The following is a 144,179-nucleotide window of genomic DNA, read 5'->3' on the forward strand; positions in this document are numbered from 1 at the left end:
TGCAAGATGCAAAAGACAATGGGGTTGATTTACTAAAGGCAAATAGACTATGCACTTTGCAAAGTGCAGTCGTACTTTGCAGGTGCAGTTGCTCCAAAGCTTAGTACATGGGGTAAAACTTCACTTTGCAAAGAATATCCAATCACGTGCAAGGAAAAATGCATTTTTGCCTGCACATAGTCATAGTTGGTAAGGTTGAACAAAGACAACAGTCCATCCTGCATACACCTGTAAGGATAAGCGCGCCTGCTGCACCCGCACGACCACCGTCAGATTGGACCCGCCTGTTCGTGAGGATCCACCTGAACCCGGCTCCTTACCACAGACTGGACCCCGCATACCAGCTAGTTTCTTGCTTGAACTTGGAATCCTACCCAACCTTTAACATTGAGTTTAGGTGGAAATAAGGGTGAGTGCGATACCTAGTGGGCACTTTATATCATCACTGTTTATTTATTTCCACACTGTCAATCAGAGCATCTGATACACATTTCCACAAATGGATTAATTATTGTCAGCACTTCCCAAAAAAATTGTTTTGTTTGCACTTGGTTGTACCAGTTTTGAAATCTCTGTCAGCACTTCAAGCACTTTAGGGCTTTACATCTCAGCCCTGTCCTTGTTTATGCTATTTGCATTAGCACTTGCACTTATCTTGCACCAGTGGCGGCTGGTGCTCAAAATTTTTTGGGGGGGGGGCACAAAAAGAAAAATGTAATAGGTATTGCTTCGCGGCAAAAAACGCGGTAAAAAATTGCGTGACTTTGAGGTCACACAAGTGTGAAAGGGGCCTTCAGTAATCAAGGAACAGTGCCTTGAAAAAGTATTCATAGTCACCCCTTGAAATAATCCACATTTTGTCATGTTATTTACAACCAAAAACGTAAATGTATTTTATGTGATAGACCAGCACAAAATTGTGAAGTGGAGGGAAAATGGAAGAAGAATGACAATGCAGATCTCTAGAGGGGGGTCAGTGATTAGATAATCTGTAGACCATAAATCTAGATGGGACAGAGCAATGTTCTGCAGATCTTTAGAGGGGTAAGTGATGGGGATAATCTGCCGAACATATAAATAGATAGAAGAGAACTATATTGTGTCTATTTATATGTTCGGCAGATTATCCCCATCACTTACCCCTCTACAGATCTGCAGAACATTGCTCTGTCCCATCTAGATTTATGGTCTGCAGATTATCTAATCACACAGACCCTTCTACAGATAGAAGAGAACTATATTGTGCCTATCTGTAGAAGGGTCTGTGTGATTAGATAATCTGCTGACCATAAATCTAGATGGGACAGAGCAATGTTCTGCAGATCTGTAGAGGGGATATTCTGCCAAAAATATAAATGGAAGAATTATATTCTGCAGATCTCTAGAGGAGTAATTTGATGGGTACTCTGCAGAACAGAGATATAGATTGGTCTGAGCAATGTTCTGCAGATTTAAAAAATGGGTCAGTTATGGTATAGGCTGCAGAACATATATTTAGGTGGGACAGAGCAATGCTCATGCAGGGGTCATTGATGAAGAAATAATCAGATTCTGACTTCCTCTGGTTCCAGATCAATGACTCGGAACATATTGAAGCAGAGAGTCAGATTGAGAGCCTTGGCATGGTGTCACTGTGAACTTCAAACACACACACATCATATGGCTGCAGCATTGGTAGTTTTCAGCGATGGATGGGGGGAGCCGAATAATGGCCAACCCTTCTATATGTGGGAGAGAATTGGTCTGCAGCAGCCCTAACAGGGGGGATATATACATCTTCTCTGTGCATCTTCCCAAACAAACACACTGCCTAGCTCATTTTTTTTATAGTGGCCGACGGCAGAGGAGACAGTCACACGAGGCTTCACTTACCTGCTCCTGGCTCAGAGACGTCTTGACTCGACCACGCTGCTCCTAGCTCTGACGGCGGGCGGGAACCGGGAATAGGGAAGGTGACTGATGCACGCACCGGTGCACCGCCCCCACGAGTCACGATGTCAGACGTCCTGAATGTGATTGGTCCAGGCTGGAGTCTGGACCAATCACAGGACTTCACGTGTAGCATCGGGGAGTGTCGGAGCGCATTGCTCTGCTCGCGGATGACACCCAGAAGGCCGCCAGTCGGCGCCACTGCTCTGAGCACGTGGGATGCCAAACCCCCCCCCCATAGCCAGCAATAAGTCAGGCGTCCCTAGCTGGCTTTAAAAGGTAATTTTTTTTGAAGATGCTGATTGGGAAGATGCTGATCGGGGGGGGGGGGGGGGCGGCGCCATTGACCGACCGCCACTGTCTTGCACCATATATATTATTTATCTGTTTACACTTGTACATATATTATTATATATATGGTTTTGTATTAAGACCACCACAGGATTTTGGTCTCTACATTTATTCTACCAGGTAGTGCCGGTTCCAACCTTTTATTTCCTTTTACCCTTTATGACCCTTATTTTTAAGGGTTGGTTGGTGGCAGCTTTTATACCTGTGTATATTTATATTTGTATCATGCCATAGCGCTGGTCAACCCTCCACTTGTTTTAACAGTCCATCCAGTTCAATCTGTGTTGGTGCGTGTGTGTGTGTGTGTGTGCGTGTAGAAAATAATTTCCCCTATCCCCGCATATTGTTTTCACTAAGATGCACGTCCAAGAGTCTTTTAAACCATCCATACTTCCTGCAGACACCACTGGTTGTGGAAGAGAGTTCCACATCTCAGTGAACAATGAAAACCCCCCTACACAGCTTAAGGTTAAACCGCTTCTCTTCCAGCCTCACCATGTGGCCCCCGTGTCCTTTAACACTCCCTGAGACTGAAAAGTTTCATATTTACACTGGGATCACGTTGAGATATTTGTATATGGCTACCATATCTCCTCCCAAGCATCTCTTCTCCAGGGAGAATACATTTAGTGCTAGTAGTAATTCCCCATAATTGTGGTCCTCCAGTCCCCATATTAATTTAGTGGCCCTTCTCCGGACTGTCTCCAGCTCCAGCACATCCTTTCTGAGGATTGGTGACCAGAACTGGGCGGAATATTCCAGATGCGGCTGTACCAGAATTTTATTAAAGTGGCAGGGTTATCGTTTTATCTCTGGAGTAATTCCCTTTTTAAAGCGGAGTTCCACCCAAAAGTGGAACTTCTGCTTATCTGATTCCTCCCCCCCTGCGGTGCCACATTTGGCAATTTGCAGGGGGAGGGGGGGGGGAGCGGGAACCTGATATGACAGGTACCTGGTCTTACTTCCGGTGGACTTGGCTGCAACAAAGTACATCACAAGCCAAGCCCCCTACTCCTTTGTCCTCTGCTGCACCAATTAGAATGCGCAGCTTGCTTCCCGCATGCACTGTAGGGAACCGGCTTTGAAAACCGCAAGGCTTCACAGCTGGGTTCCCTTCCCAGCAATGGCGGCAGGAGCACCCAACAGCCAATGAAAACATTGGCTGGGGTGCCGACATTGCTGGATTCAAGGACAGGTAAGTGTCCTAATATTTAAAGTCAGCAGCTACAGTATGTGTCTTTAATGTATGCTAATTTTCTGCTGGCTTTGGTAGCTGCAGTTTGACACTGCATGCTATTGCTCAGTCTGTCTTCTATTAGGACCCCCATATCCTTTTTCATCCTGGAATCCCCTAGGGCAGTGGTGGCAAATCTTGGCACCTCACATGTTTTGGAACTATATTTCCCATGATGCTCAAATACACTGCAGAGTGCATAAGCATTAATGGAAATGTAGTTCCAAAATATCTGGGGTGCCAAGGTTTGCCAGCACTGCCCTAGGGGTTCTCCCCCTAATGAGTAACTTGCATTTATATTTTTACCCCCCAAGTGCATTACTTTACATTTACCAATGTTAATCTTCATTTGCCATCTAGTAGCCCACTCCATTAACCACTTGAGGACCGCAGATATACTATGGCATGGCGGTCTTCCTGCGCGAATCAATGTACCTGTACGTCGGCTCGTGCTCTGGGTCTGGGGTGCATGTGTGCGCTACTGGCTACCTGCTCCCGCTGACCCGCTCATTGTTTGGAGGAGAGTCAGAACGGCGGTCTGCCTATGTAAACAAGGCAGACTGCTGTTCTGTCACAGAGGAAAATGGAGATCTTGTGTTTCATTTAACCAGAAACATGGATCTCTGTCTTCCTCCAGTTAGGCCACCCCCCACAGAGTTAGAAAGTACTCCCTAGAAGCACACTTAACCCTTTGATCACCCCTGATGTTAAGCCCTTCCCTGCTAGTGTCATTTATACAATGACTGTATTGGTGTCACTGGTTTCCAAAAAGTGTCACCCAGTGTCAGATTTGTCCACCGCAATGTCGCAGTCCGGTTAAAAATCGCTGATCGCAGCAATTACTAGTAGAAAAAAAAATCTGCATATCTATCGCAAAGTTTGTAGACGCTATAACTTTTGTGCAAACCAATCAATATACACCTATTGGGATTTTTTTTCACCAAAAATATGTAGCAGAATACATATTGGCCTAAATTGATGAATACATTTGATTTTTTAAATTTCTTTAATTGGGTAAGTTTTTTAGCATGAAGTAAAAAAATATTGTTTTTTTCTTTTAAAACTGTCAGTCTTTTTTTGTTTATAGCACAAAAAATAAAAACCACAGACATGATCAAATACCACCTAAAGAAAGCTATATTTATGAGAAAAAAGGGACATACATTTGATTGGGGTACAGTTTTGCATGTCCGTGCAATTGTCAGTTAAAGTTACCCAGTGCTGTATAACTGTCAGGGTCCGGACTGGCGGCAGGTGACTGCACTGGAGGTGGATCCTCTGTGTCAGTGAGGGATTGGCGTGGACCGTACCAGGGGACCGGTTCTAAGTTACTACTGGTTTTCACCAGAGCCCGCCGCAAGGCGAGATGGACTTGCTGCGGCGGTAGCAACCAGGTCGTATCCTCCGGTAACGGCTCAACCTCAAAGACAGCTGATTCAGGCGCGGTACAGAAGGACAAGGCAAAGGCAGGGTCAGACGGAGCAAAAGGTCAAGGCAGGCGGCAACGGTTCGTAGTCAGGGGCAACAGCAGAAGGTCTGATACACAGGCAGGGAAAAATACACCAAACGCTTTCTCAAGGCACAAAAGGCAACAAGATCCGGCAAGGACAGGAAGGGGAAGTGGGTTTTTATACATTTTGGACTGATTGGACCAGGCACCAATTAGTGGTGCACTGGCCCTTTAAATTTCAATGCAGCGGCGCGCGCGCGCCCTAGGGAGCGGGGCCGCGCACGCCGGGAGGAAGACATGCAGGAACCCGGTGTGCGCCGGGAGACAGAGCTGAGGGAACCCGGCGGGTGAGTGACAGAGGATGCGGGGGAGCAGCGCTCACGGTCGGGGACAATGACCAGAGTGCTGCAGCCCGCGGGACGCCTCGAGTGCTCCGGGGAAGCCACGGGACCCGGAGCACTCAGCATTACAGTACCCCCCCCCCCTAGGTCTCCCCCTCTTTTTGGAGCCCAGGTACTTGTGGATGAGCTCCTTGTCGAGAATATTGGACTCGGGCTCCCATGACCTCTCCTCAGGACCACAATTCTCCCAGTCAACCAAAAATAATTTTTTACCTCTGACGACCTTGGAGGCGAGGATCTCCTTCACTGAGAAGACGTCAGAGGACCCAGAGACAGGAGCAGGAACGGTGACCTTGGGGGAAAATCGGTTAAGAATGAGGGGTTTGAGAAGGGATACATGAAAGGAGTTAGGAATATGGAGAGAGGAAGGAAGATGGAGTTTGTAAGAGACAGCATTAATTTGGCTTTTGATTTTAAAAGGCCCGAGATAACGCGGACCCAGTTTGTAGCTGGGGACCCGAAACCGGATGTATTTGGCAGAGAGCCACACTCTGTCCCCAGGGGCAAAGATAGGAGGAGTTCTTCTTTTTTTATCTGCATGTCTCTTCATGCGAGAAGCGGCCAGGGTGAGCGACTTTTGAGTTTCTTTCCAGATGGAGGAGAAGTCCAGGGTCAGATCATCAACGGCAGGAACTCCAGAAGAGGTGGGAATGGGGAGAGGGGGCAGTGGGTGGCGGCCGTACACTACAAAAAACGGAGATTTGGTGGACGACTCAGAGTCTCTAAAGTTATAAGAAAATTCGGCCCAGGGCAACAGGTCGAACCAATCATCCTGACGGGAGGAGACGAAGTGTCGCAAATAGTCACCAAGGATCTGGTTAACCCTCTCCACTTGTCCATTGGACTGAGGGTGGTAGGCAGAAGAAAAGTTCAATTTGATTTTTAATTGGGTGCAGAGAGCTCTCCAAAACCTTGAGATAAACTGGACGCCTCTATCGGAGACGATATGTGTCGGAAGACCATGGAAACGGAAAATGTGCAAAAAGAATTGCTTCGCCAGCTGTGGCGCAGAAGGAAGACCAGGAAGCAGAATAAAATGTGCCATTTTTGAAAACCTGTCAACAACCACCCATATGACTGTGTTGCCATGGGATACGGGAAGATCAGTGACGAAGTCCATTGCTATGTGGGACCAAGGCTGTTCAGGCACAGGCAGGGGGAGGAGAAGACCTGCAGGCTTCTGGCGGGGAGTTTTATCACGTGCGCAGACAGTACAGGCTCGAACGAACTCCGTTACATCTTTTTCAAAGGAAGGCCACCAATAGTGTCTGGCAATTAGCTGAGTTGTCTTTTTAATTCCAGCGTGACCCGCCAGGTGAGAGGAGTGACCCCATTTGAGAGTCCGTAGGCGAAGACGTGGAGGAACAAATGTTTTCCCTGGAGGAACTGGTGCCAGTGAAGCAGGGGCAGTTGAAATTAGACACTCAGGAGGAATGATGTGTTGAGGAACGGTTTCATCCTCGGAGGCATCGGTGGAACGTTATGTTCTTATCAGCCGGACGAAAAGTGATTTGGAAAGCGAATCGGGCAAAGAACAATGACAACCTGGCCTGGCGCGGATTAAGGCGCTGGGCAGACTGTAGGTACGAGAGATTTTTGTGGTCAGTGTAGATGGTGATCAGATGAAGGGACCCTTCCAGAAGATGTCTCCATTCTTTTAGTGCCAACTTAATGGCTAGTAATTCACGATCTCCGATGGCATAGTTTTTTTCAGGAGGGGAAAAAGTTTTTGAGAAGAAGCCGCAGGTGATGTTTTTTCCTTTAGCAGACTTTTGAAGAAGAACCGCTCCGGCTCCAACAGAGGAGGCATCTACTTCCAGGAAGAATGGTTTCAGAGGATCGGGCCTATTCAAGACAGGAGCGGAGGCGAAGGCGGCTTTAAGGTGAGTAAAGGCTTCTTCAGCCTGGGGAGGCCAGGATTTCGGATTCGCTTCTTTCTTGGTTAGAGCCACAATAGACGCCACGATAGTGGAGAAGTGGGGAATAAACTGGCGGTAATAGTTGGCGAATCCAAGGAAACGCTGAATAGAACGAAGTCCTGAGGGGCGTGGCCAATCCAAGACTGCAGAGAGTTTGTCGGGGTCCATTTGGAGACCTTGTCCAGAAACTAGGTATCCCAGAAACGGAAGACAGTTACGTTCAAAAAGACATTTTTCCATTTTGGCGTAAAGATGGTTGATACGAAGGCGCTGGAGTAATTGACAAACATGGCGACGGTGTTCCTCCAGGGTGGAGGAAAAGATTAGAATGTCGTCAAGATAGACCACTACACAGGTGTACAACATGTCCCGGAAGATCTCGTTGACAAAGTCTTGAAAGACTGTAGGAGCGTTGCACAGGCCGAAAGGCATGACGAGATACTCAAAGTGGCCATCTCTGGTATTAAAAGCGGTTTTCCACTCGTCTCCTTCACGGATTCTGATGAGATTATAAGCGCCCAGGAGGTCAAGCTTAGTAAAGACCTTTGCTCCGCGCAGACGGTCAAAGAGCTCCGAGATGAGAGGCAAAGGGTAGCGATTCTTTACCGTGATTTTGTTAAGACCGCGGTAGTCGATACATGGGCGAAGTGACCCATCTTTTTTGGCGACAAAGAAAAATCCTGCTCCGGCAGGAGAAAAAGACTTCCTGATGAAACCTTTCTTGAGGTTCTCCTGAACGTATTCCGACATGGCCTTGGTTTCAGGAATGGAGAGAGGGTAAATCCTGCCACGGGGTGGTGTGGTACCGGGAAGCAAATCAATGGGACAGTCATAGGGTCTATGTGGTGGTAAGACCTCCGCCTGTTTCTTGTAAAAGACGTCGGTAAAGTCCTGATAGGCCTTAGGAAGGCCGAGCAAGGGTGAGGAGACGATAACTTGTCTAGTAGGTACCGACTTGAGGCAATGAGTGAGGCAGGTAGGCCCCCATGATTTAATGTCCCCAGAGGTCCAGTCGAGGGTAGGAGAGTGGCGCTGGAGCCAGGGCAAGCCAAGAAGGACGTCAAAAGTGCAATTTGGTAGAACAAAAAATTCAGTGGTCTCTTGGTGGAGGACCCCTATGGTCATGAGCACAGGTTCTGTGCGATAACGCACGGTACAGTTCAGATTTTCTCCGTTAACTGTAGTAATGAAGAAGGGCTTGACGAGACGGATCACAGGAATGCTAAAGTGGTTGATGAAGGAGGCTTTAATGAAGTTTCCTGCAGAACCAGAGTCCAAGAAGGCCTCTGCAGGGAAGGAGACTTTAGCGGCAGAAGAAATCCGTACCGGAACAATCAAGCGTGGAGAGGAAGACTTTACACCCAGTGACGCCTCTCCTACGTTCACTAGGTGCGAGCGTTTCCCTGACGCTGTGGACGAACTGGACAGTCCTTTAAAAAGTGTTCGGAACTTGCACAGTATAGGCATAAATTCTCGTTCCTCCGGCGAGACCTTTCTTGCTGGGTCAGGCGAGCCGGATCCACTTGCATGGCCTCCTCAGCGGAAGGCACAGTAAGCGGCTGCAAAGGTTGTTGAAAGAGAGGTGCCAGGCGTGGATATCGCCTGTTGCGAACAAGATTCTTTTCTTGGCGAAGTTCCTGACGTCTTTCAAGGAAGCGCATATCTATGCGAGTAGCCAACAAGATGAGTTCCGTCAGGGAGTCAGGTATCTCTCGTGGGGCCAGAGCATCCTTGATATGGCTGGATAAACCCTTTTTAAAGGTCGCGCAGAGGGCGTCGTTGTTCCAGGTCAGTTCGGAGACCAGGGTGCGAAAACTGTATAGCATACTTCCCTACTGTAGCGTCTCCTTGGAAGAGGTTTAGCAAGGCTGTTTCGGCTGAGGAGGCACGGGCAGGTTCCACTGCGGACTTCAGAAACGAAGGACTGGACAGAGGCAGTGTCAGGATCGTTGCGGTCCCAGAGCGGCGTGGCCCAGGCCAGGGCCTTTCCAGACAGTAAACTGACCATGAAGGCCACCTTAGAGCGTTCCGTAGGAAACTGGTCAGCCAACATCTCCAGGTGCAGGGAACATTGGGACAAGAAACCCCGGCACATCTTAGAATCCCCATCAAACTTGTCCGGGAGAGACAAACGGATTCTAGCGGAGGTGACGGCCACCGGCTGCGGAGGTGGAGCGGAAGCAGAAGCAGAAGCAGGCGGCTGCTGCCGTGCGGGAAGAAGCTGTTGCAGCATGGCGGTCAACTGTGCCAACTGTTGACCTTGCTGAGCAATCTGCTGGGACTGCTGGGCAACCAAGGTAGAGATGTCAGCGAGACTAGGCAGGGGCACATCAGCGGGATCCATGGCCGGATCTACTGTCAGGGTCCAGACTGGCGGCAGGTGACTGCACTGGAGGTGGATCCTCTGTGTCAGTGAGGGATTGGCGTGGACCGTACCAGGGGACCGGTTCTAAGTTACTACCGGTTTTCACCAGAGCCCGCCGCAAGGCGAGATGGACTTGCTGCGGCGGTAGCAACCAGGTCGTATCCTCCGGTAATGGCTCAACCTCAAAGACAGCTGATTCAGGCATGGTACAGAAGGACAAGGCAAAGGCAGGGTCAGACGGAGCAAAAGGTCAAGGCAGGCGGCAACGGTTCGTAGTCAGGGGCAACAGCAGAAGGTCTGATACACAAGCAGGGAAAAAATACACCAAACGCTTTCTCAAGGCACAAAAGGCAACAAGATCCAGCAAAGGACAAGAAGGGGAAGTGGGTTTTTATACATTTTGGACTGATTGGACCAGGCACCAATTAGTGGTGCACTGGCCCTTTAAATTCCAATGCAGCGGCGCGCGCGCGCCCTAGGGAGCGGGGCCGCGCATGCCGGGAGGAAGACATGCAGGAACCCGGCGTGCGCCGGGAGACAGAGCTGAGGGAACCCGGCGGGTGAGTGACAGAGGATGCGGGGGAGCAGCGCTCACAGTCGGGGACAATGACCGGAGCGCTGCAGCCCGCGGGACGCCTCGAGTGCTCCGGGGAAGCCACGGGACCCGGAGCACTCGGCGTTACAATAACAAAAAATGGCCTGATCATTGAGGGGGGTAATACCTGAAGTGGTGTATTTCTCTTGAGAATTTTCTATATCCTGCTGTAATGTTATTGCCCTACATGTTTTTGTGTCATCAGAAAACACTAAGATTGAGCTATTTATACCATCCTCTATTTTATTTATAAATAAATTAAACATAATTGGTCGAAGGACAGAGCCTTGAAGTACCCCACTAACCACTATAGACCATTCTCAGAACATGTTTAGGGTTGAGCAAACCTGGACTGTATTGTTCGGGATCGTACCGGACTTTTGGGTATTCGGTACCCGGACACGGACCCGAACATTTCACTGTATGTTCAGGTACTGTCCGTTGTTCGGTAATGTTATTTGATGTTTTGCCGCAGTTTTAATGGCACGGTTTCAACAGGTGCAAGGCAGCCAATCAGCAAGCGTTTAACTAGTGTGCCCTTAGAAGCCATCACAGCCATGCCTACTAATGGCATGGCTGTGAATGGCCAGTGCAGCACGTGGTCAGGCTGGAGATTGCTTTGGGGGAAAGAATAGGAAGAATCTTCTTTAATAAGACAGCGATCTACATTGACTGTATTGTGTGGGGGTGCAGGGAGAAAAAAAAATGTTAGTCTGTTAGGTGGACGGCGTGCGGTGTGTAGCGGCCATTTAATGCAAGCTCAGTGCATATGTGTCTGCTTAATCTGCATTTAAAAAAGAAAAAAACTTTTTTCTTTCTTATTTTACTTTGACATACAGTGTTTAGACAGACACTGCTTTTTCTAATCTGCTCTTCAAAAAGCACCAATGTAAGGGGAAAATAATTATTTTTCAGTATTTAGGGGAAAAAAATATTTTTCAGTTTTTCATCCAAATGGGTTTTTTATTCAATAGTGGAATAGAACAGCATCCAACTTGTTAGGCGTGCGGTGTGTAGTGGCCATTTCACGCAAGCTCAGTGCATATGTGTCTGCTTAATCTGCATTTAAAAAAGAAAAAAACATTTTTCCTTCATATTTTACTGTGACTTACAGCGTTTAGACACTGCATTTCAAATCTGCTATTCAACCAGCACCACATGGTGGAGCAGTATGTGTGCACACGCCTAGATGTACTGAATGACGGGTCTGCCCCCTTCAACTTCTGGGTCTTCAAATTTGGCACATGGCCTGAGCTTGCCCTTTACGCCTTGGAGGTGCAGCCAGTGTATTATCTGAACGTGTATTTAGCACGGCTGGGGGCGTTATAACAGACAAGCGCAGCCACCTGTCCAGAGCCAATGTGGACAAGCTCACAATCATTAAAATGAACCAGGCATGGATCCCACAGGACTTGCCCGTACCTTGTGCAGAATAAACATGTATACCGGCCTTACCCACCCATTGTTGTATTTGATCTTTCTAACTCTTTTGGGGTGTGCCCTAATTTAAAAAGAAATAAAATTAAAAACAAAAACCTGTGTTGGCTACCTCGTCCTCCTCCACCGCCGCTTCCACCACCATCTCAACCTCCTACTCCATATGGGCCTCATCCTCCTCCTCCACAGCTGCCGCCGCTTCCACCTACACTGCCATATCCACCGCCACCTCAACCTCCTACTCCATGTGGGCCTCGTCCTCCTCCTACATCATTCAAGATTATTATTTTTCATTTTTATGTTTTTTATGTTATTTTAAGTTATTTCCCTATCCACATTTGTTTGCAGAGCACTTGCCATGCTCTTAAGCATGTGCAGCCCTCTAGCCCTTTCCATGTTTGTTTTAGAGCCATTTTAGTGCTCAAAAGTTCGGGTCACCATTGACTTCAATGGGGTTCGGGATCGGGTTAAAGTTCGGGTTAAGTCCGGGTCACGAACCCGGACTTTTTTTTCAAGTTCGGCCAGACCCGCCGAACCCGGACATTCAGGTGTTCGCTCAACTCTAAACATGTTATTTATTACCACCCTTTGAACTCACCCCCGCAGCCAAGAACAAACCCTATGGTATATACCCACTGACCTCAGTTTGTAGATTAAGCGTTTGTAGGGGACAGTATCAAATTCTTTAGCAAAATCCAGATACACCACATCCACCGGCCTACCCCTGTCCAGATCGCAGCTCACTTCCACATGGAATGGTAATAGTTTGGTTGGCAAGAGCGACCTTTTTGTAAACCCATGCTGATTACTGCTAATGATACTGTTTTTATTTAGGAAATTCTTCGATATGGTTCCTTTTCATACCCTCAAATTGTTTACATTCTACGAATGTTAGACTAACAGGGCTTTAGTTTCCAGCAATATATCGCTACCCTTTTTTGAATATTGGTACCACTTGGGCTTTTCTCCAGTCAGCTGGTACCAATCTTGTCAGTAGGCTGTCCATAAAGATTAGGAATAGCTATCTGGCTATAACCCGACTGAGTTCTTTAGGACTCTCGGGTGTATGCCATACGGTCCTGGAGATTTTTTTATGTTAAGCTTCTCTAATCCTTTCCAGCCTCTGTTAGCCACAAGGGTAGATAATGTGTATATTTCTAACAATACCGTCGTGGTTGTTATACCCCTACTTTTCCTGTGTGAAGAAAGCATTTAGTACGGCTGCTTTCTCCTTGTCATCTGTAACCATCTTCCCTTCTTCATCCTTTAGGGGGCCTATGTGTTCCAACCTTACCTTTTTACTGTTAATGTATTTAAAAAAATGTTTTGGGAATATTGGATGATGGAAGTCAGCAGAACTTCTGCTCATTTCCTAAGCTCTGGAGCAACTGCTCTTGCAGAGTGTAACTGCACTTTGCAAAGAGCAAAGTTTATTTGCCATTAGTAAATCAATCAATCAATATGTCATAAGAAACAAAAAAGCTCTCTATTCATTTTGAAGTGACATTTTTATTTATCTTACCATATGCGTTTGTAATTAGGTTCATAGGTCTACAAATGATTTTACTTTCAACAGGCATGTCCTTTTTTTCTTTATACATTTCCCTACTCTTTCACTACATTTTGTAGCATACAGTAGGATGTCACTTTAAAAATTTAAATCGACCTTGCTCCCTATTACTAAATTCCCTGAAAGCTACTAAATGAAATAGGATTTCAAATATAGTATGTTACATTTTTTTTTTAAATGAAGTATTTTCCATGTGCATTTGTGTGCTTCAAAATCCTTTTCCCTTTTAGAAAATCTTTTCTTAGACTGGTAAGCCAAATCATATATTATTTTATATAATGGGGGTCTAGATAAAGAAAATAAATATTTTAACTAGAAGAAAAAATAAATAAACTATTATGTGGAAATGACAGAACATTTAACAGTAATATGCTTTAGGAAGAACATTGCTGTAATTACATCTCTATCTATAAATTCCAGGAAAACCCACTAATTACTAGACTTGGTTTACTGTATATTTTCTATATGTATTTTTGCAGACCTTCTTGGAAAAAAAAAAAAAAAGAGTACAGTGCTTAAAAATTACTTTGTATAATTTGGATACGATGTACCTATAATTACCTAGGTATTTGCCTTATTGTACTTGTTTTTTTTGTAGACTAGTCTTGGTTGCTGATTGCAGCCAATATAGGTATGTAATATTGTAAGGCAGATTAATCGCCTGTGGCATTATTTATAGTCCCGTTTAATTTATGTTGTCATTATTTGTATATTTGTCGATTTTTATGTATAATAAAATATGTTTTATGTTATCTAAATTTAATATTGATGATGCAGGGGTGCTCACTTGCTTGGCGACCAAACACTGGAAGCCCAAGGTGTCACCTGTCTACATGGGAGTAGCCAAATCCTATTTTGGTTATTTTGGACAATAGTTGGGAGTTTTCTGCTTGTGCTTGTCACAGACTGACAGCGAAGAGATGCAGTGATGCAGACAGTATGAAAAAACCTGTGACCCTTTTAGGAAATGTAGAAGGTCTCATCCAAGTGCAAGGAACAAGACAGCAAAGAGAGGATCTAAATAATTGAAGCTGCTGTCACATAAAGAGAGCCATGACTGGCTGTGGTAGCCACAAGTACTAGGTACCTACTTGGTATATGTAAATATTAACAATCGATAGAACGCCATAAATAATAACACATATTATAAATTCACAATGCTATCAGTACACAAATGCATAAAAGTAGTTCAAAACTAAGCATAATTTACATATACATTGAATAGTTCTGGTTAGTGCTGCCCTATATGTGTAGATGCACCTGATGCCTTTTGATCCACTTTTGTGTATTGATAACATTGTGAAACAATGAGAAATATCCCTATTTTTGGTAAACTATTGATTGTTAATATTTACATATGATATACCTAGTACCTAGTACTTGTGGAGACTGTTAGGCTGATAAATGCATTTAAATAAAGAATTATTACTGCAGTGATTCTGTAATGCCATGTACGTTTTCTGCAAAAATAGTATTTTGGAGCTTTAAGATTATACCTATTGGTAGAATAAAAAAAGCATATACAACACTTTTGGTGGCAAGGTTCCTTTAAAATGGCCTATGGCTAGTTCAGAAAAGCCTTTTTGGAGTTTGGTTAGAAGATCTGAAATGTGCCTCAGATTCAAGTAGTTCATGTTTATGCTAATATGGAAATCTGTTGCTATGTTTGCATCAGATTCCAAAGTAATTACCACTAATTCACACATAAGCAAAATGGTGGATTAACACCAACTCAAACTTGAGGTACAGAAAGATGCCAGTGGTCAGAGTGGACCATTTTGTGCTGGGAAGCTTTCCTGAAGGTGACAGCTTCATGCACGATGCTCCCTGGTTGCTATAAAGCCAATGGTCACCAGTGTCATAACAACCAGTGACTCATCCCTGGTCCTATTAAGATGGTAACAGGTGAAAGTAAACAAATGGGCATGAATGCTGGCTAACTTCCTTGCCTAAATATGGCAAGCAACTGAATAGGAATGAGTCACTATTTGTTCATGTCAGCTGTATGTTGGATAGTGTCCTAGCTAGAAAGGGACTGAAAATAAACTGAGGATCAAGTGGCTGTGGCATTGACACTCCAGCCTCTATACCAACCCCCTCCATGCAACAGCTTCATATAACAATTCCAGTAATTCCAAGGATTGAGTTTTGAGCACTCCTATATAGTTTTGGAGATTGCAAATATGTATACCAATATGGATTAGGTGTGCAAACTTTATGGTGGTATTGATAGCATGTCAGGTCTGTGCAGTCATAAGTAAGAGAAAGAAGCAGAGATTGCAGTGTTGTGAATTTTGAGGGTGAATTTCTCCTCAAAGCCTACAGCTACAGAAATCTGTAGAGGCTTGTTTTTTAAAAACTATTTTACTCCTGGTTAGGAATATGTGAATACATTAATACTGACCAGTACTCCAGGTGGGTGTCTTTTTTTTAATGATTGTTAGACTAACATGTTGCTGCGTTAATAAATCTAGTCAAACTCTGTAAACAATATCCTTTGCCACAGAAATTGGTGAAGGACTAAAAAACTGACATTGAAGGCAATTAAATCAAGTAATCTGCAAAAGATAAATTCATTTTTTGAAAACTCATCTTTAGCCATACATTTTTTAAAATGATTTCCAACTCCCTTAACCACTTTAGCCCCGGAAGATTTGGCTGCTCAATGACCAGGCCCTATTTTGCAATTCGGCACTGTGTGAATTCAACGGACAATTGTGCGGTCCTGCGACACTGTACCCAAATTAAATTAACGTCCTTTTTTCCCCACAAACAGAGCTTTCTTTTGGTGGTATTTGATCACCTGTGCGATTTTTATTTTTTGCGCTATAAACAAAAAAAGAGCGACAATTTTGAAAAAAAATAACAATATTTTTTCACATTTTTTTATATGAAATTCTAAAAAAATTCTAAAAAAAAATGTAAAAATCAAATTTTTTTAACATATTAGGCCAATTTGTTTTCTGCTACATATTTTTGCGCAAAAGTTATTGCGTTTACTAACTACGGGAGAGATTTATGTCATTTTATTGTTTTTATTGTTTTTTTTCTTTACTAGTAATGGTGGCGATCTGCGTTTTTTTTTGCGGGACTGCGACATTGCGACAGACATATCGAACCCCTGACTGACATTTTTTACACTTTTGGGGGTACCAGTGACATTACTACAGTAATCAGTGCTATATATATGCACTGTTACTGTAAAAATGACACTGGCAGGGAAGGGATTAACTTAACTGGCAAGGGGCGTGGCTAGTGACGTAACCACAGAGACATGCGATCCTATATAGCAAGATAGCATAGCCTCTGTGCTTACTTCAGGGAGAATGACAGACGGCTGTGTTTACATCAGCCGTCTGTCTTTCTCCCTCTCCTGTGGGAGATCATGAGTGGCCGGTGGCCATCGGAGCCACAGGTCACACGTGCTGGCTCCCCAGGGAATGAGTGGGGGTGGGAGTGCACTCACCCCCTACAGGCTCGTGGGCGAGCGACGTAGGGCTATGTAACTTTGCCTATAAGCGGTTGAGTGCCGTAGTAAATAGATGTTAGGCGGTCGGCAAGTGGTTAACTCCCTTTCTGTTACCAAAATTTGGCTTCAGGAATTCGACTTTGTCTCTCCAGTTGCCCTTTTTATGTTGGCCTCTACTGTACCCATTCACCAAGACCCAGTGGAATCCTCCTATCCCCACATTACACCTTTCAGGTTCTTCCTACATTTCCCTCTTTGTCTCAATTCTCTTTTGAAATTCACACTATTTGTTTTTCTTCCTCAGTTTCTCTTAGAGTTGCTGTGATTTATCATCCCCTTTTCTTGTTGCCATCTCTATTCTCTATCACTCTTGGTGACTTTACATCCCTGTTAATTCTAATGCCCTGGCTACCTCTCATCTTCTGAACTCAGCCTTTGACCTGATGCAATGGACACACTCCTACTTAGTCTGATGGTAACACCCTTGACCTTGTGTTGCCCCATCTCTGCGCTCCCTGCAATTTCTCCAACATCTCTTCTCCCTGATCACAACCTTATCAGTTTTAGGCTTACCCTGTCCTCAACCTCAAATCACTTCAACCAGCAATTACCTGCAGAAACCTTCACTACTTTAACCCTCCTCTTCTTCATTCTGCTACTGGTGATGACCTCTGCAACCAAATCGCATTCATGTTCTGCCTTGAACAGTATACAACTGCTCACTCTCTTCATTCCTGGACACAGTTGCTCTTCCCACTATACACAGATTTAGGCCTTGACCCCTACAACCCTGGCAAACAGATGACACCAGAAATTTCAAACAAACTAGCTGCACTCCTAAATGAATGTGGCACAAGCTGTCCTCCTAAAATACAGTATATAAACTATTTTCTCCTTTTAAAACTCTACTGCGTCACCCATAGCCTTCTTTCAATCTTTCAATTCATCCACAACACCACCCTTCTAAGATTCACTAATGACTTATTACTTGCTAAATCCAATTGCGACTGCTCAGTACAGGTATTTCTGCCTCCTTTGACACAGTTAACCACCTGCTTCTTCCTAAAAAACTCCACTCCCTTGGCCACCATGACTCTACCCCTTCCTGGTTCTCTTCCTGCATGTCTAAACACTCCTTTAGTGTCTCCTACAATATGGACAGTATGGATGTCACACTGCTTCATAAAACTCAATCTTTCTTAAACTAATATTTCCTCCCCCGACTTTTCCATCAAGATTAGAGTTGAGTGAACACCTAGATGTTCGGGTTCGGCGGGTTCGACCGAACTTGAAAAAAAAGTCTGGGTTCGTGACCCGGACTTAACCCGAACTTTGTCCCGATCCTGAACCCCATTGAAGTCAATGGAGACCCAAACTTTTGAGCACTAAAATGGCTCTAAAACAAACATGGAAAGGGCTAGAGGGCTGCAAATGACATCAAAATCATCTTAAGAGCATGGCAAGTGCTCTGCAAACAAATGTGGATAGGGAAATAACTTAAAAGAACATAAAAAAACCTGAAAAAAAAATAATCAAAAAAATAATCATCCTAAATGATGTAGGAGGAGGACAAGGCCCTGACCTGAGTGGTTTGGAGGAAGAGGCAGTGGTCGCACAGAGCCACCAGCACACTAGAAGAGGGAGCAGGGTTCAAAAGCGGAGCGGCCCTAGACACTACACCTGCTACTGCCCAACGCAGCAAGGGACTGAGCACACCAAAGCCAGCACAAACAAGTTCCCTAGCATAGCAGTTCTTCAGACAATGTGCTGATGACAGGACATGAGTGGTTTGCACGCTGTGCAATCAGAGCCTGAAGCGAGGCATAAACCTTCTCAACCTGAGCACAACCTGCATGACCAGGCATCTAAGTGCAAAGCACGAGCTGCAGTGGAGTAGACACCTCAAAAACCAAGAAAGGTCTCTGGCTCCTCCTGCTTCCTCTTCTGCTGCTGCAGTCTCGGCCTCTTCATCCACCTCTGTAGTGAGACCGTCACCTGCCACCCAGCAAACAGAGGATCTGCCAGAAACACCACCACCTGGGTCACCAACAACTATCTCCAAAATGTGCCATGGAAGCGTTCAGCTTTCTATCTCCCAAACACTGGAGCAGAAGAGGAAGTAACCCCCCCCACCCGCCCACCCACGATCCCTGGCCCTGAATGCCAGCATTTCAAAATGCCTGGCCTTTGAAATGCTGTCATTCCGTCTGGTGGAGACGCAGAGTTTTAAAAGCCTTATAGCGGTGGCTGTCCCACAGTAGGTCGTGCCCAGCCGCCACTACTTTTCCAGGCAAGCCATCCCTTCCCTGCACAACCAAGTGGGTGACAAAATCAGGTATGCACTGTGAGACGCCATCTGTGGCAAGGTCCACCTTACTACGGATACGTGGACCAGTAAGCACGGTCAGGGACATTATTTCTCCCTAACAGCACACTGGGTAAATGCAGTGGCGGCTGGGCCTGAGGCGGATAGCAGTTTGGAGCATGTCCTTCCACCACCGAGGATTGCAGTGCGCTTCAGTTTGCTTCCTGTTTCTAACTCCTCCTACTCTGCTTCCTCATCCTCTACCGCCTCCTCATCCGGTCAGCGTAACACCTTCACCACCAACTTCAGCACAGCCAGGGGTGAACTACAGCAGGCAGTTTTAAAACTTGCCTGTTTGGGGGAAAAACCACACACCGTGCAGGGGTTGTGGAGGGGCATTGAACAGCAGACCGATGAGTGGTTGGCCTCAAGCCTGGCCTGGTGGTGTGCGATAATGGGCGAAATCTCGTAGCAACTCTGGGCCTAGCTGGTTTGACACACATCCCTAGCCTGGCGCATGTGCTGAATTTGGTGGTGCAGAGGTTCCTTAGAAATTACCCCGATATGTCAGAGCTGCTGCAGAAAGTGCGGGCTGTCTGTGTGCACTTTCGGCGTTCTCACCCTGCTGCTGCTCGCCTGTCAGCGCTGCAGCGTAACTTCGGCCTTTCCGCTCACCGCCTCATATGTGACATGCCCACACACCTTGTACATGCTGGCCAGACTGTGCGAGTAGCAGCAGGCCATAGTGGAGTTTCAGCTGCAGCACGCACGCATGAGTCGCTATGCGGAACAGCACCACTTCACCATCAGTAACTGGGCCTCCATGCGAGACCTGTGTGCCTTGTTGCACTGTAACATATGCAGACTAGGCCACAATGTAATCTTTTTTACCTAAATGGGTGTTTATTGAATAGCAGAATAGAACAACAGTATCCAACGAGTGTATCTCCCAGTAAAATATGCAGACTAAGCCGCAATGTATTATTTTTTCCCTAAATAGGTGTTTATTAAATAGTGGACTAGAACAACAGTATACAACGGGTGTATCTCACACGTACAGATACAGACTAGGCCGCAATTTAATATTTTTTCCCTAAATGGGTGTTTATTGAATAGCGGAATAGAACAACAGTATCCAACGGGTGTATCTCACACGTACAGATACAGACTAAGCCGCAATTTAATATCTTTCTGTCCCCTAAATGTTTTTTTTTTATCGCATTGGGCAATACAACAGTATGCAATGGGTGTATCTCACTGTAACATATACTGACAGGGCCGCAATCAACTTTTTTTGCCCCTAAATGTTTTTTTTTATTGCAAGGCGCAATACAACAGTATGCAATGTGTGTATCTCACTGTAACATATGCGGACAGGGTCGCAATCAAATTTTTGCCCCTAAATGTTTTTTTTTTTATTGCAAGGCGCAATACAACAGTATGCAATGGGTGTATCTCACTGTAACATATGCAGACAGGGCCGCAATCAACTTTTCTTGCCCCTAAATGTTTTTTTTTATTGCATGGCGCAATACAACAGTATGCAATGGGTGTATCTCACTGTACCATACGCGGACAGGGCTGCAATCAACTTTTTTTGCCCCTAAATGTTTTTTTATTGCAAGGCGCAATACAACAGTATGCAATGGGTGTATCTCACTGTAACATATGCGGACAGGGCCGCAATCAACTTTTTTGCCCCTAAATGTTTTTTTTATTGCAAGGCGCAATACAACAGTATGCAATGGGTGTATCTCACTGTAACATATGCGGACAGGGCCACAATCAACTTTTTTTGCCCCTAAATGTTTTTTTTATTGCAAGGCGCAATACAATAGTATGCAATGGGTGTATCTCACTGTAACATACGCGGACAAAGCCGCAATCAACTTTTTTTGCCCCTAAATGTTTTTTTTTTATTGCAAGGCGCAATACAACAGTATGCAATGGGTGTATCTCACTGTAACTAATGCGGGCAGGGCCGCAATCAACTTTTTTGTCCCTAAATGTTTTTTTTTATTGCAAGGTGCAATACAACAGTATGCAATGGGTGTATCTCACTGTAACATATGCGGACAGGGCCGCAATCAACTTTTCTTGCCCCTAAATGTTTTTTTTTATTGCAAGGCGCAATACAACAGTATGCAATGGGTGTATCTCACTGTAACATACGCGGACAGAGCCGCAATCAACTTTTTTGCCCCTAAATGTTTTTTTTTATTGCAAGGCGCAATACAACAGTATGCAATGGGTGTATCTCACTGTAACATATGCGGACAGGGCCGCAATAAACTTTTTTTGCCCCTAAATGTTTTTTTTATTTCAAGGCGCAATACAACAGTATGCAATGGGTGTATCTCACTGTAACATGCGCGGACAGAGCCGCAATCAACTTTTTTTGCCCCTAAATGTTTTTATCTTTTTTTTTTAATTTATATCTTTATTGGTGATTTTTTTATATATACATACATTTCAAACAAACATTGTCATGTTCTGCCCAACCCCCCCCCCCTTACCCCCCCTCCCTCCTCCCCCCAATTAAACCAAGGAACAAAAAAAAAAATTTTATAAGCACATTCCCAACATTTCTCCATATGCAAATGTATCGCATGCTATACTACCATACGCCTAGAGGGGTATGGGAACCGTCCCCCCGCAGTCTGGACCAGGCCCCGCCCAGGGTGACCCTCTCTTATATTCCCTTTAAGAAGAATTGGCTTCCAAGTATTGCACCCAGGGTCTCCATCTCAGCTTAACTTGAACCTCTGAGTTTCCCAATATGGCAGACAGTTCTTCCATCTTAAAAATCTCGTTGACCTTCCCACACCACAACTCGTAAGTGGGAATCACTGCCTGTTTCCAAAAGATAGGTATGCATGCCCTTGCTGCATTCAAAAGACGCAAAGTCAAGGACTTCCTGTAGCTCCCCACTGAGCTTCCTGTTAAATGCAGCAAGCACAACGCGGGGTCCTCTAGTATATCCACATTAGTTATAAGTTTTATGGCCACTGCTATCTTATTCCAAAATGGCCGCACTCTTTTGCATCCCCAAAAAATATGCAACATTTTTCCATCCTCCAATCCACACCGCCAACATTTTCCTGAGACCGCCTCTTTTATTCTGTGTAATAATGATGGGACTCTATACCATCTGGTTAGAATTTTTATACCCGGTTTCTTGGATCTTACTATCTAGTGACGATTGATGGACTAATCTCAGGATCTTATTTATATGCTCTTTTGACCACACGGTATTTAACTCCTGCTCCCATTTTTGGATAAACAGCAATTGTTGGTCCCCTTCGTCCTCTGACAGTTGTGTATAGAACCTTTAGATCAGATGGCCCGTCGCGTTACCTGTTCTACACATATTTTCCAAGTCCGTTAGCTCTCGTGGTGCATACCCTTTCTGCTGAGCTGATCTGATATAATTATACAGCTGATAGAGGCTGAAATAATCTAGCGATTCTCCTGCACCTGTCCTAAGTTCTTCTAGAGAGGGCATAGGACCATTTTGCCATATATCACATAGGCGCCTTCTACCATCCTGAGCCCACCTACGGATTCTGGCATTTATGCACCCCGGGGGAAAATCCGGGTTCCCCAAGATCGGTGTCATCGGAGATAGACTAAGAGACTGAATTCTCTTAGTTTCTTTTATAGTCGCTCCCACTGTAGGATGTTTGAGAATAGCGTCTTTAGATTCGAACACCGACCATGGGGCTGGGGGGGTTAGCTGTCCTGTTTCCCCATTCTCTAACTCCACCCACCGTTTGGTAAGTTTATTGAAGTGCCAGTCTACCACCCTTACTATATGGACCGCCCTGTAATATCTCAAGATATCTGGCAATCCAATCCCACCTCTTGCTTTGGGTAAGGCCAATGTCTGCATCTTAATTCTAGGGGACTTATTTGCCCAAATATAGGCGCGGAGTATGCCCTTGATTGATTGAAAAAATTATTTTGGAACTGCTATCGGAATTGTCTGCATTAAATACAGAATACGGGGTAACACATTTATTTTGATATCACTACAGCGCCCGAACCACGTCACTGCTAAAAGCTGCCTTACTCTAAGATCTGCTTTGATCTTTCCTAAAAGCGGAAGGTAATTCTTTCTATAGAGATCCGCGGGATCTGCCGTTAACTGTATCCCTAAGTATTTCAGCGTATCTGAGGCCCATTGAAATGGAAACGCTGGTCGAAGTGTTCTCTCTTCTTGGTCAGATAACAATAAGTTGAGTGCCGCTGATTTAGTTACATTAATTTTATAGTTAGAGAACCCACTATAAGTTTGCAGGGCGTCTAGAATATTTGGCAGTGAAAGAGAAGGGTTAGTAGCGAAAAACAGCAGGTCATCCGCAAACGCGGCCACCTTATGTTGTTCCCCCCCACTTTGGATTCTTGCTATATCCGGAGAACTCAGAATTCTGCACAATAGGGGTTCCAGACACAACACGAATATAAGCGGGGATAAAGGGCACCTCCATTGACCTCCATTCATTTACCCTGACCGCTGCCGTAGGGACCGTATAGAGTGCCAGTATAAATTGCAGCATTTGCTGTCCCAAGCCTATGTATGACAGGGTGGCCCGGATAAAATCCCACGCCACCCTGTCAAAGGCCTTCTCCGCATCTGCTGCTAAGAGAACCATCTTCTTCCGTGATGTACGTGCCAGATGTATTAAGTCTATGGCTCGGATTGTATTATCCCGGGCCTCCCGGGTAGGAATAAAGCCCACTTGGTCGAAATGGACCAGGTCTGCCATATATGGTAAGAGCCGATTTGCTAATATTCTTGCATATAGTTTCATGTCTACATTTATCAGGGATATCGGGCGGTAGCTGCCACAACACAAGGGGTCTTTCTCTTCTTTAAGTATTAAAGTAATATGCGCCAGTAGAGAATCCAAAGGGAACGCCGCTCTTCTTCCCACTTCATTAAAATGTGACAGTAGGGGGTTCTTTAGACGCTCCTCAAATTTCTGATAATAACTTAAAGTAAAGCCATCTGGGCCAGGGGCCTTATGTGCCTTGGTCTGTGAGATCGCAGCGGATAATTCTTCCCCCGATATCTCACCTTCCAATGTCAGTACTTGGTTTTCTGTAAGTGTACGCATGCCCGAATCTCGTAAATACTTCTCTATCTGCTTCCCCTTATCTGGACTTTTCTTACCCCCTATTTCCGGTAGGTTATAGAGTGACCGATAGAAAGAGCAGAACTCTTCTGCTATGTCAGCTGATGTGTGAACCTCCCCACCTGGTATTTCTGAGATGTAAAATTTGAGTTCGTCTTTTTGGGCCCCTCAGTGCTCGTGCCAGCATCGCACCTGGTTTATTTGCATATTCATACAGATGTCTTTTCCACCACAACATATTTCGTAATGTCTTTTGAAAAAGCATCTGGTTCAATTCCTCTCTTGCCCGCATGAGAGGGATCAAGTGAGCTTCCGCAAGTGTTCTCTTATGCTGTCTACTCAGCTGCTCGATTTTAGTTAGATATTCTTTGATTTTCGCCTCCCGCTCTCTTTTACGCTGTGCGCCCAACTGTATCAGTACCCCTCTTATCACACACTTATGCGCTTCCCAGAACGTTGAAGGTGAAAGCGACTCCGATGTATTTTCTATAAAGTAGTTATGTAGCGCCTCATCTATCGTCCCCTCCGCTTCCGGGGATTGTAACATGGCCTCATTTATGCGCCATGACCTTGGACTACAGTTTTTTGATTCCCATTCTATGCTCACATACACCGGGAAATGGTCAGAGATTGAGAAATCTCCTATATCTGAGTCTGTCACTAACGGCAAGTCTGCCTGGGTAACCAGGATTCTGTCTATCCTACTATATGCCTTGTGGATTGGAGAATAGAAAGTATAGTTTCTCTCTCCTGGGTGCATCAACCTCCATGGATCGATGAGACCCAGGAGGGAAATCTCTTTTTGCATCCTTCATAATTTAGCAAATGACATGCATGAGCTTCTCTTGGAGGTATCTATCAGAGGTTCTGGGGCATAATTAAAGTCGCCTCCCATCACTAAATGCCCTTCCCGGAATTCCAAGACAACTGGAAGCAGTTTCTGCAAAAACATTACATGCTCATGGTTGGGAAAATAGACATTCACGAGGGTTACCTCGACACGTCCTATCCACCCCTTCACCAACACAAACCTACCCATTGGATCAGCCAATTCTTCTTTTAAGGTCCAATTCATAGCACTTGATATTAAGATACTCACCCCCTTTGATTTGGCAATAGGGGATGTAGCGTGGTAAACCCATGGAAAGTCCTTATTATACAGTTTTGGTACTGCATCTTTACGAAAGTAGGTCTCCTGGATGAAAGCTATTTGTGTAGCATCTCGTTTTAGGTCCCCAATAAGTCTCCTACGCTTCTGTGGGGTAGATAGTCCCCTCACATTATAGGTCATAATCTTACAACCTGATGTCCCCCCCTGGGTCGCCCCCCCCCAGCCGCCATTGTGGACGGTCCCCCTCCCCCCCACGGCCCCACAGCCTGTGTCAAAAAAAAAGAAACCCCCCCTCACCCACACACGTATGTATATACTATTTAATACCCACTGCCCCTACCCCCCTCTAGTGGTTAACTAAACCAGCGCGCCCAGGCGCTATCTACTGAGGGGGCCGTGGTTCCCAAAACGCCGCGAGCAAGCCACTGTACCTGGGCACTCTTCTTCAAGAAAAAAAAAAAAAGGAAAAACTAAGCACCAAAAATTGGAGCTAAGAAAATGGGCTCTACTCCTTCTCACCCCTTCCGTGGTAGAAGGATGTAGTCCCGATCTTGTTCACTAACAAAAAATAGGACTATAAGTTTTTAAGTACCCAGTTAGAGGAGCTCTGACTCGGGGGGCGATCGCCTCCCTTCACGTAATGTCAATGTCCTACTCCCCCCCCCCCTCGCCCCAGAAACCCCCTCCTACACCTCCCAATCTAACAAACCCTAACTATGATAATGAACACACTCTAGGTTTACCTTTCCCAGCCCTCCTCCTACAAAAGATGGCGCAGCCCTGTACGGCCGAAACGTCACCCCTCTCCCCTGGGGGAACGGTTCTCTCGAGGCCCAAATGCACCCCTGGGTCGGAGTCAAACCACCCCGAACCAGGTCGCAGATAATGGGAAATTGATTGCTACATAGTCAGACCTCCCACTTAAGCCTTCTACTCCTATCGCTTTATGGATTCCCCTCCCCCTCCCCCATCTCCCTTCTGGGGGGCCCCGGAGCCCCCTCACCCCCCCCTTCTGCATATCTCAAACACTTCCCCTTCCCCCAACTCCATCTTAACCCTTCAGACTTTGAGTTAGGTCCTGGGAAGATCTCTCTTACTAACTTCTAGTTGCTGTTAACCATACCTATTCCCTGAGTCGCTATACCCTCTGTAAACACCCTACTAGTGATTTAAGTTCAGCATTATTATGTCTCACATACCTACTTTCTTATGTCTTAAGCGTGTCCCGCATGGAGTGAGGGAACACTAGCATATTAACTCCACCTCAGTGCCCCCTTCCCTCGTGACCCTTTAGATCGTGCTCCAGCCCCCCCATGGCTGGCGGGAGCACGAACAGAAGCAAAAAAACCTTGTGAAATTATAGTTGATTTCTCCAAATACATAATGTCCGAATTTCCTGTGAAGCATAAATCCAAAAACACACACCACACTTCCCCCATAAGAAAAACAAGAGAAAAAATAAATAAATAAAACAAAACACACAAAAGAAACCCCCCCCCTTCCCCTGCGAGGGTGACTCAGATGATAAAGATATATAAACAATAAAAAAGAAAAAAATGCAGAAAAAACGCCCACAACTAGACAAAATGTTCAAGGCGGGTGTGGGGATACCAGGGACCTCCGCACATCTTGACTTTCCCCCCTCCCAGAAAAAGAGGGAGAGGAGGAAAAAGGGAGAACCCAAAAAAAAACAAGAAAAAACATGAACAAAAACGGGAAGGTAAAAAAAGAAAAAACATGGAATAGGCCGGGAACCTGTGTGCAGCACTTTTAGGTTCGTTGTATTAATGTCTCCTTGTCCTGAGCGTCTATTTTTCTCCCACACCTATCTTCTCCAAATTTCACCCATGTTATATGGCTTAATTCAGGTGATAGTTCACAGAGTTTCCTAGGACATCCAGCCAGTCACTCACATGAATCGGAGCACACCCCAAAAATGTAAAGAGCCCGGGGAGCTGGTCTGGCCATTTCAATAAGAACGTTTCTCTGTCTTTCACCACCTTCAGATGGAAGGGGTGCCCCCAAAAGTAAGTTGCTCCCACTTTTCTTATAACCTCTAGGAGGGGTTTGATTGCGGCTCTCATCTTTAGGGTCCCCCGTGAAAGATCTGGCAACAATTTCAGCTGAAAACCTTAATGCTCAATCTGCCCTTTTGCTCATGCTTGTCTCATTATGTCTTCTTTAAGTGAGAACAGGTGAATCCTAATCAAGACATCTGGGATTAATTCTGTTTCCGTCCTTCGGGGCGCTTTAACCCTGTGCACTCTGTCAATTTCCATTTTTTCCATTTGGGGTCTCTCCAACAAACCATTCAAAATCCCCACTACCGTGGTTCTGAGCTCTGGGCCCTTTACGGATTCCGGCAAGCCCCGCAACCGAATATTATTCCTCCGGCTGCGGTTCTCACCATCATCCTGCTGCAACCGCAACCAGGTGACTTGTTTTTGCAGCTGCGCTCGTGAGCTTTCTAATTCAGAGATTCTGACTTCAAAATCACATTGTACTGTCTCTGTATTCACCAACCTGCCTTCAATTTGATCCACTTTTTGTTTTAAACCACATATTTCCATTTTAATGTCACTCACGATTGCTGCAGCCATATCTTTCTTGGATATCCTGTTTCGTCGGGATCAGCTTTACAAACTCACCCCACTCCACTGTCGTTGGTATTTGCGGCTGTTGCGGCATAATCAGGGACTCTTTGGGCACTTCATTCCTTTGTTCCTGCGATATGTCCATTACTGAAGGCTTCTTCCCACCAGTAGAGACCCCGATAGATTGGGTATTTGTAGCTTTGGGCCCTTTCTGCTGAACTGCCATTCCTGAGTTTGTTTGGCGTTTCTGTGATACCTTGGTCCCAACAGTACTTCGTGATGCCGCTGTGTGTCTCAGAAAGTAAGAGGTAATATCTGTCCTTTTCTCTAGGGCTTGCTTCTGCTCCGGGCTGTCTGTTTGACTCATATATACGGGGGAGACCAGCGACCTCCGCGTCTGCTGTCCCAGCTAGCACTCGTCCCCGGCTCTCCTCCTCCTCAGCCCCACACAGACACGCAAGGTCTATCGCCCTGTGCTGTACCTCTCTCACTCTGAGGCAGGGTCTCGTACTTCCAGAGTGTGTCCGCCTGTTTCCTTGCCACAGCCGCTGCTTTATGGCTCACTGAGCCTGAGCTTCCCCATTGCCGGCCTCCGTGAGCCTCGGGCCCCACTCTGCACCTAGCGGGGGAGGGAGGGGGGAGAGCCGACTCACTCACTGCACGGCGCTCTCATCCACCACGCAGAGCTCCTCACTGCCCGGCCTCTCACGGCGCCATTGACGAACCACGCCCCCAGTGCTCGTACCCTCTTGATGTTTTTATCTTATTGCAAGGCGCAATACAACAGTATGCAATGGGTGTATCTCACTGTAACATATGCGGACAGGGCCGCAATCAACTTTTTTTGCCCCTAAATGTTTTTTTATTGCAAGGCGCAATACAACAGTATGCAATGGGTGTATCTCACTGTAACATATGTGGACAGGGCCGCAATCAACTTTTCTTGCCCCTTAATGTTTTTTTTTATTGCAGACGCAATACAACAGTATGCAATGAGTGCATCTCACTGTAACATACACGGACAGGGCTGCAATAAACTTTTTTTGAACCTAAATGTTTTTTTTTATTGCAAGGCGCAATACAACAGTATGCAACGGGTGTATCTCACTGTACAATATGCGGACAGGGCCGCAATCAACTTTTCTTGCCCCTAAATGTTTTTTTATTGCAAGGCGCAATACAACAGTATGCAATGGGTGTATCTCACTGTAACATACGCAGACAGGGCCGCAATCAACTTTTTTGCCCCTAAATGTTTTTTTTTATTGCAAGGCGCAATACAAAAGTATGCAATGGGTGTATCTCACTGTAACATACGCAGACAGGGCCGCAATCAACTTTTTTGCCCCTAAATGTTTTTTTTTATTGCAAGGCGCAATACAACAGTATGCAATGGGTGTATCTCACTGTAACATACGCAGACAGAGCCGCAATCAACTTTTTTTGCCCCTAAATGTTTTTATCTTATTGCAAGGTGCAATACAACAGTATGCAATGGGTGTATCTCACTGTAACATATGCGGACAGGGCCGCAATCAACTTTTTTTGCCCTTAAATGTTTTTTTTATTGCAAGGCGCAATACAACAGTATGCAATGGGTGTATCTCACTGTAACATACGCGGACAGAGCCCCAATCAACTTTTTTCGCCCCTAAATGTTTTTTTTATTGCAAGGCGCAATACAACAGTATGCAATGGGTGTATCTCACTGTAACATATGCGGACAGGGCCGCAATCAACTTTTTTTGCCCCTAAATGTTTTTTTTTTATTGCAAGGCGCAATACAACAGTATGCAATGGGTGTATCTCACTGTAACATATGCGGACAGGGCCGCAATCAACTTTTTTGCCCCTAAATGTTTTTTTTTTATTGCAAGGCGCAATACAACAGTATGCAATGGGTGTATCACACTGTAATGTATGAATGAAAAACTGAAAAATAATTGTCCCCTTAATTGGTGCTTGTTGAATAGCAGATTTGAAATGCAGTGTCTGTCTAAACGCTGTAAGTCACAGTAAAATATGAAGGAAAAAAGTTTTTTTTCTTCTTAAAATGCAGATTAAGCAGACACATATGCACTGAGGTTGCATGAAATGTGCAGCACCGCACGCCTAACAGGTTGGACACTGTTGTTCTATATACTGTAAAACAGTGGTTCTTAATCTGGGTTTGATCGAACCCCAGGGGTTCGGTGAGTCAGTCTCGCGGGTTTGGCAGAGGTCAAGACACACACCCGACTCCAGTGGTGGGATTCAGCCGGTTCGCACCGGTTCCACAGAACCGGTTACCAAATATTTGGAAGTTCACAGAACCGCCTAGTGAGTTGTGACCATCTGTAGATCATCAGTACCTCCAACAAGGTTAAGAACCACTGCTGTAAAATAATTATTTTCCCCTCACATTGGTGCTTTTTGAAGAGCAGGTTAGAAAAGCAATGTCTGTCTGACATACAGTCTTTAAAGTTAAATATGAAGGAAAAATTTTTTTTTCTTTTTTAAATGCAGATTAACCACTTTACCACCGGAGTATTTTCCTGCTTTACGTCTGGGCCACTTTTTGCAACTTGGCACTGCGTGACTTCAATTGACAATTGCGCGGTCATGCAACGCCGTACCCAAATGAAATTTATGTCCTTTTTTTCACACAAACAGAGCTTTCTTTTGGTGGTATTTGATCACCTCTGCGCTTTTCATTTTTTGCGATATTAATAAAAAAAGAGCGAAAATTGACATTTTCTAATTTGACAGTTAAAAAATATCCAATATATTCAATTTTTGTCATATATTTAGGCCAAAATGTATTTAGATACATGTCTTTGACAAAAAAATCCTCAATGAGCATATTTTTAACTGCTTTAAGACCGGAAGATTTTACCCCATTCCTTTATTCCATTATTTTGCGATTCGGCACTGCATTAATTTAATGGACAATTACGCGGTCATGCGACACTGTACTCAAATTAAATTTAGGTCATTTTTTCCCCACAAATAGAGCTTTCTTTTGGTGGTATTTGATTACCTCTGCGCTTTTTATTTTTTGCGATATTAATAAAAAAATAGCGAGAATTTTGAGAAAAAAAAACAATATTTTTTACATTCTGATATATAACATTCCAAAAAAATTATAAATCAAAATTTTTTAACATTTTAGGCCAATTTGTTTACTGCTACATATTTTTGATAAAAAAAATCACAATAAGCATATTTTGATTGGTTTGCGCAAAAGTTATTGCGTTTACTAACTACGGGAAAGATTTATGTCATTTTTATTGTTTATTTTTTTTACTAGTAATGGCGGCGATCTGCAATTTTTTTTGCGGGACTGCGACATTGCAGCAGACAGATCAGACCCCTAACTGATATTTTTGACACTTTTGGGGGTACCAGTGACATTACTACAGTAATCAGTGCTATAAATATGACATATATATATATGGGCGTCTTTCTATATGGGATCTTCATTTCTTCTGGTTTTTTTGTGCACGCTCATTTTTCCTGTTTTGTAAGCAGTGAAAAAGATTGGTGGAGGTTACACATTTTTTTCACCATTTATAAGCACTTTTTTGTTTCAATCACTGCAAATCACATTGGTGTCAACAGTCACATATTGTACCATATTTGTTGGGTTTTACGCTATTGCGTTTTTTTCTTCATATTTTTTCATGACCCAACGATCACATTTCTATCACGAGTCTTCTGGTTCCTGCCTTCTATCAGGTGGATAGGATTCTGGCTTAAAGAACCTGCATTAATTTTTTACCATGCTGGTAAGCATATATCCATGAGGAGCCTGATTTGAGAATCACAGATTGCACCATTTATATTTATGGACTTCATATGGACTTTATTTGTTTCATTCTTATTGTTTAGCGCGACTTGATTTATATTTTGTTTCACTGGGGTGTGGTCACACTTGAAGTTGCAGCTTTTTATAATTTCCATTAGCGCGGTTATTATTTCCATTCCACACTAGTTAAACGCTTGCTGATTGGCTGCCTTGCACCTGTTGAAAGCGCGCCATTAAAACCATGCCAAAACATCAAATAACGTTACCGAACAACGGACAGTACCCGAACATACAGTGAAATGTCCGGGTTCGGGTCCGGGTACCAAATACCCAAAAGTCCAGTACGAACACGAACAATACAGTCCGGGTTCACTCAACCCTAATCAAGATTAACAGCACAACTATCAGTCCTACTCATCATGCCAGGGTGCTAGTGTAATCCTAGGCTCTGACCTTTCATTTTAGCCCTACATCTAGTCACTGCCACTGTCATTAGTCAATGTACAAATCTTGCTGCTTCAACCTCATGTGTCCTTACTATGTATACTGCCAAGCAATAACCCATTAACCTCTTAATTCTCTCCTTGACTATTCCCCCTTCAACTTCCCCCTGATTGGCCTGCCTCTGCACAGGCAATCCACCTTCAGTCTATCCTGAATGCTGCTGACAGACTCATCCACCTTACCAACTGCTCAGTGTTTACACCCCTCTCTGCAACATCCTTGAATTTTGGCTGACTTGTTCTTCAGAGAATAGAGAAGCCTAAAAAAAAAGAAGTGTGTATGGCGTCACCAATACAACACTGTGAGGTTGCATAAGTAGCATTTTCTGCTTTTTGAGCGGCAACATATGCACAGTAAGTATCCTGAGAAGTTTTTCTAACTACTACCACATGTCTATAGCTTCTTTTGATGAGCTTGAGACTGCAGTTTGAAACCTCTAAAATATCCAACCCATATGAAAAAACAAAATTCACTGTCCCAGCAGCCACTTCTGCTAGGACAGCAGGTAAAGCATTTTCTGTCAGAAAATCGCCACGCATTCACTGTTAGATTACGTATATGCATCATTATTTGCACAGCCCATTAATTTCTATGTAAGCAATATTTTGCATACAGTACAGCACAGTACTTACATAAAATAAGCACCCTGACTAAATTGCAGCATCGCACAATCGAAGGAGATCAGTTGCACAATCACACGACTGTGGATCACTTGTGCAACTCCTTCGAAAAAATTCAATGTACCACAAGAAACTGATTGAGATTTTAGTGCTTTGATATCCTAAATGAAAATTGTCCTTATAGTCCTAACCTTAATCATAAAAGTAAAATGAAGTTCAGAAGCTGAGTATTTTAAACATTTTCTTTCTCCAGACAGGAAAAAGACAAGCATATTGAGAACGTATTTCAGTGACCAGGGGCAATAATCTTCCCTTATGTTACTTCTAGTAATATGAAGCCTGAATGCAAGTTTGATCTTATCTGACTGTAGTAAGGTTCATGTTATGAGGCATATAGCAGGACACAATTTTGCACTGCCAGACTGTATATTTCTCTGTAAAGGGCAAAATGCTAAATACATAAATATTGTAGACAATGTTAAGGAGAACCTGAACTAAGAGAATATAAAGGCTGACATTCCTGACTCCACATATTTGCATTTCTCTGATAGACCTGATAGGCAGCCCAGTAGCCAGCTGAAGCAGAGTGCCCAGCAGGCTGTCAATGTTCCTGCTACTTGCAGTGCAGTAGAGTACAGGACAATGACTATTTACAGGGCTGTGGGCTAATGGCAATGACTATTTGCAGTGCAGTAGAGTACAGGACAATGGCTGTTTGCAGTGCAGTAGAGTACAGGACAATGGCTATTTGCAGTGCTGTGGGGTACTGGCAATGACTGTTTGCAGTGGTGCAGTAGAGTACAGGACAATGGCTATTTACAGTGCTGTGGGGTACTGGCAATGACTATTTGCAGTGCAGTAGAGTACAGGACAATGGCTATTTGCAGTGCTGTGGGGTACTGGCAATGACTATTTGCAGTGCAGTAGAGTACAGAGCAATGGATAATTGCAGCACAGTAAAGTACAGGGCAATGACTAATTGCAGTGCAGTTGAGTACAGAGCAATGACTTATTGCAGTGCAGTGGAGAACAGAGCATTGGATAATTGCAGCATAGTGGAGTACAGGGCAATAGCAAATTGCAGCACAGTGGAATACAGGGCAATGGCCTATAATAGGCACTGACATATTCATGTATGTTCCCTTTTATTGATTGAACTAAATGGACTTGTGTCTTTTTTCAACCAGACTAACTACAGTATGTGACTATGTAACAATAAACATATTTTTAGTAAATCATTCAGAATTTAAACATGTGTGAGGAACAGGAGCTATTATTGCAACTAATTAGGGTGTTACGTCTGGATTAATTAAGGAAAACGGCTTTGTTTTCTTTAAATCCTTTTTACCCTTCCAAAGACAATATATTTCACTAATGTGGATTCAAATATCAGTGATGTTATTTAGCTGCCAATCACAAAAGACCTTTATATAGTGCAGTTGTCTGCAGCATATTCAGAGCAATAATACACCTAAATGAATATAATATTTTCTTGTGTAGAACTTTCAAATATCAATAGCAAACAAATCGATAATTACAAATAATCAACTGTAGTAATCCCAAATATATCACTAACACTATCAAGGATATTGATCGATGTCAGATAAGTTACATTTGATAAATTCTGAATGTTTACATTCTTCTGGGACATCTGTGCATTATATCTATCACTATATGACTTGTGTCTAATACTACCAAATGAAAGAGATTATTTGTTTCTGTAGTGCTTTACTACAGCCTCATGGGAACAATTTACACTTTGTTTATGAGTTTCAAGTGCTTATGCATATTTTTGGGAGTATACAGCGTATACATTTGCAAAAGATCAGCACACAACTTTTAGTAGATGTAAACCTTTAAAGTGGTTGTAAACCCACTTATTCAACTTTCAATAATCCTCTGTGTAGCCTGATTACAAGTGCTCCTGTCTCTGTGTTTTATAAAAAAAATGCTGCCTTTACCATACTTCAGAGTGGCTCCTGGCAACCACGTGACCTGCCCACTCTCTCCTCTCCCCGTCTGATACATGCAGGGGGTGGGGCCAAGATTCCCTTGCTGATGTCAGGCGGGCGAGAGGAGGAGAGGAGAGAGAGAGCTGGCTGTTTACGTGTTTGCCGGGTAGCGCTCTGCAATACAGTAAAGGCGGAATTTTGTTTTTTATAAATCACACAGACAGGAGCACTTGTAATCAGGGTAAATGGAGGATTATATCAGATAAGAAAAGGTTTAAAAGCAGCAGGAGTGTAGGCAACAGGCTCTAACAGAGGAGCAGACAGGCAGGGAGGGAGGGGGGAGGAGCAGAGAGGAGGACAGAGAGCTGCGAATGACGAAGGCATGTAAACTGACCACGGTGTCAGGGCTCAGCAGCCATGATATACCATGGTCAGTTTACAGAGGGGAGGGTGGAAACTGACAGATCAGCCAGGTGTTTTAGGTGATAGAACAGGCCAAATTATACAGCTCAAGCACTGCGCTGCATACCATGCTTTAAAGGAACAGGATCTTTATTGTATTTTTTTTTTTGTTGGGGGGGGGGGGGTAGCAAATACTTTAAGCTGGAAAAAGATGGATAGATTTTAAAGCAAAAATTCTTAGGAAAAGTCTTAGCAACATTTGTGGGAAAATTCCCAGAATGTTCTAAGAACATTTTTTGTTAATCAAAAGATTTTCTTTGCTTTTAACATTTGATTTTGGAATGAATTAACCAAACAAAAGCCACATACAGTACACTGTTGGAAATTAGTTTGTTTAGGAAAAAAACTGCATCCTGCAATCCTGCAAATTTTCTCCTCAATGAAGTCAAAAACAAACGTTAGACTCAATAATGATTAGAAAAATGAACAAACATTCTTAGAACATTCTTTTCTTAAGAATTTTTATTCAAAATTCTACCCATCTATGGCTCCCCTTACTAAATGACATTTAGATTTCTGAAACACTGCGTAACACAATCAACTACTATGTTTTACAAAATACTGTTTTCCCTCATATTTTGTAATCCTTTTTTTGCATTTTAGTGCTGCTGATCTTCTGCATGCTCTTTGCTGCCAGGTTTTGTGCACATATCCCAAAATCTTTTAAAATATGTTAATAGTCAGTGGGGAAGCTGATGCGTGTGTCAGGCGGCTCCGATTGCCGCCTGACACCCGCAATCGCTCCCCGCAGAGAGAGAAGGATGGTTGGCTGTTGTAAACACAGCCGACAGACCTCCCTGAAATGATCACGGAGCTCATGTGATCCTTCTATATAGGATCACATGTCTTTATGGTCATCTCAGAAGCCACACACCCCCACAGTTAGAATCACTCCCCTGGGGTCACATTTAACCTCTTGATCACCTATACTGTTATCTCCTTCCCTGCCAGTGTCATTATTACAGAAACAGTGCATATTTTTAGCACTGATTACGGTAGTAATGTCACTGGTACCCCCAAAACTGTCAAAACTGTCAGTTAGGGGTCCAATCTGTCCATCGCAATGTCACAGTCCTGCAAAAAATCGCAGATCGCCACCATTACTAGTGAAAAAAAAACAATAAAAACCACATAAATCTTTCCCGAAGTTAGTAGACACGATAACTTTTGCGCAAACCAATCAAAATACGCCTATTGCGATTTTTTTTACCAAAAATATGTAACAGAAAAGAAATTGGCCTAAAATTACATTTCTTTTGAGAATGTCATATAGCAGAATATGAAAAATATATATTTTTTTTTTTTTTCAAAATTGTCGCTCTTTTTTTGTTTATAATGCAAAAAATAAAAATTGCACAGGTGATCAAATAATACCAAAAGAAAGCTCTATTTGTAGGAAAAAAAGGACGTAAATTTTTTCTGGGTACAGCGTCGTTCGACCGCACAATTGTTAAAGTAACGCAGTGCCAAATCGGAAATAGGGCCTGGTCATTAAGGGGGCAAATCCTTCCGGTCTTAAAGTGGTTAATGGGGGCATTTTAATAAATCTTTCAAAACGGAGAACACTATGTAGATGCATTTTTGTTTTATGTGGTCTGATTGAGAAAGAACCATTTGTAAGGAGCTCTCTATCTCTATCCCAGGAGGGAAAGGTTACTCTTGGGAGAGCTGCAGGAGATGTTTTGAGAGAGAGCTGTTGGAAAGCTTTGATTGTCTGTCGTAAGGATAGCTCTATCCAAGGAGGGAAAGGAGGAGATCATCCTAAGGAGAGCAACAGGAGAGATATTGAAAAGCTTTGATTATCTGCTGTGAGGTGAGCAGGTATTTCGCCCGATGGTGGTCATGTACTTTTATTTAACAAGTGGAATACTGAAGAGCACTGTGGTGGATCATATATGCAGAAATACTTTATTTTATTATGTTTTTGCAATTTTGGATGTAATATAAACTGTAAAAAAAATACACTGAATATAGGAATGTTTTTGGGCCAGTAGCGCTACACTGCTTTAAGCACATTATATGATCTTTAGTGGGGTGGAATCTCTAATCTAATTTGATCAATATTTTGTTATTCGAAGCACATAATAGGAGGTAGCGCTGATTGTACACATATTATCAGTATTGCACTGAATCACTACAGTGTCAAGTCCACCAAAGTATCACATCTTCAATAATCATATTGCCTTAGCTGCTAATAAAATTAAAATTCCCTGTTCATAGAACAGGCTTCCAAGCATACAACTTACCACTCCCAAACAGTTGTACGTGGGCTGAGGGAGATATTTGAGCACAATGTTGCCCTCACTCAAGGTTCCTTTGCCACTGTTGGTGGATGGGCTCACTCATGCTGCAGTGCTCATGCAAAGATCACAGGATTTAGACCATCAAGGAGAGTAACATTTTGGATTCATGTTAGTAGAAAATGCCAGAGCTCACCCTGCCATCACAGAAGGAGGGGGAAAAAAAAGAGTGGCAAGATTCACTTCCATTACCATGGTGCTTTGAATACTTATAGTGGTGAAAGGAGACGCAGTGGTGGTGGTGGTGGTTGCCAAAGCAAGGTTTTCAGGTTTTTCTTCATGATGCATCATCTAGTCCTGGCTGATGGCAGCAGTCACGGACAGGCCTTAACTCAAATAATTAATGACTATATGGGGTTAAGGAGGATGTGGTCATCCTGAATAACCCATTTGACTGCTGGGAGTTGAGACCATTGACCCGAGCTTGCTTAGCATGCAATCAAGCTGCTGGGCTTGAGTCATTTTAGAACAGGTATTTAGTGCAGTGAATGGTTTTATGATGGAACAAAAATAGTCTGCCTGTCCCCAAACACAGGTGACCAGTTCACTTTTGTAAAAATAAACCAGTGCTAGTTCAGCAATAAGTACCAAAATCCTTCAGCTTATGGTGACAATTAGATTTCTTTATTGGAGAAAAAAAATATTATTATACCTTACAGCATTATCATCTCCCACCACCACTGTGGGCCTGCCACCATTATCATCTCCTGCCAGAGCTGATGACCTGTCATTACTATCATGTCTTGCCAATATAACTATCTTCTGCCACCGCTGCTAGCCTTTCATCCACTGCCATCTCCTGTCATCGTTACCATCTCCTGCCACCACTGCTGGCCTACCATCCTTTAATAAGTGCTCTCAACATTATCATCTCCTGTCACCCCTGCAAGCCTGCCAGCATTACCATCTTGTTCTGCCTCTACAGCTCTAGTCTGGTTCTCCGGCACCATTAGGCTGCCACAGCTAATGTTTTCATATTTACTCTTTAGCTGTCAAATTAGGGAATTTTTTATGCAGTGTCATTCCTGCATAGCTTTTCAATGTTTGTGGTGTATTATGCTGCACTAGCAATGCCAAGGTTTCATGCCTAATGTTTACCCTGTTGATATTCAGTTGCAAAATGTATAGCGCTTGTTGCAGGCTAAAGCCCAGTACACACTATCGGGTTTTTTTTTCGTTCAAAGCGCTGACTGCTCAGTTTGGAGCCACTGTACTAAAGATCTGATGTTAGTACACTGATCTTCCCTGCTGAGCTATTGTATTCTGATCGGGAACCAGTCGGCTGCTGGTTTTGAAGGCATGCTGGTCCGACAGAAGCCGGCCAAATGGCCAGCTTCTGTTGGACTGGCTGTAATACACACGGGCCAAATGTCAGCTATTTTTTATTGAACCTGCCGATGTCACCCGACATTTGGCCCTTGTGTACTAGACTAAACCACTTTGGCTCCAGACCAACTGTTTCTATTTTTCACATACATATAAAAATCTTAATTTTTGGCAGTAAAATTACTTAAATCCCCAAAACATTGTATATTTTCTAAAAGCAGAGGCCCTGTAAAATAAAAAGGTGATAGTTGAAAATTTTTGTTTCACATAATATTTGCACAACTGTTTACTAAACTAATTTTCAGGAAAAATATAATAAAATTAATTTTAGTGCCACATCATATTATACCCATTTTTTAGTTAAAATATAAAAGATAAGGTTGCATCGAGTACATAGATACCAAAAATTCCAGGTTCTTAAAATTGTGTGCACCCACGATATCGCCAAAAATGATGGTGCTCAAAAATCATCATAGGTGATGTTTTTAAAAGCCTTTACAGTTCATCAATTTAGAGTTAACTATGAGCTCTTGTGCTAGAATTATTGTTTTCACTCTGATGTTGGTGGAGATATGTCACACGTGTGCTGCGATGGCGGTTTATTTGCGTGTGCACACCCTTGGCTTGCATTTCCGCAGGTGTGTGGGCCTACGGGAGTTTCAGCGTTTTATTTTTATTTTAATATATTTTAATATAATTTTAATCTTTTTACAACTTTTTTTTTATTTGATTGCTATCACAAGGGGTTAATATACCCCTATGTGATAGCATTGGGCAGGTGACAGATACTTTTTATGGGGACATTAGGGGTATAATAGACTCAAATGTCTCCCTTGCCCTTCACACCATCTAACCAAGCACAGATCGGCTTGGTTAGATGTGTCCCCTGGCTGTACTGGCCAGGAAAGGGTGCACCTGAAACCAGAAGTGACAACAGCTTCAGTTTCATTCTTTGCTTGGGAGATTGAGGCATGGATTGAGTCTCACAGCAATCTCTCTCTCTACAAGCCTCCAAGTTGGTGGTTGTGTTCCTGGGCACTGGTGACCGCGGGAGAGCCCAGAAACCATGGGAGGAGGGGGGCCATGGGTGAGAGGGGGGCAGGCACCGGCTGTGTGAAAGTTATCAGCAGCTATGTAGCTGCCGCATCAGTTTCACTTTGAAGCCAAGAATTGGCTGAACAAATTAGCAATCATCAGCATGTAATTAAAGGGTTACTCTTTGGACGTACATAGTACATCCAAAAATCTGAACTGGTTAAGTCATGATTAGTGTTGAGCGAACACGGACTGTATTATTCGTGTTCGTACCGAATAATTGGATTTTTTTTACCCGAACACGGACACGGACACTTTACTGTATGTTCGGGTAAAAATCCGTGTTCGGTCGTTTTATTTCCGGGTTTTGCATGCTTTGGCGCTCTTTTCATGGCGGGCTTTCAACAGCCAATCAACAATCGTTTAACTGGTGTGCCTTAAGCCATCCCAGCCATGCCTGCAAATGTCTTAGTAGCTGTGATTGGCCGTCTGAAGCATGTGACCAAGTCTTTATAAGTTCGAGGCAGCCGCCGCAGCAGCGTCATTCTGCTGCTTAGCTAAGGGACAGAGCACACATCAATGTGCTGGCTGCTGATTAGGGAAAGATAGGCAGGAAAAAACCATTTGTGTCCGGATAGAATTGAGGGACAGGTCGGAGTGTTTAGGCAGGGCGAGTTGTAGGCATTTTAGGGATAGAGTCTGCTGAATTATAGGGTCAGTGTCTTCTACAAACTACAATCGATATTGCTGTGTGGGGGGTGGGGTGAATCTGCACTCAATCCTGATCTACGATCTCTTCTCAATCCTGTTAGGGACAGAGTCTGCTGAATTTTAGGGAAACTGTGTTCTACAAACTACAATCGATATTGCTGTGTGGTGTGGGATTGGAGATAGGCAGGTGTCAGTGATCCACATCCATTTTTCTGTGTGTGAGCTGCAGTGAACACAATCTTTTTGGGCTGCAGTGAACACAATCCTTTTTGGTGTGCAGTGAACACAATCTTTGTGGGGTGCAGTGAACAAAATCCTTTGTGGGGTGCAGTGAACACAATCTTTTTGGGGTGCAGTGAACAAAATCCTTTTTGGGGTGCAGTGAACAACATCCTTTTTGGGGTGCAGTGAACACAATCTTTTTGGGGTGCAGTGAACAAAATCCTTTGTGGGGTGCAGTGAACACAATCTTTTTGGGGTGCAGTGAACACAATCTTTTTGGGGTGGAGTGAACAACATCCTTTTTGGGGTGCAGTGAACAAAATCCTTTTTGGGGTGCAGTGAACAAAATCATTTTTGGGGTGCAGTGAACACAATCTTTTTGGGGTGCAGTGAACACAATCTTTGTGGGGTGCAGTGAACACAATCTTTTTGGGGTGGAGTGAACAACATCCTTTTTGGGGTGCAGTGAACAACATCCTTTTTGGGGTGCAGTGAACACAATCTTTTTGGGGTGCAGTGAACACAATCTTTGTGGGGTACAGTGAACAGAATCTTTGTGGGGTGCAGTGAACACAATCTTTGGGGGGTACAGTGAACACAATCTTTTTGGGGTGCAGTGAACACAATCTTTGTGGGGTGCAGTGAACACAATCTTTTTGGGGTGGAGTGAACAAAATCATTTTTGGGGTGCAGTGAACAACATCCTTTTTGGGGTGCAGTGATCAAAATCCTTTTTGGGGTGCAGTGAACACAATCTTTTTGGGGTGCAGTGAACAAAATCCTTTGTGGGGTGCAGTGAACAGAATCTTTGTGGGGTGCAGTGAACACAATCTTTGGGGGGGTACAGTGAACACAATCTTTTTGGTGTGCAGTGAACACAATCTTTGTGGGGTACAGTGAACAGAATCTTTGTGGGGTGCAGTGAACACAATCTTTGGGGGGTACAGTGAACACAATCTTTTTGGGGTGCAGTGAACACAATCTTTGGGGGGTACAGTGAACACAATCTTTTTGGGGTGCAGTGAACACAATCTTTGTGGGGTGCAGTGAACACAATCTTTGGGGGGGTACAGTGAACACAATCTTTTTGGGGTGCAGTGAACAACATCCTTTTAGGGTGCAGTGAACACAATCTTTGTGGGGTGCAGTGAACAACATCCTTTTAGGGTGCAGTGAACACAATCTTTGTGGGGTACAGTGAACAGAATCTTTGTGGGGTGCAGTGAACACAATCTTTGGGGGGTACAGTGAACACAATCTTTGTGAGGTGCAGTGAACACAATCTTTGTGGGGTGCAGTGAACACAATCATTGTGGGGTGCAGTGAACTCAATCTTTGTGGGGTACAGTGAACACAATCTCATACTTCTGAAGATTTGAGGGTGCTGCCTGTTCCATACTCCCCCTACTCCTCATCTAGCCTTTTAGGGGTACAAACAATAGTAATTGGGGCCTAGTGTGGTTGTGTACGTGTGATATACATACACTTTTTTTGGATCATATTTTCTATTCCGCTATTTAATCAAAAACCTTTGGGGATCAGTTAAATTGGGGGATAGTCTGTGTTGGTACGTGTGAGAGAGATCCACCTTTCCAAGTTGTTGGGGTTCATCTCATACTTCTGAAGGTTTGAGGGTGCTGCCTGTTCCATACTCCCCCTACTCCTAGCCTTTTAGGGGTACAAACAATAGTAATTGGGGCCTAGTGTGGTTGTGTACGTGTGATATACATACACTTTTTTTGGATCATATTTTCTATTCCGCTATTTAATCAAAAACCTTTGGGGATCAGTTAAATTGGGGGATAGTCTGTGTTGGTACGTGTGAGAGAGATCCACCTTTCCAAGTTTTTGGGGTTCATCTCATACTTCTGAAGATTTGAGGGTGCTGCCTGTTCCATACCCCCCCTACTCCTCATCTAGCCTTTTAGGGGTACAAACAATAGTAATTGGGGCCTAGTGTGGTTGTGTACGTGTGATATACATACACTTTTTTTGGATCATATTTTCTATTCCGCTATTTAATCAAAAACCTTTGGGGATCAGTTAAATTGGGGGATAGTCTGTGTTGGTACGTGTGAGAGAGATCCACCTTTCCAAGTTGTTGGGGTTCATCTCATACTTCTGAAGGTTTGAGGGTGCTGCCTGTTCCATACCCCCCCTACTCCTCATCTAGCCTTTTAGGGGTACAAACAATAGTAATTGGGGCCTAGTGTGGTTGTGTACGTGTGATATACATACACTTTTTTTGGATCATATTTTCTATTCCGCTATTTAATCAAAAACCTTTGGGGATCAGTTAAATTGGGGGATAGTCTGTGTTGGTACGTGTGAGAGAGATCCACCTTTCCAAGTTTTTGGGGTTCATCTCATACTTCTGAAGATTTGAGGGTGCTGCCTGTTCCATACCCCCCCTACTCCTCATCTAGCCTTTTAGGGGTACAAACAATAGTAATTGGGGCCTAGTGTGGTTGTGTACGTGTGATATACATACACTTTTTTTGGATCATATTTTCTATTCCGCTATTTAATCAAAAACCTTTGGGGATCAGTTAAATTGGGGGATAGTCTGTGTTGGTACGTGTGAGAGAGATCCACCTTTCCAAGTTGTTGGGGTTCATCTCATACTTCTGAAGGTTTGAGGGTGCTGCCTGTTCCATACCCCCCCTACTCCTCATCTAGCCTTTTAGGGGTACAAACAATAGTAATTGGGGCCTAGTGTGGTTGTGTACGTGTGATATACATACACTTTTTTTGGATCATATTTTCTATTCCGCTATTTAATCAAAAACCTTTGGGGATCAGTTAAATTGGGGGATAGTCTGTGTTGGTACGTGTGAGAGAGATCCACCTTTCCAAGTTGTTGGGGTTCATCTCATACTTCTGAAGGTTTGAGGGTGCTGCCTGTTCCATACTCCCCCTACTCCTAGCCTTTTAGGGGTACAAACAATAGTAATTGGGGCCTAGTGTGGTTGTGTACGTGTGATATACATACACTTTTTTTGGATCATATTTTCTATTCCGCTATTTAATCAAAAACCTTTGGGGATCAGTTAAATTGGGGGATAGTCTGTGTTGGTACGTGTGAGAGAGATCCACCTTTCCAAGTTGTTGGGGTTCATCTCATACTTCTGAAGGTTTGAGGGTGCTGCCTGTTCCATACTCCCCCTACTCCTCATCTAGCCTTTTAGGGGTACAAACAATAGTAATTGGGGCCCAGTGTGGTTGTGTACGTGTGATATACATACACTTTTTTTGGATCATATTTTCTATTCCGCTATTTAATCAAAAACCTTTGGGGATCAGTTAAATTGGGGGATAGTCTGTGTTGGTACGTGTGAGAGAGATCCATCTTTCCAAGTTGTTGGGGTTCATCTCATACTTCTGAAGGTTTGAGGGTGCTGCCTGTTCCATACCCCCCCTACTCCTCATCTAGCCTTTTAGGGGTACAAACAATAGTAATTGGGGCCTAGTGTGGTTGTGTACGTGTGATATACATACACTTTTTTTGGATCATATTTTCTATTCCGCTATTTAATCAAAAACCTTTGGGGATCAGTTAAATTGGGGGATAGTCTGTGTTGGTACGTGTGAGAGAGATCCACCTTTCCAAGTTGTTGGGGTTCATCTCATACTTCTGAAGGTTTGAGGGTGCTGCCTGTTCCATACTCCCCCTACTCCTAGCCTTTTAGGGGTACAAACAATAGTAATTGGGGCCTAGTGTGGTTGTGTACGTGTGATATACATACACTTTTTTTGGATCATATTTTCTATTCCGCTATTTAATCAAAAACCTTTGGGGATCAGTTAAATTGGGGGATAGTCTGTGTTGGTACGTGTGAGAGAGATCCACCTTTCCAAGTTGTTGGGGTTCATCTCATACTTCTGAAGGTTTGAGGGTGCTGCCTGTTCCATACTCCCCCTACTCCTCATCTAGCCTTTTAGGGGTACAAACAATAGTAATTGGGGCCCAGTGTGGTTGTGTACGTGTGATATACATACACTTTTTTTGGATCATATTTTCTATTCCGCTATTTAATCAAAAACCTTTGGGGATCAGTTAAATTGGGGGATAGTCTGTGTTGGTACGTGTGAGAGAGATCCACCTTTCCAAGTTGTTGGGGTTCATCTCATACTTCTGAAGGTTTGAGGGTGCTGCCTGTTCCATACCCCCCCTACTCCTCATCTAGCCTTTTAGGGGTACAAACAATAGTAATTGGGGCCTAGTGTGGTTGTGTACGTGTGATATACATACACTTTTTTTGGATCATATTTTCTATTCCGCTATTTAATCAAAAACCTTTGGGGATCAGTTAAATTGGGGGATAGTCTGTGTTGGTACGTGTGAGAGAGATCCACCTTTCCAAGTTTTTGGGGTTCATCTCATACTTCTGAAGATTTGAGGGTGCTGCCTGTTCCATACCCCCCCTACTCCTCATCTAGCCTTTTAGGGGTACAAACAATAGTAATTGGGGCCTAGTGTGGTTGTGTACGTGTGATATACATACACTTTTTTTGGATCATATTTTCTATTCCGCTATTTAATCAAAAACCTTTGGGGATCAGTTAAATTGGGGGATAGTCTGTGTTGGTACGTGTGAGAGAGATCCACCTTTCCAAGTTGTTGGGGTTCATCTCATACTTCTGAAGGTTTGAGGGTGCTGCCTGTTCTATACTCCCCCTACTCCTCATCTAGCCTTTTAGGGGTACAAACAATAGTAATTGGGGCCCAGTGTGGTTGTGTACGTGTGATATACATACACTTTTTTTGGATCATATTTTCTATTCCGCTATTTAATCAAAAACCTTTGGGGATCAGTTAAATTGGGGGATAGTCTGTGTTGGTACGTGTGAGAGAGATCCACCTTTCCAAGTTGTTGGGGTTCATCTCATACTTCTGAAGGTTTGAGGGTGCTGCCTGTTCCATACTCCCCCTACTCCTCATCTAGCCTTTTAGGGGTACAAACAATAGTAATTGGGGCCTAGTGTGGTTGTGTACGTGTGATATACATACACTTTTTTTGGATCATATTTTCTATTCCGCTATTTAATCAAAAACCTTTGGGGATCAGTTAAATTGGGGGATAGTCTGTGTTGGTACGTGTGAGAGAGATCCACCTTTCCAAGTTGTTGGGGTTCATCTCATACTTCTGAAGGTTTGAGGGTGCTGCCTGTTCCATACTCCCCCTACTCCTAGCCTTTTAGGGGTACAAACAATAGTAATTGGGGCCTAGTGTGGTTGTGTACGTGTGATATACATACACTTTTTTTGGATCATATTTTCTATTCCGCTATTTAATCAAAAACCTTTGGGGATCAGTTAAATTGGGGGATAGTCTGTGTTGGTACGTGTGAGAGAGATCCACCTTTCCAAGTTGTTGGGGTTCATCTCATACTTCTGAAGGTTTGAGGGTGCTGCCTGTTCCATACCCCCCCTACTCCTCATCTAGCCTTTTAGGGGTACAAACAATAGTAATTGGGGCCTAGTGTGGTTGTGTACGTGTGATATACATACACTTTTTTTGGATCATATTTTCTATTCCGCTATTTAATCAAAAACCTTTGGGGATCAGTTAAATTGGGGGATAGTCTGTGTTGGTACGTGTGAGAGAGATCCACCTTTCCAAGTTGTTGGGGTTCATCTCATACTTCTGAAGGTTTGAGGGTGCTGCCTGTTCCATACCCCCCCTACTCCTCATCTAGCCTTTTAGGGGTACAAACAATAGTAATTGGGGCCTAGTGTGGTTGTGTACGTGTGATATACATACACTTTTTTTGGATCATATTTTCTATTCCGCTATTTAATCAAAAACCTTTGGGGATCAGTTAAATTGGGGGATAGTCTGTGTTGGTACGTGTGAGAGAGATCCACCTTTCCAAGTTGTTGGGGTTCATCTCATACTTCTGAAGGTTTGAGGGTGCTGCCTGTTCCATACTCCCCCTACTCCTAGCCTTTTAGGGGTACAAACAATAGTAATTGGGGCCTAGTGTGGTTGTGTACGTGTGATATACATACACTTTTTTTGGATCATATTTTCTATTCCGCTATTTAATCAAAAACCTTTGGGGATCAGTTAAATTGGGGGATAGTCTGTGTTGGTACGTGTGAGAGAGATCCACCTTTCCAAGTTTTTGGGGTTCATCTCATACTTCTGAAGATTTGAGGGTGCTGCCTGTTCCATACCCCCCCTACTCCTCATCTAGCCTTTTAGGGGTACAAACAATAGTAATTGGGGCCTAGTGTGGTTGTGTACGTGTGATATACATACACTTTTTTTGGATCATATTTTCTATTCCGCTATTTAATCAAAAACCTTTGGGGATCAGTTAAATTGGGGGATAGTCTGTGTTGGTACGTGTGAGAGAGATCCACCTTTCCAAGTTGTTGGGGTTCATCTCATACTTCTGAAGGTTTGAGGGTGCTGCCTGTTCCATACCCCCCCTACTCCTCATCTAGCCTTTTAGGGGTACAAACAATAGTAATTGGGGCCTAGTGTGGTTGTGTACGTGTGATATACATACACTTTTTTGGATCATATTTTCTATTCCGCTATTTAATCAAAAACCTTTGGGGATCAGTTAAATTGGGGGATAGTCTGTGTTGGTACGTGTGAGAGAGATCCACCTTTCCAAGTTGTTGGGGTTCATCTCATACTTCTGAAGGTTTGAGGGTGCTGCCTGTTCCATACTCCCCCTACTCCTAGCCTTTTAGGGGTACAAACAATAGTAATTGGGGCCTAGTGTGGTTGTGTACGTGTGATATACATACACTTTTTTTGGATCATACTTTCTATTCCGCTATTTAATCAAAAACCTTTGGGGATCAGTTAAATTGGGGGATAGTCTGTGTTGGTACGTGTGAGAGAGATCCACCTTTCCAAGTTTTTGGGGTTCATCTCATACTTCTGAAGATTTGAGGGTGCTGCCTGTTCCATACTCCTCCTCCTACTGCTCAACCATCCTTTTAGGGGTACAAACAATAGTAGTTGGGGCCTAGTGTGGTGGTGTACGTGCGAGATACATACACTTTCTTTTTGATCATATTTTCTATTCCGCTATTCAATTAAAACCTTTGGGGATCAATTCAATTGCGAGATAGTCTGTGTCGGTACGTGTGAGATCCACCTTTCCAAGTTGTTGGGGTTCATCTCATACTTCTGAAGATTTGAGGGTGCTGCCTGTTCCATACTCCTCCTCCTACTCCTCATCCATCCTTTTAGGGGTACAAACAATAGTAATTGGGGCCTAGTGTGGTTGTGTACGTGCGAGATACATACACTTTTTTTGATCATATTTCCTATTCCGCTATTCAATAAAAACCTTTGAGGATCAATTGAATTGCGGGATAGTCTGTGTCGGTACGTGTGAGATCCACCTTTCCAAGTTTTTGGGGTTCATCTCATACTTCTGAAGATTTGAGGGTGCTGTCTGTTCCATACTCCTCCTACTCCTCATCCATCCTTTTAGGGGTAGAAACAATAGTAATTGGGGCCTAGTGTGGTTTTGTACGTGCGAGATACATACACTTTTTTGGATCATATTTCCTATTCCGCTATTCAATAAAAACCTTTCTAGGGCAAGATCTTAAATTACAGAAATATGAGGAGACCGTCAAATAAGGGCCGTGGCCTGGGTCGTGGTGCTGCTGGTAGAGCTCCTGTTGCAAGGAGAGGACGTGGTCGATCTGTGCCAGCTACACGCACAAGTGAAACACCTTCCTCAAGTGTGAGTAGGCGACAGAACCTGCATCAGTATTTGGTAGGGCATCAAACGCCCCTAGAAGTGATGAGGCCAGAACAAGTTGAGGCGATAGTAGATTGGTTTGCTGCTGACAGTGCCTCCAGTTCCTTCACATTGTCTCCCACCCAGTCTACTGCAGAAAGGTCAGAGTTGGCACCTGCAGCCAATGTCCAACCGTCTTTCACCTCACCCCCTTGCAAATCAGGCCAGCAGTCTGAGCCCCAAGCCATACAGCAGTCTCTTATTCTTTTTGAGGACTCTGTCAGCAGGGTTTCCCAGGGCCATCCACCTAGCCCTGCCCCAGAAGTGGAAGAGATTGAGTGCAGCGATGCCCAACCACTTATTTCTCAAGATGAGTACATGCAAGGATCATCGCAGCACGTCTCCGATGATGACGAAACGCAGGTGCCAACTGCTGCGGCGTTCAGCATTGTGGAGACCGACAAGGAGGGCAGGGGTGAAGACTGGGTGGAAGATGATGTGGAGGACGATGAGGTCCTCGACCCCACATGGAATGAACGTCATGCAGGTGACCTGAGTAGTTTGGAGGAAGAGGCGGTGGTCGCACAGAGCCACCAGCACAGCAGAAGAGGGAGCAGGGTGCAGAAGCGGAGCGGCCGTGCCCTAGACACTACGCCCGCTACTGCCCAACGCAGCAAGGGAACGAGCGCACCAAAGTCAGCTCAAAGGAGTTCTCTAGCGTGGAAGTTCTTTAGAAAATGTGCTGATGACAGGACACGAGTGGTTTGCACCCTGTGCAATCAGAGCTTGAAGCGAGGCATAAACCTTCTCAACCTGAGCACAACCTGCATGATCAGGCATCTAAGTGCAAAGCACGAGCTGCAGTGGAGTACACACCTTCAAAACCAAGAAACGTCTCTGGCTCATCCTGCTTCCTCTTCTGCTGCAGTCTCGGCCGCTCCAGCCACATCTGTAGTGATACCGGCACCTGCCACCCCGCAAACAGACGATCTGTCAGCAACACCACCACCTGGGTCACCAACAACCATCTCCACAATGTCCCGTGGAAGCGTTCAGCTTTCCATCTCCCAAACACTTGAGAGGAAGAGGAAGTACCCCCCTACCCACCCGCGATCCCTGGCCCTGAATGCCAGCATTTCAAAATTATTGGCCTTTGAAATGCTGTCATTCCGTCTGGTGGAGACGCACAGTTTTAAAAACCTTATGTCGGTGGCTGTCCCACAGTACGTCGTGCCCAGCCGCCACTACTTTTCCAGGCAAGCCATCCCTTCCCTGCACAACCAAGTGGGGGAAAATATCAGGTGTGCACTGCGCAACGCCATCTGTGCCAAGGTCCACCTAACTACGGATACGTGGACCAGTAAGCACAGTCAGGGGCGTTATATCTCCCTAACGGCACACTGGGTAAATGCAGTGGCGGATGGGCCTGAGGCGGATAGCAATTTGGCGCATGTCCTTCCACCACCGAGGATTGCAGGGCGCTTCAGTTTGCCTCCTGTTCCTAACTCCTCCTACTCCGCTTCCTCATCCTCTACCGCCTCCTCATCCGGACAGCGTAACACCTTCACCACCAACTTCAGCACGGCCAGGGGTAAACGACAGCAGGCAGTTTTACAACTTGCCTGTTTGGGGGACAAACCACACACCGCGCAGGAGTTGTGGAGGAGCATGGAACAGCAGACAAATGAGTGGTTGCTGCCAGCGAGCCTCAAGCCCGGCCTGGTGGTGTGCGATAACGGGCGAAATCTCATAGCAGCTCTGGGCCTAGCCGGTTTGACGCACATCCCTTGCCTGGCGCATGTGCTGAATTTGGTGGTGCAGAGGTTCCTTAAAAACTACCCCGATATGTCAGAGCTGCTGCAGAAAGTGCGGGCCGTTTGTGCGCACTTTCGGCGTTCTCACCCTGCTGCTGCTCGCCTGGCAGCGCTGCAGCGTAACTTCGGCCTTCCCGCTCACCGCCTCATATGTGACGTGCCCACAAGGTGGAACTCCACCTTGCACATGCTGGAAAGACTGTGCGAGCAGCAGCAGGCCATAGTGGAGTTTCAGCTGCAGCACGCACGCGTGAGTCGCTCTGCGGAACAGCACCACTTCACCACCAATAACTGGGCCTCCATGCGAGACCTGTGTGCCTTGTTGCGCTGTTTTGAGTACTCCACCAACATGGCCAGTGGCAATGACGCCGTTCTCAGCTTAACTATCCCACTTCTATGCCTCCTTGAAAAAACAATTCGGGCGATGATGGAAGAGGATGTGGCACAGGATGAGGAGGAGGAGGAGGATGAAGAGGTAACATTTCCAAGGCTTTCAGGGCAGTCATTCGCAAGGGGCTCCGAGGGTGGGTTCCTGCACACGCAAACGCCAGGGACGCAATTGTCCAGCAGGGGCACAGTTCTGGAGGATGAGGAGGATGAGGAGGAGGAGGAGCTGGAGGAGGAGATGGAACCATGTTCACAGCAGGGTGGCACCCAGGCCAGCTCATGGCCATCACTGGTGCGTGGCTGGGGGGATACAGAGGACACGGACGATACACCTCCCACAGAGGACAGCCTTTCGTTGCCTCTGGGCAGCCTGGCACACATGAGCGATTACATGCTGCAGTGTCTCCACAACGACCGCCGAGTTGCCCACATTCTAACTTGTGCTGATTACTGGGTGGCCACGCTGCTGGATCCCCGTTACAAGGACAACGTACCGTCCTTAATTCACTCACTGGAGCGCGATCGCAAGATGCGCGAGTACAAGCGCACGCTGGTAGACGCCATGCTGCTGGCATTCCCATCTGACAGCGGGGCCACAGTGGAAGCACAAGGCAGAGGAGGAGGAGGAGGAGGTCGCCAACGCAACCAGGGCACCGCCAGCACCTCAGAAGGCAGGGTTAGCATGGCCGAAATGTGGAAAAGCTTTGTCAGCACGCCACAACAAACAGCAGCACCAGCAGCTCAGATGGAACGTCTTAGCAGGAGGCAGCATTTTACCAACATGGTGGAGCAGTATGTGTGCACACGCCTACATGTAGTGAATGACGGGTCTGCCCCCTTCAACTTCTGGGTCTCCAAATTGGGCACATGGCCTGAGCTTGCCCTTTACGCCTTGGAGGTGCTGGCGTGCCCTGCAGCCAGTGTATTATCTGAACGGGTATTTAGCACGGCTGGGGGCGTTATAACAGACAAGCGCAGCCGCCTGTCCAGAGACAATGTGGACAAGCTCACGTTCATTAAAATGAACCAGGCATGGATCCCACGGGACTTTTCCGTACCTTATGCAGAATAGCAATGGATACCGACCTTACCCACCCATTGTTCCATTTTTGCTCTTTCTCACTCTTTTGGGGTGTACCCTCATTTAAAATTTTTGAAAAGAAGCAGTGTTGGCTACCTCGTCCTCCTCCTCAGGGCCAGATTAATGTAGGGGCTATTGGAGCTGCAGCTCCAGGCCCCTACCTTTTATATAGGCCCCGGGTTGGCCATATTCACTGTTACCGCTCTTCTGTCACTTGTAAACACAGAAGTCTGGCTTCTATGCTCGCTTCCCCAGGCAGCACCCTCAGAACCTCCCCACACAGCGTGAAGGCCGGACAAGGAGGGACAGTTGGCGATGCATGGATGTGTTTATGGGCTTCAGAGACAGCATCCCATGTTGAATTAGGCATGCATGGCTGCACCCTTCCTCCTCTGGGTGCATGGCAAGGCACGGCCCTTAAGGCCCTTCAAAATCCTCAGCACCAAGCCCATGATGCTGTTAATCCGGCCCTGGTCCTCCTCCACCGCCGCTTCCACCTACACCGCCCATAGGTGTGCGCAGCCTATTGCATTAAGGTGTGCACCCCAAAGTTGAAATACACATGCATGTGTTTGCCAGCAGGGAGAGTAATGTATCGGGGCCATGTACCTGTAGGCAAGGAGAAATAGAGCAGAGCAGGTCCCAGGGAGATCTTTCCCATCTCCTCACTGGCAATGCTATGTGCCCTAGGTGATTAGGGTGTGCCCAGGCACACCCAGCACACCCTGTGCGCACGCCTATGTCACCGCCACATCCACCACCACCTCAACCTCCCTCCTACTCCATATGGGCCTCGTCCTTCAGAGATGAAGAAGAACATTGTTTTATTTTTCTGTTTTTTTTTTGTTGTTTTAAGTTATTTCCCTATCCACATTTGTTTGCAGAGCACTTGCCATGCTCTTAATTACGTTTTGCTGCCATTTGCAGCACTCTAGCCCTTTCCTTTGGTGTTTTAGAGCCATTTTAGTGCCTTAAAGTTCGGGTCCCCATTGACTTCAATGGGGTTCGGTGTCCGGGAAAAGTTCGGTAAAAGTCCGGGACACGGACCCGGACTTTTTTTTAAAGTTCGGCCGAACCCGTCGAACACGGACATCTAGGTGTCCGCTCAACCCTAGTCATGATCTTTGTCTACCATTTTTTCAGTGTCTTTCTAAATTGGTTTAGTCCAAACATGATTTTTTTTCTTTAAAACCTTCCATGTCTCTCCACAATAAACTGTGGTCTGATAAAAGTACTTACATACTATATGCATAGTGTTTGAAAATATTTTGCTGAATTTGGGTTAAAACACACACTAACTAAAAATGGACTGTGGTCCCTCCTGTTAAAACTGTAACATAACTAAAGAGCTTAACCACTTCCCGCCCGCCATATAACAAAATGACGGCCGGGAAGTGGTTGCTCTATCCTGACTGGCCATTATATGACGTCCAGCAGGATAGACCGCTCTGCGTGCCCCCGGGGGGGGGGGGGGTGCGTAGAGCGGCGATTGGTGGTGTGTTGTGTCACTCTGACTCACCGCATCTCCAATCCCGGTAAAGAGCCTAATGACGTAGGCTCTTTACCATGTGACCAGCTGTGTCCAATCACAGCTGGTCATATGGTAAATGGGAAGTGCCGTTGATCGCTTTCCTCAGTTCTTGCCTGACAGGCACGAGTAGAGGCAGCTCTCCTGATGGGGGGGGTCTGTGCTGGTAATGAGAGCAATGATTACCAGTGCAGACCCTTAGGGGATGCTACTAGAGCCACCAGGGATTGCCCACCCATGGCCACCAGGGATGCCCACCCATGGCCACCAGGGATGCCCACCCATGACCACCAGGGATGCCAATCAGGGCTCAGGGACCCTTCCAGGGCCCTCCTCACCAGAGCTGCCCTTGATTGCCATCTATCAGTGCCACCAACCAGTGCCCATCATTGCCATCTATCAGTGCCACCCACCAGTGCCTATTATTGCCCATCAGTGCTGCCTATCAGTGCTTCCTATCAGTGCCTATCAGTGCCCATCAGTGCCACCTATCAGTACCCATCAGCCCCGCCTATCAGTGCCCATCAGTGCCTGTCAATGCTGCATATCAGTGCTACCTATCAGTGCCCATCAGTGCTGCATATCAGTGCCCATCAGTGCTGCATGTTAGTGCCTCATTATCAGTGCCACCCCATCAGTGCCTCCTCATCAGTGCCTGTCAGTGCAGCCTCATCAGTGCTCATCAGTGCAGGAAAAAAACATATCTATTTACAAAATTTTATAACAAACAAAAAAAAAAAATTTATTCAAACTTTTCGTTCTTTTTTTATTTGTGTAGCAAAAAAGAAAAAAACCTTGCAGTGATCAAATACCACCAAAAGAAATCTTTATTTGTGGGGGAAAAAATGACATAAATTTGGTTTAGGTACAGTGTTGCATGACCACGTAATTTTCATTCAAAATGCAACAGTGCTAAAAGCTGAAAATTGGCCTGGGCGGGAAGGGGGTGAAAGTGGCCTCTATTGAAGTGGTTAAATGTTGTCTAAAAAGCTATTGTGCTTATCTAATATTTGTGCCACACTTCTCTGATGAGATGCAATGCAGTCTTTTTTATTCTGATAAAAAAGGGATCCTGTCTCTCCTTTTTCAAATGCAGCCTACAAAAAACTAAATTGTTGCAGCCTCTTGTGTCATAGAGCTCATGTCTAGGGATGGGCTGTGTGTTACGTTCGACTCGAGCATCAGCTGTTCATGTGTTTGATGAATAATGTTTGACTTCATTATTATTTGTTTACAAAAGCTTTTATTGGAAAGTAAAAAAAAAAAAAAAAAACATTACATATCCAATACAAGGGTAGTCAAAAATATGGTGTATACAACATCAAGAGATCATTGATATAAAAATACATAACATGTCAAGCAGATAATGTAAAAAACATAACATCATTGGTAAGAGCATAACAACTCTATAAGATCTAAGGTGTGACTCAAGGACATCCTACTTTTCATGGAACACATGTACAGTACTATGAAGGGAATGAAAGACTAATTCTGAAAGTCTGAGGACTTCCATCCTGCATAGCACCTGAGACCATAACACAGTGGGGGATCTCCAGTTCAGAGTAGGTATGATCGAACGGTTCGGGTCGACCATCGGTTAGACCCGAACATTGACTGTTTGAAATTCGGCCGAATTCAGAACTTTTTGCTGAAAAGGTTCAGAATTCGGCAACCAGAACGGACCAAAATGCAATGGGACAGGAACTGGGCTTTAAAAGCCCATGATTGGACCAGAACCATCCGTAAAAGCCAATTGAGGGGGCGGGAGGATGTCAGGAATGTGATTGGAGTGACTAGGGGGTCCAGAGGCCAATCAATAGTGAATACGCCCCCCAGTATATAAGATAGCCCCGCCAAATCTCTAGCACTTTAATACAGGGCTGTGGAAGAGAGTGGAAGCAGTTCTGTTACTTCTGCTTCAAAAGTGTCATTTAGCAATTATTAGTGTGAGGAAAGGGATATCTAGTGTAGTTAGGATACTATTTTCCACTATAGTTATATTCAATAATCTAGTTTCTGTAGGGAAAGTGTTAAGTGTCAGGGGGACCGTAGTGTAGTGTAGGGTGAACTGACTCTGACTGCTATGGCAGAGTGACCAAACCCTTCCATGTCAGGGTGACCGCCATAGAAAAAAGATTGTTTCTATTAGAATTGCAGTAGAGCAGGATAGTGGCCATGCTACTTTTACACCTGGTCGTTTTTGTTGCAGGCGTTTTATTGGGCTTTTTTATGGACGTCTTTGGAGGTAGGCATGACATCTGAACTTCTGTGTAGGGGTATATATACACACACACATATATGTATATATACACATACACACATATAGGTGTGAAAGTAGCAGAACCCTATGCCTGCGCTAATGAAATTATTTGCAGGAATAGGGCTCCGCTCCTATCACACCTATATGTGTGTATGTGTATAAATACATATATGTGTGTGTGTATATATACCCCTATACAGAAGTTCAGATGTTATGCCTGCCTCCAAAGATGCCTAAAAAAATGCCCAAAAAAATGCCTGCAACAACACACTTGGGCGTTTTTGTTGCAAGCGTTTTTTTGGGCATTTTTTGGGTGTCTTTGGAGGCAGGCATAACATCTGAACTTTTGTATAGGGGTATATATACACACACACACATGTATGTATATATACACATACACACATATAGGTGTGAAAGTAGCAGAACCCTATGCCTGCGCTAATGAAATTATTTGCAGGCATAGGGCTCCGCTCCTATCACACCTATATGTGTGTATGTGTATAAGCCTTAAGCCTTAAGTTCAATCAGTAATTGGGGGATAGAAATATGTGGGTCTGATAAAAACAGCAGAACATCATCCGCATACAGGCTCAATTAAAATTCCCCGCCCTCTTTGTGATATCCTCTAATCGTTTTTTTTTTTTTCAAATGGAGCACGCCAAAGGCTCTATTGCCAAGGCGAATAGCAGGGGGGAGAGGGGGCATCCCTGTCTGTTACCTCTTTTGAGATGGAAAAACTCCAAATTGCAGCCAGAGATGCGAATCCTAATTTGGGGAGAGTTATATAGGGCTCTAAAGCCCTGGAGAAATCTGTCGCCCAACCCAAATTTAGGAAGGAGGAGTTCAAGGTAGGACCAACTGACGCTATCAAAAGCCTTGTGAATATCAAGGCTAACAAGGCATGTCGGGTGTTTATGTAAATTGGCATCTTGTATTATATTGGTGACTAATCTGATATTGTCTGTAAGTTGTCTGGAATGTCTGCCTGGGATAAAACCAGTTTGGTCCGGCTTGATTAAGGAAGTAATATCCCTTGCCAGTCTGTTAGCCAAAAAACGCCTAAACAGCTTCAGATCATTATTCATGACCGAAATAGGCATAAAATTTTGGGGGAGGGAATGATCTTTGTTGGGTTTAGGAAGTAGGGACATATTCGCTAGAAGCATTTCTTCAGGGAAGCTATTATTACCTTGAAGAATAAAGTTAAACAACTTGGAGGGACCAGGATGGAGGAGAAGGTTTTATAATAAGAGGCTGGGAATCCATCAGGGCCCAGGGCCATGGAGGACTTCAAGGATTTAATCATCTCCAGGACTTCAGCCTCCATGCATGGAGCATTGAGAGCCTCTCTCTGTTTATGGGAAAGAGATGGAATAGACACCCCCTCTATCCAAGAGTCAAACTGGGCTTTAGTGATATCTGATGGATCCGAGAGAAGAGACTTATAAAAATCAGTGAAAATACCCAGCACATCTTTAGGATGCGATACCAATCTACCATCTGGTCTTCTCAACTTGTATGCATGAGTGGGTTTAACAGCCTGCGTAAGCTTCCTAGCAAACATTGTGGAGGATGAATTACTATGTAATATAAATTAGGCCTTAGACCACCTCAGCGCCTTTTCAGTTTCATTAGACAATAAATCATCCAAGGCCCTCCGTTTGGAGGAGATTTTCTCCAAAAGGGAGGCCGAGGGGGAAACATAATGTGAGTTATAGAGATGATCAAGGTCTCTAGCAAGAGTTCTGATGTCTGCAACTCTGGTCCTATTTCTGGCTGAGGCTAGGCTAATTATACACCCCCTTATAACCGCCTTATGAGCAGTCCAAATGGTCGACGGAGGCAGAATGCCATCGTCATTCAATGTGAAATACTCATCAATTGAGGAGGTAAATTGGGAAACAATGGAAGGATCATTTCACATAGACTCATTGAGTCTCCAACTGTGCCACACCCCCCCCCCCACAGTTAGAATCACGCCCCTAGGGATACATTTAACCCACTGTTTACCAATAAAGTTAACCCCTTCCCTGCCAGTGTCATTTTTACAGTAACAGTGCATATGTATAGCACTGATTACTGTAGTAATGTCACTGGTACCCCCAAAAGTGTCAAAAATGTCAGTCAAGGGTCTGATCTGTCCGCCGCAATGTCTCAGTCCCGCAAAAAAAATTGCAGATCGCCGCCATTACTAGTTAAAAAAAAAACAATAAAAATGACATAAATCTTTCCTGTAGTTTGTAAACGCAATAACTTTTGTGCAAACCAATCAAAATACGCTTATTGTGATTTTTTTTACCAAAAATATGTAGCAGAAAACAAATTGGCTGAAAATGTTAAAAAATTTTGATTTTTACATTTTTTTGGGGGAATTTTAAAAAAAAAAAGGTGAAAAATATTGTTATTTTTTCAAAATTGTCGCTCTTTTTTTGTTTATAGCGCAAAAAGTAAAAATCGCACAGGTTATCAAAATATCACCAAAAGAAAGCTCTGTGGGAAAAAGGACGTCAATTTCATTTGGGTACAGCATCACACAGCAGCTTAATTGTCTGTTAAAGTCCCGCAGTGCCGAATCGTAAAATAGGCCCTGTTCTTTGAGCAGCCAAATCCTCCGGATCTTAAGTGGTTAACAAGGAAGTCCTTGAGGCACAGAACTACATCCCTGGGGGGTTTATCAACAGGTGGTTTGGGGCGCAGGGCCCTATGGATTCTATCACAGGTGAAAGCTGACTGTGATTTATCAGGCAATAGATCCTTGAAAAGCTTAGAAACAGCAGGTGCCAGATCTGTGATGGACTCAGGGAATCCCCTAATACGCAGGTTGGTTCTGCGATTTCTATTGTCCAAATCCTCCACCTGTGTCTGCAGCAAGTTATAATTTTCTGCCAGGAGCTCAAAATCCTTTCTGAGATCATTATGAGCCAGGGAGCGCTCATCATGTTTTGTTTTTAGAATATCAGTGCGGCCTCCCAAAGCTGCTATCTCCTGTGTCAGGGTGTTAGTGGATTTATGCAGTTCAGATTGTATTTTGTCAGCCAATTTTTCATACATTAGTGTTAGGCTGGCATCCAGATCTGCTTTAGTCATTTGGTGGGAGTACTCACGGTCACCATCCAAATTTGCAGGAGTTGAAGCAGGCGTGGTATTTTCTGCATGCTGCAGGGACTGGGCCCCATCTTTAGTCATCCTTGTGGTCTCTTTAGTGCGCAGTAGGTAAGTTTTCAAAGAGTGCTGTGGTGGGCGTCCCCAGTTTTTTTTAGCTGAAGGCATCCACAGGATTGTTCTCCAGGGGTGCAGGGAACAAAGAGCTCAATTTGCGGCAATTTGGCCCTGGGAATCTGGCTTTTCTCTCTCCCCTCCGGCAGAGCTTTCACTAAAAGCAGCCGTCCAGCATCGCGCCGCGCATGCGCCCCGACTTCATTATTTTAGGCATTCTCCCTTATTTCTTTTACTTTTATATCTACTACATTCAGAGTATTCTTTGGATTTAAAATATGTCCCTTGAAAGAGCACTGATTTGAAGGTAAAGGTACTCTAAGGTGGAGATGTTATGCTATCTATCTGTTGAACACTTTCATGTGGCGAGTAAAATGTGCCCTGCTGATAGGAGTATTGACAGCAGCTGGCATGGCAGCTGGAGTGGCGAGCTGACACTGAGGAGAAGTAGAGAGCACTGTGTTGCTTGATGGTGGGAAGGGAGGTAAGAATAGCTGTGTGCAATCCAAGAGTCAAAATATGTATGACAGAAGCAATAGTCTCATATATTAACTCACCCCGCGCACAGACTAAATGATAACGATAGCAACTGTACTGGAACACTTTTTTACAAGACCACAAGTCTTAAAGCAGCTGCTATACAAAAGCATATGATAAAATAGGTGTTGTAGAATATTTGAATCCTATAAAATAAATCTAAAACACTAGCAGCGCTAAAGTAGAACTAATGTGTGGAACCCCAAAAGTTCTTAGAACATCCTATAATGCATAGGCATTACAGTACAGTGATTCAACAAATGAAGTCCATCAACCAGGGTAGGGGAGTGAGGTATCTTGACTATTCACCAAGCTTCCACCACACTTCGGTGCTCCCCCCCTTATATGGAACACTCACCAGAGATCGGTGAAAATAGAGACTTCTATTATATATCCACCATTCATTGGGTAAGACTCACTGCTGGACGTCACCTAGCTCCTTCCTCCTCGGTTCCTCTCCAATAGTTACACTATTGTTGCCCCCACTTTTGTCCAATTACATGTGTTTTGAACGGAGAGGAACTGAGGAGGAAGGAGCTAGGTGACGTCCAGCAGTGAGTCTTACCCGATGAATGGTGGATATATAATAGAAGTCTCTATTTTCACCGATCTCTGGTGAGTGTTCCATATAAGGGGGGGAGCACCGAAGTGTGGTGGAAGCTTGGTGAATAGTCAAGATACCTCACTCCCCTACCCTGGTTGATGGACTTCATTTGTTGAATCACTGTATGGACTTTATGCCTATGCATTATAGGATGTTCTAAGAACTTTTGGGGTTCCACACATTAGTTCTACTTTAGCGCTGCTAGTGTTTTAGATTTATTTTATAGGATTCAAATATTCTACAACACCTATTTTATCAAGAATAGCTGTGTGTATAAGGAAGGAAGGAAGGAGGTATGGGGTAGCCTGAGTAAGATGGGGTGTTAGACTAATTAGACTTTACTTTACTACTCTTTAATATAGAATTTCTAGGTAATTTTTTTTTTTAAATGTCACCAGCAATATGCAAAGTGGCATGATTTTTACAATTGCTGTAACCCTTTCTGCATTCCAGCACCAAGAACTGAAGGAAGCCAGAACTCTCTCCAGAAGAGTGATCTTTATCCAACAGTTCTGGCACAAAAAAAGAAAAAACATGGTTTGGGAGTGTTCAGGGAAGTAGGTACTTAACATTATGGCTGCAGTGGGTATTATTGTTATGAGGCACTGTATTTTGCTAATTGCCATCTGCCTTAATGACAAGTCTGTTCAAGTCTGTTTATTTGTTTGTGAACTAAATCAGCACAGAATATTTTTCTTTCCTATTTTTCCTAGAGCCAGCAAAGCTTATAGATTAGAATATGACCTTGTCTTCTTTCTGCAATAAAATAGTTTTCAATGAGCACTGCTGAGTTGCAAAGTGCAGTAATCTATGGCAATTAATCAGATTTTAGTTTTGGATGGTTGTTGTGCATTTCTACATTTTGCCCAATTAATAATGATGGGTACAGGATCTCTATTTGTTCCTTGTGTGCTGCAGAACGGTTGCCCAAGCAGAGCAATATAGAACGTACACTGTATGCGTACACTAATGCATTCAAACAAGATGACATACTGAAAATGGACACTAGCAATAATGATTATAAAAATTACAATAGGTTAGGTTAGGTTTGTTTAAAGATTTAAGAGCCTATTTGGTGCAAATGTCTTCCTCTGTGGCTCAGTAAAGCTACCTATATTAAGAAGGTTAGCAGCCTTGCTTTGCCCAAGCAAAATAAGCCTAATACTTGGTGAACAGGGGAACAGCTCAGCTATCCTGAGATTTGTCCATGGAAAAACCATAGTGGAGCCAAGTAGCCCATATAATTTACAATTTAGCATGTTGGTCTTTACAGGCTACCATCTAGTTTTGGATATCAGACTCCATAATCTCAGTCACTTTTCTAACCCAGTAATTTATATTGTGAACACTACAATGTTTTCAAAAGAAGGTACTCAAATGCATAGATGCATTCCCCCAGGGATGAAAGAAACCATTATGTGCTTACCTTAACATGGGGTATATAGTCCAAGCACAGAGATTTCCCTCAAAGGTGAACTTAGCCTAAATGGGTCAACTCATTTTAACCCTGTAAAGAAAGGAAGACTTGTTAGAAAGTTATAAGTGTACAGCCACCATATAACAAATATTTCAACAAAACATGCAATGGTCCAAGGCAGAGAAACATATGCATTGCAAACATTAATGGTCTATTTTCCATGACTGAATATTACTAGTCCACCTCTCAGCTTCAAGAAGTGGGGAGGCACAATTGGGGACTCCAGAGTGTCCAGGGTACACTCCTGGACATATTGAAAACATTCTCAATATCTACCAAAACCCTACACTTAGAATCCAGAGCCACCCAAAAAAATGAAAATCCTACCAGATTCATTACACAATTTCACTGTCGATATACATGGATGAAGAAGATTTTCAAAAAGCACTGGGGAATTTTGTTGCAAGACCTCATCTTGTAACACACCTTACCCCTCCCCACCCTTCCCCAACCAAGATTTATATACTGGAGAGCACAGACTATTAAGATCCAGATTGCCTTAAGTAAACTGAAAATTACTGCTGCAACAGTCCACAGGAAAGGGGGTTTCTTTTCTGATCTAATAGGAATGTATAGGTGCTAGAAGAAAAAAATGTTTAACCGGCAGCTTTGTCCCCAACAGACTCAAGTCCTTTGAGTCCAGTGGTAAAAAATACCCCATTCAGAATTATTTTACATGCTCCTCAGTTTATGTTATCTACACCCTCAACTGTCCCTTTCCCTTTGGTCTACTTTATATAGGTAGGACCATCAGGACCCTGAGGACTAGATTCAGCGAGCATAGGAGAGCAATTGAACAAGGGGATGAAGAGAAAAACAAGCAATATAGAATACCCAAACACTTCAGTGCATGCCCTATCCACTGAGGGTTTACAAGTGTAGATCATCAAACAGATTCCAAGTACCTTCCAAAAAGCAGAGCAGTACAAAAAACGATGTAAGCAGGAAACATTCTGGATTTTTTCTTTAAACACTTTACACCCTTATGGGACTCAATGAGGAGATAGAAACCCACACTATTTTATGACATTCCATAGTGTGACAAGCATCCTCACTGATACAGATGTTCTTTCTCAACAAATATTTTGTTATATTTTATTGTTTCTATTTTTTATGTTAATTTGGAGCAAAGCTCCAAATCCGAGGTATACAATATTACTATCATTTCTGATTTTTTTCCCATTTTTTCCTTCTTCTACACCATTTTCCCATGTGTCCATAGGTAATAATGTATCCTTTGCTGAATTTTTAACTTGTTATCATTCATCCACGCTCACTTTTAATATTCATTGTTACCCATCCTCTTTACTTTCTAATAATTAAAACCTAGAGTTCCCTTTTACCTTCAGCAATGTTGTTTGCCTATCTCCCTTCCTTCCAATACCAGAGATTCTTCCATCCCTTTTCCCGTTTCCCTTTTATTTATTTCACTTACTTTTATATTTACGAAAGCCAAGCCCACATTTCCGCCCTTCTCTTTGGTTTGACAAAAGAGCAGAATCGCCCCTTCTGCCCTGATGTCCTTCCGGTTCCTAGCTTCTATGGCGGCTTGCAATCCAGCTTGGTTGTGGGCGGGCCATACCTGCAGTGGTCTCTGCTCATCCATCCACCTACCGAGCTCCTGCCATGTCTCATCCACCACAGATTCCTTCCTTCCACAAGCAGAATTTACAGACACCTCTACCCTCAGTGAGAGCTATAGACCCCCCCCCCACTCTCCACTGGATTTCCCCCAGATGATATTGGCAAGCCAGCTGGTACTGATGATGATTTGCCTGTTTGCTCCTCTTACCATGTCAGTGTAATTCGTTATATTTGTCCATACCCTTTTAATAAACAGATACACTCAGGTGGCTGCTTCTTCTCTCTTTCATGTATGTCCAAGCCATATCCCCTGCTCAATCATGCCCTTTTGTTCTGGCTACACCAACAAGGATAACCTTGCAAAAAAATATAACAGATGGGCAGAATCAGATCCAGTGACTTTGTTTAAATGTCTTTTTAGGTATTTACTCATCTTTTGTTCAAGCAAATAAAGAATTAGGACTTATATGTGAAATGCTACATGACAGATATACTGCTCTATAAAAAAAATTAAAGGAGAGCTTGGAAATTATAAAGGGCAAGAGACTCGGGGCAGGATTTACACAGGGCAAGAGGCTTCTGGTTCTGGCACCATGCAATATATTAGGGGAATACAGTGTCTCCCCCTGAAAAAATCTGCAAACCTAGTCATCCTAGGAGCTCACCTGCCATCGGCCCCTCTGTTGCTAATACCAGACTGTCCAATGGACCTGGTCATGGAGCATTCCCACCTGCACACACAGCCCAACCAGACTACTAACAAGAAGCCGTCTGCCAACACCAACATGACAGGACCCACAGACATAGGGGATCTTCTAGAGGAGACCTCCCTGCTCCCTCTCAGCCCAGACTCACCACCCCTTGGCGGCTTCCTCTGCACTGGCAGTGGCAGATCCTTCCTATGCCCGCATTGCTGAAGCTGTGGCAGCCCTCCTCACTCCCACCATCTCCTCAGCTGTGGAGGCAGCTGTAACACAGGGCAGAGGACATGCTGCAGGCATCTACTTCTACCCACACTCATAATGAGGCTATGCAGGCTAGTCAGTAGAAATTGGAAGACCTGGAAAACCATTCCAGGTAGAACAATCTATGTGTTATTGGAGTCCCTGATTTATTCAAGGCTACCACCTTGGCAACGCTATGCTCCTCTGCAATTCCCTAGGCATTGGAAGTTGATACAGGGTGCACAGTGGAGAGAGCGCATAGTCTGGGTCTTCCTATGAAAAATAGCCAATCCCTGAGGTCGGTCATCGTGCGTTACCTAAATTATGCAGAAAAAACACTATTGCTGCCAAAATTCATATACCAGCGCACCCTGCAAGTTAAAAGTCATACGCTACTATTATTAGCAGACTACTCCGCAGAGGTGTCCTGCAAACGTAAAGCCTTTTCCAAGATCTTCTCTGTTCTGTTTCAACATCATTTCAAGTCGAGTGCCTCACATTTCATTCCCCTTTGGAGGAGGAGCAGTATCTGCATTCCTTGAATCTGCAACCCTTGGAGGAAAAGCCGACAGCCAGGAAGGCAATCCTTTCTCACAAGGATAAATGCAGCCCTTGCAAAATTAAAATCAGGTTTGGGTCCTTTTCTGGCCACAGAGGGATTCCCTTGGGGGGGGGGCTACTGTCAACCCTACATGTTTCTAAGTATGGTCTCCTGACAGATCTGGAAACCCCCTGTAACTCTTCCACTGCCTATCTGTTTATTGTACCTGTTTTGCCGGATTGAATAGACCCCAGTCCTCTCTTTCCGTATTGTTCTGTCTGATGCTATATCTATGTTTTCTTGTTCATGGCACTGACGGGATGCTCTACATGAGGGTGTGGCTCATTTACACCCTTATGCTTTACGCCACTCCTTTTTTGTATCTCCCTTAATTGCCCATGAACAGGGGCTTCAGGGAACTAGATAACTCTGCTGCATCATGTTGAAAAAAAGTGAAGCTAGTTTCTTTAAGGTTTTATGTTTTTGTTGATTATTTTTCCTGGTGGTTATGTTTGAGTTTCCCCCACTCCTTGTCAAACTTACTTGCTTGCCTACTCCTTCTTGCTCACGATAGTGGTCTACTGAAAGCACCCATCTCACTCACTAGAAAGCCATTATCCACTGCAATGACCAATGAAAAAGTAATCTTCGCGAATGTCAAAGATCTTTGAGCCCTTAAAAAAAAAGCATGAAGATGCTACAAAAGGCAAATAGACTGTGCACTTTGCAAGTGCAGTTGTACTATTTTCCCCAGAGCTTAGTAAATATGGTAAAGCTTTGCTGATTTGCATCATCCAAGCATGTGCAAAAAAAAAATGCTATTGTTTTATTTTGCTTGCACCTGATTGGGTATTCCTTACAAAGTGAAGCTTTACCATTTTTAAATTTACTACTGAGAATGAGTGAAACTTTAATTGCATAGTATATTAAAGGGGATAGGGGGGAGGGAGCCAAGGGGGGAGGGAAAATGGGACTTTATATGAGACTCGTGCAATTGAGTCTCCATCCCTGTATGCGATTAAGCAATAGAACACATGGTGTTCAAAAACAATTGGGACTTTTTATGAGGTGTGGCCAGTTTACAAAAAATGATAATACATAAACATATGCTGGTAAGCACAGAAAAGTATGTTATTAACATCACATATTTATTGACATATCCATAGCGGTTAACATCAGTACATTTAGAATACAAAACCAATAAATAGACATACAAAATATATATGTAAACAAATAATTTAATAAAACCATACATAATAAGGGCAATAACAGCATTGTCCAAAAAAGTTAAATTGATATGGGTAGAGAATGGTTGGATGCATGATGGAACTTGCAAATATAAATTGCCTCCTTTGGCTTAATGCGTTTCGTTAAAAGAATTTTCACTTCATCAGGAGCAGGCACAATACTGGTATCTAAAAGGACACATATATATGAATTATGTTGCATACAATGAAGAAGTACGCTTAGGATTTTAAGTAAAAAGTGTAACTTACAATTGGGTATTAACTGTCAATGAGGTTGTGAATCCCCCAGGGATACGTCCAAAATGGGAACTGAGGGAGCATAACCCCCACACAAGGCCGTAGAGCAAGGTCCGTGTTTATAGTAAGGATCTCTACAGTGGGTCTCAAGGGGCTCAGCTTGGTAGTCAAAGAGGGCTCTATAAAAATATATATATCAAAACAGTAGTATGTATATGAAAGCCATAAGGTTGTATGAGTAAGGAAAGTGGACCCAAGACCAAGATACCAGGAGAAAAAGGTAAATGTGTATAGCTGTGCATCAACCAACCCAGGTAGAGTGATGAGTAGAGCATAGGTGAAAAGTAAACTAACAACCAAGTAGGAGACATGGCCATAATAATGAGCCAAAAAGCAGTGCTAGAAAAATCAGAAGACAATAGGGAATGTGACTAACACCAAAAGGTTGTTGAAATGAGAAGCCTTCCGAAATAGAGGTACTAGATAGTGTGACCATGGATACGTGCTCAGGGTGATGTGCATGGAAAGGTGAATGGAGAGAAAAGGACCTACACAATGCCAAGGCAGAGAAGGCTCCCAGTGTCACAATGCTGTTCAGAGGAATGGGAGAGCTGCCGCCCAGAATGGTCTCCATCAAATGAATGCTGATGGACATCACGTGTAGGGACGCCAACGCCATATGATGACGTCACGCTCCACACGGAAAAAAGTGGCACTGATGCGCTGTGGCCACAACCGAGCCCCCCGTCCCCTCCCCGACCAATAGGGCGAGGCTGGGGAGAGGGAGACAGAAGCGGCCAGAGTGCATCGCAGTTCCCAAGATGGACAGTCTAGGAGATGCAACACAGTACCAGTGACAGAGAACTAGGAAAAAACAGTGTAGAATATATCCAAAGTAATGGAAACAACCCCAGTTGGTGTAAACTAGGTGTAAAAAATGAAAATAATAATGGATAAATTGAATAAACATAACTGAAATGAAAATATTAGAACGCTGGTTACACACCTCCATCCCTATATCTATATTATATTAAAATGAAGAGGGGGGAAGGAGGGGAATTGCATAGTGCACAGTATTTGCCTTTAGTAAATCCACCTCATCATTATTTTGTCGCTCAAGGCCACAACTTGGAGAAGGTGAGCAGCTGCTTCTTTTGGAAGCATGAATAGGAAGAAAAAAGTTACCACTTGGGAAGCCAAGTGACTGGTGAAGCTCTTTTCGGTGGTGACTTCAGTTTTTGTGATATTCAGCGGACAACCTAGCTTGACATTTTCTAGGGGTAAGGTTCTCTGGCGATTAAACCTAGACGCAGAAGGACTTCCTCCTACTTGGAATGTTGAAAAGGAAAAAGACTTGCCCCTATACATGAAAGCAAGGCAGAAAAGAAAGTTCAATTGATATTTTGGTTCATCAATTGCGAGAGGAGAGGTTTTAGGGATCTTCATTTCTGGACGGTAGATGGTGCTAAATCCATGAAAAGCTGGATTGTGTTCCCCTCCAAAATAGGATCAAATTTGATTCTGGCTGCAGACATGAGTTTTTCTTTAATTATGTTGAAGTGTGGCTTGATTATTGGGTCCCTTGGCAGGCTGTCAGGTCGAGGTGCAGTCAGGGTACAGTAAACCTTGTCCACCTCCATCTGATGGGGCAAAATGTCGGGTATCAGGTCTTTCATCAATGTTTGGATGGCCTCTTCTAGATGACTGACTTTGAAAGACCTTCCATGGATGTTATATCTTTGTGATATGCTTTCCAGAGCCTCAAATTTTTGTGAGGGCCTAATCCAGTTCAGCTTGTAGATCGGTTGTGTCATCCATCTTGGAGTCTATAGTGTCCAGTTATTCTCCAATACTATGTAGGTCGCGCCTAAGATCTATAGTGATGATGGGGCACTCTGAAATTGGTTATGATTCCGTGCTATGGTATGAACAAAATGGCTGCTGCTGATGATGATGGAGCCTGCTTTAGAGAGTTCCTGCTGCAGAATAGCTGAGAAATGAGCTATGAGTACTACCTCGCCTGAATAGGTCATGGGCGGCATGGCAGATTGATCCTGCTGGACTGACTGAGCACTATTTCTGACATTTCCACGTTTCTATCCATGGAAGAGTCTGTAGACATGTCAAAGTCCAGTGTTCCTTTAGGAGAGGTGGAGGACAGGAAATGATGCGACTACTCACCCTGAAGTACATACATGTGCTCATCCTGTCTTGGAGAAGCATGGGTCTTGGTCTGCAGCTGCTCGGATAACAGGCTCAGTGCAGGAGGTCTGTGCTGTGAGAGCAGGAGAGATGCAGCCTGCTGTGCTCTGCACCATCTTAGGTGAGGGAGGCAGAACTGGGGATGGGCGTATGTCTCAAGGCTGAGGACAGGGCTTTTTTTAATGTGGTCTCACTGATCTCTGATGCATTGTGATGTCTGGAGACTCTACAGTTTTCTTAGGCCCTGAACCTGCTTCCCCAAGCTGCTGAATATAGCTGTGAAAGCAGGCTGTGTGTGTAGCCCACCAGAGCATGTCCTTCTTCATGGCCACATGCATGCGTACTTACCACCCTCCATTTTCATCTTACTCCCCTTTTGTTGTAGTGCTCTTTTTTATTTATTTACCTCTTCTCACCTGGGATTTCAATCTTCCTGAACTGTATGCTACTTACATATGTTCAAGTTTCTACTGGCATATGCTCTATTTGAAAGGAAATTATTTAAGAGTTTAATTATTTGAAAGGAGAATTTAATACGATGTGCAACTGCAATCTTGCATTAGATCTTTTAAATTTGTAAATATATATTATTAAATGTTTCTTTATTTGTTATTTTTGTTATGTGTATGAGGGTAAAGACTGATGATTTTATTGGGTCAGGGCTGTAATATTTGCATATGCTGCCATCAGGTAAGATTTCCATCTATGGATTGATGTTATTTGAGGTGCTATTTGGGTATTATTTACAGCAGCATAGGAAATTATTATATCAACAAGCACCTGAACTCTTTCCTGAATAAATTATGTTCACATTGGAGTATGTCTGATTGTTTTAATTTTTGCTAGTTGATAGACCTTTTATGTCTTCCTACAGATGACAGCACATGTAAATATATATAAAACAAATGTTGTATTTAAATAAATATTTTTGATTTTTTTTTATATATATACACACTGTACATGTTTAAGAACAAGATGGAATGTGATTATGTGGAAGAATTGAAACCCTGCCCATCTACCTTCTGATGACTCTGTGCCCTAGGAGGAGAGGTGAAATGCATCAGTAAATGGAGTGTCCTCTCTGCTTTCCCTACGCACTAAAACATGCAAAGAACATTATGAATGTTATTGATTATATGGAGTGTGGCCTCAATCTTTAAAGTTCTACTGTTTGTGGAAACCTAGAGGGAATTCTGCAACAGTGGCTGGTGATATGAGGTACTGGAGGAGCTTAAAAGCACATCAAGGTGATATTGTGAGGCACTTTTCTTAAGTGTTAGTGTAAATTCACATTTGTTTTCACTATGGAAATCCAAATATTTGTCTCTCGTACTAAAAGCTAAAGTACCTTCAATTTTTTCTTAATCACCATTTAAAAATATAAAATAAATAATCCCTTGAGCTACTATGTGAAAAACAATGTACTATGCTGCTTGCACTGGTCACTCCCCTTTATGGTAAGTGCTAAATGCTGATAATATATATAGAAAGTGCTGCACATATAAACTATAAAATAAACAGATATGTGAATCCGTGGTCAAAAAAAGATCATTATTGGATTAATTGGATGTTCTATTATTGGTTATAGTGTATCACATGAATATTTTACTACGGATTTACATCTCTGTTTGTTTTATAGTTTATATGTGCAGCACTTTCTATATATATTATCACCTTTTAACAGTACCTAACTAGTTCTTAAACTAATGTTTTGTTACCCACTTGACAACATTTATTTTATTATTTTCCAAAAGATTTATGCATAGGTCAATGTCTTGAAAATTTTAAAAATGTGTGAACAACCCCCTTTCTGTAAATACAGTACTTTATGTTGTTCTGCCTCTAGACTTCTGAGCTTGCGTAGGTGCACATTTCTCATTTCTCACTGTAAGTTGCCAGCTTCGCTCACACAGCTCTTTTAAATTTTTTTACAGCAACTGAAGATTCAGTATATACAGTAAACATGTGGACTAGCTTGCTTTTGGTGTTGCATTATACAATTAAAAAGACAGGTGCTCTTAATTTTCCAGTGTACAACAAAAGTTAGGTAAAAAAACATGTTTGATAGCAACAGCCTATATACCAAATAAATATATACAGTGTGTGTGCGTAATATAAAACTTTGTTTGTTAGTAACTTAAAAAAAAAAAAAACATCGGCAAAGTTGTTTGGCAAAGATTGTAACAATATGTTTAATTGTAACTATACAGAATTATGTAAATGTTTGTTTCCCCTGCTCAAATTGCATGGTTTGTTGATTTTCCCACTATAAAAAGTTAACATAACCTCTGCAGGGAACAAATTAAACATAAGCTGCTTCACACTTTAAAGAACAGTTACTATTTTTTGATGAATTTAATAGTTCACAATAAAAAAATAAAAAAATACAATGTGGCAAGTGTAAAACTTTGTACACATTTTTTTTTGCCTTTGGCAAAAATCACAACCTCCAAATGTTTCTTTTAGTCAGATAACATTTGTTCTATTCGTTATAATTCTGTTCTTGGTATATGCTTCTGGTTCTGGAATATTCCTAGGCTGTCTTGAGTACACTGCCTTCAGGATTTCAATAACATTTAAGTTTGGAGACAGCAAAATCCTAAGCAAAACCTTAGTTTATTATTTTTTGCAGTACTAAAAGCATATCTAAAACCAAAAAAACTAAAATTATATACTGTATTTTGCAGCTTACCAGTTGTTAGATGAGATGTCTGCAATTCTTTTTTTAGGCGTTTTTCCCCCTTTATTTTCATTCAGCAATCATGCAAATGACATGCCTCTACTGTATCTATCAAGAAATCCATGGTTTCCAAGCACGCTGGACTAGTTTGTCCATCTCCATTAAATGGCAGTTAGGGAAATTCCTAATTTACACATAACATTGTTTTATGCTTCCTTTTCAACTCACAGAACGTGACAAAGACACTGTTTCTGCCAAGATCAACAAGTATTTTCTGTAGTTATTGAAAATATCCCTATCCTGAGTGTGAAAAAACAATGCAGCCACCTCATCTAAGGACTTGTAAACAGGAATATATTACATTTTTGTTTTTTTTCATTTAGTTATCCTTTAGTGACATATTTCAGATTATTGGATCACTGCATTTGGTGGAATATCCAACGTAATTTTCCTAGCCCCCAAGATTAGCTGAACCATAGTAGAATTCATTTATTATATATGCACAATACTTCCTATAAAACTGACTGCACCTCAATCCAAACACATAATTACTTATCAGTTGGCAAGGTACTTTTTAAAAATGCTTTTCCATTTTAATCCAAACATATTTGTGGCAACTGTTGCCAAAGAGTAGAATTTTGTTTTATTAGGCCACAATATTCACTACCAAATGCCCTTAGCTTATCAAAGTATTACAGATTTTACATTTTGTAACAGAATTACAAGCATACTCCAGTTTGCAGCGGCATTTCATGTTTAGATTTCTTTCAGGAAAAGCTTGTGTTTACTTATTTTCATTGAGAAGGTCAAATTTTGCAAAAGGGCATTTATATATGTTGTAAAGCGCTGGCTGGTAGGACTGCGGCATATGTCATTTAGGTTTCTCACATACACATGATGAGGGGCTTCAGGGTTTATTGCTGATATGTTGAAAATAAACTCAATGTTTTCTTAGAATCTTAACAAGTTTTATTCTGGGTCTTTAAGCCCAGAGGGTTTCTAGTACTTTGGGTGGGATAACACTTCTATTCTCAGACCTGCATCTTTCCTGGTAGCCAAACCTTGCTATTAGTCTGACCTGGGTGGAGTTTTTTAAATACAGGCTGCTCGGTGTTCTGTGTAAAGAAAAAGAGAGTGACCAGAGTGCTGAATTAGTAATGTGTAACAAAGTTTATTTCTAAACATAATATTCTCACTTACATCAAGGTCAAGAACCAGCAGCTTCCAGAGTAGAAGAGTAATTCCATACACTGGGAGCAGACACAGACCACTGTGACAAGGAGCTGAGCAGCTGGAGCAGTGTGGAGCCAGACCTGCCAAAACAGAGAGACACCAGTGGCATCTGACAGCCTCCTTCTTGCTCTGGAAGTGCAACTGACATCAGAATGTGGGCAGGCTCAACCTTTTGGAGGACTGGCCTCCTTTGTCAAATGTGCCCAGGAAGGAAATGAACCTGCTTTTAAACCAGCGGGTGACAGAGGATTTAAGGAATCAGTGGAAAACTGGCAAAGAAAATACAGGGCAAGAGCGAACAATAGGACATGCTTAGCTGAGTATGACAGCAGGACTGATGGAAAAAGCTCAAACGGTTTGAATTAGTAATAAATGTCTTTCTGCAAATGAGGATATTATGCTTACAAATAAACTTTCTTCCCTTTACTAATTCAGTGCTCTGGTCACTCTGTTTTCCTTTACAAACTGCTTTGGATCCTTCCCAGATATGGTTTACAGGAGCTGCGAAATTACAGTGTAACTTTCTCTTCCCTTGATGGCTTCCTCTCAGTGTTGCTTGGATTTGCCTAAATACCAGGTCTTGTAAATGTTTTTTGATTCGGCCACAAACTGACTCTTTTTGCAGACTGAAAAATATTCACTCAATGCTGTGAATTCCTTTACCGTGGGTTTGCTACCACTTCATTGCGAATTGCATCGTGTTTTTCCCTGTACAACATTTGCATTGTTGAGCGCTGAAGATATGTTCCTTTGGTTACATATCTGATCGATGTTCCAGGCTCTCTCTCCTTGCTGTGAGAACCTCCTACTAAGTACAAGTGGTGCCTGTTTGTAAAGAGAAACCATTTAGTTGGTCACTCAGGTGAGCAGATATTTTGTTTTATGCTATGGACTTGCTGTACAATGTCCTACTGCATTGAAAGTGTGTTTGTTTAAACCTTGCTGAAAAAAAAAAGTGCAGAACAGCAACACAACCCTGTTTTGACCATTGCTGTCTGTCCCTTGTGCATGGGTTTACTGCTGCTGATACTAGTTGAGCCTATCAAAAACAGTACATATATATATATATATATGTATATATATATATATATATATATATATATATATATATATATTTTACTATTTGCCATGAAGCATACAATGAAATGCATAATATATTTAATATTTGTGCATTTGAGGTGTGAAGAAATCACAGTCTATCAGTAATAGACAGATGTTTTCAAAGGCAAAACATGTTTTTTACTTGTTTTCTGTTGCAAGAAAAGAAACTATTAAATTTGAACCCTGGGACTAGAATTGTAGGAACATATTGGGTGAACTGCCTGTAGAGTGTAATTTTATAGATTTGTTTATCTATACTTTAGAGTATATTTTATATAAGAATTGTGTATAAAGCGTTTGAAAGATGGCATGAATAGTGAATAGAAAGATAAATATGGAGCTTTCAGTTTGAGGTTGGACTCTAAATGAATATTGGGAAGTTTTAAAAAGAAAACAATGTCATTTTTGCCCTTGAAGGATAACAAAGTCTAGATTTACTTAGTGCTTTGAAACAGTGTGATGGGTGTTTTATATATGTTAAAGTCATGGTTTTATTTCTTTCAGTGAATGTTGTCCAGGATTATTCAGATGAATGTATGATCTGTATAAATGTGCATATTCACCAAAGATTACCCCTTTGCCTAAATTCACATTTATCATAGCTTTGTTTTAGATTTACTTAAAGTCTGTGAAAACCCAAAATCTGTTTTTATTATGGTTGGCATAGCGCATTACTGTACACAGGATTATAAAGTACATTTTTTTGTAACATTTATTGTAAAGTTTTTTGTTTTGTTTTTTTAACCACTTCTGGACCAGAAGGATTTGCCCCCTTAATGACCAGTCCATTTTTTGCGATTCGGCAATGCGTTACTTTAACGGACAATTGCGTGGTCGTGCGATGCTGTACCTAAATAAAATTTAAGTCCCTTTTTTCCCCACAAATAGTGCTTTCTTTTGATGGTATTTGAATCACCTCTGCGATTTTTTTATTTGTTGTGCTATAAACAAAAAAAGAGCAATAATTCTGAAAAAAAAAAAAAAAAATATTTTACACATTCTGCTATATAACATTCCCAAAAAAAATAAAAAATAAAATTTTTTTAACATTTTAGGCCGAATTTTTTTTGCTACATATTTTTGGTTAAAAAAAAAAAAAAAAATCGCAATACGCATATTTTGATTGGTTTTTGCAAAAATGATTGCGTCTACTAGCTACGGAAAAGATTTATGTAATTTTTATTGTTTTGTTTTTTTTTTAAAATTAGTAATGGCGGGGATCTGCAATTTTTAGCGGGACTGCAAAATTGCGGCCAACAGATCGGACCCCTAACTGACATTTTTGCCACTTTTTAGGGGACCAGTGACATTACTACTGTAATCAGTGCTAAAAAATATGCACTGTTACTGTAATAATGACACTGGCAGGGAAGGGGTTAACACAGTGGGTGATCAAGGGGTTAAATGTAAGCTTAGGGGTGTGTTTCTAACTGTATGGGGGTTGGGATTTTGAAATGATCACAGAGACCTGTGATCCTATATAGAAGGATCACAGGTGCTCTGTGATCATTCCAGAGAGAACTGGAGATTCCCGGCTGCCCAGCGGGGGCAGAAGCGCGCTGGCGGCGGTGTGCGCTCGCCCCGTAGCTGCAGGTGGGCGACCGATGTAGAACTATGTTGGTTTGCGCAAGAGGGCCAGCCTGCCACAGTAAAACTGCGGCGGGCGGGCGGTCAGGAAATTGTTAATGGATATCCCAAGCCACTGCTTCTTAATTAGCAACAGCATTGTTAGAGCATGCATCTGATAGACCTGATAAGCAGTCCAGTGGCCAATTTTATAGCAGGCCCAAAATTGCTGCTTCTTATTGAAAGGCGGTGATATTGTTAACCTGCAAAAAGGAAGTGTTGTTACTGACAGTTTCTTCAGCTAAAATTATTTTTTTTTCTCAGTTTAAGATTGAAGTCTAATTTGAATTTAAAAAGACACCGCAACAATACACTTTGCTCACTGTAGTCCTAAATAAAAAGCAAAACTTTACATGGGAGATATTTTTACAAAAAAAGCTTTATATTATTTGTATGCCTAGAAATAACAGGATAATAGCATAATTGTATTTCTTTCTTTTTCTGGTTTTTAGAGTGTCTATTAAATTGAGATATCAGAAAAGAAAAAAAAAGAAAAATGTTCCGAACTGTTGCATGATTTACAGTACATTTGTAGTAAAGATTGTTAATAGAAAATATATGTGGTGTTTTCTGGCCAGCATCTGCCAGTTAAAAATAAAATATTTTTATTGCAGGAAGACAATAGTTAATTTAAAAAAAGGTTGCAAAAACATTTATAACATTAAGTGTATTATTGCAATGCAGTACCATTCACCACAATGTACATCTCTAATGCATATGCAGCGCAGCGCACCATAAGGCACAGTAACATACTACTGTGCATTCTGGTGCACCTTGTAGGAAAAATTGCTGTGTCCATTTTTTGGTCTTTTTCTATGCTTTTGCAGCTCAAAAGATCAAAATGAATGAGATACCTTATTATACTGCACATTATTGCATCACAGTGCATGGTAACCAGTGCGCGTCAAGGCAATACACAGAAATGGTGAAGTGTGAATCCTGCCTAAACATTTTTTTGTAGATTTTCAGAGTTCAAGAAATTTACCTTTATCTTACCTCTGTCTTTATAGTCCAGTTTTGTGGGTATTTTCTAGTAATATATATCAAAATTTATCAGCAGTCTCTGTTTTTTAGTTAAAACTGATGTAATCTAGTAAGGAGTTAACCTGCTTTTTAGACTCCAATTTCCTCTGCTCCAGTATCCATTGAATGCAACTAATGGTGGGCTCTTCCTTTGTTAGAGTGATAACAAAAAAAATGGTCTTGTAAGACTGGACTTTGAATACTTTAATCATATTCAATTTTATCAGCAAAAAGTGAATGTGAGTTACTAGGGAATGAAGGAACTGGAAAGGGTGACAAAGAGACATTGGCCCTGAGCAGGAGAGAAAAATAAAGAATCATTGGCAGCATCATTAACCGTTAACTGCAGAATCTGATGCCTGGTTCTGTGCCTCTGTGTCTTTGGCTAAGTTAATCTTCCACTAAATTGGTAGATAGATAGTAGATCTCATAACAGGGTTTCTCTTCCAATACTTTTTGTGTGTTTGAACTCTGCTGTGCATGGTTTACATTTTTTCGATATGCTTTATAATAAAAGCATAACACCAACACTTTCATATCTAAGGAAGTATTTCTCTTTTACTGTATACATTTTGATTTGTTTTATTTATGCAGTAGTAATACAAATGTATCACATATCGTGAACATACCAAAAACAACAAAAAATCCTTTAACCAGCTGGATTATGCAATTTTCAGATTAAATTTTACAGGAACAGTGTCCTATACTGAGGCATACAGTATTTATTATCTGACAGCTGGGAGTGCCCAAAAGTACTGTATGTCTCTGACAGCTCTGTTCTCCAATAATAATGGAGAACAAATTAGTGTGGTTCCTGATTAGTGTGATCATAATGAATACTATGACATAGAGATCACATGAAGTTTGTTAGTAAACAAAGCCTACAGGATGTGGCCAGTCCTGTATTACTTCCTGTGGGTGCTCACAGTGCACAAAGAAACAGAGTATTTTAACCACTTCTGGACCAGAATATTTTACCCCCTTAAAGACCAGGCCATTTTTTGCGATATGGCACTGCGTTATTATAACTGACAATTGAGTGGTTGTGCGACACTGTACCCAAATAAAATTGATGTCTTTTTTTTTCCCCACAAATAGAGCTTTCTTTTGGTGGTATTAGATTACCTCTGCAATTTTTATTTTTTGCACTATAAACAAAAAAAGAGAGACAAATCTGAAAAAAAACCAAAACAATATTTTTTACATTCTGCTATATAACATTCCCAAAAAATAAAAAAATAAATAAAATCAAATTTTTTCATCATTTTAGGCCAATATGTATTCTGCTCCATATTTTTGTTAAAAACAATCCTAATAAGTGTATATTGATTGGTTTGCGCAAAAGTTATCGTGTCTACAAACTAGGAGAAAGATTTGTCATTTTTATTTGTTTATTTTTTTTTTTTTTTACTAGTAATGGCAGCAGTCAGTGATTTTTAGCCAGGCTGCGACATTGCAGCAGACAGATCTGACACCTAACTGACATTTTTTACACTTTTGGGGGGACAAGTGACATTACTACAGTAATCAGTGCTAAAAATATGCACTGTTACTGTATTATTGACACTTGCAGGGAAGGGATTAACACCAGGGGCAATCAGGGTGCTTTCTAAAAGGTGTGGGGGTGATATTCACTGAATAAACACAGAGACTCGTGTTCCTAATTAAGAGGAACACAGGATCCCTGTGTTCATTGCTGACAGAACAGTGGTCTGCCTTGTTTACAACAGCAGATCACCGTTCTGTCTCCGCGGGGAGCAATCGAGGGTGCCCAGCTGTAAATGTGGCCGCTGGACCCGCTGATTGGCTCCCCCTGTCACCATTCAGTGTGCATGCCCCAACAAGTGGTCCTGTGAAGCGGCATGCAGTTACGTTGTTTCGTGGGACAGAGCCGACCTGCTGTAGTATATGTAATGCTGGTGGTCGGCAAGTGGTTAAGAAGATAGTATAATGCTTACAAAAATGTTTTAACATTTTGTTAATTTGTCAGCCTATAATGCATAAAAAAAATAACTTGAGTAAGGTATTTATAAAAAATTGTGTACCAAAAAAAAAAAAAAAAAGCCTCAAAAAAAGCCTCACTTGTCCCTAAACAATGTACAAATCCATTAGCTAGGCAATTTAGTCATATTTAGTCATATGTACTGTCAAATTACCTGGCACATACTGATGTTGCAAAATTTGGTCCCAGCATGTACCCATTAACGATCTTTGGTTCATGAAGTTTTTAAAAGGACAAACCTCAGATGAAGCTGTTAGGTTGAAAAAAGGAATGTTTAACTTGATGTAGGGCTCACGTTTCACAAGAGAATTTCTTCATCCTAGCTGAATTGTGGTAAACAAGTTCTAGGGTCAGAGACAAAGGAAGCAGTAAAATAAGAATTTATTTTCCATGACTAGCCCTCCCTTGCTTGCCCACCCTAGGGAAAAAAAAAAGAAAGCAACAATAGAAACCATCAGTGATGCTGTTTTGCAAACAATACACTCTATTTAATGGCTTCTTAAAATGTTTTAGAGGAAAATAATATTTAGTATTAGTATTATAGTGCATGCTAACATATTGATTAGAATAATTTTCAATCGGTCTGTCAAGACTTTTAAAGTATAAAAAACTCTAACATATCTTTTCTAAGATACAGAATTACAATTAAAGCACACTATTGCTGATATATTCCTCTCCTTTGATTTATTTCATGTTTCAGTTTCTTCTTTGGAAATTAGAACCACAGACAGGAGCATTGATGTGGGACTGCAGAGTTTATGATACAGCTTGGAATTACAGGAAGTGTACATGGTACACGAAGGAACATGGTACAGGAAGTGTTGTGATGCTTTTATGATTCAACATTATGCAGGCCTTGAGGCATAAAAGCATCACCACACTTCCTACCCAGCTTTACTGTTTGTATGAAATTTTGGTGTTGATTTTTTAGTTTTCTGTTTACCTGAAGCATACTTCTTGGTATATTCACCAGGAGGTTTGTAACACTCAACCCACATATACACTTGGATCAAAGATCAAGCATGGCTTAAGAAATGCTCTCAGTTTCTGGTAGAGCGACATGACCACCATTTTAAATGGAGCTCCGGAGTTCCTTCTGGTTTCTAATCATCAGGTTCAATTTGCCTGTGTCTGCATGAATACTACATTTGCATTTGCGTTCTTGAAAATTACCTCAGCCTATGCTTTGGTTTACACTTCTGTCTATTGCCTGTCTTGACCCCTTCCTTGTCCAGCCATGCTTCTATCTATCGCCTGCTTTGACACCCTTCCTGTCTAACTACACGTCTGCTGCTGGATTTGACGCTGTGCCTGGTTGTGTACCAGTGAGCTGTTAGTGCCAGGCCCACTGCAAATTGCACCCCGGACATTAGTTTAGTAGCACTTACACCACTAGTTGTTGTAGTCAAAACCTGTCACCCTGGGGTTGTACTTTGAAGGGCGTCACTTCTGTAACACAGAGAGTTCACTAACTGACAAAGGTCTTCCCTTGTCTCATCTGTCATTACAGCGGTCTTTTCATCAGTACCATGAAGCATCAAATCAAAATAGAAGCAATCTTTTGTTTCATTAACTTTACATTTGTTTTCCTCTTAGAAGGCACATGAACACAGATTTTACCAAGGGCAAGAAATACGGGTGTATCTTTCACTCTAGCTGGGCTGTTGCATTTTTTCAATTTGTAAACCAGGCACAATTAATAAATTACAATTCAAATAAAGCTTAACCTCCTTAGCGGTATTCCCGAGTGTGGCTCGGGGTGAAATTTCAGAGCCATTAGTGGTAACCCCGAGCCACACTCAGGGTACCGCTAGGGAGATCGCTGGATCCTGTAAGAGAGGGTACTGTGTGGCGGCCGGATCTTCCGCCCGATGCTGTGAGCCCCGGCTTCCATCTCCTGCGACGTGACGCTTGCAGGGGGGTCGAACCGGCGGCAAATTCAAATAGTAAAACACACAAACACACTGATATATATATATATATATATATATATATATATATATATATACACACACACACACACAAACATAATTTAACCTATTTATAGTTATTTATTATATTATAATTTATGATTTTGTGTTTCAAACTTTATCATACCTGAGATGTTATAAAGAAGAACGCACAGTAAAAAAAAATTATATGTAAATAGTTGGTTTGGGCTGCTCGTTCTTAAGAATTACTAGCAAAATAATGGTACCGCTTTCAGCACCTAAAATCGGAAACAATCACCCCGCCAGGGATGTTAATTGTCGCATAACTCTATTGCCTCCTAAATATGAAAATATAGATTGGGACTCTCAAATAAATACAATTATAACAAACAACAAGAAAGAGATAAAAAACCTGAAGATTTTGCAAAAAAAAAAAAAATGTATTGGCAAAATCACTTAAACAAGTAAGGTTGCCTCACTCTCACTGTCACCCGTACCCCGGAGCTGGCACTCCTGATTAGACGCTCTAAGTACTCACGGTTGTTGATTTCCTTGTTGCTGTATTATGCTAGGAAGGAGACCATTCTTCGCTGGGGTTCCCCCTACCCTCCCACGCTGTCTGCGTGGGTGGCCCTTGTGAATGGGGCTCTACCCATGTATAAACTTACTTATATTAATAGAAATTGTCCCCACAAATACAAAAAAATTTGGCAGCCTTGGGTGGATGGTGTGATTTAGCTTCCCTTCCCCTTGCTGCACTTTTGTTCCATGATCTGCCGATTCTATGCTTGATACTTATTGTTTGCATTTTCTGTAATGTATGTTGAAATGTCTTTTTTTTCTTCCACCGTGCTTCCTTGTGCGCTATTGGCGTTCTTTTTTTCCCATTGGTTTCTGATGTTGGCCACTGGCTACACATGTGTTGTATACTGTTGTTTAATTCTGGTTTTTTTTTTTCAATAAAGAGCAACCTTGTTTGTAAAAAAAAAAAAGGTTGCCTCACTCTCCCCAATCATATGCCTATACAGTACATTTAAAAATGGCAATTGTCATAAATAATCTACAAGAGATATAATTTCATCTATATGCATATAGACATGCAGATAATTATGAAGATAACCAATAGCAAATCAAAATCATAGTATAGGCATGTTATAGCTATAACACACATTAAACAAGTTCCTATACATTTTTTTTTAACCCAACCAGTTTGCAACTATATATATATATATATATATATATATATATATATAACTCAAAATACAATCCACTGTTTGGAAAAAACTTGACAAATAGGCATGGTTAAAGTCCATTCCTGAATTTACACACAGTCCTCCTTAGGCAGTAAATCATCATCCTACTATGTCCAAACCAAGCAAAATAAAGCTGCGACATCTCTTAGGTAGAGATGGCCTTGCAGTTCGCCCGGCGGTCGGTTTGCGGCGAATTTTGCTTGTTCGCAAATTTGCGAAAAGGCAGACTTTTGCCGATGTTTGTGGCGGCCATATTGGTTTACATTGTTTCGCGAACGACAGCCGCAAATTTTCTCCGCTTTTAATGGGAGGCGAACTTTAAAAACCTTTAGGTCATATTTGCAGCCACAAAAGACGTACTAGCTGTGAACAAATAGTCCCAGCACATGGACAATGTCATAACAGAAGTATTGCAATTGAAAAAGTTGCCCTAATTTTTATTTTTTTTTTACAGCAAAAAATATATATATATTTTTCATAAATCAGCCAGAACTGACAGCAGCCAGGAAATACATTGTCTAATACATATAGGGTCCATTCACACATCTGTAAAATGGGTCCGCATCCATTCCACAATTTGGCGGAACCTTTACAGACCCATTGTTTTTCATTTCCAGTCTGAAAAATTAGACATTCACAGGATAAAGAAGTAAGTGTCGGCTATTTCAGGCCCCAAAAATTAGCCCACATGTGTTTACCTGACAGCTAAGAACGTAGTATTCTGTGGCTGAAGGTACATTAGGCATTCACAGGTAACAGAAGTAAGTGTCGGCCAGTATTGGCCCCAAAAATTAGCCCACATGGGTTTACCTGACAGCTAAGAATGTAGTATTCTGTGGCTGAAGGAACATTAGGCATTCACACAGTATACAGAAGTAAGTGTCGGCCTGTATAGGCTGCAAAAATTAGCTCACATGAGTTGAACTGACATCAAAGAACGTAGTATATGATGGCTAGAGGTACAGTAGGCATTCACAGTATACAGAAGTAAGTGGTGGCCTGTATAGGCTGCAAAAATTAGCTCACATGGGTTGAGCTGACAGCAAAGAACTTCATTTTTGATGGCTAATGGTACGGTAGGCGTTCACAGTACACAGAACGGTAAGTGTCGGCCTGTATAGACTCCAAAAATTAGCTCACATGGTTTGAACTGACAGCAAAAAACTTCATATTTGGTGGCTGGAGGTACATTAGGCATTCACAGAAAAAATTATTGTCGGCCCTAAAAGGCCCCAAAAAATTGCCATTCAATGGACAGGAAATGCCTTTTATGCCGCTGTATGTAGTGAAGCCAAGGACCAGGAATTGTTGTGGGTGGAGGAATTTCGATGAAACCTGGTCTACTGGTCACATGTGTTGAATTCCTCAGAGATCCATGCCTCATTCGTTTTTATAAATGTGAGGTAGTCTACACTGTCATGAGTTAGGCAAGTGCGCTTATCGGTCACGATCCCCCCTGCTGCGCTGAACGCCCTTTCAGACAGGACACTGGACGGGGGGCAAGCCAACAGTTCCATTGCAAGTTGTGCAAGCTCTGGCCAGAGGTCAAGCCTGCCTACCCAGTAGTCCAGGGGTTCATCACTCCTCAGAGCATCCACATCGGCCGTTAACCCGATGTAGTCGGACACCTGTCGGACATCTTTTTTTACGCTCCAACATTTGAGCCACAGAAGCCTGCCTTTTTCCAAAACAACGTGACGACGGCATCATGGAAGGTGGAGTGTTGCACAACTGTGAGGAGACAGGAGATGGAGAAGGGGAGGAGAAGGAGAAGAGTCTGGACGGTGAGAGCATGGAGTGTGGCTTTGTGGGTTCTGACAGTTTTGCTCCCACTGGGCTTGGTGATGGGATTTCAGGTGCCTTCTTAAGGCGGTTGTCTCTAGGTGAGTGTTGGGCTTACCGCGACGTATGCGTTGACTGCAAAGGCTGCAGATGGCAACACTGGTGTCAGCAAAGAACACATTAAAAAAAGCACACACTGCAGAGCCATGTGTCGGCGTCCTGGGAGCGCCAGATGTGACTGTACGTGAATGATGGCTCGCTCCTGATACATTTGCAGTCTGCTTTGAACCTCTTGTGCAATGCAAGTTCTGCCTGCCTCTCCTCCCTATCTGCCGGTCCGTCAGTTCTACAAATAATTGGCCAGTAACTGTTGTCACTGTGTGTAGCACTGTTTACACAGTGAGAGGCCAAATTTTTGCAGGACAAAAATACACTCTTAGAAAATTATACTGTTAAATAACACCCCACTTCAATATGTGGCATGGGGGGGGCATTGGTGTAGCACACCAGTTCAAAAAAATTGGCCAGTGAGTTTGGCGCTGTGTGTACCAGACTTCACTAAGCAAACTAGGCAATATTGTTGCATGACACAAATACACTTGAAAAAGTTTACTCAGATAACACCCCACTTCAATATGTGGCATTGGGGGGGCAATTGGTCTATCACACCAGTTATAATACATTAGAAGTGCTTTTGTCACTGTGTGTAGTGTTCCTGCAGAAACACTCAGTCTCACCACCACACCTGTCACAATGCTGCACAGTGCACAATAATAATACTAATCCACTATCATATGCTTTCTACAAAGTATATTATACTGTGGATTACCCCCCCTACCCACCCCCTTTTTAGTGCACTGCACAGCAATACCAAAAAATTTGCAGCCCTTTACATGACTTTTGTGGACATTAACAGAGCAATTTGTGTGTGAATGCAGCCGATCACTTTTTGCAACTTGGCACTGTGCGACTTTAACTGACAATTGCGCGGTCATGCAATGCCATACCCAAACGAAATTTACGTCCTTTTTTTCCCATAAACAAAGCCTTTCTTTTGGTGGTATTTGATCACCTCTGCACTTTTCATTTATTGCAATATTATTAAAAAAAGTGCGACGATTTTGAAAAAAAAAACAATATTTTTTTACTTTGACAGTTAAAAAATATCCAATATATTCAATTTTTGTCATATATTTAGGCCAAAATGTATTTAGCTACATGTCTTTGACAAAAAAATTCTCGATGAGTGTATTTTTAACTGATTTAAGACCGGAAGATTTTACCCCATTCCTGACCAGGCCATATTTTGCGATTCGGCACTGCGTTATTTTAACGGACAATTGCGCGGTCGTGCGATGATGTACCCAAATTAAATGTATGTCCTTTTTTCCCCACAAATAGAGCTTTCTTTTGGGGGTATTTGATCACCTGTGCGATGTTTACTTTTTGCGCTATAAACAAAAAAATGAGCGACAATTTTAAAAAAATAACAATATTTTTCACATTTTTTAATATGAAATTCCCCCCCCAAAAATTTAAAAATCAAAATTTTTTAACATTTTAGGCCAATTTGTTTTCTGCTGCATATGTTTGGTAAAAAAAATCGCAATAAGCATATTTTGATTGGTTTGCGCAAAAGTTATTTTGGAGATTTATGTCATTTTTATTGTTTTTTTTTTTAACTAGTAATGGCAGCGATCTGCGATTTTTTTGCGGGACTGCAACATTACGGCAGACAGATTGGACCCTTGACTGACATTTTTGACACTTTTGGGGGGACCAGTGACATTACTACAGTAATCAGTGCTATAAATATGCACTGTTACTGTAATAATGACACTGGCAGGGAAGGGGTTAACTTTATTGGTGATCAAGGGGTTAAATGTATGCCTGGTGCTTACTGACGTGTGTGGGGGGGAGGGGATTGTGTGACACAGGGACAGATCGCAGGTTCAGCTATGCTGAATCCTGTAATCTGTCCCTGCCTGTCACATAGGAGATCCGCCCACTTTGTTTACACAAGTGGGCGGATTTCCTCACTCGATCCCGATGATCTTGATCTCCTCCCCTAGCCCGACTCCCGCTGTGTCCTAATACAGCGGGAGCGCGCCGCACAGAAGGGGAGGAGTGCAGCGACGTAGGTCTACGTCGCTGGACGGAATCGAACCACTTTGCCGCAGTACCCTCAATGTGAGCGGTCGGCAAGTGGTTAAAGTTAAGACACATATGCACTGAGGTTTCATGAAATGTGCAGCACCGCAAGCCTAACAGACTAATAAAATTGTTTTGTTTCTCCCTTCTCCTCCTCACTTGGCTCAAGTCAGGGCATAAAGATCGTTCACTGCACCCCCACACAATACAATCAATGTAGATGGCTGTCTGATTAAAGCAGATTGTTCCTAGCCTATGCTTTCCCTACAAGCAATCTCTCCAGCCTGGCCCTACAGTAACTCCTATCTCTCCCTCCGGGCAAAAACATTGTGCACTGCACCCCACAAAATCAAATCAATGTAGATCGCTGTATGATAAAGCAGATTGTTCCTCCTATGTTTTCCCTACAAGCAATCTCTCCAGCCTTGCCCTATAGTAAACTCCTATCTCTCCCTCAGCAGCAGCAGTCAGGAACCTCTCCCTACACTAGTTATAGCAGAGTGATGCGTGGCACTGTGTGACTCCAGCTTATATAGAGTCTGGGTCACATGCTGCACTGGCCTATCACAGCCATGCCATTAGTAGACATGGCTGTGATGGCTTCTAGGGCACACTAGTTAAATGCTTAATGATTGTCTGCCTTGCACCTGTTGAAAGCGCGCCATTAAAGAGGTTGTAAACCCCCAAAAAATGTTTTTTTTTCTTTTTGCAACCTGAAAGAGAAACACATAATGAGCTAGTATGCACCGCATACTAGCTCATTATGAAATACTTACCTTAGAATGAGCCCCCGCCGTGCCGTCCGCTTACCTGTATGACGGGCGACATGTCCAGTCGCCCGTCTTCTGGGATCGCGGCATCCGGCCATCTGATTGGCCGGAGCCGCGGTGACGTCACTCCCGCGCACGCACGAGGGAGCCGATGGTCATGGCACGGGGCTGTGAAGAAACGGCACCAGCGGCCGTTCCTTCAGAGCGCATGCACCAGTGACGTCACTGGCTGCATGTAAGGTAAATATCTCCTAAACGGTACATGTTTAGGAGATATTTACAGTACCTATAGGTAAGCCTTATCATAGGCCTACCTATAGGTACAACTTGCAGAGGAGGGATTAGTTCCTCTTTAAAACCACGCCAAAACATCAAATAACGTTACCGAACAACGGACAGTACCCGAACATACAGTGAAATGTCTGGGTTCGGTCCGGGTACCGAATACCCAAAAGTCCGGTACGAACACGAACAATACAGTCTGGGTTCGCTCAACCCTATAAGGGACTAATGATAATGTTTGTTAGCAATAATTATGGCCAGGGACCTGGACATTTCATTTTGTATGTTTTACATTGCACATATACATATGCTTTGAAAAATGTGGTTTGGTTAATGTGTCTAGAAATGGACTTCGATCTAGTTGGAGAATTGATACACATAGTCAATGGCTAACACAGTTGGAAATCGTATGTGTTCTGGCTCATCAGGTGCAATCACTTTAGACATACATGTAGAGACAGATTGAATGACACTGGTGAGTGGGTACTTCCATTGGGCGTGTGTCAGCTTGCTAACAATCCAACCTAGGTTATATAAAGGACTGCAGGAGATGGCGTTTGCTTGGCCTGAGAAGAGGCCATGTTTTGTGCTGTGATTTTGGGTGGGGGAAGGAATGATATTGTGCATAATGTCAAACGCCCAACTAGGGCTTTTTGCAGACATTCTTGTACATTTTGTCCTACAGAAGTGTGATTATGTGTCCATGCTGTGTGTATTTTTCCCGTCTGACCATTGATTCATGGGTTGAGAGCATCTGCTGACCGTTTGCTTTGTAATTGTTACTGTGCCATGGTAAATGTTTGACTCCTTGCTTAACCACTTCTGGACCGGGCCTTTTTCTGACACTTGTCTTTTTTTTGCTATAAAGTTACTTAGAACCCCCAAACACACATACATACATATATAATATAAACATTTTTAGCAGAGACCCTAAAGAGAAAATGGAGATTGTTGCAAAATGTTTTATCACACCATATTTGCGCAGCGGTCTTTAAAACACAATTTTTTGGGGGAAAAAATGCACTTTATATTTCTATATATGTACCTCTTTATTCCTAAGTGTTCAGCTAGGTTTATCTATCTAATTATCAATGTTCTTGTTTTTTGGGGCCCACCTAGGCACTGCCTTGTGTGGCATGTTTTTATTTTGACTCTAAAACAAATGACTGTGATAGCTCTAGCTGCAGGGGGCAAGCTTGCTTACATCATAATGTTGGGTTACAAATTCAGGGTTGGGGCACACAATTAGGCCCCTTTCACACTTATGCAACGCGATTTTACGGCGCAATTTTGACGTGACTTTTCTGCAATTTTGACGCGATTTTGAAAGCAATGGCTATGGCTCAAAACGCAATAAAATCGTGGCAAAGTAGTGCAGGAACTACTTTGAAGTCGGTGCGACTTCAAAACGCACTGATATAAATGGGGCTCATTGAAAATAATGGAAAACGACTTGTCATGCGATTTTGTGGTCCAAAATCACGGGACAAGTCGCACTAGTGTGAATAGGGCCTTACACTTAATCTTATTGTAACATATAGCAGACAGGAGAAACATATGTGAGCTACGAAATGAGGCAGACATTCAAGCCCCTGCCCCCCCCCCCCCCAGCTAAACAGCAGAGCCAGGCTATTCACTAATGCCCTGTACACACTATCAGATTATCTGAAGACTTTTGTCTGCAGACTTACCAAAACCATATAATATGAGGTCAAACCTAAACACTTTCAATTTGTATGCAATCCGGCAGGCCCTTGCACTACATAGAAAAGGTAAATCTGAAGACAAAAGTCTTCAGATAATCTGATAGTGTGTACAGGGCATTAGTTTAGTAGGAATCTGTCTATGAAGTCAACAGGCTTCCCCCCCAGTTGCCCTTAGACAAGATGACAGCCAAAGCAAAGGGGAGTGTGTGTTTATTTGCATCTGTGCAATCTCTCATGCGCTTACAGATTTGCCAGATCTACATTTAGGTGGCTGGTAGCATGGTTGGGATTTGAACTTATGACCTAAGAGCTGCTAACTAACAGTGAGTGCACTTTTACACTGATCATGCATGTTAGCACAATATATATTTCAGAGATTTATGTCAGGTAATCAAGCATGGGACTACTTAGTATTCTAACCATAATTGTGCTCAGCTCAATGGTTTAGTGGTTAGCGCTCTTATCTATTAGCACTGCAACCATGGGTTCAAATCCCATGCATTACCTACGTAAATTTTAGTCACCTGCGAATGCTAAAAATTTGCAAACGCCTAATTGCTACCGCCACATCTACATGAATGTTTATCTCATGTGCATGCAACTAGAAATGATTTAGCCAAGGTATTACTATGTGGCTAAATAATAATGACACACCAGTGAACACACAGGGTGTTAGCTTGGTTGGCACTAGAACTCATGACTTGGCAGTCTTTGTCCATGAGCATAGACCACTACATCAGTGTGCTGAGTACAATTAGAGAGCCTGGAAGTTTAGGATGAATAAAGAATGAATGTTGATAATTAGAGAGTACTGTAGTCTGCTAATATTAAATCTAAAGGTTAAAACACATAACAGATACATAACTATACATAAAAAATAAATGTAACCATAAAAGCTGACATTGCTCTGTAATATTCATTCAGAATATAGGAATTTCTGTTTATGAAAAACGAGACCGCAAATTGGAATATTTTAATCGGAATTCACTATTGCATCTAGCCATAATTTTACATTTGCAGGTTCGTCTATGCAAGGTGTTAATTACTCTAGCTGGGAGTAGTTAAATGGGAAGTGAGCATTTCTACTCCTTTCTTTTAGTGAATTAGACTGCCCGTAAGTGTAACAATAGTACTTTCTACTTCACATCTGATCAGTGCCTTGATTACCGGTTTACATTGGTGCAATGCGGGAATCCTGCAAATCCTCTGCGCATTCCTGCATCGCACCCTACTCGCAGGCAGTTCCCACTGCCATATGGGAACTGCTGGGGGTGTCAATTCAAAGTTAACGACACCCCCAGATTAGTTTGCATATTGCAGTGCAAACTGTCAATTTGGACAGGAATCGGATTGCTTAGATGTGAACACCCATGCGATCCAATTCTGGTGCGGACCAAAAAGAAGGGTCCTGTGCGACTTTGGCACGAATGCAATGCGAATTCAGCCATGCAACCTTCATGGCTCTATTCGTATCGCACAGACAGCGCATGTGATTTGCACTGCAGTGCGGTGCGAATCACATGCAATGTCTGACATTGCATACTTGTGAACCGGCACTTAAACACTGTTTAAGATGGTTTATTTTCTAAAAGCAGCTTTAACAGCTGCCTCAGTATGTTTATTGAGAAACTCCCCATTGACATTTTCAAGTTCAAGGGGAGAAGGGGGGGAAAAGCAGTGCAGAAGTATAGGACATACTAAATATTTGATGAAGTGTTTGGTACACTCAGTGTCCACACCTGGTTAATTAGATTGGTGTTAATAGGAAAAAAAACAACAACAAAAGAAACAAACTTTAAGCCTGTAGGTATCCTGCATACATTTTCTTCACAAATTACATAATTTTGTCACTGACAAACACATTCCGACAAGTGTTCCTTGTACGGCTTGACCTAGCAATTTTTTTTTTTTTTTTTAAGATTGTAGTGAAGTAGAAAAAGAAATGCAAAGCTCCTTAGCAATCTTATTTATACACCAACGATCCCAAAAAAAAGTCAATTTTAATTCTAACTCACTTGTCTTTCTCATATACAAAATTTATTATCGTGCAAAGATGCTTATACATGGCAACAGCAAAAGAGTAATTGCAGGTAAATGCATTAGGTACAGTACTCAAGGCTTTCTTATTAGGATGAGTATCTTTCAGAATCAGTCCAAGCTAAGTGGAATTATTGGGTTTACATAGAATCTGAAATATAAATATAAGTATGGTTTCTATGCAAAATGGTGACCGATTTTTATAGTACAAGACATGGTGCACTTAATAATCATGATTAAAAAGGAAAGAAACTGTTTCAGTGCATGTCCTTTCAAATCAGCAAATCAACCTCTCCTGACGGTTTGTGCCATTACATCACTTCATCAGAAAGAACAAGAGTTTGCACTTACATTGTTAAGTACTTTTGGATGTCATGTGGTGTTAAATTAGACTGGACTATTTGACATAGCTTATAAAGTAAAAAGAAAGCCTGCAGCTTTTCTGAGGTAAATGTTTATACTTTAATATACTTTTAAGTATTTCTGTTCCCTACAGTTATGGTTTATATCACTGGAATCTGCTTGCCCTTCTTCCAGAACAAGTAATATATATATATATATATATATTTGTGTGTATGTATATATGTATATATGTATATATATATATATATATATATATATATATATATATATATATTATATTGTGACAGTGCAGTCATCTGGGATGGTGCATGTTGCCCAGGATTTCAAACTAGTTAGGTTAAGGAGCTCCAGGGTGCTTGTTTAATTTGGAGAAAACTGTGTTTTCGGTTTCCTCTGTGGTTGAAAAAACCCAGTTTGTGACCTGGAGCCTGGAGATGTAGATGACAAGATGCGCGCGCACCCACGCCATGTCATCCAACGAACCCGGAAGCAACGTCATTGCACACATCTGCGCATGCGCACCGCAGGACATAACTAGGCCGGGAATCGAAACAGGGCGCCACTTCCCTCTGACCGAGGGAGAGTGAGGACGCCCGGACCCCGCTACCAGGAAGACTTGGACACCTGCTGGAGACCGCAACAGTAAGTAACCACAATGCCAATTTGAAGCATTGATGGTACTTCATTACTTCTCCAATGTAACTATGCTTCCCCTCTCTATCTATCTTGATAGAAAGAAGGGGACCAGCCATATACTAGCACCACCTAGTGGACAACCCGGAGAATTGTGCACACAAGTAAGTGCAATAAAAAACGAAAGGATCTAAATATGTAAAAACGCACCTATGGAAAACAAATGTATAAGCATATTCACATTTTTAAAAATACAGATTGGACCAGACCTGGGATAGTATTTTCCCGCCTCCCTTGGCCCAAAGAAACATATGGCCTGACCGTTAAGTACCAAATCAATATAAAACACATAAAGATTAACAGAAAATTTACCAAACACTATAAAACATTATATCCCTTAATTATATACCCTAGCAGCAGTGGCAATCCGATTCTTATGTGATAGATAAGGACCAGAGGCAAGGACCAGAAGCGAAATCTTTACCTAACAAGTATGTTCTTTATTATATGACCAAAGGAAAACAAACGTTCCGATTGGCTCAAATAATATATACTTAATTTATTTACTTACTATACTTACAGATGTGGTTGACATACTCTCCTTGATAAAGGCTCTTTGGCCGAAACGCGTAGGACACTTGAATACCCTCCCTATGGATCCGACGCTATATTAAGAAGCGTGGAACAATAGAGAGACAGTGATTGTCACCATATCACCGTGTCACCCTTTTCCTACTTTTTTCTTCGCTCATGATCACCAATGGGTCTATAACCCATACACCTAATATATTGTTACTTCAATATTTATTTCCTGGATCTACTGTATATTTGTATACTTATATTATATGTTTCAAAACATTTAATAAATCTGTTTTATTTAAAAATAATTATTATTTATGAACCAACATATTAGCCCTAAAAGTCCCATTTTTTGACCTGAGGCACCAAACCCTATATTCAAAATTTCTTTCGGGATGATGGCTAAACAGAACTAAAAAGTTCTTTGGGAACCGCACACCTATACAAACTGGAGCCTGGAGATTTCATAGCAATCCTGGTGGGAGGAAATCTCCAATGCTGGGACGATGTCTTGGGAACAGCCAGCACATTGATTGTTCAGGCATGTGCAGATCTTTTTGTAGAGTCAGGACCAGGGTTCTGGGCTCCACCCTCCCGGGGAGTCCAGGTGTGCAAGGGAGAAGCCAGAGGGCTGCATGGTGCAGTCTACTATGGAACAGAGGGCCCAAGCAGCAGGGAAGCTGTGAGGAAAAGAGCTGACTGAGGTACAGCATATGTACAGTAACAGATGGACACTGTTACAGGGTCAGAAAAACCAAGGCACAAAGCCTGTGCAGTGGTGCTTCTGCTCAAGAGAGCCAAGTGTATTGATGGTGGATTCTGGACATTTTCTTTCTTATTAGGAAATCTGGGCCAACAAGCCCTTAAACGGCACAACTGGTGTGGACTCATTGACAAGCTCTATATTGAGTTAAGCATCCCCATACATTACAATATATATATATACTGTATATATATATATATATATATATATATATATACAGTTGGGCAAAAAAGTTTAGTCAGCCACCAATTGTGCAAGTTCTCCTACTTAAAAAGATGAGAGAGAGGCTTGTAATTTTCATCATAGGTACACTTCAACTATGAGAGACAGAATGGGGGAAAAGAATCCAGGAAATCACATTGTAGGATTTCTAATGAATTAATTGGTAAATTCCTCAGTAAAATAAGTATTTGGTCACCTACAAACAAGCAAGATTTCTGGCTCTCACAGACCTGTAACTTCTTCTTTAAGAGGCTCCTCTGTCCTCCACTCAGTACCTATATTAATGGCACCTATTTGAACTTGTTATCAGTATGAAAGACACCTGTCCACAACCTCAAACAGCCACACTCCTAACTCCACTATGGCCAAGACCAAAGAGCTGTCGAAGGACCCCAGAAATAAAATTGTAGACCTGCACAAGGCTGGGAAGACTAAATCTGCAATAGGCAAGCAGCTTGGTGTGAAGAAATCAACTGTGGGAACAATTATTAGAAAATGTAAGACATACAAGACCACTGATAATCTCCCTCGATCTGGGGCTCCACGCAAGATCTCACCCCGTGGGGTCAAAATGATCACAAGAACGGTGAGCAAAAATCCCAGAACCACATGGGGGGACCTAGTGAATGACCTGCAGAGAGCTGGGACCAAAGTAACAAAGGCTACCATCAGTAAAATACTACGCCGTCAGGGACTCAAATCCTGCAGTGCCAGCCGTGTACCCCTTCTTAAGCCAGTACATGTCTGGGCCCGTCTGAAGTTTGCTAGAGAGCATTTGGAGAGGATTAGGAGAATGTCATATGGTCAGATGAAACCAAAGTAGAACTTTTTGGTAAAAAGTCAACTTGTCGTGTTTGGAGAAAGAATGCTGAGTTGCATCCAAAGAACACTATACCTACTGTGAAGCATGGAGGTGGAAACATCATGCTTTTGGGCTGTTTTTCTGCAAAGGGACAAGGACGACTGATCCATGCAAAGGAAATAATGAATGGGGCCATGTATCGTAAAATTTTGCGTGAAAACCTCCTTCCATCAGCAAGGGCATTGAAGATGAAATGTGGCTGGGTCTTTCAGCTGTGCAATGATCCCAAACACACCACCCGGGCAACAAAGGAGTGGCTTCGTAAGAAGCCTTTTAAGGTCCTGGAGTGGCCTAGCCAGTCTCCAGATCTCAACCCCATAGAAAACCTTTGGAGAGAGTTGAAAGTCCGTGTTGCCCAGCGACAGCCCCAAAACACCACTGCTCTAGAGGAGATCTGCATGGAGAAATGGCCAAAATACCAGCAACAGTGTGTGAAAACCTTGTGAAGACTTACAGAAAACGTTTGACCTCTGGCATTGCCAACAAAGGGTATATAACAAAGTATTGAGATGAACTTTTGTTATTAACCAAATACTTATTTCTCTTGTGTCCTCTGACAGTCGCCGCCCACTCATACAGTCTGCACTTCTGGGTATTGGTCTTATCCACAGGAGTAAGCTAGGCATAAGATTTTGTTAGAAAACATTCACAAAAACTTTGTATAGACACACCTACAGTGGGCTGTCCCTCTGGTCCAATACCCCCAGCTAGCAGCATTCCCAAATCAGTTTGTCTTTGCCTAGCATAGGAGTAGGCTGGCTTTTCCCTGGCTGGGGCTGCAGTCTCAGCCTTTTACTTCTTCCTATTATTTTTTCTCTCTGAGAAAGTGATTTTTCTTTACAATAATAGCTTCTTATTTGTTCCTGCGCTTATTTAGTCGGACTTTGGAAGACTACAGCATTTGCAGGCTGGGAATCGCACTGGTTATCCTAGGGCCTTATGGAATCCAAACCTGCCATCGAGCGTTAGCAGGCTATGCCTACGCCCAGGCCTCGCAAACGACCATGTCCCTGTCCTCAGGGACGAGCCTGCGAAGTGGCTACTTCGCTGGGATGTCTCAACTGCGGTACGCCGCATGTTGCTAGCGTCCTTTTCGGCTGACGGCACCACCACCCAGAGTGGAAGGCTTCCTGTCACAGAGCGGTACCCATGTTTTGCTGGACCGGTGAGTACCATGCTACCCCTCTGTCTATGGCATTGTCTGTCGGGGTGTGTATGTGGGCCCTCTGTTTATGGGGATGGCAGTGCACATGGATCTGTAATATCCCCCTCATGTCTGTCAGTGCGGTCCCTGTGTGTCCCTTCCCGGTCCCTGCGGGGGCGCTGTGACGGTTCTACCACTGTGTGGGGGGTTGCAGGGGTCCCTGAGGTGCTTCGGCAACGTTTTGGGGGTACAGACATGGTGTGTGGGGGCCACAATCGGTGTAAAAATGCAGGGCCGCCATTTAGGTGTGGGCAGGCTGTTTGGCCTCATTGTGAGGGCAGCAGCCATTTTCTGCAATTCTGTTGGCGCCCTTCGACACCATCTTTAGTGTGGGCACTATGTTCTTTATGTGAACAGCGGCCATTTTCCCAGAGCCTTCTACATAGACTTGTATTGGCAACCATTTTCTTGTGGCTCAGAGCTGTGTTCTGCCTCTAGTGGCTTGAGGTCACTTCCTTCTTCTCACATGCAGATCGAGCTGACAGCGTGTGGCAAGGTATAGGCACACTTTTAGGGGATTTTATGGTGTTTCCTGGGCTGCATTCCTGCTGGCATTCATTCTTTTGCAGTTTTTAGTAGCACAGGCTTAGTTCCTCATTGCGGTGCATTTGCGGTGGGAACCACGGTAATCGCCGATTTAAAGGGCCAGCACCATTTAAATTCTGAAGTGCTATGATGGAGTCCCAGGATAGCAAATCCCCCTGTGGAGGGTTAAGGTACCCCTGAATCCTCTGCTATAGTCTCACTTACTGCTGCGCTTGCGACTTTAGCGTCAAAAGTGGATTTGTTAATGTCTGACCGGGCTTCTAGGAAAAGGCCCAGGCTTTCTCAGTCTTCTGATTCAGAGCCAGATATGGTTGCCATGGACAGTGTACCCCCTGAGGGGTCTCAGTCCTCTCGGGCGGATGTGGAGGAGGAGGGGGAGGAGGATTCCACCTCCAGTTCAGCAAGAGAACGCGCTGCAATGTCTGCGCTTATTAGCTCTGTGTAAGACATGCTAAATTTAGATGATGAGCCCCACCTGTCGGGTAAGCGGTCTTCCTTTGGGACCCGCAAAGCCCAGAAGTCGGGTCAGGTTTTTCCCTGCCCCGCTGAGTTTCACGAGACCGTGAAAGACCAATGTCGCAATTTAAAGCGCAATTTTGTGGTGCCCAAGCGATTTCAGTACCGTTATCCCTTTGCGGCTCCGGTGGATTTGCGCTGGACTGTGTTTTCTAAGGTGGACCACACTGTGTCCAGGTTAAATAAAGCCACTTTAATGCCCGCGGAGGATTCTCCGGCGGACATGCGGGTGGAAACTCTTACCCGCCACATCTACATGGTAGCGGGTTCCTTAATGAAACCCGAGTTCGCTTCCGTAATGGTCTCTCAGGCTGTTGTGGAGTGGGCCAAGGTGCTTAAACGCACCCTTATTGCTGACTCCGCCCCTCCTGCTACTCTGGAGATGGTGAATCAAATTATTCAGGCTGTTTTATACCTGTTCGACGTGGCCTTGGATGAGGCCCCTTTAGTCTCCCGCCTGTCTTCAGTTGCAGTGACGATTCGTCACATCGTTTGGTTGAAAAGCTGGTCGGCTGACCAGTCTTCCAAGAAGACGGTGTCTGACATCCCTTATGCAGGGAGTTGTCTTTTTGGGGACTCTCTGGATGAACTGGTGAAGGGGGTCACTGGGGGTAAGAGCACGCTGCTGCCTCAGGTGTCCAGGGGAAGATCCTTCCGCGGTAAGCGGGCCCTTCATTTAAACCTAACCAGGGGTCCTTTCATGCCTTCAAGGCACAAGACAAGGTAAGTCCTTCAAAGCCTCTGGTGGCCAGAAGAAGCCTTGGGCAGGTAAGCCTAAAGCCGCCCACACGGGCACGGCGGCCCAGTCTGCCTCGACCTGAAGGGGCACCCTCACCCTTTTCAGGGGTGGGGGGACGTCTGCGCTGTTTTCCCGAATCTTGGCTGGCCAAGATTCAGGACAGGTGGGTTCAAGAACTCATTCGGTCAGGGTGCAAGATCGAGTTTTGATCACGCCCAGCAGACAGATTTTTTCCCTAAAATCTTCATTTGACCCCAGATCGTTTCCGAGGTCTCCATCGGGCGGTTCAGGATCTCCTCACCCAGGCGGTGGTTGTCCCAGTGCCACATCGGGACAGGTTTCAGGGTTTTTACTCAATTCTGTTCACAGTGCCCAGAAAAGAGGGCAAGGTGCGTCCGATTCTGAACTTAAAGTTTCTGAACCACTTTGTGCGGGTCCAGAAATTCCGGATGGAGTCTCTCCGGTCGGTGGTGGCATCTCTGAGTCCAGGAGATTTCCTGACTTCCAGCGACCTCAAGGATGCGTATCTACACATCCCTATATACGAGGGTCATCAGAGGTACCTCCGATTGGCAATTGCGGAGGAGCACTATCAGTTAGTGGTATTGCCTTTCGGCCTCGCTTCGGCTCTAAGGGTTTTTACCAAAGTGTTGGCTCCTGTTCTTGCCTTATTGCGGGTACAGGGGATTGCCATCCTGGGGTACCTGGACGATCTCCTTTTAAGGTCGAGTTCCAGTGCCACTCTGTTGCGCAATCTGTCAACCACGGTTCAGACGCTCCAGGAGTTCGGGTGGATCTTCAATTTTCAGAAGTCAACATTGTCCCCTTCTGTTCGTCTCCCTTACCTGGGGATGATTCTGGATTCTGCCCGGGCAAAAGTCTTTCTTCCGGAGGACAAACTCCAGACTCTGCAGGACGAGGTTAAATCCCTCAGGGACAACGAGTTCTCTTCGCCCCGGATCTGCATGCGGTCCCTGGGCTTGATGGTGTCGGCTTTTGAGGCGGTACCATTTGCACAGTTCCACACACGATCTCTGCAAGCAGAGATTCTGACCAGGTGGGACAGGCATCCTCACTCCTTGGAAAGGAGGAACTCTTTGAGCCCCCAAGTCAGATCGGATCTTTTGTGGTGGCTCCAGTCTCCGGCTCTTAAGGAAGGAAAATCCTTTCGACCATTGCTATGGACTGTGGTAACCACGGACGCCAGCCTGTCGGGCTGGGGTAGCATTCTGGGCAATCTGTCTGCCCAGGGCACATGGTCAGAGGGGTAGTCCTCCCTTCCAATAAATGTCTTGGAACAGCAATCAGGCTCTGTTTGGGTGGTTGAATCGTCTTCAGGGCCGCCCTGTGCGTGTGCAGACGGACAACGCAACTGCAGTGGCTTACATCAATCACCAAGGGGGAACCAGAAGTGCCCGAGCAGCCAAGGAAGTGGCCGAGATTCTGTCTTGGGCCGAGACGCAGGTCCCAGCGATTACGGCAGTTCACATTCCAGGTGTGGAGAACTGGCAGGCGGACTATCTGAGTCGCCAGACCCTGGACCAGGGGGAATGGTCCCTACACCCGGAGGCGTTTCAGATGCTGTGTGCGTGGTGGGGATCCCCATATGTGGATCTGTTCACGTCTCGGCTAAACAACAAGGAGGGTAGGTTCGTGGCAAGAACACGCGACCCTCTGGCGGACGCCTCAGATGCGTTGGTGGTGCCTTGGAATTGGTATCGCCTGATTTATGCCTTTCCCCCCATTCAGTTGTTGTCCAGGTTCCTTTGCAGGTTGGTCTCGGAACCGAGGTTGGTGATTCTAATGGCCCCAGACTGGCCGTGCCGGTCTTGGTATGCGGACATCATGCAACTGGTCTTCGAGCCTCCCTGGCGGCTCCCACTACGAGACGATCTTCTGTCTCAGGGGCCGTTCTTCTATCCTGCTTTACAGTCACTGGCTTTGACGGCGTGGCTGTTGAAAGCCAGGTCTTGAGAGGCAGGGGTCTCTCGTCGCGGTCATTCCTACCTTACTCAAGGCTAGGAAGGCCTTGTCAGGTAAGATTTATTATCATACCTGGAAAGCTTATTTTGCCTGGTGTGAATCGCAGGGGTTTCATCCCCGCTCCTTTTTGGTGGCAAGGGTGTTAGCTTTCCTGCAAACTGGTGTGGAGCAGCGTCTGGCGCTGACCACTATTAAGGACCAGTTATCTGCGCTGGCCATTCTTTTTCAACGCCCTCTGGCGTTGAATTCCTTGATCCGCACTTTCATTCAAGGGGTGCGTCATCTGGCTCCCCCTAGGAGGGCACCCTTGCCTCCTTGGGACCATAATTTGGTTTTGTCCTCCCTTTGAAAATATCCGGGAGATTCCTCTGCCGGTGCTGTCACGGGTAGTTGCCTTTCTGGTGGCAATCACATCTGCTCACAGAGTGTCAGAGTTGGCAGCTCTGTCGTGCTGCTCTCCCTATCTGGTTGTTCATAGGGACAAAGTGGTCTTGCGACCTCATCAGTCCTTTCTTCCCGAAAGTGGTTTCGGATTTCCATCTCAACAAGGACATTGTCTTGCCTTTGCTGTGTGTAAAGCCTAAGCATCCTAAAGAGTTTGCCTTGCATTCCTTGGATGTGGTGAGGGCGATCAGGGTTTACCTGTCGTCTACTGAATCCTTCAGAAAGTCGGATTCTCTTTTTGTCCTTCCTGAGGGACCTTGGAAGGGTACGGATGCGTCTGTGGCAACCATTTCCAAATGGATCAGACAGACAATTGTACGGGCCTATTCAATTAGGGATCAGGTTCCACCTTTCCCTGTCATGGTGCACTCTACCAGAGCGGTTAGTGCGTCTTGGGCCTTCCGCCATCAGTCGTCGGTGTCCCAGGTGTGCAAAGCGGCGACCTGGTCATCCGTGCATACCTTTACTAAATTTTACTAACTTGATGTTCTGGCATCGGCAGATGCCTCTTTTGGCCGCAAAGTTCTGAGTGCAGCAGTGCCTTAGGGGAGACATGGCGGTTTTTAGCCTGTCTCCTCCTGTTGGGGTTTTTTCCCCTTGGTTATTTTGCTTCCTGGGTTTGTTCGCTCCTGTTGAGCTTTCCTGTTACCCAGTGTTTACCTTTCTGGTTCAGAAAAGGTTCTTTTCTCTGACCTGGGTGCTGCGTTGCCTTTTTACTGGTTAAGTTTCCTGCCCCTCACATCTACACTGCTTTGGGATGTCCCAGAAGTGCAGACTGTATGAGTGGGCGGTGACTGTCAGAGGACGTAAGAGAAAATAACATTTTTTGTAAGAACTTACCGTAAAATTATTTTCTCTGAGTCTTCTGACAGTCGCCGCCCCCCACCCCTCTTTTGGGGCTCATGGATCTCTATACTGCTTGCTACCAAACTGATTTGGGAATGCTGCTAGCTGGGGGTATTGGACCAGTGGGACAGCCCCCTGTAGGTGTGTCTATACAAAGGTTTTGTGAATGTTTTCTAACAAAATCTTATGCCTAGCTTACTCCTGTGGATAAGACCAATACCCAGAAGTGCAGACTTTTGCAGAATTTTACGGTAAGTTCTTAAAAAAAATTCTATTTTTACACCATAATTTGCAAATAAATTCTTTAAAAATCAGACAATGTGATTTTCAGGATTTTTTTTTCTCATTTTTCTCTCATAGTTGAAGTATACATATGATGAAAATTACAGGCCTCTCAATCTTTTTAAGTGGGAGAACAATTGGTGGCTGACTAAATACTTAACACTTTTTTGCCCAACTGTATATATATATATATATATATATATATATATATATATATATATATATATACAAAATACATATACACGTCGCTGGCTGGAAGCTCAATATGTAGTAGAAAATGTTAAAAAATTTAGGAAGAATTGATAAAATCCTGAAGACAAATTGGAGCATTATTGTAAATCAGTAAATCTGACAATCACCAAACATTTACTACACTTCCTGCAAATCGACGTACCTGTATGTTGGCTTGAAGAAGTGGTTGTACCGGGGTGATGCCTGCAGCTAGAGGCATCACCTGGTACCGTTTTTTTTAGAGCCGGCGGTCAGCTTTCTAATGATAACAACCGATGCTGCTCACCAACCGCTCAGTCGTTACCCCTGGGAGCAGGAAGGGACATTCCCCCCTTCCGCCGCTCTACCCGAGTCTCCTGTCCCACCGGGAGACCCAAGCCCCCAGCTGCCATGTCCGCTGGCTGGCCAGAGTCCTGAACAAAGCCGGATTTGGCTTTGATCGGGTCTCCGATTAAGTACCCCGGAAGCAACATCACAACGTCACTTCTGGTTTACTCGGCTGCCATTAAAAAAAAATGTCAGTATTCAAAATTGCAGATTTTGGCATTTTGAATACTTTTAAGTGCAAAGGAGGGATTTTTAGACCCCAGATACCTCCATAAAGAGTACCTGTCAGTGCCTATTCCTGTCACAAGGGATGCTTACATTCCTTGTGACAGTAATAAAAGTGATCAGATTTTTTTTTTTTTTTTTAAAGGAACAGTGAAAAAACTAAAATAGAGAAAACATTTTTTTAAAGCGCCCCCATCCCTGTGTGCTCACGCACCAAAGAAAACGCGTACCTAAGTCACGCCTGCAAATGTAAACGATGTTCAAATCACACATGTGAGGTATCGCCATGATCGTCAGAGCCAGAGCAATAATTCTAGAAAAATTTCTCCTCTGTAACTCTGAACTGGTAACCATTAAAATGTTTTAAAGTGCCACCTATGGGGATTTCTTAAGTATCATAGTTTGTCGCCATTCCACGAGTAATTTTAAACCGTAACATTTTTGGTATCTATTTACTCAGCGGGACATCTTTTTTCACAATATACAAAAAAATGTGGCTAACTTTACTGTTTCGTTCTTTTTTAATTTAGTGAAGTGTATTTTTTCCAAAAAAAAACTTGCGTTTGAAAGACCGCTGCACAAATACCGTGTGACATAAAACAATTGTAACAACCGCCATTTTATTCTCCAGAGTCTTTGCTAAAAAAAAATATATATATATATATATATATATATATATATATATATATAATTTTGGGGGTTCTAAGTAATTTTCTAGTAAAAAATATGGATTTTAACTTGTAAACAGCATGTGTCAGAAATAGGCTTGGTCCTTAAGTGGTTAAATGACAGTGATTGAGTCTCGGTTCACACTACTGTGATGCGACTTTGATGCAGTGTACAGTGTGATTATGTGGTGCAACTTTGATGTGACTTCACATTTTCTATGGGGCCAAGTTTCAGTGTAAATTGCACCAAAGTAGCGCAGGAACTTTTTCCAAAACTGCATCATTCCGAGTCCCATTGATTAAAACAGACATCTTTGAAAACAATGACCTTTCCTTTGTCATGCCATTCTGTGCAACTCAAGGTGTACACTAGTGTAAAAAAGGCCTAATGTGCCACCAGTAAAGTTTTGATAGGAGTCAAATTCACTGTTTTATTGATATTCCCCTATCTCACAGCACTTAAGATACCAGTCTTAATTCACTCCTTTAAAAGATAAATGACAAGTTCTCAGTGAGATCTAGTGTTGCTCAGATAATTATTAATAATCAACAGAGTATAAGTCCATAAAGAGTTCATGAAAAGTCTTAACATATCTCAGAGTGTCCACTGATGATAAATAGAGTATGGAACACTTAGGGAAAGGCAGCTCTTTTCAGGAGTGAATGCCAACTCTGAAAGTGGATATATAAAAAAAGCAGAAAAGCACCTCTAAGTGTATTACTTTATTAAACAGGGAAACAGCAATAACAATTGGCAACTCACGAGATGAGAGTAGACAAAAAGCCCATCAAATAGGATAAAAGGATCTCCTGCAGGTGAAGAGTGCAGCCTCACTGATCCAGATATGCAGAGACCACGGTAAGAACAGGAAGAGATGCCGGCAACATCCTAGTCGTTCAGGGTTCTGTGTTCACCAAGGAACCAGGACACTATGCGTTTCTGAGCAGCGCAAAGGTCATACTGTGCATGCACCCTCCTTTATCAAGTGTACCATAGGAAAGTGAGCAGCATATAAATACTGGAGGTAATTGGTCAATGGGTGGCAAAAGAGACACAAACTAGCTGATAGTATACAGGCAGTGTGTGGGGGAGAATAAAAGCCAATACATGAAAGAACTATAATGCTAAAAACAGGGGGCGTGGCTTGGACTCCGTGGAAGATGGCCGCATAATCCCGGTGCTCTGCCACATGACACGCAAGCACACTCACAGGCACCCTGCACCTCGCTACTATGGGGAAACCGGACCGCAGCACATCTGCTACTAGGTTCCGATCGCTGAGAGACCCGGACCCACCGACAGAGAGACGCGTACCAGAAATCTTAAAGCCTCATGTGAGGGAAGCGCCATCTTCACTCCAGGTCTCAGGTACCACCAGGGCTGCTAGCAGAAGTCCTCAGGGGAGATCTGAGCCCAAACCCTCTCAATCTGAAGCCATCCATGCCCCTAATCCACTGTGCCTGGATGACCTAAAAGCTGTAGCTGATGATATAAAGGCTTCCTTCAATGCAGCTATTTTTGGAACTCTGTAGGGACATGCAGGCTATTAAACACAGGCTGGAAGATGTGGAAGAGCTCACAGATAGGCATGACTCAGACATACTGGAGACACATAGGGCCCTGAATACCCACTCCTCTCAAATCAGGGACATGCACAGACACATTGAAGATTTGGAGAATAGGGGGAGGAGGCATAACATCAGAATCAGGGGGCTCCCTGAATCTATTGAGGCCAAACCTAAATAGACCGGTGATCGCAATATTTAATAACCTTCTAGACAGACCCTCTGATACTGCTGTGGACATGGAATGGCTCCACCGCGCACTACGTCCCAAAGGCAGGGACACTGACCCCCCACAAGACGTGATCGGATGCATTGTGAATTTTCAACTAAAAGAGAACATCCTCAATAGAGCCAGATTGAGAGGAATCATTTTATTTCAGGCTACAGACATTAATTTATTTCAAGACCTCTCACAAATCATACTGCAAAAAAGGAAATCATTGCGCCCGCTGCTGGACATACTTAGAGAAAGAGAAATCCCCTATAAATGGAAATGTCCTTTTTGCCTATCAGCAGGCAGTAGGGGGCACACTGCTCAATTACGCTATCCAGAAGACATCGTCTCCCTTTGGGACACCCTAGACATTCCTCAAGTCCCCATTGCAGATTGGACCCTGCTTCCCATTCAACAAATGCCTCGCCGTGAGGAGGCAATGGAGGTTCCAGATGACAGAGCGCCGGATCTGCTAGAAGAAGAAGATTTCAGGAAAGGGTGGGGGGGGGGGGGGAAAGGGGAAAATTGGGACTTTACTGGTACGATAGCAGTGAAAATAGTCAAAAGTATCATAAAAATAGAAAAACTTTATTACATATCACGGTTAAAATTGATCATCAAAAACTACAAGGTACATTCAACAAAAATTGGAAATAATTTAACAAATGACTAGACATGAGCCAATATGGAATGGATGAACATATAGCTGATGGTGATCCAAGAATAGGGATTTCCAAAACAGCTGGAGGTATATCTACCTCAACCTCAACATGTTTCGTGGCGAACCACTTCGTCAGGAGGATATATTATATGTATATAATGCTCATTCTTATCTGGCAGGCTCAGGAAGATCGCTGTTGGCTTTCCTGATACTCCCCGGCCGGGTCTTATGTTGGAACATCAGTCGCTGCCACCTTATCTCTGACTCCACCTAATTGGTGGACCATTATACCAAACAATCAAGCTGTTTCCTTAGAGCCTTCTCACCAAATAAATATTGGTCGGTCTTACCAGCCCTGATAGGCTGGTCTCTCCAGCAGCGACACATCCCGGCTGGGGTTTGTTGGATCAGTACCCCCCCCCTCTCTCTTAGCAAGTATCTATCCTCTTTTGTGTCGCCCATGTTCGCCGGCGAGAGGACATGATGGTTGCACGCACGTACTGGTGATCTTCCTGAGCCTGCCAGATAAGAATGAGCATTATATACATATAATATATCCTCCTGACGAAGTGGTTCGCCATGAAACATGTTGAGGTTGAGGTAGATATACCTCCAGCTGTTTTGGAAATCCCTATTCTTGGATCACCATCAGCTATATGTTCATCCATTCCATATTGGCTCATGTCTAGTCATTTGTTAAATTATTTTCAATTTTTGTTGAATGTACCTTGTAGTTTTTGATGATCAATTTTAACCATGATATGTAATAAAGTTTTTCTATTTTTATGATACTTTTGACTATTTTCACTGCTATCGTACCAGTAAAGTCCCAATTTTCCCCTTTCCCCCCCCTCCCCCCCACCCTTTCCTGAAATCCCCACTGGGAGGTCGGCTTTCAGGACAACCTTCATTCTTTGTTAATATTCACTAGGGATGTCGGTACAATGCCAGCTTTAACTCCTAACACAATCCAGGCAAACCCATATATAGAAGAAGAAGATATTCTCCACATGCTTCCCCACCACCTGCAAATCATTGCTCACCAGGAGGGGGCAGTGTTCCTCCATCTCCCGCCCATAGAAAAGCCAGAAGAGATTAGTGACCTACCCTTCCAGACGTTGCTGCATCTCTCACTGCCCCTAGGAGAATAAAAGAGGACTGGTACTCACCGTATCACATATGATGCCTTTCTTCATGCTTTATTTATTTATTTATTTTCTTCCTCTTTGCTTATTTTTTTCCATGAAATGTATTACATTTCATAACATTTTGTCCCAATTTAGCCTAGCTACATAATTCTGACCTATCCTGTCGTTAATAATGCTAAAAACAATGGCTAGAACATGCTAAAAACAATGGCTAGAACATATTGTTGAAAAACTGTACATAGCACAATAATGAATAATAAGGCTGTACATAATAGAAGAATATAAATCCGGAAAAAAAAATGGAACTAAAATGAACAGTAAAACTAAAGAATAAAAATAATACTATAATAAAAATGTATTAAAATGAAATAATCAAAGTCATAATAGATACTAAAATCAGTATAGGTGTAGGGATGAGAATGATACTATACAACTTAGTGGCGAATGTACCCATTATCACTGATATAAGGTAATGGCCATCTAAACAGCGACATGATGTGATATGTAAAATATATGTATATATATATATATATATATATACACACACTACCGTTAAAAAGTTTGGGGTCACTTAGAAATGTCCTTATTTCTGAAAGAAAAGCACTGTTTTTTTTCAATGAAGATAACATTAAATTAATTAGAAATAGAGTCTAGACATTGCTAATGTGGTAAATGACTATTCTAGCTGTAAACTGCTGATTTTTAAAGGAATATCTACATAGGTGTACAGGGGCCTATTTCCAGCAACTGTCACTCCTTTGTTCTAATGATACATTGTGTTAGCTAATCGTGTTAAAAGGCTAATTGATGATTACAAAATCCTTGTGCAATTATGTTAGCACAGCTAAAAAATGTTGTGTTGACTGATTAGAGAAGCTATAAACTGGCCTTCTTTGAGCTAGTTGAGTATCTGGAGCATCAGCATTTGTGGGTTTGATTATACTCTCAAAATGGCCAGAAAAAGAGAATTTTCTTCTGAAACTGGCTCATCTCTGCTTGTTCTGAGAAATGAAGGCTATTCCATGCGAGAAATTGCCAAGACACTGAAGATTTCCTACAATGGTGTGTACTACTCCCATCAGAGAACAGCACAAACGGGCTATAACCAGAATAGAAAGAGAAGTGGAGAATGGAGGACATCAGCTATGAGGAAAGACTACAAGCACTGAACTTATTCTCTCTGGAGAAGAGACGATTGAGGGGGATATGATATCAATGTACAAATACTGTACTCGTGACCCTAGCATAAGGAACAAACTATTCAGAGAAAGGGAATACAATAAGACACGTGGCCACTCACTAAAACTAGAGGAAAGGCGGTTTAACCTTAAAATACATAGGGGGTTTTTCACTGTAAGAGCAGTAAGGATGTGGAATTCTCTTCCGCAAACAGTCGTATCAGCAGGGAGAATCGATAGTTTTAAAAACTATTAGATGGGCACCTTAAAGACCACAACATACAGGGGCATACAATGTATGGTTAACAACAAACACACACACACACACATCATAGGTTAAACTGGATGGACTGATGTCTTTTTTTGTGTGCAAGATGGCCGCTGCCGGACCAGGAGAAGGGCCCGAGACACTGGATTTCTTGGCGGAGCGCAGCTTCCCTGGAGACAGCGGAGGAGCCCGCTGGGTGGTGCCCCGTCTTCTGGAACCCAGGGTTGAGGTAAAGGGGTGCCAAGACGGAGAGAAAGAGCTGGAAGGAAGGATTAAATCAGCGTAGGATCGGAGCTCGAGCACAGTGCGACCGCTCAGCTTAACATCCTGGTCACGCCCCCTGATGTATTTTTTCAACCTCACAAACTATGTAACTTTGTAACAACTAAGCAAGAGGACAAGTACATTAGAGTCTCTACTTTGAGAAATAGACACCTCATAGGTCCTCAACTGGCAGCTTCATTAAATTGTACCCACAAAATGCCAGTCTCAACGTCTACAGCGAAGAGGCGACTCTGGGATGCTGGCCTTCTAGGCAGAGTGGCAAAGCCATATCTGAGACTGGCCAATCAAAGGAAATGATTAAGACTGGCAAAAGGACACAGAGAAAAGTTTGTATAAGGCGCTACCTGTTTGAGCAGTTTCTATAGAAAAAAGGGGAATAGTGACCCTTACACGAGTGTGTGTGCACTAAAATAAATATTAAAATGATAAATAAAGTGCTATAAAGAATTGGTGCAGGAGGTGGATTAGCATGCACCCCCCAGAGACAACGTGCACAGTGCCAAATAAATGATATGCGTGACTGCTCATATAATTAAAATCATTATATAGAAAGTACACAAAATATCATAATATTTTATTGCCTAATGGCAGTGCCAGTGAAAAAAGTGTACAAAATTGCAATTATAGTGAACCAACAGTGGTTAAAAAATCTCAATGGCGGTAAGCAAAAAAATATATTAAAACACACCTTCCAAGTGTAATAAAATTACGGTGAATGGGTGATTTAAAACCAAAGTGTTTGTGAGTGAGGTGCCTAAAAGGTGAAACCAATCGGTAACACTCTCACCCAATATTCCTCTTCTGGGCCAGGAGAGTGGATATATAGCCACAGAGGGAAAAAAGTTCAATCAGAGGTTCCTTCAGCCCGGCAGACCACGCTGGGAGCTGCCTCCCTCAGGATATGTAAATCTGTGGTGCTCAAGCAGAAAGACACGGGACCCCAATAGCGTAGTAAGTAATTGGATGTACAGTAGCAAGTGCAGAAAAACTTACAATTCGGACCGATCACATCAGCCGTAGATAAGACGCCGGGACGCTTCCGCGTTCCACGCCTCCAAACCACTCAGACCGGAAGTGACGCGGAGGCGGAAGCGTCCCGGCGTCCTATCTACGGCTGATGTGATCGGTCCGAATTTTAAGTTTTTCTGCACTTGCTACTGTACATCCAATTACTTACTACGTTATTGGGGTCCCGTGTCTTTCTGCTTGAGCACCACAGATCTACATATCCTGAGGGAGGCAGCTCCCAGCGTGGTCCGCCGGGCTGAAGGAACCCCTGATTGAACTTTTTTCCCTCTGTGGCTATATATCCACTCTCCTGGCCCAGAAGAGGAATATTGGGTGAGAGTGTTACCGATTGGTTTCACCTTTTAGGCACCTCACTCACAAACACTTTGGTTTTAAATCACCCATTCACCGTAATTTTATTACACTCGGAAGGTGTGTTTTAATATATTTTTTTGCTTACCGCCATTAAAATTTTTAAACACTGTTGGTTCACTATAATTGCAATTTTGTACACTTTTTTCACTGGCACTGCCATTAGGCAATAAAATATTATGATATTTTATGTACTTTCTATATAATGATTTTAATTATATGAGCAGTCACGCATATCATTTATTTGGCACTGTGCACGTTGTCTCTGGGGGGTGCATGCTAATCCACCTCCTGCACCAATTCTTTATAGCACTTTATTTATCATTTTAATATTTATTTTAGTGCACACACACTCGTGTAAGGGTCACTATTCCCCTTTTTTCTATAGAAACTGCTAAAACAGGTAGTGCCTTATACAAACTTTTCTCTCCTCATACATATTGTGCCCTTGGTCCTCCAGGGGTTGGTTTGTGGCTGCTTACACCTGTACTCATTTATTTTTTACACTTTAGATATTCCATAGTGCTGGTCACCTTTGTCTTTTACTTAAAAGAACACAGACATTGGACAGAGGAAGATTGGAAAAAAGTGTAACGTACAGACGAATCTAAGCTTGAGGTATTTGGATCACACAGAAGAACATTTGTGAGACGCAGAACAAGTGAACAGATGCTAGAGGAGTGTCTGACGCCATCTGTCAAGCATGGTGGAGGTAATGTGATGGTCTAGGGCTGCCTTGAGGCTGGTAAAGTGAGAGATTTATACAAGGTAAAAGTGATTTGGAATAAGAAGGCTATCACTCCATTTTGCAATGCCATGCCATACCCTGTGGACAGCGCTTGATTGGAGTCAATTTCCTCCTACAACAGGACAATGCCCCAAAGCACACCTCCAAACTATGCAAGAACGATTTAGGGAAGAAGCAGTCAGCTGCTATTCTGTCTGTAATGGAGAAGCCAGCGCAGTCACCAGATCTAAACCCTATTGAGTTGTTGTGGGAGCAGCGTGACCGTATGCTAAGTAAGAAGTGCCCATCAAGCCAATCCAACTTGTGAGAGGTGCTTCAGGAAGCGTGGGGTGAAATTTCTTCAGATTACCTCAACAAATTGACAGAATGCCAAAGGTCTGCAAGGCCATAATTTCTGAAAATGGAGAATTCTTCGATGAAAGCAACGTTTGAAGGACAAAATTATTATTTCAAATAAAAATCATTATTTCTAACCTCATCAATGTCTTGACTATATTTTCTATTCATTTTGCAAGTCATTTGATGAATAAAAGTGTGAATTTTCATGGGAAATATGGAATTGTCAGGGTGACCCCAAACTTTTGAACGGTAGTGTATATATCCACATATACACACATATACAGTATAGGCGTGTACACACCTACACACACACATGCACATCTGCATATACATACATACATACATACACATATGCAGTAAGGGGGGGGGGGGGGGAGAAAAGGTTTTTAATATCTTTTGAGTGTATGAAATATACACATAATTAGGTAATAGGTAGCTATAATAATCATATTAAAAAAGAATAGCGCACACATGCAAAAGAAATGACTATCAAATATGGAGACAATCCATAAATAAAAATGGGGATTTAGTCCCACCATATGGCCATATCGTGCTCAAGCCCACCACTGCGTCAAAGTACCCCATTATCAGTGGGTCCTACACTATCCATAAAAAAGGGGTGAATCCAGCCTCTCTTACCCTTGGAGACAACACTCCTTGCTGGGAAAGATGTGCTAATGCAATACAGGGGACTCCTCCTATATCTACTTGATAGTGGACACCAATAGAGTACAGGTGTGTGGGGGATGGGATGCTCAACCTCAGAAGTCTGGTCAGACCGAATACATAATAAACAAGCAAAAAATTGGGGGAGCAAACCCTGAACATGTGTATCTAATGCCAGTGCAGCTATGGACCAAGCAACATGTATATTAAAAAAGAATAGCGCACACATGCAAAAGAAATGACTATCAAATATGGAGACAATCCATAAATAAAAATGGGGATTTAGTCCCACCATATGGCCATATCGTGCTCAAGCCCACCACTGCGTCAAAGTACCCCATTATCAGTGGGTCCTACACTATCCATAAAAAAAGGGGTGAATCCAGCCTCTCTTACCCTTGGAGACAACACTCCTTGCTGGGAAAGATGTGCTAATGCACTACAGGGGACTCCTCCTATATCTACTTGATAGTGGACACCAATAGAGTACAGGTGTGTGTGGGGGATGGGATGCTCAACCTCAGAAGTCTGGTCAGACCGAATACATAATAAACAAGCAAAAAATTGGGGGAGCAAACCCTGAACATGTATATCTAAAGCCGGTGCAGCTATGGACCAAGCAACATGTATATTAAAAAAGAATAGCGCACACATGCAAAAGAAATGACTATCAAATATGGAGACAATCCATAAATAAAAATGGGGATTTAGTCCCACCATATGGCCATATCGTGCTCAAGCCCACCACTGCGTCAAAGTACCCCATTATCAGCGGGTCCTACACTATCCATAAAAAAGGGGTGAATCCAGCCTCTCTTACCCTTGGAGACAACACTCCTTGCTGGGAAAGATGTGCTAATGCACTACAGGGGACTCCTCCTATATCTACTTGATAGTGGACACCAATAGAGTACAGGTGTGTGTGGGGGATGGGATGCTCAACCTCAGAAGTCTGGTCAGACCGAATACATAATAAACAAGCAAAAAATTGGGGGAGCAAACCCTGAACATGTATATCTAAAGCCGGTGCAGCTATGGACCAAGCAACATGTATATTAAAAAAGAATAGCGCACACATGCAAAAGAAATGACTATCAAATATGGAGACAATCCATAAATAAAAATGGGGATTTAGTCCCACCATATGGCCATATCGTGCTCAAGCCCACCACTGCGTCAAAGTACCCCATTATCAGCGGGTCCTACACTATCCATAAAAAAGGGTGAATCCAGCCTCTCTTACCCTTGGAGACAACACTCCTTGCTGGGAAAGATGTGCTAATGCACTACAGGGGACTCCTCCTATATCTACTTGATAGTGGACACCAATAGAGTACAGGTGTGTGTGGGGGATGGGATGCTCAACCCCAGAAGTCTGGTCAGAACGAATACATAATAAACAAGAAAAAAACGAGCAAACCCTGAACATGTATATCTAATGCCAATGCAGCTATGGACCAAGCAACATGTATATTAAAAAAGAATAGCGCACACATGCAAAAGAAATGACTATCAAATATGGAGACAATCCATAAATAAAAATGGGGATGCTCCCTCAAAATGTTTTGCTTGTTTATTATGTATTTGGTCTGACCAGACTACCGAGGTTGAGCAACCCTCACCCACCCCCCACACACACCTGTACTCTATCAGTGTCCACTATCAAGTGGATATAGGAGGAGTCCCCTGTAGTGCATTTGCACATCTTTCCTAGCAAGGAGTATTATCTCCAAGGGTTAGAAAGGCTGGATTCATCTCTTTTTTATGTATAGTGTAGGACCCACTGATAATGGGGTACTTTGACGCAGTGGTGGGCTTGAGCACTATATGGCCATATGGTGGGACCAAATCCCCATTTTTATTTATGGATTGTCTTCAAATTTGGTAAAAAATTTCTTTTGCATGTGTGCGCTATTCTTTTTTAATATACATGTCTTTTGGTTCATAGCTGCACCAGCTTTAGAAATACATGGGTATGCTCCCCCAAAATGTTTTGCTTGTTTATTATGTATTCGGTCTGACCAGACTACCGAGGTTGAGCAACCCTCACCCACCCCCCACACACACCTGTACTCTATTGGTGTCCACTATCAAGTGGATATAGGAGGAGTCCCCTGTAGTGCATTTGCACATATTTCCTAGCAAGGAGTATTATCTCCAAGGGTTAGAAAGGCTGGATTCATCTCTTTTTCATGGATAGTGTAGGACCCACTGATAATGGGGTACTTTGACGCAGTGGTGGGCTTGAGCACTATATGGCCATATGGTGGGACCAAATCCCCATTTTTATTTATGGATTGTCTTCAAATTTGGTAAGAAATTTCTTTTGCATGTGTGCGCTATTCTTTTTTAATATACATGTCTTTTGGTTCATAGCTGCACCAGCTTTAGAAATACATGGGTATGCTCCCCCAAAATGTTTTGCTTAGCTATAATAATCAGCCATATATATCAAGTATGAACCCACGGGATGTGTTATTATCATAGGACTATGAGCTTATGTATGTGTATAGATACTCACAAAGAGGAGATCTGGTGAGTATGTGTAAAGTATATATACATGAGGAAATAATGAAAAAAAATATATATAAGTAAAAAAAAAGGCAATAATAACACGATAAACAATGTAGTCAGACCAGATTATAATAAAGTGCTGAGATCTTGTTCTTTTTTTAAACCTTGAGGCCGAAAAATGTCTAAAGTATATATCCAAAAAGTCTCACGTAATCATAATCTAGAAAAATGTTCTGCCTTGGACAGTTCCTTGGATATAAACTCTAAGACCCACACCTGGAGGCCTACAGTGGATTTGTTGTGGACCTCCAGGAACTGCTGCGGTACACTATGTTTGTCGCAACCCCCTTCCACAAGATGATGGTGTTTAGCGAAGCATTGTCTCAGGGGCCTGATGGTGTGACCAACATAGAGCAGCTTGTAGGGGCTGGTAAGGCAATAAACCACATAGTCAGTGGAGCAGTTGTAAAAGTTGTCTAAAGGGTAAGTTTTCCTTTTGTGTGTAAAGCATGTTTGCCCATGCTGAAAAAAGTTGCACATTTTGGCAGAGTACTTTGTGACAAGCGTACATCCATTTAAGGGGAAAAAGACATAATGGGTTTTGTGTACCCTTGGAACTCTTAAGCTTGTTTGGTGTGATTTTATTTTTGAGGGTAGGGGCCCTCCTATAGGTGACTTTGGGTTTATCCAAAATTCAAAGTTTAGATGTGGATCTTGTTTAATATCCCAATGTTGACAAATAATTTATTCCATTTTTCTATAATGGCAATTATACCTAGTAAAGAAATGGACTGGTGAATCACATGTTGAGGAAGAAGTTGTAGGTGGTTTCCCAGAAAGAAAAGTCATAGGAACCTGATCTATAAGGTCATCTGGGTACCCCTTTTCCAGGAATTTTGTCTTAAGAGGTTTTGCTCTGGGAGATGTAATCACAATCCCTTGTGCAATTCTGTCTTAGTCGACAAAATTGTGAATTCAGGATGTTTTTTTACCCACTGTGGGTGGTGACAACATCAAAATGTATATATGAATTACCCAAAGTGGGTTTAGTGTAAGTTTGGGCAAAAATAGTGCCATGTTCATGTCCAAGTTCTAGATCTGGAAAAGGTAGAGTATTTTTGTTCCAAACAAAGGTAAAAGAGAGGCCCAACTGGTTGTTATAACAATGACTAACAAATTGGCCTATCAGATTGGAGGGTCCATCCCAAATGATGGTGATTTCATCAATATAACAACCAAAGAATATCATATGTCTAGCAAAGGGGTTATTCTTCCAGATAACAAAACATTTCCCAGAAACCCATGGTATAATTGGTGTATGAGGGTGCAAAATTGGCCCCCATCACCATGCCATGGGTTTAGTAGGTAAAAGTCATTGTCAAATTGGAAGTAATTATGTGTTAGGCAAAACTGAGTCACATCTAAGATAAAAGCCGATTGGTCAGGATAGAGCAAAGGATCTTGTAAAAGGAAATGTTGTGTAGCTTGCAGGCCAGTGTCATGGGGTATGGACATGTACAAGGAATTACCATCTAGAGCCAAAGATAGCTATCCTCCCACGGATAAGGGGTTATCAGTTCAAGCAGATGAGTAGAATCTTGTATATACGATTGGAGGCTCTGAGCAAGTGGTTGTAGGAAAACACCAAAATATTGTGAAAAACCACTCGTGGTAATTTACTCCTTTGGCACAAATCTGGCATCAATATGAGAAAATTTGTACATCAGTATAACATATTGCATTTTCCTCAAGCAAAGAATTCTGAATGAAACTAACAAGTTTTTAAGTGGAAATAAGCCCACTGATTTGTGCCCTAAAACAAATTAGATATGTTTAATAAATTCTCATGTTAGAAATGTTTAATTAATGTTTAAAACCTTAATAAAATATACCAATGTTGTTTTCTGCAATGTTTTTATTTACACTCTGCCTACTAGCACATATGCAGTGTATGCTACATTTAATCATGCCTATGATAAAAAAAACTGTCACAGTTGCTAGTGTGCTTATGTCTGCCCTCAAGTCATTTTTTTTATAGCCCTCAAATGGCTGGTGTCATAGCTGATCATCATATGTGCAGCACCATGGAAACGTCAAATCTAAATAAATGCTAAGATAGCACCATCTTTGGCTTCAAAAGGATAGTAGAATTCCATCTAAAGTTAAACAAGATAAGTGCTGATTACAGTCACTGCTTTACCAATGATAATTTATGCTAAATATTTTAGGCTCAGTTCACAAAGCTTTAATACATGGATAAAGATGTTATTGTCAGTTTTTTTATCTCATTGAGCTCATCTGAAAATACCTGTCACTTATTTAAAAATAAGTATCCTTTTTGAAACATGCTGGTGTGTAATAAAAATAATAATTTATCCTTTAAATTTTTGTTTAACTGAAACCCCTGCTCCCATCTTCCCACATAGATGATTTTCTGAAGCGATCGGATATATTGGATTTGATATATAACTCAGTTATACAGTATATGTGAATTTTGTGACACATCCTATGAGTTGCATGACACAGCAGAAGAGTGTAATGTTTATTGCAACTGCAACAATTAATCATGTTTTTTTGTTACCCTGTAGAGAAAAGCTTCCATTCTTTATCTACCATTGCCTGTTTTTAGCAATTATTGTACGGTTAAAACATAATTACCTGTAAACTGTTTGCATAGGAAAATATAAAAATAAACATTAAGGAAAAAAGTCACTGATTTGCCAGACCACCTAATCTTTTTGCTTCAAATATACAATTGTGTTAAGCATTTACATTGTTTTTTTATAAATGTGTATTTCAATATGATCAGCACAATGTACAAAACTTTATCATATAATACTTTTTTAAAATTGCATCTATTTACACGTATTTCCAGTAATTGTACTTTACATACAGTATGTGTCAGTGAGCAGCCAAATTTGCCTAAAGTGGTTCTAAAACTTAAACATTTTTTCCCTTATGCATTCCTTGCATTAGGGTAAAAAGTGTTTAGTTGTCAGCATCCCCCTCACCCCTCCCCCCTCCCCCCATTTTGCTTACCTGAGCCCTCATTAGATCCAGCGCTGTGCAAATTTGCCGCTCTTCTCTCCCCTCACTTAGGGGTCTCACTGGCTTTGCTGGGGCACTGGGAGCCATTGGCTCCCAGTGCTGTCAATCAAAGCCAGTTATAAGGGGGCGGGGCAGGGCTGAGTCCTGCTGTTTGTCAAGGGATGCAGCAGCGGGGCTTGGGTGCAAGTACACATGAGTTCCCTCATGGGAAGAGGCTTCCCATGGGGGCACTGACAGAGGGAAGCGACAAGAAGCACCAGCAAGGAACCCAAAAAGAGGAGGTTTGAGGCTGAGCAGGTAAGTATAGATACAGTATGTTTGTTATTTAAAAAAAATACCTTTTCAATTACTTTAATGTAGACACGGTTATGTGTTTTACTAATTGTCTCGTTAAGAGCTTGTTCATACTATGGTCTGTGTTCATGCATATGTCTATTTATATAACATTTCCCAGTAAACTATTGGTCAAATTCTTATTTTAGCACTCGCAAATGCTGCTGGATCTTGCTTTTTCAGTACTGCTACCTAAACTTCCAGTTTTCACAGGAAAGCATAAACTGTAGACAATGCAGTTTTGATTCAGTCTGTTAGTTTTGGATAAAAAAGGGGGCAGGAATAGGGAGGAACAAGGGACTGTGTTGTTATCATAGGCTATGGAGCTGTCTATTTCTTTTAATGCACAGAGAGAGTGCAAAATCTGGTAAAGACATGCATGGTAGCCAATCAGCTTCTAACTTCAGCTTGGCTAATTAGACGTTGGCAAAAAACAAAAACTGGAAGCTGATTGGTTTCTATGAAAAGCTGCACCAGATTTTGCACTCTCTCTAGTTCAGTGTTTCTTAACTTCGGTCCTCAGGCCACACTAACAGGCCAGGTTTGCAAGAAAACTGAAATACATCCCAGGTGATATAATTTGCTGCTCGGTGATTGCAGTACTCTAGTCTGCATCTCCCCAAGGTAATACTTAAAATCTGGCCTGTTAGTGTGCCCTGAGGACCGAAAGTTGAGAAACTGCTCTAGTTTTAGTAAATCAACCCCGCAGTGTAGAAAGACAAAATTCTACTCCCTGCATGCAAGGGTGATGTCATAGGATGCTACAGGAGAAAGGAGTCACCATGAAACAGGAAATCTGGGGTAGCGATCAGAGCACCAGCTTAAACTGGAACATAGGTGAGGAATAAAAGATAAAGAAGCTGCATGTTTAGTAAGTGATTAAATGAAAAGTTGAGGGTTTAATATCACTTTATGTAGAGTTCATATCCTCATTTTATGAAACAGCAAGCAAGGAAAGTAAAATGATCACATTAAAATAGATTTCTGGTAAGCTTTGCATTATATACTGTACTTGCTAACATTACACAGTGATTTCCAGTGATTTATTTTCAATAAAATCACTTCACCTAATGGCTCACCTTACTAGTATGTCTCTCTCTGGAGCTTGTCATGTAGCTCATCTCTTCATACAGATGCATCCAATGACCATGCATACACATAAAACAAAACAAGTGTAGGCTGATACGTTTAAGGCTCCTTTCACATGGCCGCTCCGTGTGAAAGGTCCGCTGCGGGACTTTTTTTTTTTTTCTTCCACGGAGCGGATGACATTTCTGTCATCCGCTCCGTGTGCCCGCATATCATCCCATCCGTTTGCGGATGATATGCGGACATAATGTAAGTATATGGCACTGCGGATGTCAGCGGATGACACCGCTGACATCCGATTTTCCTTCCTTTCCGTTTTTTACACGGAAGGAAAAATGGGGTTCTGTTCCATTTGTAAAAACGGAACAGAACTGAAAGGAGGAAAATCGGGTGTCAGCGGATGATATTCCGCTGACACCCGCAGTGCCATTCACTTACATTATGTCCGCAAATCATCCGCAAACGGATGGGATGATTTGCGGACACACGGAGCGGCCGTGTGAAAGGAGCCTATCCTAAAAAGTAGTTTAAACAACAGTGTTCTAAATATTGTAAATAACAGAGAGCAATCAGTTTCCAGTTTCCTGCAATCACGTCAGTAGAGAGATAGTGTTTGATTGGTTGCTTGGTATGATTACACTATGCATGTCTTCATTGCTAAATGCACTGAGTAAGACTGCAGATGTTGAAATCTGTACAAAAGAGTTAGAACTAAACAAAAGACACTTATTGCCTGACATTGCAATCGTCATGAATGTGTGATCAAGCTAGACAAACCAAAATGACTGCAGCAAATTACTGTGATCAAGCTGTACAAACCAAAATGATTGTCCAATGCTTTATATTTCCTTTTTACCAATGGACAGGCATAGACAATAAATGGTTCTTATAATACTTTATGTTTCAGCATATACAGTGCATTTAGCTGTTCACTTGCCATAACAGAAACCTTGTATACACCATGATGTGCAGAAATTTCCATGTAAATGGTCATGGTCAGTAGTAGCCAATTTAAATTCTATTTGATTTTTATTGACTGGTATATGTCATCGTTTTGGCTGTCTGCTCGGTGGTGTCCTTTACATGCTGGCCATGTCCAGCATTCGTATGGATTAGTATTACACATAAACATAAATTATACACTTAGATTTTCAAGAAAATGTACTTGATTGTTCTTCTTTTGTTGTGGAACTATTACAGCTGGATTTGAATCATCCAGTTGATTACCAGCTGCAGTTCAATGACTTACTAATGCAGAACTGCAGTGGCCTTGGTTATCCTTTCCTGTGTGATGGGCTCATCAATAAGTACAATTTCTCTGGGGCTGCGGTATTGTTTTGATGCTTAATTTGCTCTCATGAAAAACAAGAAATATTCCGTTGCCTGATAGGTTTCTGTAAACATGACAGCAATAAATTGACCAGATGGTCATATTTTCATGTTTACGATGCTGTAAGCTGAAAGAAAATATAGAATTTTTTTCCATCATGTGTCCTGAGATACCTCCACAGTGCAATAAGGTAAATGTATAATCTTCACAGAAAAATAAATAAATAAAAAAATAAATAACTAAAGAAGCTCTTTCAATATTATTTCCATTGTCCCTTGACTAGCTGGGATTTTAGGTCAATGCATACTAAAACAGCTTGCTTATTGATGTTCACACACATGATTGATTGTTGAATAATTAAAAAAATCCTAACACAGAGATCACTGTTGGATGAAAGCTGCATTGGACATTTCTTAGCTTACAGCGACTGATCTTCCAATGAATGCAGTTGATGCTGCTCACTTTGACATAACTTCACAAAGGAAAAGGAAGGACTGTAATTGGCAGAGGTGGGATATGCCTGTTTCCTTGTTCATTAACATACAGTTATATGTTTGGTGATAGGTAATTACTCTTTCTGCCACGAGACAATCAATACCATTTTAAAGCAGTCTGTTTTAAATATATATTTTTTTGTGGAGTGCACGCATTTGTATGTAGCTCCCAATGCTGACAACAGTATACTATGAAAGTTCATTGTATTAAAATGATTGGGCTTTTTTAACTGTCACTATTTATTTGAGATAAGAAACAGTATAGGAAAGTTTACAAGTTTACATGATTTCTGCTTTGTTAATATATTAAAGAGAAGTTCCACAAATATGTGTTTGTAAAAAGCTGCCAATAATTCATGTAATTTCAGAACAAAGCAGCAAAAATAATTTCTGCGAAAAAAAAAACAAACCTTCTTGATGCCAATACATCAATGGGACAGATAAATATAAAAAATGTAAATTGCATATCACCAAAGTGGTTACTCAGCATATCAGTAGATCATCGGGTCTAAACCCCTTAAAAAATTTCCCCCCCGTGATGCAAAAGGGCATTTTCTTATTCTGATCTATGTAAGCTGTGCTTAGGGTTGCCACACATCCTTTATATTACAAGATTATCCTGATCTCAAATTAAAATGCTACGCCCTGTGTTAATTCAATACAGGATGCAGTGAGTCCCAAATATGTGCCTATCTCTTCATATACCTTCCTGGCTTATCAGTCTGTATAGTAAACAAGCAGGCAGGTCAAGAAATCACAGGAGGTGATGCCAGAAGGGAGAGATTCATGATATACAGTTGTACCTTTCTATTTCCTGCTCACTCCTCAGCCAATAGGTGCTGCGGCAAGTAACCCACACACAGGTGGGCTGCCAATCATGGTGACAGTTCCTTCACAGGATGCACTCTGCACAAGAAATGCAGCATGGATTTAAAGCTTACATCCAAAGTTTTTTGGTCTTGGTGTGGGTTCTGGAGCAGAATGGAGCAACACTGATTGGGGGCTCTGAGATGGGGCGAAGCCTGCACAGAGCTCAATAGATGGCCTCCCAGAGCTGACATCCTGCTCTGAGCACAACGCAGGACAATTAAGCTCCTAAAACTTGCCTGAGTTAATAACAATGGTGAGGTCCTCACTTAACTTATGCGTTACTTACTCCTGATCCCTGCACTCTGTTTGTTACATGCTCCTTGCATCTGTATTCTATGCATTACTTACTCCTTACCTCTGTACACTGTGTGTTGTGCACAACTGTAACGTACCTGGTTGGTGCGCCTGACATGCAGAGGAAGGCCTCTTGTACAGCTCCGGCTCGAGGGTCGCTTATGATGAGACAGTAGCCGCTGGATCACGGGTGTGTAAGAGCGCATATGATCAGTCCAGTATTCTGTGCAGGTAATAGTCAAAAAGGAAGCCAAGAGTAGCTGATAGCAGGCAGATGAGTCAGCAGGCAGCCATGCCAGCAGGATAGCTGGAAGCAGGCAGACTGGCTTGGCTTAACCGATGACAGACTGTGGATGCACATCAGGAAGCAGGTACCATAAGATGCTGAGCTGGACTGAAGGAGATGTAGCAGGCTGGAAAAGCTGGAAGCAGGGTCAGATGAGCCAGGTTGGTAACAGATGGACAGATCAGGCAAATATGGCAAACAGCAGCCTAGTCGGGTCACAGGCAGAGTAGGCAATGGGTGCAGGATCAACAGGTGCAGCAGGCAGAGACAGAATGCGGGGTGAAGCCAGGGATCAATACAAGTAGCAAACAGGAATAGTCGGAAGAAAGCCGGGTCGAGATCAGAGGTCAAAAACAGGAATCAGGAATGCAGGAACATACACAGAACGCTGTAGACCAAACAGCAATTAGCCAGTGCTGAAGCTCTGTTTATATAGTGTAACAGGAAGTCAGCTAAATCTGGGAATGTAGTCACAGGAAGGAGATACATTTCCACCTGATTTAGAAAGTCCATTAATTAATTTAGGGTGTTGGCTACAGAGCTAGCCAGCAGGAAGTTGAAAGGCCTTCACCTGTTCAGAATGAGGGAGTTAAGGCTCTATAATTTGTTCAGAGAAATTCCTATTGTTTGCTGCCTCCAGAAGCTGTGTCCTGAAGCCATGTGGGCTGGGAGCAGGAGGACAGTCAGCGTGTGCCTCCCGACAGGATGTGTGGGCCTGGGAGAAGACCCCCCGGAGTGATGTGTGCCCGGGACGGTAACCAAGGGTGAATACGTCTCAAAGGTGAGAAGACGAACTGTTGATGTGAAAGAAACAAAAGGACTGTGTTGCCCTGTGAAGCTATTATAAAAGGACTATTGAGTGTCCGCTGGAGGACAAGGAAGTCTGCCCGACGGTAGGTTGGAGACAGACACTTAGGCAGGTTCCAGTTGTGAGAAGGTAGCCGCCCACAGAGGCAAGGATTTATTTTCTGTTTTATTTTATTTTGGATGTTTTGCTGCATACAGCCTGGTGAAGAAAACACCATTTAATAAACCACACTGTTTGTTTGCAAGCACTTGTCGGCTACCTCTCTGGGAAAACGCACCCCCCAAGGGGTCATCCACACCCGCCATCGAGCTAATCCCTCACTTATGGTGGAGGTATGCAGTGGGCATAAGCAGAGATCCCTGCAAGGAAGTGCAAATGTTTGATGAACTTTATCTGGTGCATGAGATTGCACAATCTATGTGTGCAGGAGAGAAGATCCTGACAGAAAAAAAAAAAAGTGTTTTAAAGAGACAGCGGTCTCAAAATTATTTGATGAACTTTGTTGTGTCTGGTGCAAGTGACTGCACAAACTGTGTGCGCAGGAAAAGAGATCCTGCAAGAGAGAGAAAAACTACATGTGTTGAAGAGACAGTGGTCTGAAAATTGTTTGCTGGACTGTGAAAAATTTGTTTGTGGAGTTATTGAAGATGGGGCGGTCCAAACGCCTGAAAAATGCAAAGATAGATGAAATGAGAGACCGGATTCTATGGATGGAGGGGATGTTGCCGTCTGAACCAGCCCCATCCATGCCTAAAGAGAGTCTACTAAAGAGGAAGGTTGTTGTCCCTAGCAACACTGATGAAACTGCTATGGAGACGCAGTGTGCTCAGATGAAAAGTAAACTCAAAATGGAGGAGATGTTGAAACATCTGATTATATCAAATGCAGCTCAACAGCAAGCAAATGCAGCTCAACAGCAGGCAAATGCGGATTTTCAGCAGAGCTTTGCAGCTCAACAAAAGGCTCATCAAGAGAGCATGGCAGGCTGGAAACAGAGACGCCAGCAGCCAATGGAGGCCATCGGTTTGGAGGAAACCGAGTATGTGTGCAGGGCTGAGTTGGATGCCTTGCAACGGAAAATGGAAGAAAAGGAACAAGCCTTGGAATTGCTTAAAATGGAGCATAGAAACTTGCAGGAAATGAATGAACTACTCAAGTCTCATGTGTTACAGTGGGAAGAATCCACTGCTCTTCTTTTGGTCGAGTTGCAAAAACGCAGAGAGACTATAATGGAGAAAGATACCATCCTCATGGAAAAGGAAAGTGAAATTCAGACTTTGCAGAAGCAAAGTATGGCTGATATGTTGGAGTTGCGTAATCAGCTGGAAAAAAGTCTTCAGTCTTTGGGAGCTACAAAAATAGACCTGCAGGAGTCGCAGGAACAGAATGTCGCTCTGAAAACGACATTGTCTCTCAGCGACAACGAGAAAAGTGAAAGAGAGGCTAAATTACTGAGTACTGTGTATGAGCTCACTACTTTAAGCAATGTGGTAGATGAATGGCGTGCGGACTGTGAAAGTTGGAAAGGGGAAGCCCAACGTGTCCAGCAGCAGTTAAAGGAGAAAGAAGCCTGTGTGGCAGAATTACATTCTTATTCCCAGATGCTAGCCAATGAGGTGAAGGCTCTTATGCAGGGAAAAGAAGATTGTGAACATAAGAGGGAAAAAGTAGAGGCACAGCTTCTGGAATCGCAAGTCAAGGTGTCAGAAGGTGACCGATTGTGTGCTAAGCTGTCAGAGAAGGCAAACCGACTGCAGGTTGAGTTGGACAATGTTACAAATCAGCTTTCTCAAGCAGACAGCAAATCTAGAGAAATTGCGGAAGATTTTTCTATCTTGGAATCGCAGCTGCAAGACACGCAGGAACTCTTACAGGAAGAGAGGTGTCAAAGGCTGAGTTTTAGCACAAAGCTCAAACAAATGGAAGATGAGAAAAATGGCTTCCTGGAACAATTAAAAGAGGAGGCGGAAGCAAAGAAAAACCTATCAGAGCAAGTCGCAACATTGCAAGCTCAGATAGCGGTTATGAAAAAACGCATGGAAGAAAGCGTTGGTTCATTACAGTGTGTTGAAGATGTGAAAAAGAAGTTTGATCAGATGCTTGGTGAAGAGAAGACTGTGTCTGCAAAATATGCAGAAGAACGCGCACGTGCAGAAACGGAGGTGCGTGATAACGAGAGCAAAGCCCTGTTCTTGGCTCGCTCTTTGGAGGAAGCTCTAGAGTGTAAGGCTGAACTAGAAAGTGTTAAACAGCTGCGTACAGAAATGGAAGAATTGGCCAGCTCCAAGGATGATGTTGTGAAAAGCGTTCAGGAGCTAGAAAAGTCTAAGCGAGCCTTAGAACAGCAAGTAGAAGAGATGAAGATTCCGTTGCAGGAACTGGAAGAGGAATTCCAGGCAACAGAGGATCTGTCCCAAAGAGGGGATAGTGTGCCTGATGCAGTTTTTAAAAGGATCAGTGTTTTGGGGTCTGTCCTGAGTGAGCCTCAGAAATGTGACGACATGTGGCTTGAATCACCCCTTTGGAATAAACCGTTCCTTCAAAAACTTCAAGCATTGGAAAATGTATCATTAGAACTTCAGCAAACAAAGGAGCTGAGTAAGAAATGTGGTGATTTCTCAGTTCAGGCTGAAAACCTAGTGGGGAAAACTAAGGCTGTTGGTGAAAACGTGAAGCAAATGAATAAGTGCCTTTCAGGGAGTGTTTCCAAAATGGAACTGGTGAAAGACGGGTGGCAGAAGTTTGATCGTGATCTTGAGATGCATTCCATGTGGAATTCAGATAGAGAAAAAGAACTAGGTGACCTTGAGCGGTCAAATAGTTCAGCAGAAAGTGCATTGAAGAAACCTGTAAAAGAATGTGTTGCAGTTCCATGCTTCTTCACTGATGCAGAGAGGAGGTCTATAATGGATACCACCCAGATCGCTGGGTTCAACTGTGTTGTTGCCTTTGACCCCTATGTTGGTGGAAGGAAAGTTGATGATGTTCTGGTTGGCTACTTCTGTGAAGAGTTTGGCAAGAAATATAAACTGAATATCAAATCAAATAGTAGGCCTTTACTGCGACTCGCTCAGGAGGGCGAAAAGTTTAAGAAGTTGATGAGTGCAAATGCTTCAGATCTGCCTATGAATATGAAATGTTTGAATGATATTGATATCTCTGGGAAAAGGAACAGGGGTCACTTTGAAGAAATGTGTGACAGCCTGTTGTCTCAATTGGAAAATCCTCTGCACAGCATCTTAGAGCAAGCAAAGCTCAAGAAGGAAGATCATTCCCTTTTACAACAAAAAGGCAATGATTGTGTACAGCTGTATGGAGAGGCAACTCAAGTCAAAGAGGGATGTCAAGAGTCCCTACTTGGAACAAAGCTTAGTGAAGCAAAGGTTCTCAAAGTTTTGTGGAAAACATTTATGGATTGCAGAGAGAGGCGTCTTAAGAATGTTGAAGACATTAAGACTAGCCCAATTGAGTTGCCTATGGATCACGGTCCTCCGTGGTGGATTGGACAGACGGTTATGAGAGACAAACTGTGTGGCATTTATGAGAAATCCGTCAATGAAGATGACAAAACAGTTTCATCCGGAAGCTTGAGGATAATAGGAGGCTTATCAGTGAGTCAGCAGTGCTTGACACATGCGTGCCTGGAAATCTGTGTCCCAACCCTAGGGTTGAAACAAGAGGGGGGGTATGTAACAGGAAGTCAGCTAAATCTGGGAATGTAGTCACAGGAAGGAGATACATTTCCACCTGATTTAGAAAGTCCATTAATTAATTTAGGGTGTTGGCTACAGAGCTAGCCAGCAGGAAGTTGAAAGGCCTTCACCTGTTCAGAATGAGGGAGTTAAGGCTCTATAATTTGTTCAGAGAAATTCCTATTGTTTGCTGCCTCCAGAAGCTGTGTCCTGAAGCCATGTGGGCTGGGAGCAGGAGGACAGTCAGCGTGTGCCTCCCGACAGGATGTGTGGGCCTGGGAGAAGACCCCCCGGAGTGATGTGTGCCCGGGACGGTAACCAAGGGTGAATACGTCTCAAAGGTGAGAAGACGAACTGTTGATGTGAAAGAAACAAAAGGACTGTGTTGCCCTGTGAAGCTATTATAAAAGGACTATTGAGTGTCCGCTGGAGGACAAGGAAGTCTGCCCGACGGTAGGTTGGAGACAGACACTTAGGCAGGTTCCAGTTGTGAGAAGGTAGCCGCCCACAGAGGCAAGGATTTATTTTCTGTTTTATTTTATTTTGGATGTTTTGCTGCATACAGCCTGGTGAAGAAAACACCATTTAATAAACCACACTGTTTGTTTGCAAGCACTTGTCGGCTACCTCTCTGGGAAAACGCACCCCCCAAGGGGTCATCCACACCCGCCACCGAGCTAATCCCTCACAATAGGCTGTTTGGCGCCAGCCTTTGTAACAGATGCACGCTCGCATTCACGCATGTGCGTGTGCATATTTGCCCACATCTGTTCGGCTCATTCTTAGCTGGCGCATGCACATAGGTATGCGCCTGGAAACAGCATCTGTACTATGGTGAAGCCTTCCCTGACAACAACTGACCTCTGCACATTGTGTGTTACTTACTTCTGACTTTCTGCATTCTGTGTTTAACTTACTCCTGACCCCTGCCCTTTGTGGGTTACTTACTCCTGACTGTGAATTTTTTACTTCAGACCTGTGCACACTGTGTGATACTTCTGATCTGTGTACTCTGCTTGTTACACACTCCTGACCCCGGTGCTGTGTGTTAGGCACTGTTGACTTGGATTTTTAACCATATGTGTTAGCCCCTCCCAGTTTTAGTACAATTTGACTAAGCCTACTGTTAGGGCTAACAGGTGAGAAGGGAACTGCAGTAGTCGAGGCCAGATGACCAGAAGAGGCTTTTTGGTGGCAATGGTTAAAAAGGGCATATTGTGGAGATGTTGCATAGGTTAAGGCAGCAAGCTTTGGACAGTGGTTGGATGTGGCGATAGTTCAAAGTCCAGGATTAAACCTAGCATCTTTGCATATGGGTACAGGTTGTTAGTTGTGTTATCGATCTTGACAGAGAAGCCAGGGGAAGAGGCATGTGGGGGAGGAAATATTATGAGTTCGGTTTTAGATTGATTGAGTTTGAGCAAGTGCAGTGACATCCAGGCTGTTATGTCTGTTAGTAAACTACTGATATGTGAGGAGACTGATGGAGTGAGCTGAGGAGTAGAGAGATAGATTTGAGTGTCATCAGCGTAGAAATGGTATTGGAAGCCATGGGGGGCTATTAACTGAGCCAGGGAGGAGGTGTATGGTCAAGAATAGGAGAAGTCCAAGAACAGAACCATGGGGACCCAAAAAGAGAAAGGAAGAGGAAAAGAGAATGTAGAATTGTAAATGATGCTAAAGGTACAATGGGAAAAGTAGGATGAGAACCAGCAAAGAGTATGGTCACAGAGACCAAAGGGGTTGGTCCAATGTGTCAAAAGCAGCAGAGAGGTCGAGGAGTAGGAGAACAGAATAGTGTCTATTGGTTTTAACCATTAGTAGACTGTGAGCTTTAGGAAAGTAGTTCCTGTAGAGTGTTGAGGGCAATATCTAGACTGAAGGGGATCATTTTGAGTGAGATTGTCGCTCAGTCGGTTGTAGACTAGGCATTTCAGAAGTTTGGCTAGAAAGGGGAGCAAGAAGCTGTGGTAAAGGTTGTTAAGTCTCATGGGGTCCAATGATGCCTTTATAAGTATGGGGTTGACTATTACATGTTTTAGAGAGCTGGGGAAGATGCCAGAAGAGAGGGAGAGATTAAAGATGTGAGTTAGAGAGTGTAGGATAGAGCCAGAGGGGACTGCAGCATTTGTGAGGGTGGTAGAATTTTTTTTAGCAACCTCGTCTATAGTATTGGGGTTGAATGAGGAAAGTGATGATTGTACCTGTTACCCGTAATTTATGATTTTTATGATACCTCAGACAATATTCGGGTTAAATTAGAGTTCTTTGACCATGAGTGAAAGCTTCAAACAGCAATATTACTATTGGTAAGTAGCATTGAAGCCTAAATTAATTCACAACAATTTTATCTCTAGTACATACAAAAATGGAAAATATTCATAGTTTAACTGAACAAATATAGAGCATGAGATTCAAAATATTATGATATGCACCGCAAGACAGATAACAAATAATACAAGCATGTATACATTTAAGTGCTATGAGGTGTCCTGATATTTACCAGTGGTAATGGATGATATGGGGTCCTCTTCTCAAGTCAATGGCTCCTAACTCTTCTCTGCTCACCTTGGATTAATATACACCTCTATCCCATAGACTTATATAGGGCTATTCTGATTGGTGCAGCTATCCTGCCCTGTTCTGGGCGTATCTCGTTCAGGATTGGACAACTTCCTCCTCTCCTAGCTTAGCATTACTCAGTCCCTTGCTAACATCTCCTCTCAGTTGGAGGGAGAATTTAATTATACTTGTTGATTTCCTCTGAAATTGAAATTTTTGATATGCGAGGTCATATCCTGGGCAAGTTGTCCACTCCTCAACAGATGGCCCATCTAAATTGCATATCTTAATGAGGGTGTCTTTGAAATGGTGGCCAAATTAAGGAAGGACATGATATGGCCTATTATCAATCATTGCCTTGGACCCGTGATGTCTGGCTAACAGGAACTTAATTATGGAGTGATACTATTTTGCATATCAGTATGTTTTTCAGAGTAAATAGCAGGCACCTCCCCGGTAGCTAAAAGCTTGCACTTCAAACAGACTTATCCTTTTATGTGTTTAAGTGTAAATAACAGCCCCCCCCCCCCCGGTAGCTCAGTAATGCATTTCAAACAGATTTGTTAAATTGATTACTACTGCTGGTCAATCTGGTTTCCACAACTTAAAAATCTACAATCATATATCAACTATGTGTTTGAAATCAAAACTCAATATCTTGTACATATATATTTACATCCATCTATATACAATTACTAATGGAGATTTATACATAAACTCCTCATCAGGCAACATACCTGTGGACATGGAGCGTTAAGTAGGGGAAGGTACCTTTACAGTGAAGATCTTATCACAAATTGTATCATTGTTCTATCAATCTTATTTTTGAAGACCATGGTCAGTGAGTGAGTAAGTGGGAGTGGGAGTGGAAGAAGAAGTAGAGAGTTGAAGTGTTAATATGGACTAGATCAGGCATGTCCAACCTGCAGCCCGGGGGGGCACATGCGGCCCGGAACCGCAGGCAATGTGGCCCACTAACCCCTGACAAATTTTTTTTTTGCTGGGGAGGAAGAAAGTCGGGTCAGGGGCACGGCCACAGCAGCTTCCAACTAATGGTAGGCAGAGGCTGCCTCGGAGGGGGGGAGGCATGAATGTGCAGTGTTTCTGACTCCTACCACCATGACCACTTCAAATCACTGAAGTGGTCATGGTGGTTACAGTGTTCCTTTATTATCTCTCAGAAGAAGTAAACTCTGTATACTGATTCCATTTTATTTGATCATCCTCTAGTTGTACTAAATTAGTGCGGGGGGCACGGCAGCATGGGAAGGGTGCGGCGGCATTTTACTACTTATATACCTTAACTATAGTATATATTTTATAAGCGGCCCGAGAAAATTTCTCTACACTCAATGTGGCCCAGAGAAGCCAAAAGGTTGGACACCCATGGACTAGATGATAGGTTGTTAATGAGAGTGATAAAAAAGGTCTGCTTGGCAGTCCTGAAGCAGGAATTGCATTTTTAGAGGGCAGATTTATATTGGTTGAAATATTTCTAAAACTTAATCTTTTTTTTTTTTTTCCAAAAATTTTTATTGAAGAATAATAATAAAACATAACAGCAGATGCAATGTTGCCGTAAGATATAACAGGGTAAAATCGTAATACAAAACGCTTATGAGTTGTACATAAGATTTACAAACAGGGTATTGTTACTCATCTGGATATTAACAATATAAACATATGACAATAGTATAGAAGTATGTATTTGGAAAAAAAAAAAAAAAAAAAGAAGTATGTAATTAACTGTGACATACAGGAGCAATTCTTGGGACATATAAGTAACACTTGAGGTGTCAAAGTAAGAATATGTAGTCTAGAGTTAATGTCAGAAAGAGGACAGAAAGAGTAGAGAAGGTACTAGAAGCAGGGCTTGTGGACGACTATTACCAGCATTGTCGTATGGTGGAATGATAAAAGGATGATATGAGAGATGAATTCAGAAGGTAAGTGGGGGGAAGGGAGGGGGAGGGGAGGGGGGGGGGAGAGAGAAACAAAAAAAAAAAAGCGTAATATTTGCCAAATTCTTAGGGAGATAGAGTCTTGAAGGGGGAGATTCTAGACCTAGTGGGGCCATATTAGCTGCATTTAATGTGAATCATTCATCTAACCTAAATATTTGGTTTGGCAGTTTTGAATCTAAGGTAGTCACTGGAACAGCGGAAAGCAATCCAGTCCTTCCACGTATTTATATATTTATCAGGATTGTCATGAGATATACAGATTAGTTCTTCCATGGCGGAAATTTTGTCTATTTGAGTAAACCAATCATATAGAGATGGTGTAGAAGGAGAGAGCCAATATCTGGGGAAACATAGTTTAGCCGCATTAATTAGGATCATAATAAGAGATTTACAGTACCTCGGAATTGGATCAATCAGATGGTGTAATAGAAATAAAGCAGGGTGAGGAGATAGAGCGTGAGATGTTATTTTTTTTTACATATTACATTACATATTACATTACATTATTACATATTACATTACATATTACATATTCTATTACATATCTTGGGGTCCAAATTCCTTCTGATTTGAAAAATGCTTATAAAATGAATTATCTCCCCATCCTACAAAAAATATTATTAGATTTTCATAATTGGCATAAAGCTCACTTCTCATGGTTTGGGCGGGCTGCTATAATTAAAATGAACGTCTTACCCCGGATATTGTACTTGCTGCAAACTCTTCCAATCCATATCCCATCAGGTTTTTTCTCTTCCATCAAAAAAGCATTCAGAAACTTTATCTGGCTTCACAAATCCCCTCGTGTAAAATTTGCATTGCTGACTAGACCTAAACATCTGGGAGGAATGGGCATTCCCGATATTCAGCTTTACTACTGAGCATCTCACCTCCAATGAATAGTTGAATGGCACACCCAACAACAAAGAAAAGATTGGGTTGATCTAGAGAATTCCTTTTCCCAAACCCCTATACAGAGCCTCCCCTGGACATCATATTCCTCTTTACCATCGGCTATCACCAAACATCTGCTTATTAACACTACCCTGCGATGCTTCCATGACTGTAACACTAAACATAACCTTCTCCATAATCCGAGCTTGCTCTTACCGATTTTAGACAATGCATCTTTTACTCCTGGACTATCACCTCACTCTCTCCACTCTGTAAAATGTGACATGGGCATCCGTATTTACCATCTCTTACACAACGGCAAACTCCCTACCTTAGAAATCTGAGACAACTTCTTAAACTCCCCTCATTAACACACTGGGAATATACTCAACTATACTACTTTATCACTCCACTCCTAAAAAAAACTACCGGATAATCGTCAACTCTCCAATTTTGAACAAATATGCCTTACACATCATCCACATCAACACCTTTTATCACGGATGCACTCCCTCATTTGGTCAAATTGTTCCATGCACTTAGGCAATCTCTGTGAGGATTGGTCCGCGGACCTTGATATTACAATCTCAGATACTCAATGGGGTAAAATTTTTCACAATATACACAAAGGATCAATCAATGTGTCCATACAGGAAAATAATTATAAATTATTAACCAAATGGTATCGCACCCCTTTTCTCTTAAGCAAATTCTCCGGAGGCTCAACAGACAGCTGCTGGCATTGTCAAGAAAATAAGGCAGATATTTTTCATATTTGGTGGTCATGCCCTAAAGTTGTACCTTTTTGGAACATGATCAGGAAATATATAAAAAAAAAATAACATCTCACGCTCTATCTCCTCACTCGACTTAATCTTACTTCATAGATGCTCAAAAGTTTTTTTCAGACTTCTGGTGTCATCTGTTTGCCAAAGTTAAGGGAGTCCGTGCCTGATTCTGTGTGTAGTGAGGAGGGGAAAGTGTGTCCAGGGGGGATGACAGTGAACGGTTGTAGACAGAAGTGGCTAGGTTGGGGCAGGACAGGAGTGATCAGTAGTAGATCATATAGGTGGTCAGTAGCAGAGTAAAGAAGAGAAAGGTTAGGATGAGGCAAGTATCTGCAGGTAATTATTAGGCGGTTAAGGGAGAGGAGGTGAAAGGCAGGGAGAGAGTGAAACTAATATGGTAGTGATCAGAGAGAGGAAAAGGATTGTTGGAAAGTGCATAGGTAAAAGAAAACAAGTTCAAGTGTGTTGCCGTCAGAGTGAGTAGATGCAAGTTTACTCGTAGCAGGAGTGTTTGTATTAACAGGAATGTTAAAGTCACCAAGAATGCTTGTGTGGATTTCAAAGAGGAAAGGTAATGTAGCCAGGCAGAGAAGTCACCAAGACAGGTGAATAACAGTTCAGGGGGCTGGTAGATCACAGCAATTCATAGAAAAACTGGTGAAAAAAAAAAGAGAAAAAAGAGAAATGTAACGTGCCTGAAATGAGGTGAGACAGACAGGAAGGTGGGTGAAGTACCCGAAAGGTGCTATGTGCGGATAGAAAGATTTCTATTCCAGCACCTTTCCATCTACTGGGTCTGGAGGAGTGAGTTTAGAGAAGGCCACCAAGGGAGAGGGAGGCAGGGAAAGTACTGCCAGTTTCTTGAATCCAGGTTTCAGTAACAGCAAGTAGATTAAATGAGTTAGTGATAAAGAGGTCATAGAGAGAGGTGTGTTTGTTACAGACAGAATGGGCATTTCAAAGGAATCAAAAAAAGGGGAGGCTGGTCTCCCCAGAAAATGTGGGGTGATGGGAGTGTTGGTCACAGTTAAATGATGGAGACCCATGATGGTTTTTGGGATATATCTCCAGAGTTTAGGAGAAGAAGAAAGGTGAGGAAGGTAATATGTGATTTATATGAAGGGACATGCCCCAGCATCCTGGAAGTTTTATTAACATGTGGGTTTAAAATTAGCAGGAGCTGGTCAGTGCAGTGATAAGGAGAGGTCAAAAGTGAGGGTGATATATGTAAGTTTTGGGGTGGAGAAGAGGGGTAATGTAAAGAAAGTTTAAGGAGAGAGGACACAGCTGTCAGAAAGAGTGGTGGAGACTGCATGCTACCGAGTGGAAGGAGTGCTTAATGGGGAAACAAGGTCACCTGCAGTCTGATGTTTTTCAAAGTAGTTTTCTATAAATTTTAACTATGTGAAATCGCTAAAGTGCAGAGTCTGAAGTGCGTCCACTTCTAAAAAGAACTCCAGCAATGTGTCCCCCAGCAACGTGCTGTTCCATATAAAGGTGGTCTAGCTTTATACTGTTAAGGGTGGGGGTGGCTGTCTCTCAATTATTTAATCAGAGCTAATAAAAGGTGCCTTGCTAACAGATCAAAGTTTTCACATCAGAATCAGACTTGCAGGGGGGAAGGGTTGTAAAGCTAAGATTAGCTCATAATTTACGAAATACACTAATGGGCTACATAAACATCACAATAATGTGGACAGGATTACAGGTGGTTGAAGAAGCAACATACCAGAGACACATAAACACAATGAAAGCAATCAGTTTTGGGTAGATGTGAAGCAGCAGCATACCAGAGACACATTAAAGCCTAGTACACACGCAACGATTATCGGCCGACCGATCGTCCGACTTTTGTTGTGTTTGAGTTTTGTTGGTTGGAATGTGCCTAGACTGCACACGAATTTTCTCAGCCAACAAAATTCTACTTCAGAAGTGATGTCATGTGTTGGTTCTTTGTGTTTTTCTTCACTGAGCATGCCCATACTTGCTCATCAGATTTTTCCCTGTCGAAATCTGTACTGACTGCATTAAAATCGGCCGTTGTGTTGACGGCCAACAAAAATTTTATAGTCTGCACACCAGATTTTTTTCGGCCGAAAAGTCGGAGTTGGTTGTCGGAAGCATCATACTAACAAGCCGAAAATCGGCAGATCGGACGTTGCCCGAAAATTCCCTGCCAATTTTCGACGTGTGTGTACGGGGCTTTACACAATGAAAGCAATCCGTTTTCAGTTTTGGGTGGATATGAATCAGAAACAAACATGTGGAGGGACAGAGAAGAGATGTTCAGATGAGACATTCAGGTGACCTAGAGCCTAAAGTGCTCCCACTCCCAGCAATGTGACCAGCAGAAATGACAATGCATTTGTCCAAGCCATCCCTGAATAGTCATCCTCATGAAAAGGAAACCATGTCAGTAACTTTTTATAGTGCAGCTCAGGAGACTAGCTTTATAACCACAGAACCCTATGTATGTGAAAATACACTAGTGCAACATGAAAAATCTCTTAGATAGAGTTCTTCAGGGCATCAACTGCAAAACACAGGGCCCAGGGCAACTCCCTAGTGTCTGTCCCAACTCAAGATGGATTCTTTTTTACCAACCCCTTAATGCAGCCCCTAAGATTTGTGCAAACGCCAATGGCTACCATCGCAGGTTGCATAGCAGAGCCCGCCAAGGCAAAGTCAACTTTCAACAGCATCTCCAGTCTCCTATCAACATTATTAACCAGGCATTTGTCTCTTTTTCATACCCATGACATGTGGCAACTAAAGGAATGGGGAGGGGCAAGGGCAATATCGGACTTCCACCCCCTCTACATTTCTTTTGCCACTGCTTGTCTTAGGCAAGTCCTTGGAGCTGAGAAAAGCAAAAGTTATCAAGCGGCTGTCTGCTTTCTAGCTGAGTTGTCGGATGGTAGCAGGGAAGGGGAGGATGGGGGGTCACCTGTCTGAGCCTATAACTAGGCTTACAAAGAATGTAGGAGATGCATGTATTTGGTCCCCTAGAGCAGTGGTCCTCAACCCTGGCCTACAGGGCCCACTACCAGGCCAGATTTTCAAGATAACTGAAATACATCCCAGGTGATATCATTTGCTGCTCAATGATTGCAGTACTTTAGTCTGCATCTCCCCAAGGTAATACCTAAAATCTGGCCTGTTAGTGGGCCCTGTAGGCCAGGGTTGAGGACCACTGCCCTAGGGAACAAGACACATAAACAATTAAATTAAAGTGAGAGTTCTAACTTCAAGAAATGTGCATGTGTTGAGAAATCTGATTAATGTGTGTTTTTTATACTCACCTATGCACTTTTAACAAAAATGTTGCAGAGTAGTGTTTTATAGATAATACAGTCATAAATCAGAACTGTTTATTATAGTAACCAGTGAAGATTGTACATTGACTGGTGTGGCTGGTTGGAAATGCACATAACCAATAATGTACAGTATATGCACCAATCAAAATACAATAGTTGCTGATGTTGCATGAGCCCATTGATTACTAATACTTTCCATAAGGATTCTGATCATTAAGCTCTTAGAGTCAATTCAGCTAAAAGCTTTTTGTAGGTTTTAGACTGTTGTTGGACACCACAACAGTGGAATGTAGTGGGTTTGGCACCTCCATGGACTAGAGACTGAACAGGGGTAATTTACTACAATTTGTGAACAATATCAGCAAGGGTGTTTTATTGTCAAATAGAGGTGAAAATGTTTTAAGAAATCTTTTTCCACCCACAAATTTGTGTATATATACAGTATCTCATAAAAGTGAGTACCCCCTCACATTTTTGTAAATATTTTATTATATCTTTTCATGTGACAACACTGAAGAATTTACACTTTGCTGCAAGCTAAAGTAGTGAGTGTACAGCTTGTAGAACAGTGTAAATTTGCTGTCCCCTCAAATAACTCAACACATAGCTATTTATGTCTAAACCACTGGAAACAAAAGTGAGTACACCCCTAAGTGAAAATGTCCAAATTGGGCCCAGTTAGCCATTTTCCCTCCCCAGGTGTCATGTGACTCGTTAGTGTTACGAGGTCTCAGGTGTGAATGGGGAGCAGGTGTGTTTAATTTGGTGTTATCGCTCTCACTCTCTCATATTGTTCACTGGAAGTTCAACATGGCACCTCATGGCAAAGAACTATCTAAGGATCTGCTCTACATAAAGAGGGTCTAGACTATAGGAAGATCGCCAAGACCCTGAAACTGAGCTGCAGCATGGTGCCCAAGACCATACAGGGGTTTAACTGGACAGGTTCATCTCAGAACAAGCCCCACCATGGTTAACCAAAGAAGTTGAGTGCACATGCTCAGTGTCATATGCAGAGGTTGTCTTTGGGAAAAAGAGGTATGAGTGCTGCCAGCATTTTTGCAGAGGTTGAAGGGGTGAGGAGTCAACTTGTCAGTGCTCAGACCATACACAACATCAAATTGGTCTGCATGGCTGTCGTCCCAGAAGGAAGCCTCTTCTAAAGATGATGCACAAGAAAGCCCGCAAACAGTTTGCTGAAGAAAAGAAGACTAAGGACATGGATTACTGGAATCATGTCCTGTGGTCTGACAAGACCAAGATAAACAGATTTGGTTCAGATGGTGTCAAGCATGTGTGGGGCAAGCAGGTAAGGAGTACACAGACAAGTGTGTCTTGCCTACAGTCAAGCATGGTGGTGGGAGTGTCATAGTCTGGGCTGCATGAGTGCTGACGGCACTGGGGAGCTACAGTTAATTGAGGAAACCATGAATGGCAACATGTACTGTGACACACTGAAGCAGAGCATGATCCCCTTGCTTCAGAGACTGGGCCGCAGGGCAGTTTTCCAACATGATAATGACCCCAAACACACCTCCAATATGACTACTGCCTTGCTAAAGAATCTGAGGGTAAAGGTGATGGACTGGCAAAGCATGTCTCCAGAGCTAAACCCTATTGAGCATCTGTGGGGCATCCTCAAACGGAAGGTGGAGGAGCGCAAGGTCTCTAACATCCACCAGCTAGGTGATGTCATCATGGAGGAGTGGAAGAGGACACCAGTGGCAACCTGTGAAGCTCTGGTGAACTCCATGCTCAAGAGGGTTAAGGCAGTGCTGGAAAAAAGATAGTGGTCACAAACAATATTGACACATTGGGCCCAATTTGGACATTTCCACTTAGGGGTGTACTCACTTTTTTTGGCAGCGGTTCAGACATTAATGGCTGTGTGTTGAGTTATTTTTAGGGGACAACACATCTACACTGTTATACAAGCTGTACACTCACTACTTTACATTGTAGCAAAGTGTCATTTCTTCAGTGTTGTCACATGAAAAGCTATAATAAAATATTTACAAAAATGTGAGGGGTGTACTCACTTTTGTGAGATAATATAGATATATATATATATATATATATATATATATATATATATATATATATATATGTGTGTATATAAATCTTCCCAGGTATACCTCATTGCCTGGTCTGCAACCATATATAGATGGGTAGCCTACTATTTTAAGGAAGGGAATATAAGATTGACATGACAAAAAGAACATTTTGTAAAACACTCCACAGCATAGACATACCACAGCATCAGCTAGTATGGGCACCATTTTTTTTCTATTTCATTGTACATGTGACATGGGGCACTGTATTGTACTTTGGATGCAGGGTATATTAACAGGTGAAGCAGCAATGCAGGTAGTGAATTAAAGGTTAGGGCATCCAAGATTTGCTGGTGGATCTATCTTCAAGTAGAAGTAGCTAGAAATCATAATGCGTCTAGCATTGATTAATTTTCTTACAGGATAGTCTTTCAACAGTTTTCATTGGTACGCTTGGAGTGCTTTTTGCCCTGAATACTTTTTTTCAGATAAGACAAAAATAGTTGGCAAAAGAGCACACGGATGGCAGATGATGTATTACAATGATGCATTGGGAAGCTCTGAAGGTCAAAGGTAAGACTTCTAATGATCTCTGGAGAGTAGCACAATCGTTTCTTACTTATTTTCTGTTCTGAAGGTCACAAAAATTACCCTTTTCTTAAAGGGAAGTTCAAAGACTTGGCTTCCCAGAAGGCACACAACCTGCCAGCCAGTCAAAATCTAAACCAACAGTCACATTGCTCCATAACTCCATTAAAATGTCTTGTTGCCCTGATCATTTTGGCCACAGCTGGCAGGTGTTCAAGTCACAGGGTCTACTTCACTAAAAGCATTAACCACATTTCTTTTTTTTACCTTTGTTGATTATTCTTTATTGCTTTCCTTTATCTTCTCTTAACCCTCCTCTTATGTTAGAATTCCGTTACTATCCATGATGTTTAGGGTCGGTTTTGACCCGTGTTTTAAATCAGCCATAAAATACCCTCTGAATAATTATTTATCATCAAATTTGTTTCTTACCTCTTGGTTACCTTGTTAGACTTCTTTATCCTTGAAAAGATTGGTTTTAATATTTTTGGTGTGACCCCTTAGACCTTTCTTTTGATAGCATACCTCTCATTTTCAAATTTAAAAAATGGTAAAATAAAGTCAGCAACTCTGAAATCTATTGGTCCTATGTTTCTTCACTTTATTTAGAGAAGCAGACAAGCAGGAAAAGAGATAGGCCCCTCCCTAACTACAGCTCACAGGGTTGAGAGGTGATTGGCTGTCAGTGTTACTAAGCAGAGAGAGTGTTTATGATTTCAGTTTTGGCACTTATTAGTGTCCTAAAATCCTATATTATAACTGGGTCAGAATTGACCCTAACACCATGAACGTCTTAATTTTCACCACAGTATTTTATAATTTAGTGAAAGGGATTCTTTTTCTATTACATTGTTTAAATAGAGGTTCCTGACAAAGTAAAAAAATCTTGATGCAATAAACAAATTTATGTGATACTTATAGACATTCAAAACCTGAAAACGGGTCGGTTCTGACCCTAACATAAGAGGAGGGTTAAGTGGTATTCCTAGCATATAAGCCCCCTGCATACCTGTATCAACATCAACTTCACTTAAAAACATTTTATTTTTAGGGTACAGCATTAGGTTGGATTAGGATGGATAAACGTCAAACCTCTGGCAGATTTGTATTGGCATTCGTGCCCCTGTTGGGGGGATTTACCCTTACTTCCTGAAAGAACAGGACGTAATAATATATTCTAATAGGGACACCAACAAAAATGTAAATACATATTAATAGAGTAAGTTAGTGTTTAAACATCTAAAAATTAGTTTATTGTTACCCATGCCTTCCTGTGCCATTGGTAACCCCCCTTTTTTTTTCTTGTATGAGAATTATAGAGACAGGGAGAAAGGGGAGATTTCCCACAATAGCTCATAAACAGATGTAGAAAAACTGGCAACAATGTTGACTCTCTTCCACAGTTTTCAATAAAAAAAAAAAAAAGAAATGCCTGTTCTAATATATGGTGAAGGTGTAAACATTGCCTTAACCAGGCTTCCCACTGACACAAGTCTCTAATTAGCTCTGTCTTGGCCCAGATAAGTGCATACTCTGAGCTTCTATACTGTGGAGCATAATGTAGTTATTGACGATTTTTCATTATTTAATGAGGTGGCAAAACACCTGTAGAAAATGAAAATGTGTCAGAAGAGGATAAGGATTCTTTGAGTTTGCAATGCCAGGAGCATATATTTAGTAGCCCAAAGTGCTTCCAACCTTCTCCAAAACCTTCTCCAACTCTTAAGCATTTTTTCAGCATGATTAAGTGTGAACAAAATAGGTTCAGAAATGATGTTCTTGCTGTCAGTATTTGTCAGGTTTCCCAGTAGGAGAAGGTGAAAGGTGTGAAGGGAAAACAGCGGCCAGTATTAGTGGTTAAAGCATGCAGCAACTAATCTAATGTTTGGCATTTTGTTCTCTAGATGAATCCGGTACAATATGGCATGCCAACATTTCAGTTTACAATAAAAAGAATAAGAGAAGCAGAGGTTAAGTATGTTGCTTTTTGGGGATGCAAACAAATTGTGCAAAGGGCATGCATAGAATATGGACAGTTTTCTGTTCTTCAAGACTGACACTTCCAGTTCTGGCATTATGTTTCCTAGTATTGTTGTCATAATGCATCATTGTCACAAACACTTTCTTAGCTGATACAACGGCAAAAAGAAAAATATTTTCTTTGGTTGTATTTACAGCTACTGATGGCTATAGGGCCATGCAATTGTAGAATTCCAGGGAGATGCTGTGTTCTGGACCACACAAGTATGCCTTGCCGGAATAAATTTATTCTAGAAATAGTGGCAGCTGGGTATTTACTTTCAGGGCTGAACACATGCCATACATTATGTAAAAAGCATTGGATTGATCAACTGGCATACTGGTTGGCTCACAAACAGCGACTTGTTCTGGTGAAGGTTTTGTATTCCTGCTATCCTTACCACACTTTTCAGCATCCTATTTCCTTTCACTTGGGGTTGGTAGTACATATTTGTATGACAGTGTGCACATTACCATTATTTTTTTCTGGCAGACTGATATGTGTGGAATAGAATGTCTTCATTTGTGTAAGTGTTTGTTTAGATTTGTATTTTTAAATAACAGAACCAATGTAGAAAAATATGGAAATATGCCAGATTGCCTAGGTTGATACAAATCTAAATTTGTCTGAGATTGCAAAAGTGTTTGAATGAAAAAGGAAATAACGTTTGGAAAACCAGTAATGTGCAAACGTCAGCCAGTGAGCTTAGTAAATAAGGTGAATCTATTTTTGTGTCGATGAGCCAATCACGTGCAAGAAAAACTCACACAAGATTGATTATTCAAAGTGAATACAGCTTTGCCTTTTTCTCTAAGCTAAAGGAACATCCACACTACAAAATGAGCATTCCATTGAAAAAAGTATATATTTCTTCAGTAACTAAACACCATTAGGTTCACCAAATAACAATAGCCATTGTTCCCTTTTTCTCAATTATTGGTTCGTTTGTTTGTTTGTTTGTTTATTTAAGCTTAATTAGTAGAATTGTAATTTTCCTAACATTAACAAATAGCTTTTCTTTCCTTGCAGACTAATATGGGTTAAAACATTAATAGTATTAATAGAAAATGCGCTATGTGAAGCCTGGCTCCATCCAGTGGCAAGAATTTGAAAATTCCCTAAAATTTCTTGATCGTGAAATACTGCGTTATCGCCACTAGATGAAGCTATCAATCATAGGAAAGAAACATATTAGACCCATTATGGGGGGATTTCACAATGGCTGTGTGAATGTTGAGGCTATTTTTTAAATAAATAGATTCCCTAATGTTGTTTCTTACTTAGCCCTTCTAAAGAGGGAGGAATGTATGCTCTGAAACTCTTTGAGTTTTAACTGTTTTTAATAAATTCTGAGTTTTATATTAATACATTTTATTAATAATTACCTTGTGTATTCCATTCCACATGGATACTCATTATCAAACAGCGCTTGTGATCTATAATCATTATTAAGATCTAATGAGTCCTTTCCTGGGGGCATGTTTTATTGCTGGTTACAGATACACTTAGGCTGGCCATACACAGCTCAGATTTTAAATTCAGCCCAGAAAAAATCTAAACTGATTCCCCATCCATATTATCAAAGTGGATAGTGTAATCCTTTCCTTTGCACTATTGTACTCTGAAGGTGTCAGAATACACAGATCAGCACATGCAACCATTGACTTCATGTGCTGATCAAGTGGCTAAAATAAAACAGGGCTGTTGAACAGAAATCAAATGATAGATTGACTTCTGTTCAACTTTAGTGGCCACACGTGGATCGAAATGTGGCTAGTCCTGTGCTGAACTGGCTGAATTTTTATCCATGTATGGCCAGCTTTAGATGGTTTATTTTTATCTACTTGCATGCACAGATTATCATGGTTAAATTGTGGAATCTGACACTCAAGATTGTTTGCTGAGCTATATAGCATAGTGTTTTCTTGTTCACCTGTAAGCATTGTACTGTACATCAAATAAATTGCTCATCTGAATCCACTGATACACTTAGAAGTGTTCCTAACGATCAGCTGCATTGGATTTCCAGCAGTGGCGGCTGGTGCTCAAAATTTTTTTTTTTGGGGGTGGGGGGCGCAAACAGAAAAATTTAAAGAGGTTGTACACCGAGAAAAAAATTTTTTCTCTTCTTTACATCCTGAAAGAGAAACCCATAATGAGCTAGTATGCATTGCATAGTAGCTCATTATGAAATACTTACCTTAGAACGAGCCCCCGCCGTGCCGTCCGCTTACCTGTATGACGGGCGACATGTATAGTCGCCCGTCTTCCGGGATCGCGGCATCCGGCCATCTGATTGGCGGGAGCCGCGGTGACGTCACTCCCACGCACGTGCGCGGGAGCCGACGGTCACGGCACGGGGCTCTGAAGGAACGGCACGATCTGCCGTTCCTTCAGAGCGCATGCGCCAGTGACGTCACTGGCTGCATTAAAGGTAAATATCTCCTAAACGGTACATGTTTAGGAGATATTTACAGTACCTATAGGTAAGCCTTAATATAGGCTTACCTATAGGTACAACTTCCTGAGGAGGGTTTACTTCCTCTTTAATAGGCATTGCTTTGCGGCAATAAGTGCTGTAAAAAAATTGCGTGACTTTGAGGTCACAAAAGTGTGAAAGGGGCCTTCAATAATTAAGGTATAGTGTGCCCCCTTCAATTAAGAGTGACCATCATGCCCCCTTTCAATGCAGAGTGACCAGGGTGCCGTGCCCCTTTCAATGCAGAGTGACCAGCGTGCCCCCTTTCAATGCAGAGTGACCAGCGTGCCCCCTTTCAATGCAGAGTGACCAGCGTGCCCACTTTCAATCCAGAGACCAGCGTGTCCTCTTTCAATGCAGAGAGACCAGTGTGCCGTGCCCCCTTCAATGCGGACAGACCAGCGTGCCGTGCCCCCTTCAATGCAGACAGACCAGCAGGCCATGCCCCCTTCAATGCAGACAGACCAGCGTGCCATGCCCCCTTCAATGCAGACAGACCAGCATGCCATGCCCCCTTCAATGCAGACAGACCAGTGCACTTACCTGCAGCGGAGGCAGCATCCTCCCGCCGCCTCCTCCTCGGCCAATGGCATGGTTTTTGCCTTTCGGCCAATCAGGAAGCAGGTCTCGGACCTGCTTCCTGATTGGCCAGGAGGAGGGTCCTTGTGACAACAGCGAATTTTCATTCTCTATTGTCACACAATGGGTGGGCTCAGGGCACACTGCTCTGCGCCCCGGGTCCACCCTTTTCTGAAGCCTATTAGAGCCTCTGACTCTAATCAGGTGATTAAAAATAAAAAATAAAAAACATTGAACTCCTTGCATCTGGCGCCCCACATGCAGATTAGGGGGCTGGACGCATGGATAGGGGGGGGCGGCACCCCTGTGCCCCCAATGCACCAGCCACCACTGATTTCCAGGCTTCCCTTGTTTGTAAGAGCTATTGGACTTTGGATTATGCATCTTATCTAGCCAAAGATAGTTCAGTAATTGTTCTTTCTTTATTTTTTATTATCATAAGTAAGCAAATGAGTTTTGGAGATTGAAAGCCTGAGGCACTGGAGAAGTAATGTTTTGGGTAAAATAGCACATGAAATAAACAGCATAGTCAATATTTGCAGAGTCAATATTTGTCAGCCAACATCATAAAAATAATAAAATGTACCTTGAAACCAGTTACATATTCAGTAATATGGGGACATAAAACAAGTTAAAACATAAGCATTAATATAGTGAGACAAACCAAAGCTGAAAACGATTTCTTTAGATTTTTTTTCTAAATTACAGTTATCTAGTCCCCTGTAACTTTCATTAGAACTAGCTAATCCTGTTAGGAGACAGAAAACTGTAACACAGAGGTACTGTAACAACTGTACAATAAAGAAGATTGTATTGCAATTGTTTATTAAAGATTTATAATAATACAAAAAAAAAAAAAAAACTTCACCTACTAAACTCGTGAAAAAGACAACTTATATTAGAGGAAAGTGCCTAGAAATAGCCTTTACAACACTGACTGTTTGGGTATCTTTAAACTGGGGCTCCATAAGCTTTTGAATGATGATCTTTTAATTTGCAATAATATGGCCATGACTATAACTGACCACTACACTTCAGAATTCATTGAATGGTCCAACAACAAAAAACAATTGATAAAATGTTATGATTGAAAGCAACTGATGATCAGTTTAACCACAAAATAGCCAAGTGTAAATGTTGCACCTATTCTGCACATTAGTTATGTTGCTGGCTAAAGCGAACATACTTTCTTAGAACATTTTTTCCCAAGAATTGTCAGCAAAATTCTACCCATCTATGGACAGCTTTAAGCCCAGGCAAGGGTCTGGTTATTTATAAATGGCCACATAATCTTTATAAATTAAACTGCATTTGAAGGTTAGATATGTTAGCAGCCATGGAAGAAGTAGTCTGCAAGATGATAATAATTGTCATCTGAATGAGCCTTGTGATTTCCCTAGCTTGTGATTAGAAGACCTGCCCGGATTCAACTAGCAGGGATTTCAGTAAATCCTGTCTGAACTTGAGCAAACCCAAACTTTGATGCTAATCCCATTGAACTCTATGGGGATGATTTGCTAAAGGCAAAAATGATGTTTTTTTTTGCACTTTATTGGGTATTCTTTACAAAGTGAAGCTTCACCACATTCACTAAGATCTGGAGAAAATGAGTGCATCTGCACTTCCAAAGTGCACAGTATATTTGCCTTTGGAAAATCCACCCTTTGTAAGTGAATTCTGGCCATTCATAAACTATTTGGCCAGCCTTTTTCAACCAGGGTACCCATGCACACTTGGATGCTTCAGGTCTCTTCAGAGGTGCCTTGGAAAAATGTCCAAAAATCGCCAACAATTATATACAAGCCAGTGGCTGGATTGAGCTTGCCTTTTAGTTAGGTAAAATGAAGTCATTGGTTGATAAGGAAGATGTTGAGCATCTGCACAGCATCTTTGTTTGCCTCTCCCCTGCCCCTCTCCATCAGCACGGGGGTCAAATTTGATGAGTGAGGGAGAGAAACTGACGGAGAAGAGAAATATTGGAATAGTAGTCAGTACCAGTTTGCAAAAATGTGTTTGCTTTGAAAGAATAAATCACTTCTAATGTTGGGTGTAGTATGTGTGCAGATGCTGCTGCAATATGTAAAACTATTAGTTTTGTTTTTTACATTTTAGAATGGGGTGCCTCAAAATTGTGCATTATTTGAAAGGGCGCCTTGACTGAAAGAAGGTTGAGAAACACTGTATTAGGCAAGCTATTGTAAAATAAATAAATTCAATTAATAAATAAATAGATAGATAAAAAAAAGCATGGGAAGCACCGGGCACTGCCCTGAAGGACATGTACCAATGCTAAAAAAAAAGTTTAATACAGCAGGGAGAGAGTCATTTTCACATGGCTTTGAAGGTGACATGGAAAGTCTTTAAAATTGTATGTTGTATTACATAACAATGCATTTTTCTCCAACAGTCTCCCTTACAGAGTACTTTGGCAATGAATATTTGGCTATAGAATGTATTCTTTACAATTAGCTTGGATTACATACAGAAGCCCTCCTGTCTGATTCATTTCAGTTTTCACTGGCTGACAAAAATTGGCCAGCAATTCACTGAG

The sequence above is a fragment of the Pelophylax lessonae genome (assembly GCF_965119305.1).
Source record: "Pelophylax lessonae genome assembly, chromosome: 3".
NCBI classification, from domain to species: domain Eukaryota; kingdom Metazoa; phylum Chordata; class Amphibia; order Anura; family Ranidae; genus Pelophylax; species Pelophylax lessonae.